At 44.3% G+C, this 111,784-nt stretch overlaps 3 protein-coding genes and 1 pseudogene across 5 annotated transcripts; 1 reads left to right on the top strand and 3 right to left on the bottom strand.

Moving 5' to 3' along the window:
• Positions 1-3,663: 3,663 nt before the first annotated feature.
• LOC311118624 (uncharacterized protein) lies at positions 3,664-12,372 on the top strand (the record flags this gene model as incomplete). Its single annotated transcript, XM_084193412.1, has 4 exons — positions 3,664-3,917; positions 5,023-5,463; positions 6,554-7,699; positions 12,080-12,372. Exons 1-4 carry the CDS (start codon positions 3,752-3,754, stop codon positions 12,370-12,372), a joined length of 2,046 nt encoding a protein of 681 aa, XP_084049538.1. The 5' UTR covers positions 3,664-3,751.
• Positions 12,373-19,490: 7,118 nt separating this feature from the next.
• On the bottom strand, positions 19,491-37,116 carry LOC311118629 (uncharacterized protein). The gene is made up of 3 exons (XM_084193421.1): positions 36,833-37,116; positions 29,618-30,070; positions 19,491-20,955 (listed from the first exon to the last, which is right to left on the bottom strand). The coding sequence occupies exons 1-3, from the start codon at positions 37,002-37,004 to the stop codon at positions 19,649-19,651; spliced, it is 1,932 nt and encodes a 643-aa protein (XP_084049547.1). The 5' UTR covers positions 37,005-37,116; the 3' UTR covers positions 19,491-19,648.
• A 5,381-nt stretch (positions 37,117-42,497) lies between these two features.
• Positions 42,498-61,827, bottom strand: LOC311118628 (uncharacterized protein). 2 transcript variants are annotated; one of them, XM_084193419.1, is made up of 4 exons: positions 61,543-61,827; positions 57,030-57,488; positions 45,340-45,780; positions 42,498-44,237 (listed from the first exon to the last, which is right to left on the bottom strand). In XM_084193419.1, the coding sequence occupies exons 1-4, from the start codon at positions 61,712-61,714 to the stop codon at positions 43,270-43,272; spliced, it is 2,040 nt and encodes a 679-aa protein (XP_084049545.1). In that variant the 5' UTR covers positions 61,715-61,827; the 3' UTR covers positions 42,498-43,269. The 2 variants fall into 2 exon arrangements, with proteins under 2 accessions (XP_084049545.1, XP_084049546.1); XM_084193420.1 differs by lacking the exons at positions 42,498-44,237; positions 45,340-45,780 and adding an exon at positions 49,733-51,164.
• Positions 61,828-74,115: 12,288 nt separating this feature from the next.
• Positions 74,116-86,651, bottom strand: LOC311118623 (annotated as a pseudogene). Its single transcript has 6 exons — positions 86,485-86,651; positions 82,022-82,462; positions 75,665-76,461; positions 75,361-75,412; positions 75,016-75,210; positions 74,116-74,132 (listed from the first exon to the last, which is right to left on the bottom strand). The product of its transcript is annotated as an uncharacterized misc_RNA (transcript).
• Between the last annotated feature and the right edge of the window lie 25,133 nt (positions 86,652-111,784).

The following is a 111,784-nucleotide window of genomic DNA, read 5'->3' as shown; positions in this document are numbered from 1 at the left end:
AGACAGCTGTGGAATCAGCCTTCTCCACAATGAACAGAAGAAGAATACGGAAGTGAAATTGCGAATGGATTTGTTTTTTTTGTGAACACCATTCTTTCCACGTGGAAGAAGCTACCAGCTGAATAGCCAACTAGTTATCAGTCGACTTAAAATGTCTAAACTACAGTCGTTTCGTGTGTTTTTAAATGAGCGCTTCTTGACGGCGGCTGCTGTGGAGATTTTCGGCGCAGTTGAGAAAACGGTAGTGGAGTACCAGGAGGAGAATGATCGGCTACGGAGACTGCTGCGGATCACACCGGAGATACAACTATGTAAAATAGGTACTTAGCTACAATGCCTTCAGAAAGTATTCATATCCCTTGACTTATTCCACATTTTGTTGTTTTTGTCAGATCACATCAGATATAAAACTATGTAGAGTAGGTACGTATGTACAGTGCATTCGGAAAGAATTCAGACCCCTTCAATTTTTCCACAATGAACTTTATTAAAAACAAATACCTCACCAAGCTCACCAATGAACACCTGTACCAGTGTCTGAGTTTCTCTCACACCATTTGTTTCAAAGTTCAAAGCATTGGCAGGAGACAGAAAGCATCATTTCTCTCATTAACGCAGAGGCCCAGAGTGACTTTCTGTGCATTCAGATTATTATTTTTGTTCAACTCTCCTTGTTCTCCCGAAAACTTGCACTTCATTTTATTTAAAGATTTTTTTTTTAAGATTCAAGGCCCATGTACAATGGTTCACAGTGCACTTTTTGCATAGACAATTATGCAAACACATTTGTTCTTCAGCAATGTTGATGCAATGTTGTACATGGTAACACTCGAAATAAGTTCTAATTAATTCAAATTCTTAGTCTCATTTAATGTACATTTTATATAACAACATGTTTCCAAAGTCGTAGACGACTATATTTGTTACTACGCTGTACCACAGCGCCAATAAAGGACAATATCCATCCGGACCTGTGTCACTGGACCTTCTCAAATAGGAGTTGAGTATCCCTGTTGTAGAGCATGAACCTGCAGGAGCGAGTCACTGCTTTGATGTTAGCAGAGAACGACAGAGTATCATGCCAAGGTTTTTTGCACTCTAGGAGGGCGACACTGGAGTTGTCAACCGTGATGGAGAGGTCTTTGAGTGGGCAGGCCTTCCCTGGGAGGAAGAGCAGTTCCGTCTTGTCGAGGTTGAGCTTGAGGTGAATGGCCGACATCCAAGTTGAGATATCTGCCAGGCACGCAGAGATACGCGGGGGGGGGGGGGGGGAGAAAAGTTGTTGAGTGTCATCCTCATAGTAATGATAGGAGAGACCATGTGAGGATAAGACGGAGCCGAGTGACTTGGTGTATCGAGAGAAGAGGGGCTAGAACCGAGCCCTGGGGGACACCAGTAGTGAGAGTATGTGGTGCAGACACAGGTCCTCTCCACGTCACTTGGTAGGAGCGGCCTGTCAGGTAGGATGCAATCCAAGAGTGTGCAGACCTCACTAGTCGCAGGATTTCATCTGGAGAGAGGGGAGAAAGAGGTCAATGCATAGGGTAGTTCTGTGTGAGTGATACCAGTGGAATCAATAGGCTGAGTGAATGACTAGCGGATGTCGTCAACCTTTTTTTCAAAGTGGTTGACAAAGTCATCTGCAGAGAGGGAGGGGGTGGAGGATTAAGGAGGAGGGAGAAGGTGGAAAATATTTTTCCTAGGGTTAGAGGCAGAAGCTTGACATTTTAGAGTGGTAGAAAGTGGCTTTAGCAGCGGATACAGAGGTAGAGAGGAGGGAGTGAAAAGTTTAGTTTTCCTACATTTTCGCTCAGCTGCCCGCAGCCCTGTTCTGTAAGCGCGCAATGAGTCACTCAGCCACTGAGCAGGAGGGGAGGGCCGAGCCGGCCGGGAGGAAAGGGGACAGTGCGAGTCATAGGAATGCGGAAAGGGTGGAGTGTAGGGTCGAAGAGGCAGAATCAGGAGACGGGAGGGAGAAGGATTTAGCAGAAGGGAAAGATGTTAGGATAGAAGAGGAGAGAGGAGAAATGAGTAGACCTGTGCCACCGCCGCGACGACCAGATGCTCTCTGAGTATCAGAGAAAACTTAGTCAGATGAAGAAAGAGCAGCTGTTCTCTGGGGGGGATCCATGTCTCCGTCAGGGCCACACATAGGGCTCCCGAGTGGCGCAGCGGTCTAAGGCACTGCATCGCAGTGACCTGAATGACCTGCAGAGAGCTGGGACCAAAGTAACAAAGCCTACCATCAGTAACACACTACGCCGCCAGGGACTCAAATCCTGCATGGCCAGATGTGTCCCCCTGCTTAAGCCAGTACATGTCCAGGCCCGTCTGAAGTTTGCTAGAGTGCATTTGGATGATCCAGAAGAGGATTGGGAGAATGTCATATGGTCAGATGAAACCAAAATATAACTTTTTGGTAAAAACTCAACTCGTCGTGTTTGGAGGACAAAGAATGCTGAGTTGCATCCAAAGAACACCATACCTACTGTGAAGCATGGGGGTGGAAACATCATGCTTTGGGGCTGTTTTTCTGCAAAGGGACCAGGACGACTGATCCGTGTAAAGGAAAGAATGAATGGGGCCATGTATCGTGAGATTTTGAGTGAAAACCTCCTTCCATCAGCAAGGGCATTGAAGATGAAACGTGGCTGGGTCTTTCAGCATGACAATGATCCCAAACACACCGCCCGGGCAACGAAGGAGTGGCTTCGTATGAAAGCATTTCAAGGTCCTGGAGTGGCCTAGCCAGTCTCCAGATCTCAACCCCATAGAAAATCTTTGGAGGGAGTTGAAAGTCTGTGTTGCCCAGCGACAGCCCCAAAACATCACTGCTCTAGAGGAGATCTGCATGGAGGAATGGGCCAAAATACCAGCAACAGTGTGTGAAAACCTTGTGAAGACTTACAGAAAACGTTTGACCTGTGTCATTGCCAACAAAGGGTATATAACAAAGTATTGAGAAACTTTTGTTATTGACCAAATACTTATTTTCCACCATAATTTGCAAATAAATTCATTAAAAATCCTACAATGTGATTTTCTGGATTTCTTTTTTTCATTTTGTCTGTCATAGTTGACGTGTACCTATGATGAAAATTACAGGCCTCTCTCATCTTTTTAAGTGGGAGAACTTGCACAATTGGTGGCTGACTAAATACTTTTTTTCCCCCACTGTAGTTGACAAAACTACAAAAGAGCAAAATTAGATAATCTGTAAATAACTAGGTAAAATAGTGAGAGATGTGAGGTGTGGAGCAGTCAGCAGTTCACACACTACGTAGGCCACTGGGAAGACAGGCAGCACTTAAAGTAGATGGCCCTAGCTAGCAACAAGACAGCACTAGACCATAACAGATAAAGACAAAACATATATTTATCACTCCTGGAGATATCAGGAGTCCTCTAGCTATAGAATGAAGTCCCAAGCCGTTGCAGCTTTCAGGAGTCGCCTGTGTTACAATGAGTTGTCTTTCAATTCAGTTCATACAATAAATTATATAACATATTATAACGTTTTCCCCACATGTAGTTATCTATTTCCATTATCACTACTAGTCTGTACGTTGTAGTTAACGCTCCGTCCACGTAGAGGCGCTGTGCTGTGTTTATGGGCTTAACACCCGCTGATACAAACAGAAGAAGAATGCGGAAGTGAAATTGCGAATGGATTTGTTTTTTGTGAACACCATTCTTTCCTCGTGGAAGAAGCTACCAGCTGAATAGCCAACTAGTTATCAGTCGACTTAAAATGTCTAAACAACAGTCGTTTCATGTGTTTTTAAATGAGCGCTTAACTGCGGCTGCTGTGGAGATTTTCGGCGCAGTTGAGAAAACGGTAGTGGAGTATCAGGAGGAGAATGATCGGCTACGGAGACTTCTGCGGATCACACCGGAGATACAACTATGTAAAATAGGTACTTAGCTACAATGCCTTCAGAAAGTATTCATATCCCTTGACTTATTCCACATTTTGTTGTTTTTGTCAGATCACATCAGATATAAAACTATGTAGAGTAGGTACGTATGCACAGTGCATTCGGAAAGAATTCAGACCCCTTCAATTTTTCCACATTACAGCCTTATTCTGAAATGGATTAAATAAAAAAAATGTCCTCCTCAATCTACACACAATACCCCATAATGACAAAGCGAAAGGTTTTTTAGAAATTTTAGCAAATATAAACTGGTTTGGGATTATGTTTTGCTGAGTAGAAACTGAAAGGTGAATAATGTGTGGCCTCAGGTAGCCTATCAAATTCGATGTGCACCTGAGCAAGGTACACAACCCTAATTTATCCTGTGAGTTGCTGTAGATGAGAGCGTCTGCTAAATGACAAAAATGTCAAGTGTAATTTTGATGCCTTTAAAAAAAAAATGTTAATAAGAATATAATATGTTTCTGAACACTTCTACGTTAATGTGGATGCTACTATGATTACGGATAATCATGACTAAATAATGAATAATAACAGGGGAGGTTAGCATTTTGGGTTATGATGAACATCTTTGTTTCTTTTAACTTTTCTCACTTGTCATTATTGAAGATTCATTCATAATTATCCCGAAGTGTTCAGAAACATATTTTATTTACAATAAAACGGACTCCAAACTTACACAATACATTATTCACCATTCAGTTCCTGTTGGGCAAAAACACAACCAAAACAAACTGCAAATGCATTCAACAAGTTTGTGGAGTAACAAGCGTAATGCAAGGAATATGGGATCAAATACTACACTTTTTACTCTATTACACTAAGTTAATTTATCCAAACGCTTATGACTTATTCACCTTGGGGGACTAGATACATAAAGTGCTTTGATTTCTACATGGTGAAACAGATATGAAAATTCCCTAAAATAAAAGGTGACATTCTGTACTGTCACTTCATATAAAACATTTGATCTCAAATCCCAAATTCTGGAGTGTAGAGCCACATTTGTAAATGTTAGTTTCACTGTCCAAATAAATACATTGGGGACTGTGGTAACCTCTGCTCCTCCTCTCCTTCCCTCCAGACTCCCTGCAGCTCTCTGTCTCTGAAGAGGAGGTTCCCCCTGAGCAGCAGCACTGTGAGCACGAGTGGAGCCCCAGTCTGGGGCAGGAGGACCCAGAGCCCACACAGATTAAAGAGGAACAGGAGGAACTCAGGACCAATCAGGAGGAAGAGCAGCTCTTTGATACCAATGACTGCGTTTTCACGCCTTCCTGTGTGAAAAGTGAATGTGATCAGGAGGACCCGCTTCAAGAAGCCATACTAGCTGAATACCCAACTCTCAGTCGACTGAAAATGTCTAAACTACAGTTGTTCTGTGTGTTTTTAAATGAATGTTTAACGGCATCTGCTGCTGTGGAGATTTTTGGAGAGGTTGTGAAAACAGTAGCAGAGTACCAGGAGGAGAATGATCTGCTACGGAGACTGCTGAGGATCACACCGGAGATAAAACTATGTAGAATAGGTTCGTATGTAGATCTAATACCTAGCTAGCTACGGATCTACTTAGTTAATAAACTGTTTTTCCGCTAACCGGGGATCTCCATTTCATCCATTTTTAAAGAACAGTTTTTTAATGTAGCTAAGATTCACCGGGCATGATTCAAAAGTTATCTGTCACAAAAATATTATTGAAATAGCATATATAGCGCAGCTCTTCTGGAGTCATTGAATATGTTTACGTGCACACTAATATTTAAACATTAAATTGATTACGGCATCAGTCATGTAAAAACCTTACTGTGCTTATCTTAAATCGGAGTTAGATCTTAATTTAGGTAAGCATACGCCAGTTAAAACACCTGTTTTTCTGAGTAATCTTTCAAATTATTAGGACGTGTAAACACCTTAATCAGAGTTCCAGTGGTGTGTTTGATCTGCTCATGTGCTAACACCAGCCGAGGTCACCAGCAGCGCAAGCCTCTATTTGGTGCAAGTCAAGTGAGTTTGGAACAACTGAAAGTATGCATCTTAGAAATAGTTTTCACACACAAACGTAATATGTCCCAACTCAGAATCAAATATGCTTCACAAAAAATATAATGGTCGCTGAGGTCAAACGTTTATTTTGATTGCCGATTATGTGCGTGTACACATACCCAGCGAATCTTCCTTTTGATTAGCATTAGACGCCAATGCATTTTAGTGGAGACATTGAGTACGTTTTACGTCCACATGAATCATTCAATATTAAATTGACTATAGCAGTAGGCAGAGTACGGCATTAGTCATGTAAACGCCTTACACTGCTCATCTTAATCGGTGTAAGGTCATCAAAACATCTAGTTTTCTGAGCAATCTTTCAAATTATTAGGACTTGTACAAGCTTTATTAAGATATCAAGAGCAGACATCCCCTGTTTGTCTATACATTGTCTATGTATTGTCTATACATTGCACATTTATTTTAGCCAGCTCCTGTTATTATTTTGATCAATGCCAATAAAGCAATTTTAAAATCATAGAGATCTATAATTCACATGTGGAACTCAAGTGTTCTATTTAATTCTGTGCTATATTGATGATAACCTCTACTCCCCCTCTCCTTCCCTCCAGACTCCCTGCAGCTCTCTGTCTCTGAAGAGGATGTTCCCCCTGAGCAGCAGCACTGTGAGCAGGAGTGGAGCCCCAGTCTGGGGCAGGAGGACCCAGAGCCCACACAGATTAAAGAGGAACAGGAGGAACTCAGGACCAGTCAGGAGGAAGAGCAGCTTCAAGGTCTCTTTGATACCAAAGACTCCATGTTCACGCCTCCCTGTGTGAAAAGTGAATGTGATCAGGAGGACCCACTTTGGTCCTTGACTCTTCCCCAAACCCAGACAGTGGAGAACAGAGAGAGTGACTCTAAACCAGTGGATCTCAAACCTGTTGGCACTGTGACCCACCTAAAGGGTCTCGACGTTCCCTGTGACCCTCCAGATAATCAGAACAATGCCTCCAGCCACAGCTCAGCCGTAAGCAGCGACCCAGTAGGACTTGACAGCAGTCCACTATTTGATTCTAACCCAACATTGGGGGAACACCAGACCAAACCCAGCACCACATCTAGAAAAATTCACCACTGCCGTGACTGTGGTGTAACATTTGCTCTGAAAGATGACCTGCAGAGGCATGTGACTCTCACCAAGAAGAGACCCATTGAATGTAGTTTCTGCAAAAAACGCTACAACTCCACCTGTAAACTGAAGGCCCATGTCAGACGCTGTCACGGTGGGAAACCCTTCACCTGCCCTGTTTGTGGCAAGACCTTCAAACTCAAAGGAGTTCTGTCCAAGCACATGAGGATTCACACTGGAGAGAAACCTTTTAGCTGTGGTGACTGTAGGAAAAGCTTTAATCGCAAGGAGCACCTAACCAGGCATAAACTGATTCACACAGGAGAGAAACCATTCACCTGTGGTGACTGTGGGAAAAGTTTCAATCGCAAGGAGATCTTAACTATGCATAAACTGACTCACACAGGAGAGAAACCATTCACCTGTGGTGACTGTGGGAAAAGTTTCAATCGCAAGGAGACCTTAACTACGCACAAACTGACTCACACCAGAGAGACACCATTTAGCTGTGGTGACTGTGGGAAAACCTCCAGTCTCAAAGGGAACCTAACCACTCATATACTGACTCACACAGGAGAGAAACCATTTAGCTGTGGTGACTGTAGGAAAAGCTTCAATCAGAAACAACATGGCTGCTCAGTCTGTGGTAAAAGATTCATTCAGAAGACTCATCTGCTGAAGCATATGGATAATATCCACAAAGGAAGCAAATGAGGACACAGAGAGTGGACTAAGATGGAGTATTGAGATACACACAGAGAGTGGACTAAGATGGAGTATTGAGATACACACAGAGAGTGGACTAAGATGGAGTATTGAGATACACCCAGAGAGTGGACTAAGATGGAGTATTGAGATACACCCACAGAGAGTGGACTAAGATGGAGTATTGAGATACACCCACAGAGAGTGGACTAAGATGGAGTATTGAGATACACACGGAGAGTGGACTAAGAGTATTGAGATACACCCAAGATCACCTGTGGACTCTAACTGGTCCTCCTTATCCTGCTCAGTCCAGTGTCACGCTAATGATCTAATTTATCTATGGCACAGCAATGATCTAATGTGGTGGTTGTCTGAACCCGACAGCTAAATGTTGCTACTCTTTGGGCAATCTGCACTTCAGACAACCACCACTTTTTTGGTGAACAACTGAGGGATGGGGTTGGAGAATTGGAAACACTCAATTTTTCGTAGACAGATAAATGGATACAAGATGTCAAAGTATTGTTCTACTGCAGGGTTTCCCAATAGGTGGTGGCCTGTGGGTGTTTTTTGTTTGGCCCCCACTGTTTTCTGAGCAAAACAACATCATATATAGATACATTTTTTAAAATTAATTTAGGGAATCTGTTCCCAAGTATTCCCATGTGTAAATAGATTTATATGTGATCATATCAACCAGCTCTCACAGTCTCACGTCAGAATTAGACGTTCATCCATGTTTCTTAAACGTCACATTTGGAAGTTGTTGCAAATGTAAAATCTGGACGTATTTAAGGTTTAAGTTTAGGCTGAATGGTTAAGGTTTGGGGTAGGCTTTAAACATCACAGGATTCGAACTTGCAACCTTTGGAATCAGAGGCAGATGCTTACGTCCGTCATCCCTTTCCACAAACCAAACCTACTTGAAGGTAACAGCGCTCACTGTTGCCCCCTAGTGGCCGATCTGACATCGCCAGACATGGACGGCAGTCGAATACTGATTTGTATCACGGGTAACTGGATCTTATCCCCTGTGTTATCAAGGTTTGAAATTATTCTGTTAGTTTTCAAGTACTATATCTGTTTGGTTTGGTGGTCCCGTGTAGCTCAGTGGGTAGAGCATGGCGCTTGCAACGCCAGGGTTGTGGGTTCGATTCCCACGTGGGACCAGTACGAAAATGTATGCACTCACTACTGTAAGTCGCTCTAGATAAGAGTGTCTGCTAAATGACAACAATATGTAAATGTGTTCTTGCAGTCAATTTGCAGTGTACAGATTTATAACCATGTTCCGTCCCCGAGACTAGCCGTTGAAGGAAAAATCCCCCCACCCCCCCGGCTGACGTGCTTGCCACCGACATTGGCAGCTTCTCACAGGCCCAAATGTCAAACTGAGCGGCAAGAAGACTCCCCATTAGGGTGCAAAGCTACCGGTAATTTACTAAAGTTACTGGAATCTTCAGTAATTGTGGTAGTTAACAAAATCTATGGCAATCTATTTTAACTTTGGTAATTTAGACTACATTTTTTATTCATACATAGTATTCATTTGTCATATCTGTGTCCATATTGTCATGAGTTTCTAGTAGATAGACCATATGGGTCAGGAGGTAATAACCCAATTAATACAAATTAAAAAACATCTAATCAACAATGGCATTATTTTCAATTAACTCTGCAACGCTTCCAACTATTGACTGTTCACAACTGCCACCAGTTTGATGCCAAAACATTTACACAACAAATACATATTGACATTAGTAAAATAAATAAGTGTGTACAAAAAAATATAAAGGATAATTCATGCTGAAATGCTCATATTAAACACCAATGGTATTGAAGTTGATGCTTTATATTTAGGATAATGTTTTACAGCTTTGTCATTCTATTTTGTATTTTTAAAAAATCATCTTATTTAATTATTTCATATATTTTACATGTGATAAGGCCACAGAAGGCCAGAGATGATTACAAACACCTGTAATAATCTGAAGTACCCAAAAGTGCCACTAGATATCGTGTGATAGATTACATAAAATCCTTGAAAGATACCAACATTCTGACAGTTTACTGGTAAACGTTTAAAAAAAATGTCCAGTAATATACCCTCCGTTTTGCAACCCTAGTCCCCATGGTTACTGAATACAGTGATGGAAGGTTCCGGACACCGCTATAGTTCTGGCGCCTCTAATGCCTCAGGGTCTTCTAGTGTTGACTGAACGTTATCCGAATGAGTTCAGATGAAAAGAACGTCGACCTCCATCCTAACCCCTCATTATGGCCAAGGGTTCTGTCTGACAGACATGTTAACCGGCCATTACAGTTGTCCACATACGACCCTCACACTGTTGCGTCGAGGGAAATGGACACCTACAGTGAGGCAAAAAAGTATTTGATCCCCTGCTGATTTTGTACGTTTGCCCACTGACAAAGACATGATCAGTCTATAATTTTAATGGTAGGTTTATTTCCAGAAAAACGCATGTCAAAAATGTTATAAATTGATTTGCATTTTAATGAGGGAAGTAAGTATTTGACCCCTCTGCAAAACATGACTTAGCCTTGTTGGCAATCACAGAGGTCAGACGTTTCTTGTAGTTGGCCACCAGGCTTGCACACATCTCAGGAGGGATTTTGTTCCACTCCTCTTTGCAGATCTTCTCCAAGTCATTAAGGTTTCGAGGCTGACGTTTGGCAACTCGAACCTTCAACTCCCTCCACAGATTTTCTATGGGATTAAGGTCTGGAGACTGGTTAGGCCACTCCAGGACCTTAATGTGCTTCTTCTTGAGCCACTCCTTTGTTGCCTTGGCCGTGTGTTTTGGGTCATTGTCATGCTGGAATACCCATCCACGACCCATTTTCAATGCCCTGGCTGAGGGAAGGAGGTTCTCACCCAAGATTTGACGGTACATGGCCCCGTCCATCGTCCCTTTGATGCAGTGAAGTTGTCCTGTCCCCTTAGCAGAAAAACACCCCCAAAGCATAATGTTTCCACATCCATGTTTGACGGTGGGGATGGTGTTCTTGGGGTCATAGGCAGCATTCCTCCTCCTCCAAACACGGCGAGTTGAGTTGATGCCAAAGAGCTCTATTTTGGTCTCATCTGACCACAACACTTTCACCCAGTTCTCCTCTGAATCATTCAGATGTTAATTGGCAAACTTCAGACGCCCCTGTATATGTGCTTTCTTGAGCAGGGGGACCTTGCGGGCGCTGCAGGATTTCATTCCTTCACGGCGTAGTGTGTTACCAATTGTTTTCTTGGTGACTATGGTCCCAGCTGCCTTGAGATCATTGACAAGATCCTCCCGTGTAGTTCTGGGCTGATTCCTCACCGTTCTCATGATCATTGCAACTCCACGAGGTGAGATCTTGCATGGAGCCCCAGGCCGAGGGAGATTGACAGGTCTTTTGTGTTTCTTCCTTTTGCGAATAATCGCACCAACTGTTGTCACCTTCTCACCAAGCTGCTTGGCGATGGTCTTGTAGCCCATTCCAGCCTTGTGTAGGTCTACAATCTTGTCCCTGACATCCTTGGAGAGCTCTTTGGTCTTGGCCATGGTGGAGAGTTTGGAATCTGATTGATTGATTGCTTCTGTGGACATGTGTCTTTTATACAGGTAACAAGCTGCGATTAGGAGCACTCCCTTAAAGAGTGTGCTCCTAATCTCAGCTCGTTACCTGTATAAAATACACCTGGGAACCAGAAATCTTTCTGATTGAGAGGGGGTCAAATACTTATTTCCCTCATTAAAATGCAAATCAATTTATAACATTTTTGACATGCGTTTTTCTGTATTTTTTTGTTGTTATTCTGTCTCTCACTGTTCAAATAAACCTACCATTAAAATTATAGACTGAAGATTTCTTTGTCAGTGGGCAAACGTACAAAATCAGCAGGGGATCAAATACTTTTTTCCCTCAATGTACTTCTTTTCACAGACACAGGCAATACGAAAGCTTTATCAGTTATTCTTCGTTTACTATGGGTGAGAGAGTTCTGGGCTAGGGCATATCCGAATAGACTCTCACATTGCATGGCGGACGCTGTTACTGCAGCATTTCGGCTGGCCGGCCAGCCTTTGGCTTTTTTTTTTCTGTGGTGGTGCATTCTACTGGAGGAGTAACTGCCTTACCTGGACGATTGGCTGGTCTGTGCCCCATCCAGGGAACAGGCCACAACGGACACGAGGACCCTCTTGAACCACCTGATAGTTCTGGGCCTCACCCTGAAGGAGTAGAAGACTCACCTGACCCCTCACAGAAGTGAGTGATTTACCTCCATAGACTCTCATGAGGGCACTTCTCCCTCCAGGTGAGAGTAACTACCCTACCTCAATCGTTTCCGGCTTGGATGAGCCGTGTCGGTGTCGGTGCCAACAGAGACTCGGCCTACTGATGGCGGCCCAGCAGAACCATCTCAGTCCACTCCAGCGATGGTTCAACTCCCACAGCCGGCACTCAAATCAACACAGACTCCATCAACTGTTGGTGATGAGTGCGTGTTTGATGGCTCTATCGAAGTGGCTATCCCGCTCCTTTCTGTTAAAGGGGGTGAGCCTGATCAGAGTCCACCGCAGAGAGCTGGTGTGCACCAGCAGCCACTGAAGGACTCCTTGGAGTGGCCAACACATCAATGTGCTGGAGCTCAGGCCTAGCTCTCCAACAGCATGACCTGGTCCATAGATGCAGGAAGATGTTTGGGGATTGGGGTGCTGCAAAAATAATGTTTTTGTTTTTGTGGTCCTCTGTAGCTCAATTGGTAGAGCATGGCGCTTATAATGCCAGGGTAGTGGGTTCGATCCCCGGGACCACCCATATGTAAAAATGTATGCGCACATGACTGTAAGTCGCTTTGGATAAAAGCGTCTGCTAAATGGCATATTATATTATATTATTATATATATATTTTTTGGGTGGGGGGGGTACGGCGACCACATTTAAAATACCCAAATGCGGGACAACAGGATGATTTTGCGGGACATTCGTGAGACAGTGTAGCATACATGAATAAAAAGATTTGGCAGTATCCCCCCCCCCGCCTGTTGAGTTTTGGTCACATTAGATTTTATTTAGATACTATTCAGCTACCGTCCTAAAATCTCATAAGAAATAAGGTGGTGTTTTTGGTGTAACAGTAACATTATTATATTTGGTTATGTTATGTAGAATACTAAATTAATCATTATGTGATCTTACAAGACATTGATTCAGCTTTGATGTAAACTTTACTAAAGGAGCACCTACCACTGCTGTCCGCTGCACCGAAGCAACTACCCACCCAACTACCCAACTACCCAACTACCTATCCACCCAACTACCCAACTACCCAACTCTATTCGCCTCCTCAAAATCAGGTGATGTAGAAACGAGAGACCACCTTTTTATGAACATCTGGGAATATTTGGCCAAGGAAACATTTCTGGTTGGTCTCAGGGAATGTAAAACAGTTAGGAAGGGAAACTGTTACACAACGGGATTGAGTGAAGTAGCAGCAAATGTGTTGAATGAGCAACTAATGAGCATGGAGAGCCTCACAAGTTTGACGGACTTACCTTCTAATACTGCCATTTATTTACTTTTTTGTAGATCTTCATCAGAACAACACATTTCACTGCACCTCTCTGGAGAGACAATAAAACATTAATATTTTTTAAACACGCTTTTTGTAAGTAGTTAGGCCCGACTGTCCTCTTCTTCAAGATTAGCTGGAACTAAGATTATGGATACACTGACATGATACATGCCTCTCCGCCCCCCTGACGATGTTGCCCGCGCTATAGACGGCTAGATTGGTCCGCTAATACCCTCAGCAGCCCTACTTCTCGCGGCTATGTCCTGGTCAACTCGCAACAGTTCCAGCAATACCTGGTAGGATGGCAGCGGACATGCTCGGCGAAGAGATGGCCCGGCGGAGGAGGACTAGAGTCTAACCTCAGGTGGTGCTACAGCTGTGGGACAGTTTCGGGAGAACACAGGTGGACCTGTTTGCATCTCAGCAGAACACTCATTGCTGGATCTCCTTGGCTGACCCCTCCAGGCCCTCTGCTCGATCAGGCTCGGGGGGGGACACTGTGGCATCCAGACCCGCACCGCCTCCAGCTTTGGGCTTGGCTTCTGAGAGGCGTTAGTGGACCAGTCTAGGCCTTCAAGACAATGTGGTGAACACGTTGCGGCGCGCCAGGGCTTCCTCCACCAATGTGTCATATCAAATGTGGATGGGGCATATTCTGTACCTGGTGTGAGAGTCGTATGTGCAAACAATTTTACGGTTTTCACAGTCACTGCTCGATGCAGGCTGAGCAGCATCCACATTGAGAGTGTATGTAGCCGCTATCTCGCCATGACGACGGCCAGGAGGGACCCATGGGTGGCCACCCATTGGTCTCCAAGGCCTACATTCAATCAGATCAAGCGTTAACCAGCGATAGCAGATGGTGGTGTCGGAGGGGTAACCGGTTGGAGCTGTCAAAACGGTGAGCAGCTCCAGGTCATTGTCACGAAGCCACACCCGCCACCACTCAGAAGTTCAGAAACTAGAAAGCGTAGGCTATATAGAAATAATTACGCTCAAAATTGAAAATTAATTTCTATCATCCTAATGGTGGTGTAGATTACATCCGGTGTTAGAACTGGTTAACAAGGCTGCATGGGATTTCTCTTAATGCGACTCCGTGCAGCCAATGGCAATGTCCACTGGATCTGGTGACACCCATATATAGCTTTGATTGTTGTTCCATGTTCTGTTTTTTGGATTGTTTTTATTATTTATATATATATATATATTTTTTGCGGCTTGGGTATGAGAAAAGCACTTTACAAATTAAATGAATGTATTATTATTATTATTATTAATGTTCACTTTAGGTATAATTCCAGGAGCTGCTTGTGGATTGGACAGTTCTAACACAGTTCCGCCTCCGACACCGTCAAAACAACAGCTAAAGCGGAACTGATTGAATCAGGCCGCAAGTTTATGAATGGAGTTCGTCGTCTGTTCAGCAATGGCCTGCTTGGTGCCAAGTTGGGACCTTGATGTGGTGCTGTCGGTGCTTGCTAAGCAGCCTTCGAGCCCCTAGAGTCGATGTCTTGGGAGCACCTATCCATGAAGGTGACATTCCTGTTGGCTATTACCTAATAGGGTGTGAACTTCATGCTTTTTCAGAGAGCACTGAAAAGGGACCAGACAAGAGGAGTATCATCCTCCGTCTTAACCCCTCAATTTTAGCCAACGGTTCTGTCTGACAGACGTGAACCGGCCCTTACATTTGTCCGCATATGCCCCTCCTGCAACTCTGTGTGAGCTGGGTGTTTCTGCAAAAGTGTGCAAGGTGATGTTGTCTGAAATCAATATTAATATAAATCAGTATCAATATTTTTTATGTATCAATAACCTGGGGTTTTACTACAAGGTATAGACCAGTGATAATGGAAATAGATCACTACATTTCTGTCAGTAACTGAATTGAAGGACAAGAAATTGTCACAGGTGACTCCTGATAACTAACAGCTTGGGACTGATGTGACAGCGTACACTAAACCAGAGAAAACGGTTATCAAGAGATATTATAAAGAATATTATTGAATTGGGGCTGGAAAAACACTGTAGTTCACTTAAAAGAGAGTTTGCACTTATACAAAATGCACTTATCAGGAGACAACTGTACATCATTACTCCCAAAATATTCAAACAATTTCATGTGTGAGCAGCATTGGGTTAAAATGAATGAGAAATACACTTAAAGACAGATGGAAAGAGATGGAATGTATCAATAATGTCAGTCAGACCATTCTCTCATCACCCTGGGAGACAGGAAGTAAGTGGTTTCTGGTATCAAATCCTAGATGCCATACCTGCCGTTGTGCCCTTGAGCAAGGCACTTAACCCCCCACAACAATTTATCCACGGGCGCTGTAGTATGGCCGTCCCCTGCTCCAACCTCTATGTATGTGTCTCTTTCGGATAAAAGCGGAAGTCAAATTTCCTTTGGACCTTGTGCACAATTACTTAGTGTCAAATTTGATTTACATAGAATGTTTTGCTAAAGTCAATCGCTTTAAGATGAGCAGATAAGTCCAACTTTATTGTCCATTAAATTTAAACAGAATGAAAATGTGTCGTTGGCGCTCTGAGTTACACTAAAACGATAAAAACATACATAAAACATACAGAAACACATTAAACATTTACATGTCAGAATGAAACACATTAAACATTTACATGTCAGAATGAAATGTCAGACTAAAACACATTACACATTTACATGTCAGAATGAAACACATTAAACATTTACATGTCAGAATGAAATGTCAGACTGAATCACATTTCACATTTACATGTCAGAATGAAATGTCAGACTGAAACACATTAAACATTTACATGTCAGAATGAAATGTCAGAATGAAACAAATTAAACATTTACATGTCAGAATGAAATGTCAGACTGAATCACATTTCACATTTACATGTCAGAATGAAATGTCAGACTGAAACACATTACACATTTACATGTCAGAATGAAATGTCAGACTGAAACACATTAAACATTTACATGTCAGAATGAAACACATTAAACATTTACATGTCAGAATGAAATGTCAGACTGAAACACATTTCACATTTACATGTCAGAATGAAATGTCAGACTGAAACACATTACACATTTACATGTCAGAATGAAATGTCAGAATGAAACACATTAAACATTTACATGTCAGAATGAAATGTCAGAATGAAACACATGAAACATTTACATGTCAGAATGAAATGTCAGAATGAAACACAATAAACATTTACATGTCAGAATGAAATGTCAGAATGAAACACAATAAACATTTACATGTCAGAATGAAATGTCAGACTGAAACACATGAAACATTTACATGTCAGAATGAAATGTCAGAATGAAACACATTACACATTTACATGTCAGAATGAAATGTCAGACTGAAACACATTAAACATTTACATGTCAGAATGAAATGTCAGACTGAAACACATTAAACATTTACATGTCAGAATGAAATGTCAGACTGAAACACATTAAACATTTACATGTCAGAATGAAATGTCAGACTGAATCACATTTCACATTTACATGTCAGAATGAAATGTCAGACTGAAACACATTACACATTTACATGTCAGAATGAAATGTCAGACTGAAACACATTAAACATTTACATGTCAGAATGAAATGTCAGACTGAATCACATTTCACATTTACATGTCAGAATGAAATGTCAGACTGAAACACATTACACATTTACATGTCAGAATGAAATGTCAGAATGAAACACATTAAACATTTACATGTCAGAATGAAATGTCAGAATGAAACACATTACACATTTACATGTCAGAATGAAATGTCAGACTGAAACACATGAAACATTTACATGTCAAAATGAAATGTCAGAATGAAACACATGAAACATTTACATGTCAGAATGAAATGTCAGAATGAAACACAATAAACATTTACATGTCAGAATGAAATGTCAGAATGAAACACAATAAACATTTACATGTCAGAATGAAATGTCAGACTGAAACACATTACACATTTACATGTCAGAATGAAATGTCAGACTGAAACACATGAAACATTTACATGTCAGAATGAAATGTCAGAATGAAACACATTACACATTTACATGTCAGAATGAAATGTCAGACTGAAACACATGAAACATTTACATGTCAAAATGAAATGTCAGAATGAAACACATGAAACATTTACATGTCAGAATGAAATGTCAGAATGAAACACAATAAACATTTACATGTCAGAATGAAATGTCAGAATGAAACACAATAAACATTTACATGTCAGAATGAAATGTCAGACTGAAACACATGAAACATTTACATGTCAGAATGAAATGTCAGAATGAAACACATGAAACATTTACATGTCAGAATGAAATGTCAGACTGAAACACATGAAACATTTACATGTCAGAATGAAATGTCAGAATGAAACACATGAAACATTTACATGTCAGAATGAAATGTCAGAATGAAACACATTACACATTTACATGTCAGAATGAAATGTCAGAATGAAACACATGAAACATTTACATGTCAGACTGAAACACATGAAACATTTACAGTGGGGGAAAAAAGTATTTAGTCAGCCACCAATTGTGCAAGTTCTCCCACTTAAAAAGATGAGAGAGGCCTGTAATTTTCATCATAGGTACACGTCAACTATGACAGACAAAATAAGATTTTTTTTCTCCAGAAAATCACATTGTAGGATTTTTAATGAATTTATTTGCAAATTATGGTGGAAAATAAGTATTTGGTCAATAACAAAAGTTTCTCAATACTTTGTTATATACCCTTTGCTGGCAATGACACAGGTCAAACGTTTCTGTAAGTCTTCACAAGGTTTTCACACACTGTTGCTGGTATTTTGTCCCATTCCTCCATGCAGATCTCCTCTAGAGCAGTGATGTTTGGGGCTGTCGCTGGGCAACACAGACTTTCAACTCCCTCCAAAGATTTTCTATGGGGTTGAGATCTGGAGACTGGCTAGGCCACTCCAGGACCTTGAAATGCTTCTTACGAAGCCACTCCTTCGTTGCCCGGGCGGTGTGTTTGGGATCATTGTCATGCTGAAAGACCCAGCCACGTTTCATCTTCAATGCCCTTGCTGATGGAAGGAGGTTTTCACTCAAAATCTCACGATACATGGCCCCATTCATTCTTTCCTTTACACGGATCAGTCGTCCTGGTCCCTTTGCAGAAAAACAGCCCCAAAGCATGATGTTTCCACCCCCATGCTTCACAGTAGGTATGGTGTTCTTTGGATGCAACTCAGCATTCTTTGTCCTCCAAACACGACGAGTTGAGTTTTTACCAAAAAGTTATATTTTGGTTTCATCTGACCATATGACATTCTCCCAATCCTCTTCTGGATCATCCAAATGCACTCTAGCAAACTTCAGACGGGCCTGGACATGTACTGGCTTAAGCAGGGGGACACGTCTGGCACTGCAGGATTTGAGTCCCTGGCGGCGTAGTGTGTTACTGATGGTAGGCTTTGTTACTTTGGTCCCAGCTCTCTACAGGTCATTCACTAGGTCCCCTCATGTGGTTCTGGGATTTTTGCTCACCGTTCTTGTGACCATTTTGACCCCACGGGGTGAGATCTTGCGTGGAGCCCCAGATCGAGGGAGATTATCAGTGGTCTTGTATGTCTTCCATTTCCTAATAATTGCTCCCACAGTTGATTTCTTCAAACCAAGCTGCTTACCTATTGCAGATTTAGTCTTCCCAGCCTGGTGCAGGTCTACAATTTTGTTTCTGGTGTCCTTTGACAGCTCTTTGGTCTTGGCCATAGTGGAGTTTGGAGTGTGACTGTTTGAGGTTGTGGACAGGTGTCTTTTATACTGATAACAAGTTCAAACAGGTGCCATTAATACAGGTAACGAGTGGAGGACAGAGGAGCCTCTTAAAGAAGAAGTTACAGGTCTGTGAGAGCCAGAAATCTTGCTTGTTTGTAGGTGACCAAATACTTATTTTCCACCATAATTTGCAAATAAATTCATTAAAAATCCTACAATGTGATTTTCTGGAATTTTTTTTCTCCATTTGTCACCTATGATGAAAATTACAGGCCTCTCTCATCTTTTTATGTGGGAGAACTTGCACAATTGGTGGCTGACTAAATACTTTTTTTCCCCACTGTTTATCGTATAGCAATACATATCGTATCGGCACCTAAGTATGATGATATGGTTTTGTGAGGTCCCTGGTGATTCAATACATATCGTATCGGCACTTAGAGTGGCATATCTTGGCATTTTTCCTATTTTGGTGCCTTACAGTTACCTGACAGACAATCTCTTTGTCCTAATGTTCTTTCCTCTTTCAGTTTCTGTCCTGTTTCCTTTCTTTGTGGACTTTATCCACATGCCTCAACAGATTAGTCTTCTGAGTGAATCTTTTACCACAGACTGAGCAGCCATGTTGTTTATCTCCTGTGTGAATCAGTTTGTGCCTCCTTAGGTCCGCCTTCCGATTGAAGCTTTTCCCGCAGTCACCACAGCTAAATGGTTTATCTCCTGTGTGAGTCAGTTTGTGCATGGTTAGGTGCCCCTTCCGATAGAAGCTTTTCCCGCAGTCACCACAGCAAAATGATTTCTCTCCTGTGTGAGTCAGTTTGTGCAGGGTTAGGTACCCCTTCTGATTAAAGCTTTTCCCACAGTCACCACAACTAAATGGTTTCTCTCCTGTGTGAATCCGCATATGATCAGTTAGGACGTTCTTGAGACTAAAGCTTTTGCCACAGTCACCACAACTAAATAATTTCTCTCCTGTGTGAGTCAGTATATGCCTCCGTAGGTCCCCTTTCTGATGGAAGCTTCTCCCACAGTCACCACAGCTAAATCGTTTCTCTCTTGTGTGAAACTCTCCTGTGTGAATCATCATGTGCCTGGACAAATCTCCTTTGTGTTTGAAGGTCTTTCCACAAACAGGGCAGGTGCAGGGTTTCCCACCTTGACAGAGTCTGACATGGGCCTTCAGTTTACAGGTGGAGTTGTAGCGTTTTTTGCAGAAGCGGCATTCACTGGGTCTCTTCTTGGTGAGAGTCACATGCCTCTGCAGGTCATCTTTCAGGGCAAACGTTTCACCACAGTCACAGCAGCAGTGAGTATTTCTAGACTTGGTGCTGGGTTTGAAACCGTGTTCCCCCATTGGTGAGTTTCGATCCAATGTTAGGCTGGGATCCAATAGTGGACTGCTGTCAAGTCCTACTGGGTCGCTGCTTACGGCTGAGCTGTGGCTGGAGGCATTGTTCTGATTATCTGGAGGGTCACAGGGAATGTCCAGACCCTTTAGGTGGGTCAGAGTGCCAAAAGGTTTGAGATCCACTGGTTTAGAGTCACTCTCTCTGTTCTCCACAGTCTGGGTTTGGGGAAGAGTCAAGGACTGAAGTGGGTCCTCCTGATCACATTCACTTTTCACACAGGAAGGAGTGAATATAGAGTCTTTGGTATCAAAGAGCCCTTGAAGCTGCTCTTCCTCCTGACTGGTCCTGAGTTCCTCCTGTTCCTCTTTAATCTGTGTGGGCTCTGGGTCCTCCTGCCCCAGACTGGGGCTCCACTCCTGCTCACAGTGCTGCTGCTCAGGGGGAACCTCCTCTTCAGAGACAGAGAGAGAGAGCTGCAGGGAGTCTGGAGGGAAGGAGAGGAGCAGAGGTTACCTAGCTATACAGCCTTGATCCAGAGGTTACCTAGCTATACAGCCTTGATCCAGAGGTTACCTAGCTATACAGCCTTGATCCAGAGGTTACCTAGCTATACAGCCTTGATCCAGAGGTTACCTAGCTATACAGCCTTGATCCAGAGGTTACCTAGCTATACAGCCTTGATCCAGAGGTTACCTAGCTATACAGCCTTGATACAGAGGTTACCTAGCTATACAGCCTTGATCCAGAGGTTACCTAGCTATACAGCCTTGATCCAGAGGTTACCTAGCTATACAGCCTTGATCCAGAGGTTACCTAGCTATACAGCCTTGATCCAGAGGTTACCTAGCTATACAGCCTTGATCCAGAGGTTACCTAGCTATACAGCCTTGATACAGAGGTTACCTAGCTATACAGCCTTGATCCAGAGGTTACCTAGCTATACAGCCTTGATCCAGAGGTTACCTAGCTATACAGCCTTGATCCAGAGGTTACCTAGCTATACAGCCTTGATCCAGAGGTTACCTAGCTATACAGCCTTGATACAGAGGTTACCTAGCTATATAAAACCTCAGAGTTCCGACACCCTAGGTCTGGAAAAAAGATAGTGTTAAAGGCGTGGTCACATGACATGTGATTTACATCCTACGCTGTGTTTGTGACAACATGTACAGTGAGGGAAAAAAGAATTTGATCCCCTGCTGATTTTGTACGTTTGCCCACTGACAAAGACATGATCAGTCTATAATTTGAATGGAAGGTTTATTTGAACAGTGAGAGACAGAATAACAACAACAAAAATCCAGAAAAACGCATGTCAAAAATGTTATAAATTGATTTGCATTTTAATGAGGGAAATAAGTATTTAACCCCCTCTCAATCAGAAAGATTTCTGGCTCCCAGGTGTCTTTTATACAGGTAACGAGCTGAGATTAGGAGCACACTCTTAAAGGGAGTGCTCCTAATCTCAGCTTGTTACCTGTATAAAAGACATATGTCCAAAGAAGCAATCAATCAGATTCCAAACTCTCCACCATGGCCAAGACCAAAGAGCTCTCCAAGGATGTCAGGGACAAGATTGTAGACCTACACAAGGCTGGAATGGGCTACAAGACCATCGCCAAGCAGCTTGGTGAGAAGGTGACAACAGTTGGTGCGATTATTCGCAAATGGAAGATACACAAAAGAACTGTCAATCTCCCTCGGCCTGGGGCTCCATGCAAGATCTCACCTCGTGGAGTTGCAATGATCATGAGAATGGTGAGGAATCCACCCATAACTACACGGGAGGATCTTGTCAATGATCTCAAGGCAGCTGGGACCACAGTCACCAAGAAAACAATTGGTAACACACTACGCCGTGAAGGACTGAAATCCTGCAGCGCCCGCAAAGTCCCCCTGCTCAAGAAAGCACATATACATGCCCGTCTGAAGTTTGCCAATGAACATCTGAATGATTCAGAGGAGAACTGGGTGAAAGTGTTGTGGTCAGATGAGACCAAAATCGAGCTCTTTGGCATCAACTCAACTCACCGTGTTTGGATGAAGAGGAATGCTGCCTATGACCCCAAGAACACCATCCCCACCGTCAAACATGGAGGTGGAAACATTATGCTTTGGGGATGTTTTTCTGCTAAGGGGACAGGACAACTTCACCGCATCAAAGGGACGATGGACAGGGCCATGTACCGTCAAATCCTGGGTGAGAACCTCCTTCCCTCAGCCAGGGCATTGAAAATGGGTCGTGAATGGGTATTCCAGCATGACAATGACCCAAAACACACGGCCAAGGCAACAAAGGAGTGGCTCAAGAAGAACCACATTAAGGTCCTGGAGTGGCCTAGCCAGGCTCCAGACCTTAATCCCATAGAAAATATGTGGAGGGAGCTGAAGGTTTGAGTTGCCAAACGTCAGCCTCGAAACCTTAATGATTTCGAGAAGATCTACAAAGAGGAGAGGGACAAAATCCCTCCTGAGATGTGAGCAAACCTGGTGGCCAACTACAAGAAACGTCTGACCTCTGTGATTGCCAACAAGGGTTTTGCCACCAAGTACTAAGTAATGTTTTGCAGAGGGGTCAAATACTTATTTCCCTCATTAAAATGCAAATCAATTTATAACATTTTTGACATGCGTTTTTCTGGATTTTTTTATTGTTATTCTGTCTCTCACTGTTCAAATAAACCTACCATTAAAATTATAGACTGATCATTTCTTTGTCAGTGGGCAAACGTACAAAATCAGCAGGGGATCAAATACTTTTTTGCCTCACTGTACGTGCGCCAGACATCCAGATGCTTGAAACAGAGATGTAGCAAGGACGAAAATGATCTTGTTGCTTGTCACTTTGTCCGGTGCTCTCACAGTGTGTCTTCTCTTCAATTCCAGGTGGAAGTGGCACCAAGAGGAGGAGACAACTCTGCTGGATACAGTGGCTTTTGAAAGTATTCACCCCCCTTAACACCTGGAATTAAAATTGATTTTTGGGGGGTTTGTATCATTTGATTTACACAACAAGCCTACCACTTTGAAGATGCAAAATATTTTTTTGTGTGAAACAAACAAGAACTTGAGTGTGCATAACTATTCACCCCCCCCAAAGTCAATACTTTGTAGAACCACCTTTTGCAGCAATTACAGCTGCAAGTCTCTTGGGGTATGTCTCTATAAGCTTGGCACATCTAGCCACTGGGATTTTTGCCCATTCTTCAAGGCAAAACTGTTCCAGCTCCTTCAAGTTGGATAGGTTCTGCTGGTGTACAGCAATATTTAAGTCATACCACAGATTCTCAATTGGATTGATGTCTGGGCTTTGACTAGGCAATTCCAAGACATTTAAATGTTTCCCCTTAAACCACTCAAGTGCTGCATTAGCAGTATGCTTAGTGTCATTGTCCTGCTGGAAGGTGAACCTCCGTCCCAGTCTCAAATCTCTGGAAGACTGAAAACAGGTTTCCCTCAAGAATTTCCCTGTATTTAGCGCCATCCATCATTCCTTCAATTCTGACCAGTTTCCCAGTCCATGCCGATGAAAAACATCCCCACAGTGAAGCATGGTGGTGGCAGCATCATGCTGTGGGGATGTTTTTCATCGGCATGATGGTGTTCTCGGGTTGATGAGAGGTGTTGGGTTTGTGCCAGACATAGCGTTTCATTGATGGCCAAAAAGCTCAATTTTAGTCTCATCTGACCAGAGTACCTTCTTCCATATGTTTGGGGAGTCTCCCACATGCCTTTTGGCGAACACCAAACGTGTTTGCTTATTTTTTTCTTTAAGCAATGGCTTTTTTCTGGCCACTCGTCCGTAAAGCCCAGCTCTGTGGAGTGTACAGCTTAAAGTGGTCCTATGGACAGATACTCCAATCTCTGCTGTGGAGCTTTGCAGCTCCTTCAGGGTTATCTTTGCTCTCTTTGTTGCCTCTGATTAATGCCCTCCTTGCCTGGTCTGTGAGTTTTGGTGGGCGGCCCTCTCTTGGCAGGTTTGTTGTGGTACCATATTCTTTCAATTTTATTTATAATGGATTTAATGGTGCTCGGTGGGATGTTCAAAGTTTCGGATATTTTTTTATAACCCAACCCAGATCTGTACTTCTCCACAACTTTGTACCTGACCTGTTTGGACAGCTCCTTGGTCTTCATGGTGCCACTTGCTTAGTGGTGTCCCTTGCTTAGTGGTGTTGCAGACTCTGGGGCCTTTCAGAACAGGTGTATATATACTGAGATCATGTGGCAGATCATGTGACACTTAGATTGTACACATGTTGACTTTATTTAACTAATTATGTGACTTCTGAAGGTAATTGGTTGCACCAGATCTTATTTAGGGGCTTCATAGCAAAGGGGGTGAATACATATGCACACACCACTTTTCTGTTATTTATTTATTAGAATTTTTTGAAACAAGTTATTTTTTTCATTTTACCTCACCAATTTGGACTATTTTGTGTACATGAAATCCAAATAAAAATCCATTAAAATTACAGGTTGTAATGCAACAAAATAGGAAAAACGCCAAGGGGGATGAATACATTTTAGGCCTCCAACTCAATCATCAAGTTTGCAGACGACACAACAGTAGTAGGTAGATCACCAAAAATGACGAGACGGCTTCAAGTTCCTCGGCGTACACATCACTGACAATCTGAAATGGTCCACCCACACAGACAGGGTGGTGAAGAAGGCGCAACAGCCTCAGGAGGTTGAAGGAATTTCGGCTTGGCCCCTAAGACCCTCAGAAACTTTTACAGATGCACAATTGAGAGCATCCTGACAGGCTGTATAACCGCCTGGTACGGCAACTGCACCGCCCACAACCGCAGGGCTCTCCAGAGGGTGGTGCGGTCTGCACAACGTATCACCGGGGGCACACTGCCTGGCCTCCAGGACATCTACAGCACCCGATGTTACAGGAAGGCCAAAAGGATCATCAAGGACATCAACCACCTGAGCCACAGCCTGTTCAGAAGGCGAGGTCACTACAGGTGCATCAAAGCTGGGACCGAGAGACTGGAAAAACAGTTTCTATCTCAAGGCCATCAGACTGTTAAATAGCCATCACTAGCCGGCTACCACCCGGTTACTCAACCCTGCACCTTAGAGGCTGCTGCCCTATATACATAGACATGGAATCACTGGTCACTTGTTAGATTAATTTGTATTTTAAGAATAATGACTAAAGGATTTCACCCCAAATACAGTATAAATGTGTAAACTGTGTTAGAATTATCAACCCACTAACAGAGGGGGGCGGGACTAAACATTCCAGGGTGAAGGAGAAGGTGGAAACTGTTTAAGAAAGCCTCCTAAAGGTGGGCGGAGCAAAGTGCCTTTGTGTGTCAAGAGGTATAAAACAGGAGTGTATGGGTTTTGGCGCCAGAGCTCTCCATGAATAAAAATACAGATCATTCTTGCTGGTTGTGGACCTTGAATCATTTATGATTAAAACCAGAGCCTTACAACCCCTGGTAATGATTCAAGCTTAGGTTGAATTAGAGATAGAAATTCTCTTAACATCACTTTAATAATGAAAACTGTAACATACTGCATTCTACTGTATTTTAGTCAATGCCACTCCGACACTGCTCATCCTAATATTTATATATTTCTTAATTCCATTATTTTACTTTTTAGATTTGTGTATTGTTGTGAATTGTTAGATACTACTGCACTGTTGGACCAAGGAATACAAGCATTTCGCTACACACACAATAACATTTCCTAAATATGTGTAGGTAACCAATTACATTTGATTTGAAGTACAGAGAGATCCTTGATGAAAACCTGCTCCAGAGCACTCAGGACCTCAGACTGGGGCGAAGGTTCACCTTCCAACAGGACAACGACCCTAAGCACACAGCCAAGACAACGCAGGAATGGCTTCGGGACAAGTCTCTGAATGTCCTTGAGTGGCCCAGCCAGAGCCCGGACTTGAACCCAATCTAACATCTCTGCAGAGACCAGAAAATAGCTGTGCAGCGATGCTCCCCACCCAACCTGACAGAGCTTGAGAGGATCTGCAGAGAAAAATGGGAGAAACTCCCCAAATACAGGTGTGCCAAGCTTGTAGCGTCATACCCAAGAAGACTCGAGGCTGTAATCGCTGCCAAAGGTGCTTCAACAAAGTACTGAGTAAAGGGTCTGAAAAATTATTTCAGTTTTTCATAACTTTGCAAAAATATCTAAACGGGTTTTCCTTTGTCATTATGGGGTATTGTGTGTAGATTGATGAGGGAAAAAAACAATTTTATAAATTTTTGAATAAGGCTGTAACGTAAACAAAATGTGGAATAAGTCAAGCGGTCTGAATACTTTCCGAATGCACTGTAGTGTTATATATGTGTTGACCTTTCATTTTAGTCTGATAGTTTGTATTGCTCTCTGTTGGAGAGTATAGGTTCCTTGTACAAACACCTCATTTTTTATTTGTACATGTGTCTTGTTCTAGTAGAATTACATCTATATGCAGGGGTGCACATAACTGGTACGCAGGTACGCAAGCGCGACAAAAATCAGGAAAGCGTAATGCAACTTGTGTTACTACGCGCCTTTGCGTACTTGACCGATCTTCTCATCTAACCTTACACATGACATGTTGCTTGTCAACTACTGTCAGGGATGTCCAAAAAGCAACAGACATTATGCAGCTTCTTTGGCGTTTCGCCACCTACAAAGAAACGCCAACTGGAGCCAGAGCCGAAGAAAATACTTTTTTCGGAAAAGTGGCTCCAAGATGTGCAGTGGCTTGAAGCTAACGATGAGCGCACTGAAATGTGGTGCAAGATTTGCCGCTCAAATCCACATCTAGCAGACAAAACGGGTGCATTTTATAAAGGCTCAAAGAATTTCAACCATCCTTTATTTGACAAACATGAAAAGAGCAAGGAGCACACGAATGTGGCGCAAGCCATTGCTAAGCTAGCCGAGAAGAAATGTCCAGTCGCCCACTTGCCAGATGGCGAGACAAGCTGAATGAAGAACAGCGGCAAGCTCTGTTTAATATTTATCTCCTCGCCTTCCATAAAGCTAAACACGCACGTCCCATGTCTTCCTATTCTGAGGATGTTCCTTTACTGAAGCGGCTAGGAGTAAATGTCGGAGGTGCATATCATTCAGGTGAAGGGGGCACACAGATCATGCAGAGCATCGCTCACACCATCATCGGGGAGTTACGAGCCAAGTTGCAGTCTGCTGAATTTTGGGGGCTGCTTTTTGATGGATCTGAGGACATCACAAAAACTGAGCAGGAAATCATTTACATTGTGTCTGTGTCCAGCAACGGAGAGTTTACTTTGGACTTTATTGGACTGATTTAATTGGGTGCTGACCGAACCGCGCAGGCCATAACAGACGGACTTGTGAGACTTTTCCAGGACACAGGCTTGGATGACTGGACAACAAAGTTGGTCGCTGTGTGCACAGACGGGGCTGCTGTCAATCTACAACGGCGTTGTGCCAAAACTCTGGCAACTTGCTGCAGTTGGAGACTCCCTTGTGCACATTCTGTGCACCGCACACACACTGGAGAATTGCGCGAAATCAGCTGATCGCAACGTTCCTTACTGTGAGGCATTTAATCGCCCTGTGGTCAAGCTGCTGCAGTTTTATTTACAAAAAGGTGGAGCAAAGATAACTGCTGCACTGAATAAGCTATGTGAAGAAAATGGGATCTCCTTTGTGAAACTGGGTAAGTTTCATAATATCAGATGGTCTGCATGGAGGCATGGAACACTGTTAAAAATATCAAGACTATTGCCAGCCATTAAAATGCAACTGGTTACGAGTGATAACAGTGACTTGCAGCATATCTGCACAGAGCGTTTTCAGTGCTTTCTGTCAAACATGCTTGACATTTGCAACATTTTGAAGACCACATCCATTAGGTTTCAGAAGGAAAAGCTGACCATTGAACTCATGGTGGCCATTGGACAGTTCACACTTCTGCTTGATGGTGAAAGCCACAGGGCACACACTGTTTCCAATGCTGATGCTGACAGAGACAAGACACACTTACTCAGGGGGTTAATTGAAGAGTTTGAAATCAGATATGACTCCCTCAAGTCATGTGATCATTTCTTACTATTTGATCCTTCAACATGGCCTCAGTAAATGCAAGACCTCCACAGTTTTGGAAACACAACAGTTTGCAGCATTCTCAAGAAATATGAGGCCACCTTGCAACTTGACAAAGATACCACTGTGACAGAATGGATGCGCTTAAAGCAGGCAGGAAAACGCCTGGGAGCCTCTTCTGTGTATGACTTGGTCCAAATAGTAAATACAAGTAACCCAGATGCTTACTCCAAAATCAACAAGGTGGTTAAGCTGTCTCTTACACTGCCTTTAAGCAGTGCAGCTTGGGAGAGGGGATTCTCACATCTCAACATAATAAAAACCAAGTACAGATCTCGTCTGTCACATGCTCGTCTCTCAGCCCTGATGCACATTCACCTGTCAAAGCAGACCACAGAGACATTTGACCCAAAGCCTGCTGCTAGACAGCTAATCGGAGGCTCAACCAAGGACAGGGAGGTGCATCTGCAGCATCTTCATCATCTACCATGCAGGAAGCTGAAGCAGAGGACAGTGGGGGCGACACTGAAGAGGACAGTGAGGAAGACTGCACTTATTAAGACCACGCTACATATGGGATGAGTACCAGACACCATCTGCTGGTACTCACCTGAGTAACTCACTGAAAAAGTTATGTGCACCCCTGTCTATATGTACTGTTCTCTCTGATATGACATCTAGTGGCCCTTTGGTTTACTTTAGATTACAACAGGTGTGTGTAATTATCTCTGGCTTGCTAAGGCTGCCCAAGTCTGATCTTTTTCCCATTAATTGGTCATTTGACCAATCAGATCAGCACACAAAAAAAAAAAATCTGGTTTGAAAAATTCTGAATAAACGCAGCGTTAGTGGCCTTATCTGTCCCACTGTTTGTAGAGATTTGCTCTGATGAAGGTTGAATGACTGAAAGCCAATAAAGAAATTTGAATCTGTTTCTTTTTTTTCCTGTTTCTTAACATTCAAATAACTTCCTGGTTTTCGTGACACAGACACGTCTTTATCCATGTACAGTAAAAGTAAATAAAAACATCTTAATTGAGTATTACTGTATGAAGCTATCAGAAGATCTACATACAAACCTATTCTACATAGTTTTATCTCCGGTGAGATCCGCAGCAGTCTCCGTAGTCGATCATTCTCCTCCTGGTACTCCGCTACTGTTTTCGCAAATGCCCCAGAAATCTCCACAGCAGCAAACACCGTTAAACACTCATTTAAAAACTCTCGAAACAACTGTAGTTTAGACATTTTCAGTCGACTGAGAGTTGGGTGTTCAGCTAGTATGGCTTCTTGAAGCGGGTCCTCCAGAACACATTCACTTTTAACACAGGAAGGAGTACATTTGAACTCTATGATATCAGCCTCCAGCCCTCGAAGCAGCTCTTCCTCCTGACTGGTCCTGAGTTCCTCCTGTTCCTCTTTAATCTGTGTGGGCTCTGGGTCCTCCTGCCCCAGACTGGGGCTCCACTTCTGCTCACTGTGCTGCTGCTCAGGGGGAACCTCCTCTTCAGAGACAGAGAGCTGCAGGGAGTCTGGAGGGAAGGAGAGGGGGAGCAGATGTTACCACAGTCCCCAAATCCAGAACTAATTCCAGAAAGCGTCCAGTATTATATAGAGCCATTGTTGCATGGAACTCTGTTCCATCTCATACAGCTCAAATAAACAGCAAACCTGGTTTAAATAAAACGGATAAAGCAACACCTCACGGCACAACGCCTCTCCCCTATTTGACTTAGATATGTTGTGTGTATGTACAGTCGTGGTCAAAAGTTGAGAATGACACAAGTATTGGTCTTCACAAAGTTTGCTGCTTCAGTGTTTTTAGATATTTTGGTCAGATGTTACTATGGTATACTGAAGTATAATTACAAGCATTCCATAAGTGTCAAAGGCTTTTATTGACAATTACATTAAGTTTATGCAAAGAGTCAATATTTGCAGTGTTGACCCTTCTTTTTCAAGACCTCTGCAATCCGCCCTGGCATGCTGTCAATTAACTTCTGGGCCACATCCTGACTGATGGCAGCCCATTCTTACATAATCAATGCTTGGAGTTTGTCAGAATTTGTGGGTTTTTGTTTGTCCACCCGCCTCTTGGGGATTGACCACAAGTTCTCAATGGGGAGTTTCCTGGCCATGGACCCAAAATGTCGATGTTTTGTTCCCCGAGCCACTTAGTTATCACTTTTGCCTTATGGCAAGGTGCTCCATCATGCTGGAAAGGGCATTGTTCGTCACCAAACTGTTCTTGGATGGTTGGGAGAAGTTGCTCTCGGAGGATGTGTTGGTACCATTCTTTATTCATGGCTGTGTTCTTAGGCAGAATTGTGAGTGAGCCCACTCCCTTGGCTGAGAAGCAACCCCACACATGAATGGTCTCAGGATGCTTTACTGTTGGCATGATACAGGACTGATGGTAGCACTCACCTTGTCTTCTCCGGACAAGCTTTTTTCCGGATGCACTCACACCTGCCTGCTGCCATTCCTGAGCAAGCTCTGCACTTGTGGTGCCCCGATCCCGCAGTTGAATCTAGCTGGAGGTAAGCAGGAGGTAAGCTTCTCATATGGTGTTGAGTAAAGCTTAACCATGTATTAGATCGTAGGTAGGTAGTTAGCTGTAGTTAGGTATTGTATTTATTATAGGTTAGTATTGTTGTTATTGTAGGTTTCCGTAGGTAACTGTAGGTTAGTATCGAAGCACGAGGCTAGCTAGCTAGCGGGTAGCTACTGGTAACGATTAGCAACGCTGGAGAGCTGGTTCCAATGTTAATGTAGTGCTAGCCAACGTTTAATTTTTTGCTTAACCATGTATTAGATCGTAGGTAGGTAGTTAGCCGTAGTTAGGTATTGTATTTATTATAGGTTAGTATTGTTGTTATTGTAGGTTTCCGTAGGTAACTGTAGGTTAGTATCGAAGCACGAGGCTAGCTAGCTAGCGGGTAGCTACTGGTAACGATTAGCAACGCTAGAGAGCTGGTTCCAATGTTAATGTAGTGCTAGCCAACGTTTAATTTTTGCTTAACCATGTATTAGATCGTAGGTAGGTAGTTAGCCGTAGTTAGGTATTGTATTTATTATAGGTTGTATTGTTGTTATTGTAGGTTTCCGTAGGTAATTGTAGGTTAGTATCGAAGCACGAGGCTAGCTAGCTAGCGGGTAGCTACTGGTAACGATTAGCAACGCTGGAGAGCTGGTTCCAATGTTAATGTAGTGCTAGCCAATGTTTAATTTTTTGCTGCGTTATGCGTTATGAAAGGAACTAGACACGGACTTGAATTATCTGTTTAGTGTGCTAACACACTCTTGGCAGTTTGTTGTAACCAAGTATTGATGCTAAATTGTGTGTTAATGGATGCTAGCTTGCAAGTTAGCTACGGCGTCATAGCTAGGCATCGTGGGTTGTTGTGTGTAGTTACTGCGTCTTGGCAGTGCCGGCTGTAGCACGAAGCGAGCTACCTAGCCGTTTTTTTTTTTTTTTGTTTTGTTTTGTTTTTTTGAACAGAGTCAGAGTCAACACAATAGCCATTGTGTGCCGGGTGTAGCACGAAGCTAGCTAGCTAGCCGTTCTTCAAACAAAGTCAACACAGTGGCCATTGCTAGCTACCCAACACGACCAGCTAACTGTACGGTAGTAGCTAAATACAATATACTTGTCCTAGCTAGCCAACGTCTAATCATTGCTGCGTCATGAAAGGAACTTGACACAGACACGAATGATCTGTTTAGTGTGTTATCACACTATTGGTGGTTTGTTGTGACCAAGTGTTGGTGCTAAACGGTGTGTTATTGTTATTGGATGCTAGCTTGCTAGTTAGCTATGGTGTCATAGTTGGCTAGCTGAATAAAGTGGGTTGAGTCTATTCCTTTAAACATTGAACCGCTGTGGTTCACAACAATTCTGATTTCTAAAGGCGGAAGTTGGGAGAGTTTTTGTTCGGGTGGTTCAGTGAAACAATTTTAGTTTCTGAGGTAGAAGTTTTTGGTGAGGGAGGCCCTGCTCTCTCCGCTCCCAGATGCTTAGCTCATTTCATTCCGATCTCCTCTGCATTTTTGTAGCCATTTGCTACAGCCTGTCAACTATGCCTCTGCCTATCCCTGTTCTCTCCTCTCTGCACAGGCTACACAAACGCACCACACCGCGTGGCTGCTGCCTCTCTAACCTGGTGGTCCCTGCACGCACCACCCACGTGGAGTTCCAGGTCGCAGGCAGCCTCTGGAACTGCCGTTCTGCTGCCAACAAAGCTGACTTCATCCCAGCCTATGCCAACCTCCAGTCCCTCGACTTCCTGGCGCTGACGGAAACATGGATCACCACTGAAAACACTGCTACTCCTACTGCTCTCTCCTCGTCTGACCATGTGTTCTCGCATACCCCGAGAGCATCTGGTCAGAGGGGTGGTGGTACAGGAATCCTCATCTCTCCCAAGTGGACATTCTCAATTTTTCCCCTAACCCATCTGTCTATCTCCTCATTTGAATTCCATGCTGTCACAGTCACTAGCCCATTTAAGCTTAATATCCTTGTCATCTATCGCCCTCCAGGTTCCCTTGGAGAGTTCATCAATGAGCTTGACGCCTTGATAAGTTCCTTCCCTGAGGATGGCTCACCCCTCACAGTTTTGGGGGATTTCAACCTCCCTATGTCCACATTTGACTCATTTCTCTCTGCCTCCTTCTTTCCACTCCTCTCCTCTTTTGACCTCACCCTCTCACCGTCCCCCCCTACTCACAAGGCAGGCAATACGCTTGACCTCATCTTCACTAGATGCTGCTCCTCTACTAATCTCACTGCAACTCCCCTCCATGTCTCCGACCACTACTTTGTTTCCTTTTCTCTCTCGCTCTCCTCCCACACTACTCACTCTGCCCCTACACAGATGGTAATGCGCCGCCGCAACCTTCGCTCTCTCTCTCCCACTACTCTCTCCTCTTCCATCCTATCATCTCTTCCCTCTGCTCAATCCTTCTCCCTCCAATCTCCTGATTCTGCCTCCTCAACCCTCCTCTCCTCCCTTTCTGCATCCTTTGACTCTCTGTGTCCCCTATCCTCCCGGCCGGCTCGGTCCTCCCCTCCAGCTCCGTGGCTTGATGACTCATTGCGAGCTCACAGAACAGAGCTCCGGGCAGCGGAGCGGAAATGGAAGAAAACTAAACTCCCTGCCGACCTGGCATCTTTTCACTCCCTCCTCTCTACATTTTCTTCATCTGTTTCTGCTGCTAAGGCCACCTTCTACCACTCTAAATTCCAAGCATCTGCCTCTAACCCTAGGAAGCTCTTTGCCACATTTTCCTCCCTCCTGAATCCTCCCCTCCTCTCTCTCTCTCTGTGGATGACTTCGTCAACCACTTTGAAAAGAAGGTTGATGACATCCGATCCTCGTTTGTTAAGTCTAATGACACTGCTGGTCCTGCTCACACTGCCCTACCCTATGCTTTGACTTCTTTCTCCCCTCTCTCTCCAGATAAAATCCTGCGACTTGTGACTGCAGGCCGCCCAACAACCTGCCCGCTTGACCCCATCCCCTCCTCCCTTCTCCAGACCATCTCCGGTGACCTTCTCCCCTACCTCACCTCGCTGATCAACTCATCCTTGACCGCTGGCCATGTCCCTTCCGTCTTCAAGAGAGCGAGAGTTGCTCCCCTTCTCAAAAAACCAACACTCGACCCCACTGATGTCAACAACTACAGACCAGTATCCCTTCTTTCTTTTCTTTCCAAAACTATTGAGCGTGCCGTCTTTAGCCAACTCTCTTGCTATCTCTCTCAGAATGACCTTCTTGATCCAAACCAATCAGGTTTCAGGACTGGTCATTCAACTGAGACTGCTCTTCTCTGTGTCACGGAGACTCTCCGCACTGCTAAAGCTAACTCTCTCTCCTCTGCTCTTGTCCTTCTAGACCTGTCTGCTGCCTTTGATACTGTGAACCATCAGATCCTCCTCTCCACCCTCTCCGAGCTGGGCATCTCCGGCGCGGCTCACTCCTGGATTGCGTCCTACCTGACCGGTCGCTCCTACCAAGTGGCGTGGCGAGAAGCTGTCTCCGCACCACGTGCTCTCACCACTGGTGTCCCCCAGGGCTCAGTTCTAGGCCCTCTCCTTTTCTCCCTATACACCAAGTCACTTGGCTCTGTCATATCCTCACATGGCCTTTCCTATCATTGCTACGCTGACGATACACAACTAATCTTCTCCTTTCCCCCTTCTGATAACCAGGTGGCGAATCGCATCTCTGCATGTCTGGCAGACATATCAGTATGGATGACGGATCACCACCTCAAGCTGAACCCTGGCAAGACGGAGCTGCTCTTCCTCCCGGGGAAGGACTGCCCGTTCCATGATCTCGCCATCACGGTTGACAACTCCGCTGTGTCCTCCTCCCAGAGTGCGAAGAGCCTAGGCGTGACCCTGGACAACACCCTGTCGTTCTCCGCCAACATCAAGGCGGTGACCCGCTCCTGCAGGTTCATGCTCTACAACATTCGGAGAGTACGACCCTGCCTTACACAGGAAGCGGCACAGGTCCTAATCCAGGCACTTGTCATCTCCCGTCTGGACTACTGCAACTCGCTGTTGGCTGGCCTCCCTGCCTGTGCCATTAAACCCCTACAACTCATCCAGAATGCCGCAGCCCGTCTGGTGTTCAACCTTCCCAAGTTCTCTCACGTCACCCCCCTCCTCCGCACACTCCACTGGCTTCCAGTTGAAGCTCGCATCCGCTACAAGACCATGGTGCTTGCCTATGGAGCAGTGAGGGGAACGGCACCTCTGTACCTTCAGGCTCTGATCAGTCCCTACACCCAAACGAGGGCATTGCGTTCATCCACCTCTGGCCTGCTGGCTCCCCTTCCTCTGCGGAAGCATAGCTCCCGCTCAGCCCAGTCAAAACTGTTCGCTGCTCTGGCACCCCAATGGTGGAACAAGCTCCCTCACGACGCCAGGACAGCGGAGTCACTCACCACCTTCCGGAGACATTTGAAACCCCACCTCTTTAAGGAATACCTGGGATAGGATAAAGTGTTCCTTCTAACCCCCCCCCCCCCCCCCAATTGTAAAGTGGTTATCCCACTGGCTATAGGGTGAACGTACCAATTTGTGAGTCGCTCTGGCTAAGAGCGTCTGCTAAATGACGTTAATGTGCCCTTGAGCAAGGCACTTAACCCTAATTGCTCCTGTAAGTCGCTCTGGATAAGAGCGTCTGCTAAATGACTAAAATGTAAATGTAAAAATGTCTTTAGGAGACGGTCCTGGCGCTTGCTGGACTTCTTGTGTGCCCTGAAGCCTTCTTCACAACAATTGAACCTCTCTCCTTGAAGTTCTTGATGATCCGATAAATTATTGATTTAGGTGCAATCTTACTAGCAGCAATATCCTTGCCTGTGAAGCCCTTTTTGTGCAAAGCAATGATGACGGCACGTGTTTCCTTGCAGGTAACCATGGTTAACAATGATTTCAAGCACCACCCTCCTTTTAAAGCTTCCAGTCTGTTATTCTAACTCAATCAGCATGACAGGGTGATCTCCAGCCTTGTCCTCATCAACACTCTCACCTGTGTTAATGAGAGAACCACTGACATGATGTCAGCTGGTCCTTTTGTGGCAAGGCTGAAATGCAGTGGAAATCTTTTTGGGGGATTAAGTTCATTTTCATGGCAAAGAGGCACTTTGCAATTAAATGCAATTCATCTGATCACACTTCATAACATTCTGGAGTATATGCAAATTGCCATCATAAAAACTGAGGCAGCAGACTTTGTGAAAATTAATATTTGTGTCATTCTCAAAACTTTTGATCACGACTGTACTGATATGTAGGCTACGTGTGCCTTTTTAAAAACATTTATGTAGTTCTGTCCTTGAGCTGTTCTTGTCTATTACTGTTCTGTATTATGTCATGTTTCATGTTTTGTGTGGAACCCAGGAAGAGTAGCTGCTGCTTTGGGAATCCTAATAAAATACCAAATTACCACAGTATGAGTCATAATACCCACAAAACCTAACGGTCAAACAGGGAAATGGTTCTAATCGTTTTTCCACCATTCATTTTTCCCATAAGGGATTTTACAATGACTTAAAATAAGGACTGTGTTTCATGTAGGCTTACCCTGGCGTGAACTTTTGATAACTGTGTAAATCTCTCTAGGACAAGGTGACATTTATCAATATATTCACTTCTATTCATCCCCCAAAAATGAAATGCTAATTAGCTCCTAATGTGGCTATCATAAAGTGGTGATCAGTTAACAGTTCATCAATAAAGTGGAACTATAGCTAGCTATCAGTCTCTACATACGAACCAATTCGACATAGTTGTATGTCTGGTGTCAACCTCAAACGCAGCATTCTCCGTAGCTGATCATTCTCCTCCTGGTACTCCACTACCGTTTTCTCAACTGCCCCGAAAATCTCCACAGCAGCCGCCGTTAAACGCTCATTTAAAAACACACGCAACAACTGTAGTTTAGACATTTTCTGTCAAATTAGAGTTGGGTAGCCTATTTAGCTTAGTCAGTAAGTCTTTCTTTACGCCACACAAGGAACATATTTTTTTTACTCGTTACCAATCCTACTTCCGTGTTCTAGTGAAGGAATCTTAAGACATCCTTTGTTCTAGTAGTTGGTGACGAACCCCAACAGCGCCGCCAGCTGGATGGGAGTTTACTGTGCAAGGCAGCCTACAGACCAGTAGGAAAGGAAAACGATGACTACATGTAGATAAACAGTGGTTAACATTAGTATAGGATGATCTGGGAGAATCAATTATTCATCAGGAGTCAACTGTTTATCATTACTCCATACAAGATAAAATCAACATGAATGAGCAGCATTAGTAACTTTTGTAACGTCTGAGATCCCCAGAGATTGGAAAGCTACCACGGTCATCCCCCTCTTCAAAGGGGGTGACACTCTAGATCCAAACTGTTACAGACCTATATCCATCCTGCCCTGCCTTTCAAAAGTTTTTGAAAGCCAAGTTAACAAACAGATCACAGACCATTTCGAATCACACCGTACCTTCTCCGCTATGCAATCCGGTTTCCGAGCTGGTCATGGGTGCACCTCAGCCACGCTCAAGGTCCTAAACGATATTATAACCGTGATCGATAATAGACAGTACTGTGCAGCCGTCTTCATCGACCTGGCTAAGGCTTTCGACTCTGTCAACCACCGCATTCTTATTGGCAGACTAAATAGCCTTGGTTTCTCAAATGACTGCCTCGCCTGGTTCACCAACTACTTCTCAGATAGAGTTCAATGTGTCAAATCGGAGGGCCTGTTGTCTGGACCTATGGCAGTTTCTATGGGGGTGCCACAGTGTTCAATTCTTGGGCAGACTCTTTTCTCCATGTATATCAATGATGTCGCTCTTGCTGCTGGTGACTCTCAGATCCACCTCTACGCAGACGACACCATTTTGTATACATCTGGCCCTTCATTGGACACTGTGTTAACAAACCTCCAAACGAGCTTCAATGCCATACAACACTCCTTCCGTAGCCTCCAACTGCTCTTAAACACTAGTAAAACTAAATGCATGCTCTTCAATCGAACGCTGCTGGCACCCGCCCACCCGACTAGAATCACTACTCTCGACGGGTCTGACCTAGAGTATGTGGACAACTACAAATAACTAGGTGTCTGGTTAGACTGTAAACTCTCCTTCCAGACTCACATGAAGCATCTCCAATCCAATGTTAAATCTAGAATTGGCTTCCTATTTCGCAACAAAGCCTCCTTCACTCATGCTGCCAAACATGCCCTCGTAAAACTGACTATCCTACCGATCCTTGACTTCGGCGATGTCATTTACAAAATAGCTCCAGGGAGTGCTTCAGTGGCTGCTGGTGCACACCAGCTCTCTGCGGTGGACTCTGATCAGGCTCACCCCCTTTAACAGAAAGGAGCGGGATAGCCACTTCGATAGAGCCATCAAACACGCACTCATCACCAACAGTTGATGGAGTCTGTGTTGATTTGAGTGCCGGCTGTGGGAGTTGAACCATCGCTGGAGTGGACTGAGATGGTTCTGCTGGGCCACCATCAGTAGGCCGAGTCTCTGTTGGCACCGACATCGACACGGCTCATCCAAGCCGGAAACGATTGAGGTAGGATAATTACTCTCACCTGGAGGGAGAAGTGCCCTCATGAGAGTCTATGGAGGTAAATCACTCACTTCTGTGAGGGTTCAGGTGAGTCTTCTACTCCTTCAGGGTGAGGCCCAGAACTATCATGTGGTTCAAGAGGGTCCTCGTGTCCGTTGTGGCCTATTCTCTGGATGGGGCACAGACCAGCCAATCGTCCAGGTAAGGCAGTTACTCCTCCAGTAGAATGCACCACCACAGAAAAAAAGCCAAAGGCTGGCCGGCCAGCCGAAATGCTGCAGTAACAGTGTCCGCCATGCAATGTGAGAGTCTATTCGGATATACCCTAGCCCAGAACTCTCTCACCCATAGTAAACGAAGAATAACTGATAAAGCTTTCGTATTGCCTGTGTCTGTGAAAATAAGTACAGTGAGGGAAAAAAGTATTTGATCCCCTGCTGATTTTGTACGTTTGCCCACTGACAAAGAAATGATCAGTCTATAATTTTAATGGTAGGTTTATTTGAACAGTGAGAGACAGAATAACAACAACAAAAATACAGAAAAACACATGTCAAAAATGTTATAAATTGATTTGCATTTTAATGAGGGAAATAAGTATTTGACACCCTCTCAATCAGAAAGATTTCTGGTTCCCAGGTGTATTTTATACAGGTAACGAGCTGAGATTAGGAGCACACTCTTAAAGGGAGTGCTCCTAATCTCAGCTTGTTACCTGTATAAAAGACACTTGTCCACAGAAGCAATCAATCAATCAGATTCCAAACTCTCCACCATGGCCAAGACCAAAGAGCTCTCCAAGGATGTCAGGGACAAGATTGTAGACCTACACAAGGCTGGAATGGGCTACAAGACCATCGCCAAGCAGCTTGGTGAGAAGGTGACAACAGTTGGTGCGATTATTCGCAAAAGGAAGAAACACAAAAGACCTGTCAATCTCCCTCGGCCTGGGGCTCCATGCAAGATCTCACCTCGTGGAGTTGCAATGATCATGAGAACGGTGAGGAATCAGCCCAGAACTACACGGGAGGCTCTTGTCAATGATCTCAAGGCAGCTGGGACCATAGTCACCAAGAAAACAATTGGTAACACACTACGCCGTGAAGGAATGAAATCCTGCAGCGCCCGCAAGGTCCCCCTGCTCAAGAAAGCACATATACAGGGGCGTCTGAAGTTTGCTAATGAACATCTGAATGATTCAGAGGAGAACTGGGTGAAAGTGTTGTGGTCAGATGAGACCAACATAGAGCTCTTTGGCATCAACTCAACTCGCCGTGTTTGGAGGAGGAGGAATGCTGCCTATGACCCCAAGAACACCATCCCCACCGTCAAACATGGATGTGGAAACATTATGCTTTGGGGGTGTTTTTCTGCTAAGGGGACAGGACAACTTCACTGCATCAAAGGGACGATGGATGGGGCCATGTACCGTCAAATCTTGGGTGAGAACCTCCTTCCATCAGCCAGAGCATTGAAAATGGGTCGTGGATGGGTATTCCAGCATGACAATGACCCAAAACACATGGCCAAGGCAACAAAGGAGTGGCTCAAGAAGAAGCACATTAAGGTCCTGGAGTGGCCTAGCCAGTCTCCAGACCTTAATCCCATAGAAAATCTGTGGAGGGAGTTGAAGGTTCGAGTTGCCAAACGTCAGCCTCGAAACCTTAATGACTTGGAGAAGATCTGCAAAGAGGAGTGGAACAAAATCCCTCCTGAGATGTGTGCAAACCTGGTGGCCAACTACAAGAAACGTCTGACCTCTGTGATTGCCAACAAGGCTAAATCATGTTTTGCAGAGGGGTCAAATACTTACTTCCCTCATTAAAATGCTAATCAATTTATAACATTTTTGACATGCGTTTTTCTGGAAATAAACCTACCATTAAAATTATAGACTGATCATGTCTTTGTCAGTGGGCAAACGTACAAAATCAGCAGGGGATCAAATACTTTTTTGCCTCACTGTAGGTGTCCATTTCCCTCGACGCAACAGTGTGAGGGTCGTATGTGGACAACTGTAATGGCCGGTTAACATGTCTGTCAGACAGAACCCTTGGCCATAATGAGGGGTTAGGATGGAGGTCGACGTTCTTTTCATCTGAACTCATTCGGATAACGTTCAGTCAACACTAGAAGACCCTGAGGCGTTAGAGGCGCCAGAACTATAGCGGTGTCCGGAACCTTCCATCACTGTATTCAGTAACCATGGGGACTAGGGTTTCAAAACGGAGGGTATATTACTGGACATTTTTTTTAAACGTTTACCAGTAAACTGTCAGAATGTTGGTATCTTTCAAGGATTTTATGTAATCGATCACACGATATCTAGTGGCACTTTTGGGTACTTCAGATTATTACAGGTGTTTGTAATCATCTCTGACCTTCCGTGGCCTTATCACATGTAAAATATATGAAATAATTAAATAAGATGATTTTTTAAAATACAAAATAGAATGACAAAGCTGTAAAACATTATCCTAAATATAAAGCATCAACTTCAATACCATTGGTGTTTAATATGAGCATTTCAGCATGAATTATCCTTTATATTTTTTTGTACACACTTATTTAATAATAATAATAAGCCATTTAGCAGACGCTTTTATCCAAAGCGACTTACAGTCATGTGCGCATACATTTTTACTAATGTCAATATGTATTTGTTGTAAATGTTTTGGCATCAAACTGGTGGCAGTTGTGAACAGTCAATAGTTGGAAGCGTTGCAGAGTTAATTGAAAATAATGCCATTGTTGATTAGATGTTTTTTTTAATTTGTATTAATTGGGTTATTACCTCCTGACCCATATGGTCTATCTACTAGAAACTCATGACAATATGGACACAGATATGACAAATGAATACTATGTATGAATAAAAAATGTAAAGTCTAAATTACCAAAGTTAAAATAGATTGCCATAGATTTTGTTAACTACCACAATTACTGAAGATTCCAGTAACTTTAGTAAATTACCGGTAGCTTTGCACCCTAATGGGGAGTCTTCTTGCCGCTCAGTTTGACATTTGGGCCTGTGAGAAGCTGCCAATGTCGGTGGCAAGCACGTCAGCCGGGGGGGGGGGGGATTTTTCCTTCAACGGCTAGTCTCGGGGACGGAACATGGTTATAAATCTGTACACTGCAAATTGACTGCAAGAATACATTTACATATTGTTGTCATTTAGCAGACACTCTTATCTAGAGCGACTTACAGTAGTGAGTGCATACATTTTCTTACTGGTCCCACGTGGGAATCGAAACCCACAACCCTGGCGTTGCAAGCGCCATGCTCTACCCACTGAGCTACACGGGACCACCAAACCAAACAGATATAGTACTTGAAAACTAACAGAATAATTTCAAACCTTGATAACACAGGGGATAAGATCCAGTTACCCGTGATACAAATCAGTATTCGACTGCCGTCCATGTCTGGCGATGTCAGATCGGCCACTAGGGGGCAACAGTGAGCGCTGTTACCTTCAAGTAGGTTTGGGTTGTGGAAAGGGATGACGGACGTAAGCATCTGCCTCTGATTCCAAAGGTTGCAAGTTCGAATCCTGTGATGTTTAAAGCCTACCCCAAACCTTAACCATTCAGCCTAAACTTAAACCTTAAATACTTCCAGATTTTACATTTGCAACAACTTCCAAATGTGACGTTTAAGAAACATGGATGTTTCTTCAACGTCTAATTCTGACGTGAGACTGTGAGAGCTGGTTGATATGATCACATATAAATCTATTTACACATGGGAATACTTGGGAACAGATTCCCTAAATTAATTTTAAAAAATGTATCTATATATGATGTTGTTTTGCTCAGAAAACAGTGGGGCCCAAACAAAAAACACCCACAGGCCACCACCTATTGGGAAACCCTGCAGTAGAACAATACTTTGACATCTTGTATCCATTTATCTGTCTACGAAAAATTGAGTGTTTCCAATTCTCCAACCCCATCCCTCAGTTGTTCACCAAAAAAGTGGTGGTTGTCTGAAGTGCAGATTGCCCAAAGAGTAGCAACATTTAGCTGTCGGGTTCAGACAACCACCACATTAGATCATTGCTGTGCCATAGATACATTAGATCATTAGCGTGACACTGGACTGAGCAGGATAAGGAGGACCAGTTAGAGTCCACAGGTGATCGTGGGTGTATCTCAATACTCTTAGTCCACTCTCTGGGTGTATCTCAATACTCCATCTTAGTCCACTCTCTGGGTGTATCTCAATACTCCATCTTAGTCCACTCTCTGTGTGTATCTCAATACTCCATCTTAGTCCACTCTCTGTGGGTGTATCTCAATACTCCATCTTACTCCACTCTCTGTGTGTGTGTATCTCAATACTCCATCTTAGTCCACTCTCTGTGGGTATCTCAATACTCCATCTTAGTCCACTCTCTGTGTGTATCTCAATACTCCATCTTAGTCCACTCTCTGGGTGTATCTCAATACTCCATCTTAGTCCACTCTCTGGGTGTATCTCAATACTCCATCTTAGTCCACTCTCTGTGTCCTCACTTACTTTCTTTGTGGTTGTTTTTGACATGCCTCAACAGATGAGTCTTCTGAGTGAATCTTTTACCACAGACTGAGCAGCCATGTTGTTTCTCTCCTGTGTGAGTCTATGTTCAGCAGCCATGTTGTTTCTGATTGAAGCTTTTCCCACAGTCACCACAGCTAAATGGTGTCTCTCTGGTGTGAGTCAGTTTGTGCGTAGTTAAGGTCTCCTTGCGATTGAAACTTTTCCCACAGTCACCACAGGTGAATGGTTTCTCTCCTGTGTGAATCAGTTTATGCCTGGTTAGGTGCTCCTTGCGATTAAAGCTTTTCCTACAGTCACCACAGCTAAAAGGTTTCTCTCCAGTGTGAATCCTCATGTGCTTGGACAGAACTCCTTTGAGTTTGAAGGTCTTGCCACAAACAGGGCAGGTGAAGGGTTTCCCACCGTGACAGCGTCGGACATGGGCCTTCAGTTTACAGGTGGAGTTGTAGCGTTTTTTGCAGAAACTACATTCAATGGGTCTCTTCTTGAGGAGAGTCACATGCCTCTGCAGGTCATCTTTCAGAGCAAATGTTACACCACAGTCACGGCAGTGAGTATTTCTAGATGTGGTGCTGGGTTTGGTCTGGTGTTCCCCCAATGTTGGGTTAGAATCAAATAGTGGACTGCTGTCAAGTCCTACTGTGTCGCTGCTTACGGCTGAGCTGTGGCTGGAGGCATTGTTCTGATTATCTGGTGGGTCACAGGGAACGTCGAGACCCTTTAGGTGGGTCACAGTGCCAACAGGTTTGAGATCCACTGGTTTAGAGTCACTCTCTCTGTTCTCCACAGTCTGGGTTTGGGGAAGAGTCAAGGACTGAAGTGGGTCCTCCTGATCACATTCACTTTTCACACAGGGAGGCGTGAACATGGAGTCTTTGGTATCAAAGAGACCTTGAAGCTGCTCTTCCTCCTGACTGGTCCGGAGTTCCTCCTGTTCCTCTTTAATCTGTGTGGGCTCTGGGTCCTCCTGCCCCAGACTGGGGCTCCACTCCTGCTCACAGTGCTGCTGCTCAGGGGGAACCTCCTCTTCAGAGACAGAGAGATGCAGAGAGTCTGGAGGGAAGGAGAGGAGGAGCAGAGGTTATCATCAATATAGCACAGAATTAAATAGAACACTTGAGTTCCACATGTGAATTATAGGTTTATGATTTTAAAATTGCTTTATTGGCATTGATCAAAATAATAACAGGAGTTGGCTAAAATAAATGTGCAATGTATAGACAATACATAGACAATGTATAGACAAACAGGGGATGTCTGCTCTTGATATCTTAATAAAGCTTGTACAAGTCCTAATAATTTGAAAGATTGCTCAGAAAACTAGATGTTTTGATGACCTTACACCGATTAAGATGAGCAGTGTAAGGCGTTTACATGACTAATGCCGTACTCTGCCTACTGCCATAGTCAATTTAATATTGAATGATTCATGTGCACGTAAAACGTACTCAATGTCTCCACTAAAATGCATTGGCGTCTAATGCTAATCAAAAGGAAGAGTCGCTGGGTATGTGTACACGCACATAATCGGCAATCAAAATAAACGTTTGACCTCAGCGACCATTATATTTTTTTGTGAAGCATATTTGATTCTGAGTTGGGACATATAACGTTTGTGTGTGAAAACTATTTCTAAGATGCATACTTTCAGTTGTTCCAAACTCACTTGACTTGCACCAAATAGAGGCTTGCGCTGCTGGTGACCTCGGCTGGTGTTAGCGCATGAGCAGATCAAACACACCACTGGAACTCTGTTTAAGGTGTTTACACGTCCTAATAATTTGAAAGATTACTCTGAAAAACAGGTGTTTTAACCGGTGTATGCTTACCTAAATTAAGATCTAACTCCGATTTAAGATAAGCACAGTAAGGTTTTTACATGACTGATGCCGTAATCAATTGAATGTTTAATTATTAGTGTGCACGTAAACATATTCAATGACTCCAATGCATTGGAGTCAGAAGAGCTGCGCTATATATGCTATTTCAATAATATTTTTGTGACAGATAACTTTTGAATCATGCCCGGTGAATCTTAGCTACATTAAAAAACTGTTCTTTAAAAATGGATGAAATGGAGATCCCGGTTAGCGGAAAAACAGTTTATTAACTAAGTAGAACCGTAGCTAGCTAGGTATTAGATCTATATACAAACCTATTCTACATAGTTTTATCTCCGGTGTGATCCTCTGCAGTCTCCGTAGCAGATCATTCTCCTCCTGGTACTCTGCTACTGTTTTCACAACCTCTCCAAAAATCTCCACAGCAGCAGATGCCGTTAAACATTCATTTAAAAACACACAGAACAACTGTAGTTTAGACATTTTCAGTCGACTGAGAGTTGGGTATTCAGCTAGTATGGCTTCTTGAAGCGGGTCCTCCTGATCACATTCACTTTTCACACAGGATGGAGTGAAAACACAGTCATTGGTATCAAAGAGCTGCTCTTCCTCCTGACTGATCCTGAGTTCCTCCTGTTCCTCTTTAATCTGTGTGGGCTCTGGGTCCTCCTGCCCCAGACTGGGGCTCCACTCCTGCTCACAGTGCTGCTGCTCAGGGGGAACCTCCTCTTCAGAGACAGAGAGCTGCAGGGAGTCTGGAGGGAAGGAGAGGAGGAGCAGAGGTTATCACAGTCCCCAATGTATTTATTTGGACAGTGAAACTAACATTTACAAATGTGGCTCTACACTCCAGAATTTGGGATTTGAGATCAAATGTTTTATATGAAGTGACAGTACAGAATGTCACCTTTTATTTTAGGGAATTTTCATATCTGTTTCACCATGTAGAAATCAAAGCACTTTATGTATCTAGTCCCCCAAGGTGAATAAGTCATAAGCGTTTGGATAAATTAACTTAGTGTAATAGAGTAAAAAGTGTAGTATTTGATCCCATATTCCTTGCATTACGCTTGTTACTCCACAAACTTGTTGAATGAATTTGCAGTTTGTTTTGGTTGTGTTTTTGCCCAACAGGAACTGAATGGTGAATAATGTATTGTGTAAATTTGGAGTCCGTTTTATTGTAAATAAAATATGTTTCTGAACACTTCGGGATAATTATGAATGAATCTTCAATAATGACAAGTGAGAAAGTTAAAAGAAACAAAGATGTTCATCATAACCCAAAATGCTAACCTCCCCTGTTATTATTCATTATTTAGTCATGATTATCCGTAATCATAGTAGCATCCACATTAACGTAGAAGTGTTCAGAAACATATTATATTCTTATTATAATATAAATAATAATAATAATATGCCATTTAGCAGACGCTCTCATCTACAGCAACTCACAGGATAAATTAGGGTTGTGTACCTTGCTCAGGTGCACATCGAATTTGATAGGCTACCTGAGGCCACACATTATTCACCTTTCAGTTTCTACTCGGCAAAACATAATCCCAGTTTATATTTGCTAACATTTCTAAAAAACCTTTCGCTTTGTCATTATGGGGTATTGTGTGTAGATTGAGGAGGACATTTTTTGTATTTAATCCATTTCAGAATAAGGCTGTAATGTGGAAAAATTGAAGGTGTTGGGTTTTATTTTTTAATTGGATCTGTATGTGATGAATAGCTTGGAAGGAATGAATTAATGAGGAGCACTGTACTGATATGGATTGTTTCACATAACAGGCTGATAAGAACACTCTCTCTTTGTTGTCTGTGAAACTGTCCTTGAACATGGCTAGAGTGGATTTGTGTATTTTCGGTGCTGACTCCGCAGGTTATTATCATAGCGACTATGCCTGGCAACAAATGGAACGGATTGGCTGAAATGGAGTCTGGACCACACTCAGTCCTTTGCTCTGGTTGGCCAACAGAAGAGGTGTATGCTTTCTGTCAGAGTATTTGAGAAAGAATCTGTAAACAATAATTCTAGTTCTCTGACGGCCCTGCGTGGTTTTTCAGTGAGCCCGTATACGAACCTTCATACTTATCATACATACATTTTGCATATAATAAATTAAGCTTGGATTGAAGATCTCTTGATTCTTATTCCAATACCAGATTTGAATTACGCAATTTCTAACAAAGGGGTCTGAATTATTTCCGAATGCACTGTGCATACGTACCTACTCTACATAGTTTTATATCTGATGTGATCTGACAAAAACAACAAAATGTGGAATAAGTCAAGGGATATGAATACTTTCTGAAGGCATTGTAGCCAAGTACCTATTTTACATAGTTGTATCTCCGGTGTGATCCGCAGAAGTCTCCGTAGCCGATCATTCTCCTCCTGGTACTCCACTACCGTTTTCTCAACTGCGCCGAAAATCTCCACAGCAGCCGCAGTTAAGCGCTCATTTAAAAACACATGAAACGACTGTTGTTTAGACATTGTAAGTCGACTGATAACTAGTTGGCTATTCAGCTGGTAGCTTCTTCCACGAGGAAAAAATGGTGTTCACAAAAAACAAATCCATTCGCAATTTCACTTCCGCATTCTTCTTCTGTTTGTATCAGCGGGTGTTAAGCCCATAAAGACAGCACAGCGCCTCTACGTGGACGGAGCGTTACCTACAACGTACATACTAGTAGTGATAATGGAAATAGATAACTACATGTGGGGAAAACGTTATAATATGTTATATAATTTATTGTATGAACTGAATTGAAAGACAACTCATTGTAACACAGGCGACTCCTGAAAGCTGCAACGGCTTGGGCCTTCATTCTATAGCTAGAGGACTCCTGATATCTCCAGGAGTGATAAATATATGTTTTGTCTTTATCTGTTATGGTCTAGTGCTGTCTTGTTGCTAGCTAGGGCCATCTACTTTAAGTGCTGCCTGTCTTCCCAGTGGCCTACGTAGTGTGTGAACTGCTGACTGCTCCACACCTCACATCTCTCACTATTTTACCTAGTTATTTACAGATTATCTCATTTTGCTCTTTTGTAGCTTTGTCAACTACAGTGGGGAAAAAAAGTATTTAGTCAGCCACCAATTGTGCAAGTTCTCCCACTTAAAAAGATGAGAGAGGCCTGTAATTTTCATCATAGGTACACGTCAACTATGACAGACAAAATGAGAAAAAGAAATCCAGAAAATCACATTGTAGGATTTTTAATGAATTTATTTGCAAATTATGGTGGAAAATAAGTATTTGGTCAATAACAAAAGTTTCTCAATACTTTGTTATATACCCTTTGTTGGCAATGACACAGGTCAAACGTTTCTGTAAATCTTCACAAGGTTTTCACACACTGTTGCTGGTATTTTGTCCCATTCCTCCATGCAGATCTCCTCTAGAGCAGTGATGTTTTGGGGCTGTCGCTGGGCAACACAGACTTTCAACTCCCTCCAAAGATTTTCTATGGGGTTGAGATCTGGAGACTGGCTAGGCCACTCCAGGACCTTGAAATGCTTCTTACGAAGCCACTCCTTCGTTGCCCGGGCGGTGTGTTTGGGATCATTGTCATGCTGAAAGACCCAGCCACGTTTCATCTTCAATGCCCTTGCTGATGGAAGGAGGTTTTCACTCAAAATCTCACGATACATGGCCCCATTCATTCTTTCCTTTACACGGATCAGTCGTCCTGGTCCCTTTGCAGAAAAACAGCCCCAAAGCATGATGTTTCCACCCCCATGCTTCACAGTAGGTATGGTGTTCTTTGGATGCAACTCAGCATTCTTTGTCCTCCAAACACGACGAGTTGAGTTTTTACCAAAAAGTTATATTTTGGTTTCATCTGACCATATGACATTCTCCCAATCCTCTTCTGGATCATCCAAATGCACTCTAGCAAACTTCAGACGGGCCTGGACATGTACTGGCTTAAGCAGGGGGACACGTCTGGCACTGCAGGATTTGAGTCCCTGGCGGCGTAGTGTGTTACTGATGGTAGGCTTTGTTACTTTGGTCCCAGCTCTCTACAGGTCATTCATTAGGTCCCCTCGTGTGGTTCTGGGATTTTTGCTCACCGTTCTTGTGACCATTTTGACCCCATGGGGTGAGATCTTGCATGGAGCCCCAGATCGAGGGAGATTATCAGTGGTCTTGTATGTCTTCCATTTCCTAATAATTGCTCCCACAGTTGATTTCTTCAAACCAAGCTGCTTACCTATTGCAGATTTAGTCTTCCCAGCCTGGTGCAGGTCTACAATTTTGTTTCTGGTGTCCTTTGACAGCTCTTTGGTCTTGGCCATAGTGGAGTTTGGAGTGTGACTGTTTGAGGTTGTGGACAGGTGTCTTTTATACTGATAACAAGTTCAAACAGGTGCCATTAATACAGGTAACGAGTGGAGGACAGAGGAGCCTCTTAAAGAAGAAGTTACAGGTCTGTGAGAGCCAGAAATCTTGCTTGTTTGTAGGTGACCAAATACTTATTTTCCACCATAATTTGCAAATAAATTCATAAAAAATCCTACAATGTGATTTGCTGGAATTTTTTTCCTCAATTTGTCTGTCATAGTTGACGTGTACCTATGATGAAAATTACAGGCCTCTCTCATCTTTTTAAGTGGGAGAACTTGCACAATTGGTGGCTGACTAAATACTTTTTTTCCCCACTGTATATCGTATAGCAATACATATCGTATCGGCACCTAAGTATGATGATATGGTTTTGTGAGGTCCCTGGTGATTCAATACATATCGTATCGGCACTTAGAGTGGCATATCTTGGCATTTTTCCTATTTTGGTGCCTTACAGTTACCTGACAGACAATCTCTTTGTCCTAATGTTCTTTCCTCTTTCAGTTTCTGTCCTGTTTCCTCTCTTTGTGGACTTTATCCACATGCCTCAACAGATTAGCCTTCCGGGTGAATCTTTTACCACAGACTGAGCAGCCATGTTGTTTCTCTCCTGTGTGAGTCAGTATATGCTTGGTTAGGCTATTCTTGAGACTGAAGCTTTTCCCACAGTCACCACAGCTAAATGGTTTCTCTCCTGTGTGAGTCAGTTTGTGCCTCCTTAGGTCCGCCTTCCGATTGAAGCTTTTCCCGCAGTCACCACAGCTAAATGGTTTCTCTCCTGTGTGAGTCAGTTTGTGCATGGTTAGGTGCCCCTTCCGATAGAAGCTTTTCCCGCAGTCACCACAGCAAAATGATTTCTCTCCTGTGTGAGTCAGTTTGTGCAGGGTTAGGTCCGCCTTCCGATTGAAGCTTTTCCCACAGTCACCACAGCTAAATGGTTTCTCTCCTGTGTGAGTCAGTTTATGTTCAGTTAGGCTCACCTTCCGATTGAAGCTTTTCCCACAGTCACCACAGCTAAATGGTTTATCTCCTGTGTGAATCCTCATGTGCTTGGACAGAACTCCTTTGTATTTGAAGGTCTTTCCACAAACAGGGCAGGTGCAGGGATTCCCACCTTGACAGAGTTTGACGTGGGCCTTCAGTTTACAGGTGGAGTTGTAGAGTTTTTTGCAGAAGTGGCATTCACCGAGTCTCTTCTTGGTGAGAGTCACATGCCTCTGCAGGTCATCTTTCAGAGCAAATGTTTCACCACAGTCACAGAAGCAGTGAGTATTTCTAGACTTGGTGCTGGGTTTGAAACCGTGTTCCCCCATTGGTGCGTTGGGATCCAATGTTGGGCTGCTGTCAAGTCCTACTGGGTCGCTGCTTACGGCTGAGCTGTGGCTGGAGGCATTGTTTTGATTATCTGGAGGGTCACAGGGAATGTCCAGACCCTTTAGGTGGGTCACAGTGCCAAAAGGTTTGAGATCCACTGGTTTAGAGCCATTCTGTCTGTTCTCCACAGCCTGGGTTTGGGGAAGAGTCAAGGACCAAAGTGGGTCCTCCTGATCACATTCACTTTTCACACAGGAAGGAGTGAACATGGAGTCTTTGGTATCAAAGAGCCCTTGAAGCTGCTCTTCCTCCTGACTGGTCCTGAGTTCCTCCTGTTCCTCTTTAATCTGTGTGGGCTCTGGGTCCTCCTGCCCCAGACTGGGGCTCCACTCCTGCTCACAGTGCTGCTGCTCAGGGGGAACCTCCTCTTCAGAGACAGAGAGAGAGAGCTGCAGGGAGTCTGGAGGGAAGGAGAGGAGCAGAGGTTACCTAGCTATACAGCCTTGATCCAGAGGTTACCTAGCTATACAGCCTTGATCCAGAGGTTACCTAGCTATACAGCCTTGATCCAGAGGTTACCTAGCTATACAGCCTTGATCCAGAGGTTACCTAGCTATACAGCCTTGATCCAGAGGTTACCTAGCTATACAGCCTTGATCCAGAGGTTACCTAGCTATACAGCCTTGATCCAGAGGTTACCTAGCTATACAGCCTTGATCCAGAGGTTACCTAGCTATACAGCCTTGATCCAGAGGTTACCTAGCTATACAGCCTTGACCCAGAGGTTACCTAGCTATACAGCCTTGATCCAGAGGTTACCTAGCTATACAGCCTTGATCCAGAGGTTACCTAGCTATACAGCCTTGATCCAGAGGTTACCTAGCTATACAGCCTTGATCCAGAGGTTACCTAGCTATACAGCCTTGATCCAGAGGTTACCTAGCTATACAGCCTTGATCCAGAGGTTACCTAGCTATACAGCCTTGATCCAGAGGTTACCTAGCTATACAGCCTTGACCCAGAGGTTACCTAGCTATACAGCCTTGATCCAGAGGTTACCTAGCTATACAGCCTTGATCCAGAGGTTACCTAGCTATACAGCCTTGATCCAGAGGTTACCTAGCTATACAGCCTTGATCCAGAGGTTACCTAGCTATACAGCCTTGATCCAGAGGTTACCTAGCTATACAGCCTTGATCCAGAGGTTACCTAGCTATACAGCCTTGATCCAGAGGTTACCTAGCTATACAGCCTTGACCCAGAGGTTACCTAGCTATACAGCCCTGATCCAGAGGTTACCTAGCTATACAGCCTTGATCCAGAGGTTACCTAGCTATACAGCCTTGATCCAGAGGTTATCTAGCTATACAGCCTTGATCCAGAGGTTACCTAGCTATACAGCCTTGATCCAGAGGTTACCTAGCTATACAGCCTTGATCCAGAGGTTACCTAGCTATACAGCCTTGATCCAGAGGTTACCTAGCTATACAGCCTTGATCCAGAGGTTACCTAGCTATACAGCCTTGATCCAGAGGTTACCTAGCTATACAGCCTTGATCCAGAGGTTACCTAGCTATACAGCCTTGATCCAGAGGTTACCTAGCTATACAGCCTTGATCCAGAGGTTACCTAGCTATACAGCCTTGATCCAGAGGTTACCTAGCTATACAGCCTTGATCCAGAGGTTACCTAGCTATACAGCCTTGATCCAGAGGTTACCTAGCTATACAGCCTTGATCCAGAGGTTACCTAGCTATACAGCCTTGACCCAGAGGTTACCTAGCTATACAGCCCTGATCCAGAGGTTACCTAGCTATACAGCCTTGATCCAGAGGTTACCTAGCTATACAGCCTTGATCCAGAGGTTATCTAGCTATACAGCCTTGATCCAGAGGTTACCTAGCTATACAGCCTTGATCCAGAGGTTACCTAGCTATACAGCCTTGATCCAGAGGTTACCTAGCTATACAGCCTTGATCCAGAGGTTACCTAGCTATACAGCCTTGATCCAGAGGTTACCTAGCTATACAGCCTTGATCCAGAGGTTACCTAGCTATACAGCCTTGATCCAGAGGTTACCTAGCTATACAGCCTTGATCCAGAGGTTACCTAGCTATACAGCCTTGATCCAGAGGTTACCTAGCTATACAGCCTTGATCCAGAGGTTACCTAGCTATACAGCCTTGATCCAGAGGTTACCTAGCTATACAGCCTTGATCCAGAGGTTACCTAGCTATACAGCCTTGATCCAGAGGTTACCTAGCTATACAGCCTTGACCCAGAGGTTACCTAGCTATACAGCCTTGATCCAGAGGTTACCTAGCTATACAGCCTTGATCCAGAGGTTACCTAGCTATACAGCCTTGATCCAGAGGTTACCTAGCTATACAGCCTTGATCCAGAGGTTACCTAGCTATATAAAACCTCAGAGTTCCGACACCCTAGGTCTGGAAAAAAATATAGTGTTAAAGGCGTGGTCACATGACATGTGATTTACATCCTACGCTGTGTTTGTGACAACATGTACGTGGGCCAGACATCCAGATGCTTGAAACAGAGATGTAGCAAGGACGAAAATGATCGTGTTGCTTGTCACTTTGTCCGGTGCTCTCACAGTGTGTCTTCTCTTCAATTCCAGGTGGAAGTGGCACCAAGAGGAGGAGACAACTCTGCTGGATACAGTGGCGAAAGTATTCACCCCCCTTAACACCTGGAATTAAAATTGATTTTTGGGGGGGTTTGTATCATTTGATTTACACAACAAGCCTACCACTTTGAAGATGCAAAATATTTTTTTGTGTGAAACAAACAAGAACTTGAGTGTGCATAACTATTCACCCCCCCCAAAGTCAATACTTTGTAGAACCACCTTTTGCAGCAATTACAGCTGCAAGTCTCTTGCGGTATGTCTCTATAAGCTTGGCACATCTAGCCACTGGGATTTTTGCCCATTCTTCAAGGCAAAACTGCTCCAGCTCCTTGAAGTTGGATGGGTTCCGCTGGTGTACAGCAATCTTTAAGTCATACCACAGATTCTCAGTTGGATTGAGGTCTGGGCTTTGACTAGGCCATTCCAAGACATTTAAATGTTTCCCCTTAAACCACTCAAGTGCTGCATTAGCAGTATGCTTAGTGTCATTGTCCTGCTGGAAGGTGAACCTCCGTCCCAGTCTCAAATCTCTGGAAGACTGAAAACAGGTTTCCCTCAAGAATTTCCCTGTATTTAGCGCCATCCATCATTCCTTCAATTCTGACCAGTTTCCCAGTCCATGCCGATGAAAAACATCCCCACAGTGAAGCATGGTGGTGGCAGCATCATGCTGTGGGGATGTTTTTCATCGGCATGATGGTGTTCTCGGGTTGATGAGAGGTGTTGGGTTTGTGCCAGACATAGCGTTTCATTGATGGCCAAAAAGCTCAATTTTAGTCTCATCTGACCAGAGTACCTTCTTCCATATGTTTGGGGAGTCTCTCACATGGCTATTGGCAAACATCAAACGTGTTTGCTTATTTTTTTATTTAAGCAATGGCTTTTTTCTGGCCACTCGTCCGTAAAGCCCAGCTCTGTGGAGTGTACAGCTTAAAGTGGTCCTATGGACAGATACTCCAATCTCTGCTGTGGAGCTTTGCAGCTCCTTCAGGGTTATCTTTGCTCCCTTTGTTGCCTCTGATTAATGCCCTCCTTGCCTGGTCCGTGAGTTTTGGTGGGCGGCCCCTCTCTTGGCAGGTTTGTTGTGGTACCATATAATGGATTTAATGGTGCTCGGTGGGATGTTCAAAGTTTCTGATATTTTTTTATAACCCAACCCAGATCTGTACTTCTCCACAACTTTGTCCCTGACCTGTTTGGACAGCTCCTTGGTCTTCATGGTGCCACTTGCTTAGTGGTGTCCCTTGCTTAGTGGTGTTGCAGACTCTGGGACCTTTCAGAACAGGTGTATATTTACTGAGATCATGTGACACTTAGATTGTACACATGTTACTTTATTTAACTAATTATGTGACTTCTGAAGGTAATTGGTTGCACCAGATCTTATTTAGGGGCTTCATAGCAAAGGGGGTGAATACATATGCACACACCACTTTTCTGTTATTTATTTATTAGAATTTTTTGAAACAAGTTATTTTTTTCATTTTACCTCACCAATTTGGACTATTTTGTGTACATGAAATCCAAATAAAAATCCATTTAAATTACAGGTTGTAATGCAACAAAATAGGAAAAACACCAAGGGGGATGAATACATTTTAGGCCTCCAACTCAATCATCAAGTTTGCAGACGACACAACAGTAGTAGGTAGATCACCAAAAATGACGAGACGGCTTCAAGTTCCTCGGCGTACACATCACTGACAATCTGAAATGGTCCACCCACACAGACAGTGTGGTGAAGAAGGCGCAATAGCCTCAGGAGGCTGAAGGATTTCGGCTTGGCCCCTAAGAACCTCAGAAACTTTTACAGATGCATAATTGAGAGCATCCTGTCGGGCTGTATCACCGCCTGGTACGGCAACTGCACCGCCCACAACCAATGTACAGGAAGGCCAAAAGGATCATCAAGGACATCAACCACCTGAGCCACAGCATGTTCAGAAGGCGAGGCCACTACAGGTGCATCAAAGCTGGGACCGAGAGACTGGAAAAACAGTTTCTATCTCAAGGCCATCAGACTGTTAAATAGCCATCACTAGCCGGCTACCACCCGGTTACTCAACCCTGCACCTTAGAGGCTGCTGCCCTATGTACAAAGACATGGAATCACTGGTCACTTGTTAGATTAATTTGTATTTTAAGAATAATGACTAAAGGATTTCACCCCAAATACAGTATAAATGTGTAAACTGTGTTAGAATGATCAACCCACTAACAGAGGGGGGCGGGACTAAACATTCCAGGGTGAAGGAGAAAGGTGGAAACTGTTTAAGAAAGCCTCCTAAAGGTGGGCGGAGCAAAGTGCCTTTGTGTGTCAAGGGGTATAAAACAGGAGTGTATGGGTTTTGGCGCCAGAGCTCTCCATGAATAAAAATACAGATCATTCTTGCTGGTTGTGGACCTTGAATCATTTATGATTAAAACCAGAGCCTTACAACCCCTGGTAATGATTCAAGCTTAGGTTGAATTAGAGATAGAAATTCTCTTAACATCACTTTAATAATGAAAACTGTAACATACTGCACTCAGGACCTCAGACTGGGGCGAAGGCTCACCTTCCAACAGGACAACAACCCTAAGCACACAGCCAAGACATCGCAGGAATGGCTTTGGGACAAGTCTCTGAATGTCCTTGAGTGGCCCAGCCAGAGCCCGGACTTGAACCCAATCTAACATCTCTGCAGAGACCTGAAAATAGCTGTGCAGCGATGCTCCCCACCCAACCTGACAGAGCTTGAGAGGATCTGCAGAGAAAAATAGGAGAAACTCGCCAAATACACGTGTGCCAAGCTTGTAGCGTCATACCCAAGAAGACTTGAGGCTGTAATCGCTGCCAAAGGTGCTTCAACAAAGTACTGAGTAAAGGATCTGAAAAATTATTTCAGTTTTTCATAACTTTGCAAAAATATCTAAACGGGTTTTCCTTTGTCATTATGGGGTATTGTGTGTAGATTGATGAGGAAAAAAAACAATTTAATTAATTTTAGAATAAGGCTGTAACGTAACAAAATGTGGAATAAGTCAAGCGGTCTGAATACTTTCCGAATGCACTGTAGTGTTATATATGTGTTGACCTTTCATTTTAGTCTGATAGTTTGTATTGCTCTCTGTTGGAGAGTATTGGTTCCTTATACAAACACCTCATTTTCTATTTGTACATGTGTCTTGTTCTAGTAGAATTACATCTATATGTACTGTTCTCTCTGATATGACATCTAGTGGCCCTTTGGGTTACTTTAGATTACGACAGGTGTGTGTGTAATTATCTCTGGCTCGCTAAGGCTGCCCAAGTCTGATCTTTTTCCCATTCATTGGTCATTTGACCAATCAGATCAGCACACACAAAAAAAAATCTGGTTTGAAAACTTCTGATGTGATTGGTCAAAAGACCAATTAGTGGAAAAAAAACTATCAGAATTGGTCTGAATAAACGCAGCGTTAGTGGCCTTATCTGTCCCACTGTTTGTAGAGATTTGCTCTGATGAAGGTTGAATGACCGAAAGCCAATAAAGACATTTGAATCTGTTTCTTTTTTTTCCTGTTTCTTAACATTCAAATAACTTCCTGGTTTTCGTGACACAGACACGTCTTTATCCATGTACAGTAAAAGTAAATAAAAACATCTTAATTGAATAGAACTGTATGAAGATATCAGAAGATCTACATACAAACCTATTCTACATAGTTTTATCTCCGGTGAGATCCGCAGCAGTCTCCGTAGTCGATCATTCTCCTCCTGGTACTCCGCTACTGTTTTCGCAAATGCCCCAGAAATCTCCACAGCAGCAAACACCGTTAAACACTCATTTAAAAACTCTCGAAACGACTGTAGTTTAGACATTTTCAGTCGACTGAGAGTTGGGTGTTCAGCTAGTATGGCTTCTTGAAGCGGGTCCTCCAGATCACATTCACTTTTCACACAGGAAGGAGTACATTTGAACTCTATGATATCAGCCTCCAGCCCTCGAAGCTGCTCTTCCTCCTGACTGGTCCTGAGTTCCTCCTGTTCCTCTTTAATCTGTGTGGGCTCTGGGTCCTCCTGCCCCAGACTGGGGCTCCACTCCTGCTCACAGTGCTGCTGCTCAGGGGGAACCTCCTCTTCAGAAACAGAGACAGAGAGTTGCAGGGAGTCTGGAGGGAAGGAGAGGAGGAGCAGAGGTTACCACAGTCCCCAAATCCAGAACTAATTCTAGAAAGCGTCCAGTATTATATAGAGCCATTGTTGCATGGAACTCTGTTTCATCTCATACAGCTCAAATAAACAGCAAACCTGGTTTAAATAAAACGGATAAAGCAACACCTCACGGCACAACGCCTCTCCCCTATTTGACTTAGATATGTTGTGTGTATGTACAGTCGTGGTCAAAAGTTTTGAGAATGACACAAGTATTGGTCTTCACAAAGTTTGCTGCTTCAGTGTTTTTAGATATTTTGGTCAGATGTTACTATGGTATACTGAAGTAAAATTACAAGCATTCCATAAGTGTCAAAGGCTTTTATTGACAATTACATTAAGTTTATGCAAAGAGTCAATATTTGCAGTGTTGACCCTTCTTTTTCAAGACCTCTGCAATCCGCCCTGGCATGCTGTCAATTAACTTCTGGGCCACATCCTGACTGATGGCAGCCCATTCTTGCATAATCAATGCTTGGAGTTTGTCAGAATTTGTGGGTTTTTGTTTGTCCACCTGCCTCTTGAGGATTGACCACAAGTTCTCAATGGGGAGTTTCCTGGCCATGGACCCAAAATGTCAATGTTTTGTTCCCCGAGCCACTTAGTTATCACTTTTGCCTCATGGCAAGGTGCTCCATCATGCTGGAAAGGGCATTGTTCGTCACCAAACTGTTATTGGATGGTTGGGAGAAGTTGCTCTCGGAGGATGTGTTGGTACCATTTTTTATTCATGGCTGTGTTCTTAGGCAGAATTGTGAGTGAGCCATCTCCCTTGGCTGAGAAGCAACCCCACACATGAATGGTCTCAGGATGCTTTACTGTTGGCATGATACAGGACTGATGGTAGCGCTCAACTTGACTTCTCCGGACAAGCTTTTTTCCGGATGCACTCACACCTGCCTGCTGCCATTCCTGAGCAAGCTCTGCACTTGTGGTGCCCCGATCCCGCAGTTGAATCAACTTTAGGAGACGGTCCTGGCGCTTGCTGGACTTCTTGTGTGCCCTGAAGCCTTCTTCACAACAATTGAACCTCTCTCCTTGAAGTTCTTGATGATCCGATAAATGATTGATTTAGGTGCAATCTTACTAGCAGCAATATCCTTGCCTGTGAAGCCCTTTTTGTGCAAAGCAATGATGATGGTACGTGTTTCCTTGCAGGTAACCATGGTTAACAGAGGAAGAACAATGATTTCAAGCACCACCCACCTTTTAAAGCTTCCAGTCTGTTATTCTAACTCAATCAGCATGACAGAGTGATATCCAGCCTTGTCCTCGTCAACACTCACCTGTGTTAATGAGAGAACCACTGACATGATGTCAGCTGGTCCTTTTGTGGCAGGGCTGAAATGCAGTGGAAATCTTTTTGGGGGATTAAGTTCATTTTCATGGCAAAGAGGGACTTTGCAATTAAATGCAATTCATCTGATCACACTTCATAACATTCTGGAGTATATGCAAATTGCCATCATAAAAACTGAGGCAGCAGACTTTGTGAAAATTAATTTGCGTCATTCTCAAAACTTTTGATCACGACTGTACTGATATGTAGGCACGTGTACCTTTTTAAAAACATTTATGTACTTCTGTCCTTGAGCTGTTCTTGTATATTAATGTTCTGTATTATGTCATGTTTCATGTTTTGTGTGGACCCCAGGAAGAGTAGCTGCGCTTTTGCAACAGCTAATGGGAATCCTAATAAAATACCAAATTACCACATTATGAGTCATAATACCCATAAAACCTAACGGTCAAACAGGGAAATGGTTCTAATCGTTTTTCCACCATTCATTTTTCCCATAAGTGATTTTACAATGACTTAAAATAAGGACTGTGTTTCATGTAGGCTTACCCTGGCGTGAACTTTTGATAACTGTGTAAATCTCTCTAGGACAAGGTGACATTTATCAATATATTCACTTCTATTCATCCCCCAAAAATGAAATGCTAATTAGCTCCTAATGTGGCTATCATAAAGAACTACAAACGCCATGATGATCTGGACGAGACTGCCGAATCGAGGCAAAGTTAAGAATCTCATGATTAACTATCTAATGTTATCTAAATGTAGTCTTTAAACAGACAATTCTGTGAACTGTCTTGTGCAAGTTTTAAATGGACAAAATACCTGTTAGCAAAGGTGTCAGCTAGAGAGGACGTGCAGGCGCTTGCAGGGATTTGTAGTTTTGATTGATGTCTCCTTTGATGCTAATTAGCATTTTAGAATCAGAGTAAATAGAACCGAATATCAGTGGAGGCTCCTCAGAACAAGGGGAAGACCATCCTCCTCAGTGAATTTCATAAAAATAAAAATAGTGAAACATTTAAAAAAGTTATCCTTTTTAGATAAAACTACAATAATATATTCACATCACCAAATAAATTATTAATACACACAGTAGCCTCAGCAGAAACATGTTGTAGCCGGAGGACAGCTAGTTTCTATCCTCCTCTGGGTACATTGACTTCAATACAAAACCTAGGAGGTTCATGGTTCTCACCCTCTTCAATAGACTTACACAGTATTTATGAAAACTTCCAGACAACATCCTCCAACCTATCAGAGCTCTTGCAGCATGAACTGACATGTTGTCCACACAATCATAGGATTGGATAATGAATCTAGTACTGAAAGCATAAGCTACAGCTAGCTAGCACTGCACTGCATAAAATGTGGTGAGTAGTTGACTCAAAGTGAGAGGAAGACAATAGTTGAACACTTTTGAACAAATTCATTTCTTCAAATTTAGGAGGAGAGACAGCTAGCTATATTTTGTATATATTTCAAATCCACTTTCACTTACTTAGCGAATGCAGCTAGCTAGTTTATCCAACTCAAACAGAGATGGATACTATGTTAGCTAGCTGGCTATCCGACACTGGAACTCTTCCAAGTCAATGTAAGCTTTAGGTTCTATTAATTTATTGCCACCGGGGCCCACCGGTGTAACTGCTAAACTGCTTGCTGACTACACTGTACTTCATGATTGTAGAGGGTTTACTAACGCGTTAGTTCTAGTAGCTATGCTGACTATGACGTTAGCTAATAATGGTTACAACGATGTAGGCTGTGTGTAGCGGTTAGTGGTTATGATATGAAGGTTTGGCTTGGAAAGATTTTTTCGCCACAGACAGCTAAACGGAAGCAAACGGAACAGGGATAAACATACTGGAATTTGTCCAATAGAAACACTTGTTTGCAACTGTTGGACTAATGATATCAGCTAGATGCAGGCAAGAGTGTGCAAGGTGGTATTAAATGTGTCGCTGTCTGTCACCTTGATTACTCAAATGTTTCTCAACCTGTGCATCTACGTTGTAAACTTTCATTCATGGGCTAGTTTGTAGCAACCTCATGATGGGTATAGGGAACATGTGAGTATCATGTAGTAGCCTAAACCTAGCAATGTTACATTGAGCTGGGTGAATGGAATATGAATGAGTCATTCAATATGCTGTAATAGAAATAAGGCTGTGCTCATAAATATATTGCTAAAAGACCTTGTCTGAGAGAGATTTACATGGTTATCAAAACATCAAGCCAGGGTAAACCTACATGAAACACTTATTTTAAGGTTTTTCTAAAATCCCCTATGGGAAAAATGAATGGTGGGAAAACAATTGGAACCATTTCCCTGATTGACCGCTAGGTTTTATGGGAATTATGACACCTGCACTGTGGGGTTCTATACAGGCTTCACACATCAGGGTTGGGGTCAATTTGAATTTTTAAACAAGTAAATTCAAGACTAGGTAAACTATAATTCCAATTCAATAATTAAAAACTAGAATCCATTTTCAATTACTTCTCAGTAACTGAAGATAAGCTATTTATTTCTAAAGCTTATACATTTTTGAATTATAAATTAAAATCACTTCCTGTTTTTAGGACAATGTTTTATCCATGCATGGTAACTTTAAAAACAACTTCTTAAAAATGGATGAAGTGGTGATCAGTTAACAGTTCATCAATAAAGTGGAACTATAGCTAGCTATCAGTATCTACATACGAACCAATTCGACATAGTTGTATGTCTGGTGTCAACCTCAAACGCAGCATTCTCCGTAGCTGATCATTCTCCTCCTGGTACTCCACTACCGTTTTCTCAACTGCCCCGAAAATCTCCACAGCAGCCGCCGTTAAACGCTCATTTAAAAACATACGCAACAACTGTAGTTTAGACATTTTCTGTCAAATTAGAGTTGGGTACCCTATTTAGCTTAGTCAGTAAGTCTTTCTTTACGCCACACAAGGAACATATTTTTTTTTACTCGTTACCAATCCTACTTCCGTGTTCTAGTGAAGGAATCTTAAGACATCCTTTGTTCTAGTAGTTGGTGACGAACCCCAACAGCGCCACCAGCTGGATGGGAGTTTACTGTGCAAGGCTGCCTACAGACCAGTAGGAAAGGAAAACGATGACTACATGTAGATAAACAGTGGTTAACATTAGTATAGGATGATCTGGGAGAATCAATTATTCATCAGGAGTCAACTGTTTATCATTACTCCATACAAGATTAAATCAACATGAATGAGCAGCATTAGTAACTTTCGTAACGTCTGAGATCCCCAGAGATTGGAAAGCTACCGCGGTCATCCCCCTCTTCAAAGGGGGTGACACTCTAGAGTGAAGAATTTGAACAGCAGACCTGTGAATGTCCTACAACCCTCTGTACTGTTTGATCATTACCAAATAATTCAAATCACATCAAACTTTATTTACATGCAATGTTTTACGACATTAAATCCATCAGAGATCTATTTATCTGAGACCCACAGTATGAATGGTCTGGAGTTGCTCTCCTTTCCTAAGAGTGTTGTCCACATCCTGCCTTGTTATTCCCATTTCCTGACTGAAGATGTTCTTTCTTCTTTCCTCTCTTTGTGGATATTATCCATATGCTTCAGCAGATGAGTCTTCTGAGTGAATCTTTTACCACAGACTGAGCAGCCATGTTGTTTATCTCCTGTGTGAGTCTATGTTCAGTTAGGTGCTTCTTGCGATTTAAGCTTTTAGACATGCCTGAGTGCAAATAGCTAGGGCCAGCTTCCAAACCGAGATTGTAGATTTTTTACAAAGTCCATATTGATACAGAAACAATAAACAATAATTACAATTTTTTTAAATAACAAGCTGATTGACAAAGTCATAAAAAATTGAAAGAATTGAACGCTACCAACCCTCCAAAGAATAGCCAAAAACACTTATTACTCTGGATACATAATAATAAGCATTTGGTATTTTATTAGGATCCCCATTAGCTATTGCGAAAGCAGTAGCTACTTTTCCAGGGGTCCACACAAAACAGGAAATAATACAGAACATGAGAGAACACCTCACTCTGACCATTTTACTCGCCCTAGCAGAGCTGGTTAGGCTGTTTTCATGTTATCCAGAGCATTGGTGAATGTAACTGTGCTAATGGCAACAATTGAATTACGCATTTTTGCAGTTGTTTACTGACACCCGCCATATTTTCAAACGCACCCGAATTAACAATGTCCTGGAACTTTTAGCATATTAATTATATCCATTCTATGACCAATAAGGGTACTACATACCAGTGGAGGCTGCTTAGGGGAGGACGGCTCATAATAATGTCTGGAATGGAGTCAATTGAGTGGTATCATCCACATGGAAACCACTTGATGTGGTAGAAGCCATTCCATTGACTCAATTCCAGCCATTAATATGAGCCGTCCATATGTGGGAACTCCTTCAAGACTGTTGGAAAAGTATTCCAGATTAAACTGGTTAAGAGAATGCCAAGAGTGGCTACTTTGAAGAATCTCAAATATAAAATACATTTTGATTTGTTTAAATTTTTTGGTTACTACAAGATTCCATGTGTGTTATTTTATAGTTTTGATGTCTTCACTATTATTCTACAATGTAGAAAATAGTAAAAATAAAGACAAACCCTGGAAGGAGTAGGTGGGTGTGTCCAACCTTTTGACTGGTACTGTAGATGTACATGACAACAACATGGTAGCAACACAACATGGCAGCAACACAACATGGTAGCAACACAACATGGCAGCAACACAACATGGCAGCAACACAACATGGCAGCAACACAACATGGCAGCAACACAACATGGCAGCAACACAACATGACAGCAACACAACATGGCAGCAGCACAACATGGCAGCAGCACAACATGGCAGCAGCACAACATGGCAGCAACACAACATGGCAGCAACACAACATGACAGCAACACAACATGACAGCAACACAACATGGCAGCAGCACAACATGGCAGCAGCACAACATGGCAGCAGCACAACATGGCAGCAACACAACATGGCAGCAACACAACATGGCAGCAGCACAACATGGCAGCAGCAAAACATGGCAGCAGCACAACATGGCAGCAACACAACATGACAGCAACACAATATGGCAGCAACACAACATGACAGCAACACAACATGGCAGCAACACAACATGGCAGCAACACAACATGACAGCAACACAACATGGCAGCAACACAACATGACAGCAACACAACATGGCAGCAGCACAACATGGCAGCAACACAACATGGCAGCAACACAACATGGCAGCAACACAACATGGCAGCAACACAACATGACAGCAGCACAACATGGCAGCAACACAACATGGCAGCAGCACAACATGGCAGCAGCACAACATGGCAGCAACACAACATGGCAGCAACACAACATGGCAGCAACACAACATGACAGCAACACAACATGGCAGCAACACAACATGGCAGCAACACAACATGACAGCAACACAACATGGCAGCAGCACAACATGGCAGCAACACAACATGACAGCAACACAACATGGCAGCAGCACAACATGGCAGCAGCACAACATGGCAGCAGCACAACATGGCAGCAACACAACATGGCAGCAACACAACATGGCAGCAACACAACATGACAGCAACACAACATGGCAGCAACACAACATGGCAGCAACACAACATGACAGCAACACAACATGGCAGCAACACAACATGACAGCAACACAACATGGCAGCAGCACAACATGGCAGCAACACAACATGGCAGCAACACAACATGGCAGCAACACAACATGGCAGCAACACAACATGACAGCAGCACAACATGGCAGCAACACAACATGGCAGCAGCACAACATGGCAGCAGCACAACATGGCAGCAACACAACATGGCAGCAACACAACATGGCAGCAACACAACATGACAGCAACACAACATGGCAGCAACACAACATGGCAGCAACACAACATGACAGCAACACAACATGGCAGCAGCACAACATGGCAGCAACACAACATGACAGCAACACAACATGGCAGCAGCACAACATGGCAGCAGCACAACATGGCAGCAGCACAACATGGCAGCAACACAACATGGCAGCAACACAACATGGCAGCAGCACAACATGGCAGCAGCAAAACATGGCAGCAGCACAACATGGCAGCAACACAACATGACAGCAACACAACATGGCAGCAACACAACATGACAGCAACACAACATGGCAGCAACACAACATGACAGCAACACAACATGGCAGCAGCACAACATGGCAGCAACACAACATGGCAGCAGCACAACATGGCAGCAACACAACATGGCAGCAACACAACATGGCAGCAACACAACATGACAGCAACACAACATGGCAGCAACACAACATGGCAGCAACACAACATGACAGCAACACAACATGGCAGCAGCACAACATGGCAGCAGCACAACATGGCAGCAACACAACATGGCAGCAACACAACATGACAGCAACACAACATGGCAGCAGCACAACATGGCAGCAACACAACATGGCAGCAACACAACATGGCAGCAACACAACATGACAGCAACACAACATGGCAGCAGCACAAACCATGGTACAAACATTATTGGGCAACAGACAACATTACAAAGGGCAAGAAGGTAGAGACGACAATACATCATGCCGAAGCACATATAGCATGTCAACTGCATCCAAACATATCATGTAGGACGATCATTAAATCAATGTGAGAAATTCATCTAACAAAGTACAGCCCCAAACAGAATGGAATGTGGAATATACAGGAGCAGTGGAGTCTGCTGAGTGGAGGACGGCTTATAATAATGGCTGGAACGGAGCATATGGAATGGCATAAAACACACGGAAACCACGTGTTTAATGTATTTGATACCATTCCACTAGTTCCGCTCTAGCCGTTACCACGAGCCAGTCCTCCCAAATTAAGGTGCCACTAACCTCCTGCTGTGTACAGGAGGTACCGTAGGTGTTGACTTGGAGGGCTGTCATGATGTTATTATGTCAGTGTTCTGAATCATGACTAAACCAGTTGGACATTACAATCATCTATGCCTAATCTGAATCTTAAAGAACCCTACCCCTCTTCACATACCTCTTTTTCTACACTTCTACACATTTCTGACAATAGAATGTACAAATTCTAGCTTGGCATGGCAACATGACAATAATGAAAGCCAGAAATAAGTAATGAGAGAGGCCTTTTTACTGTGTGATATTTCTTCCATTTCCATGGCTGATCAAAACTTGTTTTCTCAAGCTCTCTCTTGTCTCTCTGCAGCAGACATATGGTGAGCAATATGTTTGGAACATCAAATCACAGCATTGAATCGCAATATATATCGTATAGCAATACATATCGTATCGGCACCTAAGTATGATGATATGGTATTGTGAGGTCCCTGGTGATTCCCAGAAGAATGTCATGACTTTTCCCCTGTTTTTGGGGGGTTTGTCACAAACTTTATTCCCACATACACATTTTTAGAAACATCTGCTCTAAAAGATGGGCGTAGTTATGTGTGTGTCTGTATGTTTGGTTCCACAAATGGGAAAACATTCCCTCTAAACGTAAAGGATATTAAAGAACAAAAGAGCAGTGAGAACAGTCAGACGTCTAGAGCTCCATAAGAGGCTCAGATATCATCTATGCGTAAGGTCTTGCTCTCGTTGGGGAGGCCGAAAGCCTTCTCCACCAGATCCTGCTTCTGCCTCTGAATCCTCACCATGTTCTCCTCTACGGCGTCGTTCACTATGAACTTAGTGATGACAACGTCTCTCTTCTGGCCGAGGTGGTGACAGCGGTCCACACATTGGTCCTCTGTTGTTGGGTTCCAGGCTGGGTCGCTGGTCCTCTGTTGCTGGGATCCAGGCTGGGTCGCTGGTCCTCTGTTGCTGGGTTCCAGGCTGGGTCACTGGTCCTCTGTTGCTGGGTTCCAGGCTGGGTCACTGGTCCTCTGTTGCTGGGTTCCAGGCTGGGTCGCTGGTCCTCTGTTGCTGGGTTCCAGGCTGGGTCACTGGTCCTCTGTTGCTGGGTTCCAGGCTTGGTCACTGGTCCTCTGTTGCTGGGTTCCAGGCTGGGTCACTGGTCCTCTGTTGCTGGGTTCCAGGCTTGGTCACTGGTCCTCTGTTGCTGGGTTCCAGGCTGGGTCACTGGTCCTCTGTTGCTGGGTTCCAGGCTGGGTCACTGGTCCTCTGTTGCTGGGATCCAGGCTGGGTCACTGGTCCTCTGTTACTGGGTTCCAGGCTGGGTGGCTGGTCCTCTGTTGCTGGGTTCCAGGCTGGGTCGCTGGTCCTCTGTTACTGGGTTCCAGGCTGGGTCGCTGGTCCTCTGTTGCTGGGTTCCAGGCTGGGTCGCTGGTCCTCTGTTGCTGGGTTCCAGGCTGGGTCGCTGGTACTCTGTTGCTGGGTTCCAGGCTGGGTCGCTGGTCCTCTGTTGCTGGGTTCCAGGCTGGGTCGCTGGTCCTCTGTTGCTGGGTTCCAGTTGAAGGTTTAGCCCCACCCCTCCGGCTTTGAGTGACAGCAGCATAATCAATGGGTTGCCGGGTGCATCGCTCTGGAACTCCTGGATCACCTGAGGCTGCCTCTTCTGGCTCAGTGCCATCCTCTAGTGAGACCTCCAGTAGAGTGAGGAAGCGTATGAACTGAGAGACAACCAGACTGTTGTTATGTCAATTTAATTTCCTCCTGGCCAGTGCCAACCCATTATTCAGGGCAGGTGGGGATTTGAGCCCCACCTGTTTAGCAAAAGAAATAAACAAAACAAATGGTTGCCTGTTTTGCATGTTATTTTGGCATTAATACGTGTCAAATATCCGTTTGCAAACAATGTAAGAAATACAATAATAATTGAGTTAATAAAGCTGCATACAAACATGATCTCTTTTTTGCTTCCTAGATCTGAATGAATGAAATAATCTTATGAAATACTTTTTTCTTTACATAGTTGAATGTGCTGACAACAAAATCACACAAAAATTATCAATGGAAATCAAATTTATCAACCCATCTGGTCTGGATTTGGAGTCACCCTCAAAATTAAAGTGGAAAACCACACTACAGGCTGATCCAACTTTGATGTAATGTCCTTAAAACAAGTCAAAATGAGGCTCAGTAGTGTGTGTGGCCTCCACGTGCCTGTATGACCTCCCTACAACGCCTGGGCATGCTCCTGATGAGGTGGCGGATGGTCTCCTGAGGGATCTCCTCCCAGACCTGGACTAAAGCATCTGCCAACTCCTGGACAGTCTGTGGTGCAACGTGGCGTTGGTGGATGGAGCGAGACATGATGTCCCAGATGTGCTCAATTGGATTCAGGTCTGGGGAACGGGCGGTCCATAGCATCAATGCCTTCCTCTTGCAGGAACTGCTGACACACTCCAGCCACATGAGGTCTAGCATTGTCTTGCATTAGGAGGAACCCATGGCCAACCGCACCAGCATATGGTCTCACAAGGGGTCTGAGGATCTCATCTCGGTACCTAATGGCAGTCAGGCTACCTCTGGCGAGCACATGGAGGGCTGTGCGGCCCCCCAAATAAATGCCATCCCACACCATGACTGACCCACCGCCAAACCGGTCATGCTGGAGGATGTTGCAGGCAGCAGAACGTTCTCCACGGCGTCTCCAGACTCTGTCACGTCTGTCACGTGCTCAGTGTGAACCAGCTTTCATCTTTGAAGAGCACAGGGCGCCAGTAGCGAATTTGCCAATCTTGGTGTTCTCTGGCAAATGCCAAACGTCCTGCACGGTGTTGGGCTGTAAGCACAACCCCCACCTGTGGACGTCGGGCCCTCATACCACCCTCATGGAGTCTGTTTCTGACCGTTTGAGCAGACACATGCACATTTGTGGCCTGCTGGAGGTCATGTTGCAGGGCTCTGGCAGTGCTCCTCCTGCTCCTCCTTGCACAAAGGCAGAGGTAGCAGTCCTGCTGCTGGGTTGTTGCCATCCTACGGCCTCCTCCATGTCTCCTGATGTACTGGCCTGTCTCCATGGGCCAGAAAATGTCTGGGTTTAAGTAGAAACCACATTTGTTTAAGCAAGTCAGCCATATCAGTTTATTTTTTTTAAGGCAGTAAATGAGGCTGAATGAACTGATTCTACCTGGATTATGTTGGAGAGGCTTCCATTAAAAAAACACCCTCTGTGTTCCGTTAGACAGGTAACTCTTTATCCACAATATAGCAGTGGGTGTAAAGCCATAACACATACGAAATCAAGTCAATTGAAATAAAATCTATGGATTTTCACATGACTGGGCAGGGGTGCAGTGATGGGTGGGCCTGGGTGGGTATAGGCCAGCCCACTTGGCACATGCTGTTTAATCAGCTTCTTGATATGCCACACCTGTCAAGTGGATGGATTATACTGACAAGGAGAAATGCTCACTAACAGGGATGTAAACAACATTTGAGAGAAATAAGCTTTTTGTGTGTATGGAACATTTCTGGGATCTTTTATTTCAGCGCATGAAACATGGAACAACACTTTAGATGTTGCATTTATATTTTTGTTCAGTATATATGGCTGTAGTCCGGTGCCTTATTGTCAAAAGCAACCCACTTGTAACAGCCACCTGGTTCAGGCAGGCAGTCAATGGCTCAGTGTTCCAAAACTGTTCACCTGTTTCAAGCAATGTTCCATCTGTTCTTCTTTTTGTTTTTTATGATGCGTCATATCATAGATTTTATCTCCAATTTCCTATTTATGTGTGCATTTATTTATTTAATTCTAATTACAGCAGGTTTGGTCCTCCATATGCAGTTACCCATGACCACTTAAGGGACTGGGAGGGGAAGTTGGGTAGAGAGGAGGGGAGCAGGACAGACTTTTCTACAGGGTTTTAGTAAGGTACAGACCAGTGATAATGGAAATGGATAACTACAATGAGGGGAAATAGTTATAATAAGTAACAGGGTGGTGATATAGAATGATCACTTAATAAAAATCCAGAAAACACATTGTAAGATCAGTGACTCCTGACAGCTGCTACGGCTTGGGACTGATGTGACAGCGTACACTAAACCAGAGAATGCAGTTATCAAGAGATATTATAAAGAATATTATTGAATTGGGGCTGGAAAAACACTGTAGTTCACTTAAAACAGAGTTTGCACCTAAACAAAACGCACTTATCGGTCGGTATTCGGCCATGATTACTACTAAGTAAACGAAATGAATGTGTTTTACAAAAGTAAATCCAGGACCGGCTCTAGCCCCCCCGCCCCCCCGATGGTGAAGAGAAATGTAAATTATGTTTTAAAGTTAATTTCCTGCTATTCTACACATTTAGTAATGACTTATTCCATGTTAATATTATATCTGAGTGAGAATGACTAACAAAATCAATGGGGGCCCCCTGGAGGTCAGGGCCCCTAGAGGTCAGGGCCCCCTAGAGGTCAGGGCCCCTAGAGGTCAGGGCCCCCTAGAGGTCAGGGCCCCTGGAGGTCAGGGCCCCCTGGAGGTCAGGGCCCCTAGAGGTCAGGGCCCCCTAGAGGTCAGGGCCCCTAGAGGTCAGGGCCCCCTAGAGGTCAGGGCCCCTAGAGGTCAGGGCCCCTGGGCACGTCTCCTGCCCGGTCGGTATTCAGCCATGATTACTACTAAGTTTACATAGCTGGCTAGACTAACTTCCAATCTAAAAATTGTTAGCTGACATCGCTAATTGATTGACTGTCAGTGACTGACATAAGAAAAAAGAACTGCTGACTCACAACCAAATGTCTAAATTGCACCTGGTGTATTCTACTATTCTTACTTTCAATAGTAAGTTGAGACCCCGACTGAGCTCCTAAGATATTGTCAAACCACGTCAAGAGGCAGTAAATGGACTGGGAGTAGCTTGAGATGGCCTTGTCCTCCAGGCAAGCAACCAGAGCCATGTCGTCTGCATATTTGATGAGGGCCATATCGCTGTTGCTTCCTAAGAGATTTGTCCACATCCTGCCTTGTTATTCACTTACCTGACCAACGTTATTATTATTTTTTAAACTCCAGATACAAACTTAAACATACAAACAACCACTGACAGACACACATAGACAATGACTACATCTCCTCTGCCCAGACCCGCATGGTCACACCTCCATCCCTAGTGCCTGCGTGGTCACACCTCCATCCCTAGTGCCTGCATGGTCACACCTCCATCCCTAGTGCCTGCATGGTCACACCTCCATCCCTAGTGCCTGCATGGTCACACCTCCATCCCTAGTGCCTGCGTGGTCACACCTCCATCCCTAGTGCCTGCGTGGTCACACCTCCATCCCTAGTGCCTGCATGGTCACACCTCCATCCCTAGTGCCTGCATGGTCACACCTCCATCCCTAGTGCCTGCGTGGTCACACCTCCATCCCTAGTGCCTGCATGGTCACACCTCCATCCCTAGTGCCTGCATGGTCACACCTCCATCCCTAGTGCCTGCATGGTCACACCTCCATCCCTAGTGCCTGCATGGTCACACCTCCATCCCTAGTGCCTGCATGGTCACACCTCCATCCCTAGTGCCTGCATGGTCACACCTCCATCCCTAGTGCCTGCATGGTCACACCTCCATCCCTAGTGCCTGCATGGTCACACCTCCATCCCTAGTGCCTGCATGGTCACACCTCCATCCCTAGCGCCCGCATGGTCACACCTCCATCCCTAGTGCCTGCATGGTCACACCTCCATCCCTAGTGCCTGCATGGTCACCTGCATGGTGATTTCCAAGTTTTTAGCATAGGTTTTTTCAAGATGAGCGACGAGAAGAGAATCTTCCAGCCCATTGGGTATCTCACTACACCCCCATATGCCATGTCTTGAAATATGCAGACAGACGGATTAAAAGGTACATTTACATTGTAATACTTCTGACATCCAACTTTCTAACTCCGCCCATAACTTTATAGCGTTCCCAGAAAGCATAGCTTATTGAGTCATTATTAGTTTAACACTTAAGACATGACTGCATTTGTGCTGTAGAATTAGTGCATTTTGTCTCTTGTATAATACATTCTATACATTAGTTTATACTGGATTAAGTGTACATTTTTGTTAACTGTAATTTCGTTAGTTATGCGCCAACATTCCCTCCATCTTGTGCCAACATCAGTTCTTTTTAAGTCTTGGTTCCAATAGTTGATATTTTATTCTAAGAGATTGTCAGTTGGATATGTCGTCTGCAAGGTTTTGGAGATCTTCCCTATCATATGAACATCCTTTTCTGACTCAAAGATTCCCTCAAGGTTGCGCTGATGTCCAAAAGATTTAACTATACAGTTGAAGTCGGAAGTTTACGTACACCTTAGCCAAATACATTTAAACTCAATATTTCACAATTCCTGACATTTAATCCTAGTAAGAATTCCCTGTCTTAGGTCAGTTAGGATCACCACTTTATTTTAAGAATGTGAAATGTCAGAATAATAGTAGAGAGAATGATTTATTTCAGCTTTTATTTCTTTCATCACATTCCCAGTGGGTCAGAAGTTTACATACACTCAATTAGTATTTGGTAGCATTGCCTTTAAATTGTTTAACTTGGGTCAAACGTTTTGGGTAGCCTTCCACAAGCGTCCCACAATAAGTTGGGTGAATTTTGGCCCATTTCTCCTGACATAGCTGGTGTAACTGAGTCAGGTTTGTAGCCCTCCTTGCTCGCACACGCTTTTTCAGTTCTGCCCACACATTTTCTATAGGATTGAGGTCAGGCTTTGTGATGGCCACTCCAATACCTTGACTTTGTTGTCCTTAAGCCATTTTGCCACAACTTTGGAAGTATGCTTGGGGTCATTGTCCATTTGGAAGACCCATTTGCGACCAAGCTTTAACTTCCTGACTGATGTCTTGAGATGTTTCTTCAATATATCCATATAATTTTCCTTCCTCATGATGCCTTCTATTTTGTGAAGTGCACCAGTCCCTCCTGCAGTAAAGCACCCCCACAACATGATGCTGCAACCCCCGTGCTTCACGGTTGGGATGGTGTTCTTCGGCATGCAAGGACCCCCTTTTTCCTCCAAACATAACGATGGTCATTATGGCCAAACAGTTCAATTTTTGTTTCATCAGACCAGAGGACATTTCTCCAAAAAGTAAGATCTTTGTCCCCATGTGCAGTTGCAAACCGTAGTCTGGATTTCTTATGGCGGTTTTGGAGTAGTGGCTTCTTCCTTGCTGAGCGGCCTTTCAGGTTATGTCGAAATAGGACTTGTTTTACTGTGGATATAGATACTTTTGTACCTGTTTCCTCCAGCATCTTCACAAGGTCCTTTGCTGTTGTTCTGGGATTGATTTGCACTTTTCGCACCAAAGTACGTTCATCTCTAGGAGACAGAACGCGTCTCCTTCCTGAGCGGTATGAACCAGACTTGTGGAGGTCTACAATTCTTTTTCTGAGGTCTTGGCTGATTTCTTTTGATTTTCCCATGATGTCAAGCAAAGAGGCACTGCGTTTGAAGGTAGGCCTTGAAATACATCCACAGGTACACCTCCAATTGACTAAAATGATGTCAATTAGCCTATCAGAAGCTTCTAAAGCCATGACATCATTTCCTGGAATTTCCCAAGCTGTTTAAAGGCACAGTCAACTTAGTGTATGTAAACTTCTGACCCACTGGAATTGTGATACAGTGAATTATAAGTGAAATAATCTGTCTGTTAACAATTGTTGGAAAAATTACTTGTGTCATGCACAAAGTAGATGTCCTAACCGACTTGCCAGAACTATAGTTTGTTAATAAGACATTTGTGGAGTGGTTGGAAAAAAGAGTTTTAATGACTCCAACCTAAGTGTATGTAAACTTACGACTTCAACTGTATGTCGCAAGCAAAAGCCTTGGGTAGCGAGTTGATATAATTCCAAGTCTGGAAGGTAAAACCACCCTCAGACATAGGAAGATGTAAAACTGTCGTTTTTATTCTGTTTGCCCATATACAATCTTATGACCGAGTATACTTGTTTGAAGAATGTCTTCTGGGGTAATTGGTATTACCGGGAATAAATACAACAACTTTGGGAGCCATGCCATTCTGAAGAGGTTTATTCCACCTGTAAGATTTATGGGAAGATTGTTCCATTTAATTAGATCTGCTTTCATATTGTTGAGTAATGGAATAAAGTTACCTTTATATATCTGTTGTTTGTTGTCACTCATTAAGCATCCCTAAGTGTCACGAGAATTGTGCTATCTCAGTGGTTGAACTCAACTATCACTCAAGCTTTGAATAATTCCCAGAGGTTGTAAAGGCTCTGGTTAATAAAGAATTCAACAATGTCCCAGTCTGCAATAGATCAGTATTTTATTCATGAGAGCTCTCCCGCTAAAAAGAACACAGTCTTTTTATATGCGTTCACACAAAGGACCATGCTCCGCCCACCTTTAGGTGGCCTGTGACTTTCCACAGTATAGAATGTTTAAGTTTAGCAGTTTCTAGATCTCCTTCCCTGTTGGAATGTTTATGTTTAACTGTTTCCAGGTCCCCTTCCCTATTGGAATGTTTATGTTTAACTGTTTCCAGGTCCCCTTCCCTATTGGAATGTTTATGTTTAACTGTTTCCAGGTCCCCTTCCCTGTTGGAATGTTTATGTTTAACTGTTTCCAGGTCCCCTTCCCTGTTGGAATGTTTATGTTTAACTGTTTCCAGGTCCCCTTCCCTATTGGAATGTTTATGTTTAACTGTTTCCAGGTCCCCTTCCCTATTGGAATGTTTATGTTTAACTGTTTCCAGGTCCCCTTCCCTATTGGAATGTTTATGTTAACTGTTTCCAGGTCCCCTTCCCTGTTGGAATGTTTTATTGTCTTATAACTCTTACACAGCTATACCGTATCGGGGTGGAATATTTTAGTCATTACATTAAACATACAAATTCATCTATCACTAAGTATTTGATATGTTTATTTTTCCTATTGCCATTATAATTTAATTCCCAGACAATCTCTTTGACTTAATTTTCTTTACTCTTTCAGTTTTCTTCCTTTGTGGATATTATCCACATGCCTCAGCAGATGAGACTTCTGAGTGAATCTTTTACCACAGACTGAGCAGCCATGTGGTTTCTCTCCTGTGTGAATCAGTATATGCCTCCTTAGGTCCGCCTTCTGACTGAAGCTTTTCCCACAGTCACCACACCTGTATGGTTTCTCTCCTGTGTGAGTCTGTATATGTTCAGTTAGGTGCCCCTTCTCATTGAAGCTTTCCCCACAGTCTCCACAGCGAAATGAATTATCTCTGGTGTGAGTTTGTAAATGCGTGGTTAAGTTCCCCCTCTGACTGAAGCTTTTCCCACACTCTCCACAGCTAAATGAATTATCTCTGGTGTGAGTCCGTATATGCATATTTAGGTTCCCCCTTTGATTGAAGCTTTTCCCACAGTCACCACAGCTAAATAGTTTCTCTCCTGTGTGAGACAACATATGTATCTTGAGGGACCCTTTATGCCTGAAGCTTTTCCCACAGTCACCACAGATAAATGGTTTCTCACCTGTGTGAGTCCGTATATGCATGGTTAAGATCTCCTTGCGATTGAAGCTTTTCCCACAGTCTCCACAGCTAAATGGTTTCTCTCCTGTGTGAGTCAGTTTATGCATGGTTAGGTGCCGCTTGAGCCCAAAGCTTTTCCCGCAGTCTCCACAGCTAAAAGGTTTCTCTCCTATGTGAGTCAGTTTATGAATGCTTAGGTTCCCCTTCTGACTGAAGCTTTTCCCACAGTCACCACAGCTAAAAGGTTTCTCACCTGTATGAGTCAGTTTATGAACAGAAAGGTGTCCCTTCTTATTGAAGCTTTTCCCACAGTCACCACAGATAAATGATTTCTCTCCTGTGTGAGTCAGTACATGTTCGATTAGGTCCCCCTTCTGACTGAAGCTTTTCCCACAGTCGCCACAGCTAAATGGTTTCTCTCCTGTGTGAATCCTCATGTGCCTGGACAGATGGCCTTTGTATTTGAAGGTATTTCCACAAACAGGGCAGGTGCAGGGTTTCCCACTGTGACAGAGTCTGACATGGGCCTTCAGTTTACAGGTGGAGATGTAGCGTTTCTTGCAGAATCTACATTCACTGGGTCTCTTCTTGGGGAGAGTCACATGCCTCTGTAGGTCATCTTTCAGAGAAAACGTTTCACCACAGTCACAGCAGTGGTGAGTTTTTCTAGACGTGGTGCTGGGTTTGGAACGGTGTTTCTCCAATAGTGGGCTGGGATCCAATGGTGGGTTGCTGTCAAGTCCTACTGGGTCGCTGCTTACGGCTGAGCTGTGGCTGGAGGCATTGTTCTGATTATCTGGAGGGTCACAGGGAATGTCAAGACCCTTTAGGGGGGTCACAGTGCCAAAAGGTTTGAGATCCACTGGTTTAGAGTCACTCTCTCTGTTCTCCACAGTCTGGGTTTGGGGAAGAGTCAAGGACCGAAGTGGGTCCTCCAGATCACATTCACTTTTCACACAAGGACGAGTGAAATTGAACTCTATGATATCAGTCTCCAGCCCTTGAAGCTGCTCTTCCTCCTGACTGGTCCTGAGTTCCTCCTGCTCCTCTTTAATCTGTGTGGGCTCTGGGTCCTCCTGCCCCAGACTGGGACTCCACTCCTGCTCACAGTGCTGCTGCTCAGGGGGAACCTCCTCTTCAGAAACAGAGAGAGAGAACTGCAGGGAGTCTGGAGGGAAGGAGTGGAGGAGCAGAGGTTATCTATTACAGAATTACATTTACATTTGGAATCACTCATGAATTACAGATCTCTATGACTTTCAATTTAAATTTGCTTTCTTAGCATAAGAACCTTAGGTTAAGCTTAGGGCCGGTAGCATTACAGAATGTCTGATCAGAACAACGATGAGGAGATGTCCAGGTTAAGGGGGGGTTTAATGGAAGGAGATGTCCAGGTTAAGGGGGGGTTTAATTGAAGGAGATGTCCAGGTTAACGGGGGGTTTAATTGAAGGAGATGTCCAGGTTAAGGGGGGGTTTAATTGAAGGAGATGTCCAGGTTAACGGGGGGTTTAATTGAAGGAGATGTCCAGGTTAAGGGGGGGTTTAATTGAAGGAGATGTCCAGGTTAAGGGGGGGTTTAATTGAAGGAGATGTCCAGGTTAAGGGGGGGTTTAATTGAAGGAGATGTCCAGGTTAAGGGGGGTTTAATTGAAGGAGATGTCCAGGTTAAGGGGGGTTTAATTGAAGGAGATGTCCAGGTTAAGGGGGGGTTTAATTGAAGGAGATGTCCAGGTTAAGGGGGGGTTTAATTGAAGGAGATGTCCAGGTTAAGGGGGGGTTAATTGAAGGAGATGTCCAGGTTAAGGGGGGGTTTAATTGAAGGAGATGTCCAGGTTAAGGGGGGGTTTAATTGAAGGAGATGTCCAGATTCACACACATCTGCCCACTCTTGGTTCAGATAACTGAGAATCCTATCCAGTGAGAACTGACATTAAAACTTAGATTATAGCGTTGCTATATTTTATGCCCCCCATAAAAACACTGTACAAGGCTGCACAGGTAAAGTACCTGCTATACAATTCAACAGGCATAGGCCTAGTCACATTCCAATGGACCAAACAGGCTAATGGGCTTGCAGACATGCTAAACGTAGGGAAATGTACTAAATGAACAGTACAAGAGTGTAGGTACATCTACATAACATAAACAGCATATGTATGAGCGATTTACACCAATAGAAATAGCCTAGCAGCGCCACAAAATGACTAATGCTAAAAAGGCTAGCATCTCTAACTAGCATGCTAAATGCCCATTCATTCTTAATGCAAATGCTAACACTAACGCTAGCTGAGGTGTGTGAGCTAGCTAACGCTTTAGCTCCACTATAAGCTGCGCGTTGCTTTGCCAGCAACATCGTGTCAATGTGACGTTCTACTTGCTACACAGAGCGCGTTGTTTTGAGAATGCGGAGAAGCAGAGGGGAAGCGCGTCTTTACTCTATCGTCCGCATATTCATCCATTATGTGTCAGTACAATAGCTTTGGTCCAGTTTTTAGCAAGTAGTCTTAAATTGTTGCTAGTGGTTGTACTAAATCATGGTTCACCAACTGGCGGCCCACGGGTCAAATTTGGCCCGCAGGTGGTTTTAATTGACCTCCAAGTTTTTTGTGCAAATTCATTGTTGGACATGAAAGACTGTAAAAATACCAGGAAATCAGATCCATAAGTGTTAGTATAATAATATATATATAATATAATAAGTCAAAAATAGATAAGTCAAAAATATAAAATAATTAAAGAGCAGCAGTAAAATAACAGTAGGGAGGCTATATACAGGGGGTACCGGTACAGAGTCAATGTGCGGGGGCACCGGCTAGTCGAGGTCATTGAGGTAATATGTACATGTGGGTTGAGTTAAAGTGACTATGCATAAATGTTCAGGAGGCTTATGGCTTGGGGGTAGAAGCTGTTGAGAAGCCTTTTGGACCTAGTAGGCGCTCCGGTACCGCTTGCCGTGCGGTAGCAGAGAGAACAGTCTATGACTAGGGTAGCTGGAGTCTTTGACAATTTTGAGGGCCTTCCTCTGACACCGCCTGGTATAGAGGTCCTGAATGGCAGGAAGCTTGGCCCCAGTGATGTACTGGGCCGTATGCACTACCCTCTGTAGTGCCTTGCGGTCGGAGGCCGAGCAGTTGCCATACCAGGCGGTGATGCAACCAGTCAGGATGCTCTCAATGGTGCAGCTGTAGAACCTTTTGAGGATCTGAGGACCCATGCCAAATATTTTCTGTCTCCTGAGGGGGAATAGGCTTTGTCATCCTCTTTTCTTTCCTGTAGTCCACAATCATCTCCTTTGTCTTGATCACGTTGAGTGAGAGGTTGTTATCCTGGCACCACACGGCCAGGTCTCTGACCTCCTCCCTATAGGCTGTCTCATCGTTGTCGGTGATCAGGCCTACCACTGTTGTGTCGTCAGCAAACTTAATGATGTTGTTGGAGTCGTGCCTGGCCATGCAGTCATGGGTGAACAGGGAGTACAGGAGGGGACTGAGCAAGCACCCCTGAGGGGCCCCTGTGTTGAGGATCAGCGTGGCAGATGTGTTGTTACCTACCCTTACCAACTGGGGGCGGCCTGTCAAGAAGTCCAGGATCCAGTTGCAGAGGGAGATGTTTAGTCCCAGGATCCTTAGCTTAGTGATGAGCTTTGAGGACACTATGGTGTTGAACGCTGAGCTGTAGTCAATGAATAGCATTCTCAAGTGGGTGTTCCTCTTGTCCAGGTGGGAAGGGCAGTGTGGAGTGCAATAGAGATTGCATCATCTGTGGATCTGTTGAGGCGGTATGCAAATTGGAGTGGGTCTAGGGTTTCTGGGATAATGGTGTTGATGTGAGCCATGACCAGCCTTTCAAAGCACTTCATGGTTGCAGACGTCAGTGCTACGGGTTGGTAGTCATTTAGGCAGGTTACCTTAGTGTTCTTAGGCACAGGGACTATGATGGTCTGCTTGAAACATGTAGGTATTACAGACTCAGACAGGGAGATGCAGAAAATGTCAGTGAAGACACTTGCCAGTTGGTCAGCGCATGCTCGCAGTACACTGATGATGCATGACCATTTTACGCAATGACGCTGTCGGTGTGATCGAGGCATTAGCAGTGTACTTCGAAGCAGTGTGCTGATGCCTGTATCACTTTATCAGAAGCACGTGATCAATGACGTCTGAAGCTTCGTTTCGTCGAACAACCACCTGATTGGTTTGGTAGAAGACAAAAAGGCTCCGCAGCGAACGCCTTACAGGGACGTCGTAGATAATAATTTGGCTGCTGTAAAATAAATTGACCAGCAGGTACCACTACTGTAAACTGTGTTGACCAAAGCCTCGAATAATGAACCTATTTTCGGCACAATTGGCTGGAAGACCTTCAGAAAGCTTAGTTTCCCCCATCACTAGTGAAGCATAGTGGTCAGAACAAGCAAGGAGGGGGGGCTGAGCCAAGCTCGAAGTAGCGAGATCCTATTGGCGCGTTGTAGAATGTATTTGCATATTTCCTTTAGGGAACGCCTCCTCTGTGAAGTGCACAAACCCCAAGTCGAAGTTCCACTCCTTCTAAACAAGATTTATTTTAAACTTTGGCAAATCGTCAAGTCTACAAAACTTAGTGCACTGTGTTTGTAACAGATTCTAGTTTTGGGAACAGAAAAATATTGAGATCAGATGTTTCATTGGTGAGAAAATTAGCAGAATGTCAGCCCAGTTTCACCTAGTTCCATCCTCTCGCTACCCTACTGGACTTCCTCTCACTACCATATTTGGTGGTGAGAAAACTTTCTGCCTATCGTCATACCGTACTGTCTTTGGTATGCTCTTGCTAGTGTCCTACACTGAACATCCCGGGAATACTGACTGCTGATAGGCTAACATAATACTGACTGGCGTGACCTTGACCAATAAGAACTAAAGGAAAGTGGTGGTCCTCTGAATGGGAGACTAACGTGCTGACCACACAGCCCACGTTGTGTGCGCGATCGTTGCTAAATAAATGTCCACATACATGTTATTCAATCATTACATCCCACTACTCGCACGCGTCACCCAGCGTCTGCGTAGCCAGGCGCTAAAATTGAACTTGGTTCTATTTGTGACGCTTGACGCACTGCAAGTCCCTCCTCTCCCATCTCCTCATTGGTTTTTAGGAACTTATACCCATGTGGGTGATTGAAAGAAGAACTGAGGTCCACAGTCCAGTCCAGTTGGTGGTGGTAATGCACCTTAAAGTTGGTTGCCAACCGCCATGTAAAGTCCACAGAAGAAGGAGAGATTACTAGAAACTAACTAGGTTTCCCCTTTTATCTGTGTATTAATTGTCGGAGTAGAGAACACATGATTTTGTGTGACTCAAAATTCTACAAAGATCCAGAAAAAAGGACCTTGTGCATTTCAGGTAAAATAACAACCCAATGTTTATATCCCAGCACATATTAGCTAGCAACAGCAAGCTAGCTAGCTAAAATGTCCATGAATGTTTAATGTGTTTCAACCTGTCCCCAAAATTAATATAGTTGGTTCAGAGTTAATTTTGATATTTCAACCTTCGTGTCCTGATCGCGTCTGGTGTGGATGGACAAAATCAACATGCGCGCCCGGCCTAGTCAGCATGTTAAGCTGCTTGACTAGAACTAACCAGAAGGAATGGCTAGAATCAGCTGACTGGCTGTTTTAATAACAACTGTTTTGGAAACCTTAGAAACTTTACTTTCATATCACCACACCACAGAAGTCTGCTGAGGGGGAGGACGGCTCATAATAATGACCGGAACGGAGCGAATGGAATGGAAACCATGGAAACCATGTGTTTGAGGTATTTGGTTCCATTCCACGAGTTCCACTCCAGCCATTACCACGAGCCCATCCTCCCCAATTAAGGTGCCACCAACCTCCTGTGGTGCCGCAAAATTATTTTACTAATGTAAAAGATTCACTTACTGTGCACTGTTTTAACACATTACCACAGAGTTGTTTTGCGTTGCAGGTTTCCCTGAACTACGACACTTCCTGCGTTAATGGCAACCCAGGAGGGAACACAAAACACCTCAGTGGTAAAACAGCTAACAGTAAGCGTATCTTTTGTATTTGTAAAGTTATTTTGGATGGTAATTAAGTTGAGTGTTCAAGGTTTCCAAAACCGTATAGCAATCAAGCATCGATTGTTTCTAGATAAAGCGTATCACACTTGACCAAATCATCGTCCTCAGCTAATCAAAATGGACGTTGAATAACTCCAATGTAGCACTGGAGTCAGAAGTGCAGCATTTACATTTACATTTTAGTCATTTAGCAGACACTCTTATCCAGAGCGACTTACATGAGCAATTAGGGTTAAGTGCCTTGCTCAAGGGCACATCGACAGATTTTCCACCTAGTCGGCTCGGGGATTAGAACCAGAGACCTTTCGGTTACTGGCACAACGCTGTTAACCACTAAGCTACCTGCCGCCAACATAAAGACCAGCTTTCCGGGAAAATTGTCAGACTAAATTCAAATAGAATTTTACTCAACATTCGTGACAGGCAGGGGACATATAGGTTTTTGTAATTGGAAAAATGTGAAGCTGCTGTCCAAGCAAGGGAAAGACTACTACCACGTCAGGACTATTATTATCCATTCACTGTAAAAGTAAAAATTGTTTTACAAAACTGCTTACATTTTTGAAATGGTGATCACAAAGCCTAAACAGTTTATTAATTTAGTGGAGCTGTAGTTAGATAATAGTAGATCTACATACGAACCTATTCTACATAGTTGTATCTCCGGTGTGATCCGCAGCAGTCTCCGTAGCTGATCATTCTCCTCCTGGTACTCTGCTACCATTTTCTCAACTGCCCCGAAAATCTCCACAGCAGCAGATGCCGTTAAACATTCATTTAAAAACACACAAAACGACTGTAGCTTAGATGTTTTCAGAGCTGGGTATTCAGCTAGTATGTCTACGTGAAGTGGGTCCTCCTGATCATATTCACTTTTCACACAAGGAGGAGAGAATATAGAGTCTTTGGTATCAAAGAGCCCTTGAAGCTGCTCTTCCTCCTGACTGGTCCTGAGTTCCTCCTGTTCCTCTTTAATCTGTGTGGGCTCTGGGTCCTCCTGCCCCAGACTGGGGCTCCACTCCTGCTCACAGTGCTGCTGCTCAGGGGGAACCTCCTCTTCAGAGACAGAGAGCTGCAGGGAGTCTGGAGGGAAGGAGAGGAGGAGCAGAGGTTACCTAGCTATACAGCCTTGATCCAGAGGTTACCTAGCTATACAGCCTTGATCCAGAGGTTACCTAGCTATACAGCCTTGATACAGAGGTTACCTAGCTATACAGCCTTGATCCAGAGGTTACCTAGCTATACAGCCTTGATCCAGAGGTTACCTAGCTATACAGCCTTGATCCAGAGGTTACCTAGCTATACAGCCTTGATCCAGAGGTTACCTAGCTATACAGCCTTGATCCAGAGGTTACCTAGCTATACAGCCTTGATCCAGAGGTTACCTAGCTATACAGCCTTGATCCAGAGGTTACCTAGCTATAGAGCCTTGATCCAGAGGTTACCTAGCTATACAGCCTTGACCCAGAGGTTACCTAGTTATACAGCCTTGATCCAGAGGTTACCTAGCTATACAGCCTTGATCCAGAGGTTACCTAGCTATACAGCCTTGATCCAGAGGTTACCTAGCTATACAGCCTTGATCCAGAGGTTACCTAGCTATACAGCCTTGATCCAGAGGTTACCTAGCTATACAGCCTTGATCCAGAGGTTACCTAGCTATACAGCCTTGATCCAGAGGTTACCTAGCTATACAGCCTTGATCCAGAGGTTACCTAGCTATACAGCCTTGATCCAGAGGTTACCTAGCTATACAGCCTTGATCCAGAGGTTACCTAGCTATACAGCCTTGATCCAGAGGTTACCTAGCTATAGAGCCTTGATCCAGAGGTTACCTAGCTATACAGCCTTGATCCAGAGGTTACCTAGCTATACAGCCTTGATCCAGAGGTTACCTAGCTATACAGCCTTGATACAGATATACAAACATTGACATTCACTGTAGTGTTGAATGGAATCACAAATTTAGAGGACAAAACTTAACTCACATATTGATAAAACTCATATTCCTACTAGTAGTTCTAGGAGGTCCATATAATGAACTGTCAGAGCATAGTTATATACAGCTATAATGGTACCCCATGTATATAGCGATACTGGTACCCTGTGTACAGTGGGGGAAAAAAGTATTTAGTCAGCCACCAATTGTGCAAGTTCTCCCACTTAAAAAGATGAGAGAGGCCTGTAATTTTCAACATAGGTACACGTCAACTATGACAGACAAAATGAGATTTTTTTTCTCCACAAAATCACATTGTAGGATTTTTAATGAATTTATTTGCAAATTATGGTGGAAAATAAGTATTTGGTCAATAACAAAAGTTTCTCAATACTTTGTTATATACCCTTTGTTGGCAACGACACAGGTCAAACGTTTTCTGTAAGTCTTCACAACATTTTCACACACTGTTGCTGGTATTTTGGCCCATTCCTCCATGCAGATCTCCTCTAGAGCAGTGATGTTTTGGGGCTGTCGCTGGGCAACACGGACTTTCAACTCCCTCCAAAGATTTTCTATGGGGTTGAGATCTGGAGACTGGCTAGGCCACTCCAGGACCTTGAAATGCTTCTTAAAAAAAGCTCCTTCGTTGCCCGGGCGGTGTGTTTGGGATCATTGTCATGCTGAAAGACCCAGCCACGTTTCATCTTCAATGCCCTTGCTGATGGAAGGAGGTTTTCACTCAAAATCTCACGATACATGGCCCCATTCATTCTTTCCTTTACACGGATCAGTCGTCCTGGTCCCTTTGCAGAAAAACAGCCCCAAAGCATGATGTTTCCACCCCCATGATTCACAGTAGGTATGGTGTTCTTTGGATGCAACTCAGCATTCTTTGTCCTCCAAACACGACGAGTTGAGTTTTTACCAAAAAGTTCTATTTTGGTTTCATCTGAACATATGACATTCTCCCAATCCTCTTCTGGATCATCCAAATGCACAATAGCAAACTTCAGACGGGCCTGGACATGTACTGGCTTAAGCAGGGGGACACGTCTGGCACTGCAGGATTTGAGTCCCTGGCGGCGTAGTGTGTTACTGATGGTAGGCTTTGTTACTTTGGTCCCAGCTCTCTGCAGGTCATTCACTAGGTCCCCCCGTGTGGTTCTGGGATTTTTGCTCACCGTTCTTGTGATCATTTTGACCCCACGGGGTGAGATCTTGCGTGGAGCCCCAGATCGAGGGAGATTATCAGTGGTCTTGTATGTTTTCCATTTCCTAATAATTGCTCCCACAGTTGATTTCTTCAAACCAAGCTGCTTACCTATTGCCGATTCAGTCTTCCCAGCCTGGTGCAGGTCTACAATTTTGTTTCTGGTGTCCTTTGACAGCTCTTTGGTCTTGGCCATAGTGGAGTTTGGAGTGTGACTGTTTGAGGTTGTGGACAGGTGTCTTTTATACTGATAACAAGTTCAAACAGGTGCCATTAATACAGGTAACGAGTGGAGGACAGAGGAGCCTCTTAAAGAAGAAGTTACAGGTCTGTGAGAGCCAGAAATCTTGCTTGTTTGTAGGTGACCAAATACTTATTTTCCACCCTAATTTGCAAATAAATTCATTAAAAATCCTACAATGTGATTTTCTGGATTTTATTTCCTCAATTTGTCTGTCATAGTTGACGTGTACCTATGATGAAAATTACAGGCCTCTCTCATCTTTTTAAGTGGGAGAACTTGCACAATTGGTGGCTGACTAAATACTTTTTTCCCCCCACTGTATATCCACAGTAAAACGAGTCCTATATCGACATAACCTGAAAGGCCGCTCAGCAAGGAAGAAGACACTGCTCCAAAACCGCCATAAAAAAGACAGACTACGGTTTGCAACTGCACCATCGTTATGTTTGGAGGAAAAAGGGGGTTGCTTGCAAGCCGAAGAACACCATCCCAAACGTGAAGCACGGGGGTGGCAGCATCATGCTGTGGGGCTGCTTTGATGCAGGAGGTACTGGTGCACTTCACAAAATAGATGGCATCATGAGGAAGGAAAATTATGTGGATATATTGAAGCAACATCTCAAGACATCAGTCAGGAAGTTAAAGCTTGGTCGCAAATGGGTCTTCCAAATGGACAATGACCCCAAGCATACTTCCAAAGTTGTGGCAAAATGGCTTAAGGACAACAAAGTCAAGGTATTGAAGTGGCCATCACAAAGCCCTGACCTCGATCCTATAGAAAATGTGTGGGCAGAACTGAAAAGGTGTGTGCGAGCAAGGAGGCCTACAAACCTGACTCAGTTACACCAGCTCTGTCAAGAGGAATGGGCAAGAATTCACCCAACTTATTGTGGGAAGCTTGTGGAAGGCTACCCAAAACGTTTGACCCAAGTTAAACAATTTAACGGCAATGCTACCAAATACTAATTGAGTGTATGTAAACTTCTGACCCACTGGGAATGTGATTAAAGAAATAAAAGCTGAAATAAATAATTCTCTCTACTATTATTCTGACATTTCACATTCTTAAAATAAAAGTGGTGATCCTAACTGACCTAAGACAGGGAATGTTTACTAGGATGAAATGTCAGGAATTGTGAAAAACTGAGTTTAAATGTATTTGGCTAAGGTGTATGTAAACTTCCGACTTCAACTGTATATGCTTAATGTCCCCCCATAGGGGTACAGGAGTTCTGGGAGGTGAGCTTGTTGCCTTTGGAGTCCAGAGTTGACCAACTTAAGTCTCCTATTTCCAAAACTGCAATATGATCCGTTTGGCTAACACAGTGCAGAGAGAGACAGCGTTCCCTTCCTGGTTATTCCCATCAGGTCCTGGGTCTGGGCCTATATCTCTATCAAAAGCTTCAGATAAGTAATCAAATATGCAGACAACTATTTAATCATACATAAGAATTGTTTCAATGGTTTATTACATCTTGTAGGCTACACATTCGCGGCTAAAAGCTTAATTGATGTCTAGACCAATAGAAAAATGGAGAGAACAATTAGTAGCTACAGTAGCTAGCTAGCCATCCAGATAGGTAGGTAAATAATCAAAAGTAAAACATTTAAATACAATATTTTAAAAATTGTTGAAATTGTGATTTTGACTAACCAGTTTATTAATTCAGTAGAACTATAGCTAACTATCAGTAGATCTAAATACTAACCTATTTTACATAGTTGTATCTCTGGTGTGATCCGCAGCAGTCTCCGTAGCCGATCATTCTCCTCCTGGTACTCCACTACCGTTTTCTCAACTGCCCCCAAAACCTCCACAGCAGCCGCCGTTAAGCGCTCATTTAAAAACACACGAAACAACTGTAGTTTAGACATATTTCAGACGACTGGGAGTTGGGTAACCTATTTAGTTCAGTCAGTATGTCTTTCCTTACTCCACAAAAAGAGTGTCCGAAATCAAAACAGTCACCTCCAATTCTAAATCTGTGTGAAGCTAGTCACAATAAGGATGAGCCACAATAGTAGAATTTCCGGTTCGCATTCAAAATAAAAGTCCCCCATTGAAACTGATCCAAACGGTTACAAATAGTGAAATAATGCCATATTTGGACTAGATAATTGTCAACAAGGTTGGAATGTTATATAACTAAAACAGTAATACAATAATTAATTTGACAAACAGTAAATAAAAACAGATCAAATCCCACTGCATAATTGCATTGGGGTCATACGTATATGCACTGTACAGCCTCACCTATGGAGTGTGCACCCCTGAAATGGGGTGTCTGCCTACTCCGTGACACCCACAGACTACAATTCCAAAGAGTTTACAAAAATATTAGTCTTAGCTCTAATTGCGGGACTCTGAAACCATTGAAATGAGCCACATTAGCTCACCAGTCAACCTATTGTGTACATTGAACATTCATGTTGGACTGTACAGCCTTACCTATAGAATGTGCAATACGAGTCAATTAATGGTACCCAAACTATCTGCACTGACTATCTTGCACTAACCATATGGCGTATACATAGAGTTTAGTGAGTGTGCGTAGGGTGGGTGGAAACGCGTTCTCTGGAGCGATGAATCACGCTTCACCGTTTGCCAGTCCGATGGACGAATCTGGGTTTGGCGGACGCCTGGAGAACGCTACTTGCCCGAAATGCATAGTGCCAACTGTAAAGTTTGGTGGAAGAGGAATAATGGTCTGGGGCTGTTTTTCATGGTTCGGGCTAGGCCTCTTAGTTCCAATTGAGGGAAATCCTAACGCTACAGCATACAATGACATTCTAGACGATTCTGTGCTTCCAACTTTGTGGCAACAGTTTGGGGGAAGGCCCTTTCCTGTTCCAGCATGACAATACCCCCGTGCACAAAGCGAGGTCCATACAGAAATGGTTTGTCAAGATCGGTGTGGATGAACTTTACTGGCCCTGACCTCAACCCCATCGAACACCTTTGGGATTAATTGGAAAGCCGACTGCGAGCCAGGCCTAATCGCCCAACATCAGTGCCCAACCTCACTAATGCTCGTGGCTGAATGGAAGCAAGTCCACAAAGCAAAATTCCAACATCTAGTGGAAAGCCTTCCCAAAAGAGTGGAGGCTGTTATAGCAGCGAAGGGGGGACCAACTCCATAATGCCCATTATTTTTGGAATGATATGTTCGGCGAGCAGGTGTCCACATACTTTTGATCATGTAGTGTATATACCGGACAAAAATATAAAGGCAACATGTAAAGTGTTGGTCCCATGTTTCATGAGCTGAAACAAAAGATCCCATGTAGTGTACCTTAAAAAAAGGTATGGGCGTGGATCAGAAAACCAGTCAGTATCTGGTGTGACCACCATTTGCCTCATGCGACACATCTCCTTCACATAGAGTTGATCAGGCTGTTGATTGTGGCCTGTGGAATGTTGTCCCACTCCTCTTCAATGGCTGTGTGAATTTGCTGGATATTGGCGGAAACTGTAACACGCTGTCGTACACGTCGATCCAGAGCATCCCAAACATGCTCAATGGGTGACATGTCTGGTGAGTATGCAGGCCATGGAAGAACTGGGACTTCAGCTTCCAGGAATAGTGTACAGATCCTTGCGACATTGGGCTGTGCATTATCATGCTGAAACATGAGGTGATGGCGGCGGATGAATGGCATGACAATGGGCCTCAGGATCTCGGTACCGCTGTGCATTCAAATTGCCATCGATAAAATGCAATTGTGTTTGTTGTCCGTAGCTTAAGCCTGCACATACCATAACCCCACCGCCACCATGGGGCACTCGGTTCACAATGTTGACATCAGCAAACCACTCGCCCACACAACACCATACACGTGGTTTGCGGTTGTGAGGCCGGATGGACGTACTGCCAAATTCTCTAAAACAATGTTGGAGGTGGCTTCTGGTAGAGAAATGAACATTGTTGTGGTTGCCTAGGCCACCACAGTTTGGTAGGACAATTCCTTCTTGTATGTCCTGATTGATTGCACCTCCAGCAGACACCTGGTCTTCTTGGTCCACCATTCTGGTGTGTCTGCTGCTGTGGTCGGTACCTTTGATTTCTGGGTCCGTTTTCATTATTTTGGTTTTGCCACTGCCCAGGGGATTGTTGTGTGTATACATTCACTACTGGTGTGGCAGGAGCTCTTTTGGCCTTGCTGGTTGAGGTGGAGGTTGTTGACCTCCCTGGACGACAGGTTGCCATGGTGCCCTCTGTCTTCTTGTTGTCCTTTCTTGTCAGCTCTTCCAGCTGCATCTGTGTCAGTTTTCTCTGAATGTGTCTCCCCTGCTCTGTCCGTTTCTGTTCGACCTTCCTGTATTTTTCCACTGCGTGGATAACATGGTCACAGAACTCTTTGTGTGACTTTGATGTTAGTCCCAACACATCTTCCAGTCTGCTTCTGACAAGCGTTGGCATCGCTCCCATCAATGATGTCCTGGACAGTGTTGTCATCAGTGGATCCCCCTCTGGGTCTCTTTCTGTTTCTTGTCACCACCTTTTCAGCTGGTCGTCCAGGTAACTTGCCGGGTTTTCCTTATCCCCCAATGGTTCCCCTCTCAGTGCTTTAGGGTCTATTTTGGCTGGATACTCTGTTCTCAGAGTTAGCCATAGTCGTGGCCTGTAATTATCAAATGTCTCTCCATCCAGCATCCCACTTTGCACCGCCCTTCTAAGGCCACTCATCAGCATCATGTCCTCCATTTTGGCCACTCCCACCACCCTGGCCAGCAATGCCTTCAAGGCCCCCACCCCCAGTAGTTTCTCCATTGTTTGTTCTTCAAATGTTCTAATCCATTTTCCTGCTCCTTCATGCATGCTTGGCAGTCTAGTCACCAGGCCTTCCAGGTCCTGAGATCCCCGGGGCACATAGTGAACCCGTGTTCCCTTTACCAAAATGGGACATTGAGCTTTGTATTTATCTGGCTTTTTTATTGTCTTTCTGTTTCTCAATTGTCTTTTTGATTTGCCTCCCGTAGCCCCATGCTGTGACTCTTGGTCAGAGTCAGCACCCTGTCTTAGTTCTTCACTTCCCTCATTACTTGTATCGTCCCACTCACTTCGCCCATCATCACTTTGTTCACTTATCTCATAATTTTCTAGGTCTGCTATTATGCCCCTCAGTCCCCCATAGCAGTCCATGTCTAAGTGTGGTTCTCTTCCTTTCTTTGGGGTGGAAGCCTGTGGCCTCATTTTTCCTCCTTTTATCTCTACATTCCCTGCTATTGAAACTAGTCATGTGACCTGAGGGTATTGTCCCCCTTGTGTGTATGCTGGAGGTGCAGCTAAACCAGCCTTTTCCCTGCTATTGAAACTAGTCCTGTGACCTGAGGGTATTGGCCCCTTTGTGTGTATGCTGGAGGTGCAGCTAAACCAGCCTTTTCCCTGCTATTGAAACTAGTCCTGTGACCTGGGGGTATTGTCCCCTTGTGTGTATGCTGGAGGTGCAGCTAAACCAGCCTTTTCCCTGCTATTGAAACTAGTCCTGTGACCTGGGGGTATTGTCCCCTTGTGTGTATGCTGGAGGTGCAGCTAAACCAGCCTTTTCCCTGCTATTGAAACTAGTCCTGTGACCTGGGGGTATTGTCCCCTTGTGTGTATGCTGGAGGTGCAGCTAAACCAGCCTTTTCCCTGCTATTGAAACTAGTCCTGTGACCTGAGGGTATTGTCCCCTTGTGTGTATGCTGGAGGTGCAGCTAAACCAGCCTTTTCCCTGCTATTGAAACTAGTCCTGTGACCTGAGGGTATTGGCCCCTTTGTGTGTATGCTGGAGGTGCAGCTAAACCAGCCTTTTCCCTGCTATTGAAACTAGTCCTGTGACCTGGGGGTATTGTCCCCTTGTGTGTATGCTGGAGGTGCAGCTAAACCAGCCTTTTCCCTGCTATTGAAACTAGTCCTGTGACCTGAGGGTATTGTCCCCCTTGTGTGTATGCTGGAGGTGCAGCTAAACCAGCCCTTTCCCTGCTATTGAAAATGTCTCTCTCTTTTTCTCTCTTCCACTTCCTTTTCTCCCCCTTTCTCTCCTGTTTTATAGTTCTTTATTACTGCATCCATTTCCTCACACACCGTCACATCAAACGTCCCTTCCTTTGGCCATTTTCTTACCATCTTTCTGGTTCTTATTTCCCATTTATCAGAGATTTCTCCAATCTCTTCTTTATTCAATGAGAACCTTAATCTTTGTTATTTCTACTGGTGTTCCTGTCATTGTCACGCTCTGACTCTGGGGACTCGTATTTGTTGAGTCAGGGTGTGTATTTTCTGTGTGGTATGTTCTATGTTGTATTTTCTAGGTTTAGATCTAGATCGTCTAGATCTATGTTGGCCGGTGTGGTTCCCAATCAGAGGCAGCTGTCGCTCGTTGTCTCTGATTGGGGACCATACTTAGGCAGCCTATTGGCACTAGTGGGTTGTGGGATCTTGTTCCAGTTAAGGTATGTTGTGTTGTGCTGCCTTGGACTTCACGTTTCGTTTAGTTGTTTTGTCGGTTGTTTATTCCTTTAAATAAACATGTATGCATATCACGCTGCGCCTTGGTCTGACCCGTCTATAAACGAACGTGACAGAAGATCCCACCAAACGAGGACCAAGCAGCGTGTTCAGGAGCAAACGCCGGGAATTCAACAGGAGGTTACATTAGTAGATGTCCTCCTCGGTTGGGGGAGAATTACGGAGGAGGAGGCCGTCCGTTACCGGAAGGCGATGAAGGAGGATGCCCAGGTAGGAGAGGAGAAACGTCGCCAACAGTGCCGACGACAGAGACCCGAGAGGCAACCCCAATAAAACATTTTTGGGGGGGCACACGGTGTGGACTACAAGGCAGCAGGAGGCCGTTAAAGGGCGTATCTGCAGGTTAGGAGAGGAGGCCACCATGTTACGGGGGCTATTGGTTCAGAGGGAGCAGGAGTTATTCGGTCAGAGGGAGGTGCTACAGGAGGCTAAAAGGGAGAAGGAAAGTGTAGAGGCACGGCGAGAGGAGCTGGTTAGGCAGCAGAAGCAAGTGGTGCGTGTCGCCAGTCCGGTCCGGCCCGTTCCTGCTCCCGCACCAAGCCAGTGGTGCGTGTGTCCAGCCCGGCCCGGCCTGTTCCTGCCCCTCGCTCCAAGCCAGTGGTGCGCGTCGCCAGCCCGGCCCGGCCTGTTCCTGTCCCCTTGCAACAAGCCAGTGGTGCGCGTCGCCAGCCCGGCCCGGCCTGTTCCTGCCCCTCGCACCAAGCCAGTGGTGCGCGTCGCCAGCCCGGCCCGGCCTGTTCCTGCCCCTCGCACCAAGCCAGTGGTGCGCGTCGCCAGCCCGGCCCGGCCTGTTCCTGCTCCCCGCACCAAGCCAGTGGTGCGCGTCGCCAGCCCGGCCCGGCCTGTTCCTGCCCCTCGCACCAAGCCAGTGGTGCGCGTCACCAGCCCGGCCCGGCCTGTTCCTGCTCCCCGCACCAAGCCAGTGGTGCGCGTCGCCAGCCCGGCCCGGCCTGTTCCTGCCCCTCGCACCAAGCCAGTGGTGCGCGTCACCAGCCCGGCCCGGTCTGTTCCTGCTCCCCACATCAGGCCAGTGGTGCGCGTCGCCAGTCCGGTACGGCCCGTTCCTGCTCCCCGCACCAAGCCAGTGGTGCGCGTCGCCAGCCCGGTCCAGCCCGTTCCTGCTCCCCGCACCAAGCCAGTGGTGCGTGTGTCCAGTCCGGCACGGCCCGTGCCTGTTCCACCGGTGCCTGATCCAGCTCCGGTCAGCGGCTCCACTCCGGAGCCAGTTCAGTCCGCTCCACCGGTGCCTGATCCAGCTCCGGTCAGCGGCTCCAGTCCGGAGCCTGAGCAGTCCGCTCCACCGGTGCCCGGTCCAGCTCCGGTCAGCGGCTCCAGTCCAGACACAGACGTCAGCCCCTCTCCAGGTTCGGGGTCTCCCACACCAGGGTCCAGACAGGGCTTGGTACTTCGTGGGAGGAAGGAGAGGGGAAGCAGCGCGCCGAGGTCCAGACCAGACCAGGGGCGCAACAGGGAGGCGGAGAGTAAGTGGTCGTCACGCCCTTAGCCGGATCCGCCTCCGAGGCGGATCCGGCTCAGTTATGTTTATGTTTATGTTATGTTTATGTTATGTTTATGTTGTGCGGTCGGAGTCCGCACCTTTGGGGGGGGTACTGTCACGCCCTGACTCTGGGGACTCGTATTTGTTGAGTCAGGGTGTGTATTTTCTGTGTGGTATGTTCTATGTTGTATTTTCTATGTTTAGATCTAGATCGTCTAGATCTATGTTGGCCGGTGTGGTTCCCAATCAGAGGCAGCTGTCGCTCGTTGTCTCTGATTGGGGACCATACTTAGGCAGCCTATTGGCACTAGTGGGTTGTGGGATCTTGTTCCAGTTAAGGTATGTTGTGTTGTGCTGCCTTGGACTTCACGTTTCGTTTTGTCAGTTGTTTATTCCGTGTTGTGTTGTGTTGTGTTGTGTTGTGTTGTGTTGTGTTGTGTTGTGTTGTGTCCGTTAAATAAACATGTATGCATATCACGCTGCGCCTTGGTCTGACCCGTCTATAAACGAATGTGACAGTCATCTTCCTCCTAGTATTCTCGGCCTCCCTGATGCTAGCCTTATGTTTGGTTCAGTGTCTATGGTTTGGATGCAAGGTCAATTATTTCTGTTAGCGATCTCAGCTAAATGTTTTTATATCCCTCAGTTAATGGTATCTTTCTCCCTAATATATCTTCATACTCTGCTTCTTTCCCAAAATGTGTTTTTATCTCTTGTGTTTCTTTTGATATAATTTGTATTCTCTTTGTTCCCTTGTTTCACATCCCATTAAAGATAACACACTTGCTTTCCTGTGCTTCAGTATTATATTCTTATTTTTCTTTGTTCCCTTATCTTACCTCAAATGTATAAAACCACTTTTGCTCTCCTGTGCTTAGGTATTTTCCCAATGGTTTATTTCAGCCTCGGGTCACTAGACCACACCCTATTTTCCCAAATATTCCTACGTTCTATTTTCGTAATCTAGGTTTTTCGTATCTAAATTCCTATACCTGCTTCTCCTGTCTTTAGGTATGTCCACATCATATGTTATTATGTCTATGTTTGCTGTCACTGTGTGTTCCACTATTGTACATCCCCCTTACCCTCTACCTGAATGCGGCTGGTTCTCGTTCTAATCTTCGTCTTGGTATTTATTCCCTAACTTTTTCCTTTTTAGCTTTCTCTTTTACTTGTTTGTGTCTGGACGGCTAGTCCATATCCTAAATTCTCCTACCCAGGTTTTAGTCAGTACCGCAGAAATGACAAGTAACTCCCGCAAAATAGCCCAATTACAATGGTTTGTAGTTTTAACATCTGGCCCACGTAACACAGTTACCATAAACTAGCCTTAAAGGTCGTCCAAGTGTTTCTTTTGCAAAGACCTCACATGCTCAAGGTCGTCTGCGGGCCAGCTCAGCAGTTTGACCTCTCTGTCTAAATTAATTTGCTGAACTACCCTCAACCATGTCTTAAGAGAGAAATTAATCCACTGATGTTGTCTTTTGTATATTTCTATTACCATGTCCTTATTTATCCAAAACTGTCTCTCTGTCAAAGTAGTCTCAATGTCTTCCCATTTGGATTCGTATTCTGAATTGCACCAACACACCAGAGGTCTCAATTGGGCTGACACTAAATCATATTTTAGGCTTGGTAACAACCCCCCGTTTTCTGGTAATTGTAATGTTGTGTATCTAATTCTTGGTCTCTTACTGTTCCAGATAAACCTTGATATTAATTTATCCCATTCCCTAAACTGTTTAGGTGTCAGGGCGAGGTGTATGCTGTGAGCGAATTCAAGCGCAGGACACAGAGCTACTGGCAGACGAACTTTACTTGCACAGTAATCAAAAATACAAAACAAAACCTCCAAACCGGGAGGAACAAAATACGCATGCACCCGAACACTGCCGACCTCACGGAAAAACAATCACACAGACGTTCCATGAACGCCCTCCAGACTCTAGAGGTGAACTGGGGACCCCGATCAGACACTAGATCCTCAGGTACCCCGTAGTGCCGGAAGACGTGTGTGAACAGGGCGTCAGCAGTTTGTAGGGCAGTAGGGAGACCTGGCATAGGAATGAGACGGCAGGCCTTCGAAAACGGATCCACAACGACCAAGATCGTCGTGGTCCCCTGGGTGGGGGGAAGGTCCGTGACAAAATCCACCGATAGGTGAGACCACGGCCGTTGTGGAACGGGTAGGGGTTGTAACTTCCCTCTGGGCAGGTGTCTAGGCGCCTTACACTGGGCGCACACCGAGCAGGAGGAAACGTAAACCCTCACGTCCTTAGCTAAAGTGGGCCACCAGTACTTCCCACTAAGGCAGTGCACTGTCCGACCAATACCAGGATGACCAGAGGAGGGTGACGTGTGAGCCCAATATATCAGTCGATCACGGACCTCGAGCGGCACGTACTTCCGACCCTCTGGACACTGTGGGGGAGTAGGATCGGTACGTAACGCCCACTCGATGTCCGCATCAACCTCCCACACCACCGGTGCCACCAGACAAGACTCTGGAAGTATGGGAGTGGCCTCAATGGTCCTCTCCTCTGTGTCATATAGTCGGGACAGGGCGTCTGCCTTAGCATTCTGTGACCCTGGTCTATAGGTGAGCTTAAATACAAATCGGGAAAAAAACATAGCCCACCTTGCCTGGCGAGGGTTCAGCCTCCTCGCTGCCCGGATGTACTCCAGGTTACGATGGTCAGTCAGAATGAGAAAAGGGTGTTTAGCCCCCTCAAGCCAATGCCTCCACACCTTCAGGGCTTGAACCACCGCTAGCAGCTCCCTGTCCCCCACGTCATAGTTGCGCTCTGCCGTACTGAGCTTCTTAGAATAGAAAGCACAGGGGCGGAGTTTTGGTGGCGTACCCGAGCGCTGAGACAGCACAGCGCCGATCCCAGCCTCGGACGCATCCACCTCAACTTGGACCACCAAAGAGGGATCCGGATGTGCCAGCACCGGAGCCGAGGTAAACAGGTCCTACAGATGTCTAAACGCCCTGTCCGCCTCAGCCGACCACTGCAGACGCACCGGACCCCCCCTTTTTAGCAGGGAAGTAATGGGAGCTGCTACCTGTCCAAAGCCCCGGATAAACCTCCGGTAGTAATTGGCAAAACCCAGGAACCGCTGCACTTCCTTCACCGTGGTGGGAGTCTGCCAATTACGCGCAGCAGAAACGCGGTCAATCTCCATCTCCACCCCCTGACGCGGACAACCGATGTCCCAGGAAGGAGATGGACTCCTGGAAGAACAGACATTTCTCCGCCTTCATTTTACATTTACGTCATTTAGCAGACGCTCTTATCCAGAGCGACTTACAGGAGCAATTAGGGTTAAGTGCCACGCTCAAGGGCACATCGACAGATTTTTCACCTAGTCGGCTCGGGGATTAGAACCAGCGACCTTTCGGTTACTGGCACAACGCTCTTAACCACTAAGCTACCTGCCGCCCCATACAGGTCATGCTCTAACAGTCTACCAGGCACTCGACGCACCAGGGTCACATGCTCGGCTCGTGTAGCGTCATCAATATACACCACCACACCCTGTCTGGAAAACCTCGTCCACAAATGATTGGAAGACTGAAGGAGCATTCATTAAACGGCATGGCATGACGAGGTACTCGTAGTGACCCGAGGTGGTACTGAATGCTGTCTTCCACTCATCTCTCCCTCCACTAATGCGCACCAGGTTGTACGCGCTCCTGAGATCCAATTTTGTGAAGAATCGCGCCCCCGTGTAATGACTCCGTCCATACTAGCAATCAGAGGGAGAGGATAGCTGTATTTGATTTGTGATCTGATTGAGACCACGGTAATCAATACACGGGCGTAAACCCCCATCCTTCTTCTTCACAAAAAAAGAAACTCGAGGACGCAGGGGAAGTGGACGGCCGTATGTATCCCTGTCTCAGAGATTCGGTGACGTATGTCTCCATAGCCGCCGTCTCCTCCTGAGACAGCGGATACACATGACTACACGGAAGCGCAGCGCCTACTTGGAGGTCTATCGCACAATCCCCCTGTCGATGAGGTGGTAATTGAGTCGCCTTCTTTTTACAGAAGGCGAGTGCCAAATCGGCATACTCAGGTGGAATGTTTATGGTGGGAACTTGGTTCGGGCTTTCCACCGTCGTTGCCCCTACGGAAACACCTACACACCGCCCGAAACACTGATCAGACCATCCCTTGAGAGCCCTCTGTTGCCATGAAATGTTGGGGTCATGAGATGTTAACCAGGGAAGCCCCAACACCACGGGAAACGCAGGAGAATCAATCAAATACAAACGTAGTATCTCCTCATGGCCCTCCTGCGTTTTCATCCTGAGAGGCGCTGTGACCTCCCTAATCAATTCTGACCCCAAAGGGCGGCTATCTAGGGCATGGATGGGGAAGGGCACATCAACAGGTACAATAGGAATCCCTAACTTATAGGTGAATTGGCGATCGATAAAATTCCCAGCTGCGCCTGAATCTACTAGCGCCTTATGCTGGGAGTGAGGAGAAACCTCGGGAAACACAACTTTAATACACATATGCGCAACAGAGAGCTCTGGGTGAGTTGGGTGCCTACTCACCTGGAATGACTCATCAGTGCGCTGCCTACTGCCTCGATTCCTAGGAGACCCTCCCCAGCACCGACCAGCAGTGTGTCCTCTGCGGCCACAGTTTGTGCAGGGGACGGCCTCCCTCCTGGTCTGTCTCCTGGTCTCCCTAGCACCAGCACCTCCGAGCTCCATAGGGGTCGGCTCGGAAGTGCTGGGGGATGGAATGGACGGCCCTGAATCCGGACGTCCGCGGGTAGCCAACAGGGTATCCAGGCAAATGGACATGTCCACCAGTTGGTCGAAGCTGAGGTTGGTGTCCCTGCAGGCCAATTCCCGACGCACGTCCTCCCTTAGGCTACATCTGTAGTGGTCGATAAGGGCCCTCTCATTCCATCCCGCGTTGGCAGCCAGCGTCCGGAAGTCCAGCGCGAACTCCTGTGCGCTCCTCCTCCCCTGTCTAAGGTGGAATATATGCTCACCCGCCGCTTTACCCTCTGGTGGATGATCGAATACTGCCCTGAAGCGGCGGGTGAACTCTGCATAGTTGACAGTAGCGGCGTCTATTCCACCCCACTCGGCGTTGGCCCACTCCAGCGCCTTGCCGGACAGACAGGAGATGAGGGCGGACACGCTCTCGTATCCCGAGGGCACCGGGTGGATGGTTGCTAGGTAGAGTTCAACCTGGAGCAGGAAACCCTGACACCCGGCCACTGTGCCATCATAAACCCTCGGGAGCGAGAGCCGAATCCCACTGGACCCCGGAGGTGAAGCGATGGGCATCGCCGATGGTGGTGGTATCGTTGGAGGAGGAGTAGGCAGACCCCCTCTTTCCCATCGCTCAATAGTGCTCACCACCCGTTCCATGGCGGTGCCGAGAGCCTGGATCATGGCCGCTTGGTGTTCGACGCGTTCCTCCATTGATCCAGCTGGCACCGCCGCTCCTGCTGACTCCATGAGTGGTGTGTGATTCTGTCAGGGCGACGTGTATGCTGTGAGCGAAGTCAAGCGCAGGACACCGAGCTACTGGCAGACGAACTTTACTTGCACAGTAATCAAAATACAAAACAACACCTCCAAACAGGGAGGAACAAAATACGCATACACCCGAACACTGCCGACCTCACGGAAAACAATCACACACAATAACCAATGAGAGACAGGGGGTTATAAAGGGAATACAATGTAACATAATGGGAAACAGGTGAAAACAATCAAGACAAACTAGACAAACACCGAAACATCGATCGGTGGCAGCTAGTACTCCGGGGACGACGAACGCCGAAGCCTGCCCGAGCACGGAGGAGGAGCAGCCTCGGCTGATTCCGTGACATTAGGTGGGATTTATTTGGGCAGTGGTTGGAACAAATACAGCAACCTCCGCAGGATATTCAGTTGGATTGTTTCAGTTCTAAGATCCAAAGGGAGTGAATTCCACCTGTCCAGGTCATCGTATATTTTCTTGTTGATGGGAACATAACTCATGTCGTAGAGTTTGGGTGTATCTTTTGGTAGATTTACTCCAAGATATTTAATGGATGAAGAGGTCCACTGGAAGTTATACCTACTCTTCAGCTCTGGCCGTGGGGTATAATTATATACTAGGGCTTGGGTCTTGTGTACGTCAAGCAGATACCCTGAATATGTTCCAAATGTTTGTAAAACATCCATCCGTCTAGGTACACTTGAACCCTGGATCTTTAAGGAATAAGAGAACCGCATCAGGATACATGCACATCTTTATGTCCACTGCCTCTTAGTGTTATCCCCTCTATAGATGGCTCCTGTCTTATTGCCTGTGCTAACGGCTCCATGTACACGGAGAAGAGACTCGTCTTGCCCCTCGTTCTGATCTTACGGTTCGTGACAAATGTCCATCCCTCTTTATTCTAGCAGTCGGACGTGAATACAGTGTTAGGATGCACTGTATCACTTTGTTGAAACCAAATCTATCCATAACTTGGAATAGATAATCCCATCCCACTAAATAAAATGCTTGTTCTGCATCTAGACTGATTTTAACATATAACACTTGTCTTATCCTGAGTGATGTGGTCCATGACATGTATTGTTCTCCTTATGTTGTCCTGTGTTCTGTCTATTTCCTATGAAACCACTTTGATGCCCATCAATCAATTCTGGGATTACGTCCTCTATTCTATTGGCTATTATTGATGCATGCAGTTTATAATCCGTGTTAATTGCGATAGGTCTATAGGAACTGCATTCCTTATCTTTACCCTCTTTTGGAATTACAGATATTTTTGTCTTCTCTTCACGATGGTGGAAGAGCCCCCTCCCGCAGTGTCCAGTTAAATCAGGCCTGAAGTGGAGGTGTTAGTTGTTCTCTGAAGGCTTCAAGATTTGTGTGCTTTTAGATTAGATATTGCATTATTAATTTCTTCAATGGTTATTTCTGAAGTAAGTTGATCATTTTTGCTCTGTCCCAGTTGAGGAGAGATCAAGGGAGTTCAAAAAAATGCTCTATTGTCTATGCATCTGCCTTATCTGGTTGCGTGTACAGATTTGTATAGTATGATTCAAATGCATTCTGTATTTCATCCAATTTGCATGTAATCTTCTTTGTTTTGGGGTCTTTTATTTTGAAAATTGTAGTCTGTGTTTTTCTGAGTCTCCATTCTAGTGGTTGTTGTTGCCTTTGAGCTTCATAATATCATTGTTTCAGGAAGCTGAGCTTATTCTCTACTTCTTCACTATAAATCTGGTCAATTTCCTGTTTTACCTTTTGAATCTCACGTAATATAAGAGCTTCTTTGAGTTGTAATTTCAGCAGTTTCTGTGCTTTTAATCTTTTTCTTGAGAGATGATGTGGCTATGATCTTCCTGCCTTAGCTGCATCCCACAATGTAGCAGGGGATACTTCTCCAGATAGATGTTCAATTCTGTCTTTATTGATTCCTTGAATGCTGGATCATTCAGCATGCTTGTATTAAGCCTCCATAGAGTATTTATTGGTTTGCTATCAAGGTGTAGAGTTTGGTAAACTCCATTATGTTCTGATAAGTCACTCTGCCCGATCCTACAATCCTTAAGCCTGTGTCTATCTGCACTGTACATGAAAAAGTACTCTAACCTGGAGTATTCAGTGAGGCGGGCTGAGTAAAAAGTACACTCCCTATCTAACATGTGGAAGTCGCGCCATACACCAAGCAGTCCTAAATCCTGTATTCAAATAGTTTCTTGACTCAGTTGCTAATAATCACTGAAATGAAAGCTAGACAGTCAGGGAACATCGAACATAAAAATTAAAAAAACATGCATAAAGGACTATTTTTGGGTCATTTTGACGGCGAGGAAATAAGACATTTTCAGTGCGGACCTCGTTGAAGACCGAATGAAGCCCTGGGGTAAATGAGTTTGACACCCCTGGTGTAGATCATGGACAGCCAATAAAGCAATTTGAAAATCATAAAGATCTTTAATTTACCAGTATGATTCAAGTGTTCTATTTCATTTTGTGTTATATACAGTGGGGAAAAAAAGTATTTAGTCAGCCACCAATTGTGCAAGTTCTCCCACTTAAAAAGATGAGAGAGGCCTGTACTTTTCATCATAGGTACACGTCAACTATAACAGACAAATTGAGAAAAGAAATTCCAGAAAATCACATTGTAGGATTTTTAATGAATTTATTTGCAAATTATGGTGGAAAATAAGTATTTGGTCAATAAGAAAAGTTTCTCAATACTTTGTTATATACCCTTTGTTGGCAATGACACAGGTCAAACGTTTTCTATAAGTCTTCACAAGGTTTTCACACACTGTTGCTGGTATTTTGGCCCATTCCTCCATGCAGATCTCCTCTAGAGCAGTGATGTTTTGGGGCTGTCGCTGGGCAACACGGACTTTCAGCTCCCTCCAAATATTTTCTATGGGGTTGAGATCTCGAGACCTCCAGGAGATCTCCAGGACCTTGAAATGCTTCTTACGAAGCCACTCCTTCGTTGCCCGGCGGTGTGTTTGGGATCATTGTCATGCTGAAAGACCCAGCCACGTTTCATCTTCAATGCCCTTGCTGATGGAAGGAGGTTTTCACTCAAAATCTCACGATACATGGCCCCATTCATTCTTTCCTTTACATGGATCAGTCGACCTGGTCCCTTTGCAGAAAAACAGCCCCAAAGCATGATGTTTCCACCCCCATGCTTCACAGTAGGTATGGTGTTCTTTGGATGCAACTCAGCATTCTTTGTCCTCCAAACACGACGAGTTGAGTTTTTACCAAAAAGTTCTATTTTGGTTTCATCTGACCATATGACATTCTCCCAATCCTCTTCTGGATCATCCAAATGCACTCTAGCAAACTTCAGACGGGCCTGGCTTAAGCAGGGGGACACGTCTGGCACTGCAGGATTTGAGTCACTGGCGGCGTAGTGTGTTACTGATAGTAGGCTTTGTTACTTTGGTCCCAGCTCTCTGCAGGTCATTCACTAGGTCCCCCCGTGTGGTTCTGGGATTTTTGCTCACCGTTCTTGTGATCATTTTGACCCCACGGGGTGAGATCTTGCGTGGAGCCCCAGATCGAGGGAGATTATCAGTGGCCTTGTATGTCTTCCATTTCCTAATAATTGCTCCCACAGTTGATTTCTTCAAACCAAGCTGCTTACCTATTGCAGATTCAGTCTTCCCAGCCTGGTGCAGGTCTACAATTTTGTTTCTGGTGTCCTTTGACAGCTCTTTGGTCTTGGCCGTAGTGGAGTTTGGAGTATGACTGTTTGAGGTTGTGGACAGGTGTCTTTTATACTGATAACAAGTTCAAACAGGTGCCATTAATACAGGTAACGAGTGGAGGACAGAGGAGCCTCTTAAAGAAGAAGTTACAGGTCTGTGAGAGCCAGAAATCTTGCTTGTTTGTAGGTGACCAAATACTTATTTTCCACCATAATTTGCAAATTAATTAATTAAAAATCCTACAATGTGATTTTCTGGAAAAAAAATTCTCATTTTGTCTGTCATAGTTGACGTGTACCTATGATGAAAATTACAGGCCTCTCTCATCTTTTTAAGTGGGAGAACTTGCACAGTTGGTGGCTGACTAAATACTTTTTTTCCCCACTGTAGATAACCTCTACTCCTCCTCTCCTTCCCTCCAGACTCCCTGCAGTTCTCGCTCTCTGTCTCTGTAGAGGAGGTTCCCCCTGAGCAGCAGCACTGTGAGCAGGAGTGGAGCCCCAGTCTGGGGCAGGAGGACCCAGAGCCCACACAGATTAAAGAGGAACAGGAGGAACTCAGGACCAGTCAGGAGGAAGAGCATCTTCAAGGGCTCTTTGATACCAATGACTCATATTCACTCCTTCCTGTGTGAAAAGTGAATGTGATCAGGAAGACTCACTTCAGTCCTTGACTTTTCCCCAAACCCAGACTGTGGAGAACAGAGAGAGTGACTCTAAACCAGTGGATCGCAAACCTTTTGGCACTGTGACCCACCTAAAGGGTCTGGACATTCCCTGTGACCCTCCAGATAATCTAAACATTGCCTCCAGCCACAGCTCAGCCGTAAGCAGCGACCAAGTAGGACTTGACAGCCGCTCACCATTGGATCCCAGCCAACTATTGGTTCGAAACCCACCAATGGAGGAACACTGTTCCAAACCCAACACCAGGTCTAAATAAAATCACTGCTGCTGTGACTGTGGTGAAACGTTTGCTCTGAAAGCTGACCTGCAGAGGCATGTGACTCTCACCAAGAAGAGACTCAGGGAATGCTGCTTCTGCAAAAAACGTTACAACTCCACCTGTAAGCTGAAGGCCCACGTCAGGAAACCCTGCACCTGCCCTGTTTGTGGAAAGACCTTCAAACACAAAGGAGTTCTGCTTGGAAAGACCTTCAAACACAAAGGAGTTCTGTCCAAGCACATGATGATTCACACAGGAGAGAAACCTTTTAGCTGTGGTGACTGTGCCCTCAACCAAATCTCTTAGGACCCCAGAAGGCTAGAGCCGGTCCTGGATTTACTTTTGTAAAACACATTTATTTGGTTTGAATGATGCTAATGATCAAACATTACAACAGATTAAGATTAAAAGGGACCAAATTATTATGGTGAGGCACATGGGCTACTAACAGCTTACTACACAACATACACTTAGTATTACTTTCTTAGCTACAGTATACATATCTCCCTGGCATATTACATCATTAATGCAGCAGCATACAATACATTTTTGAACTCACCTTGTGCTGTGCTCACTTGAACAGGAAGGTGGCGCGGTGGTCGTTGTGGGCCAATTTTGTCACCAAACTTTGTCATCAAAGTCTGGCATTCTCTGGATTTATGGTGCTTTCAAGACAAGGTCGAATCATGACGTCAGTGATCTTCAAGTCGGAGCTCTAGAAATAGGCCTGAGTTCCCGACTTGGAATTCCGAGTTGGATGACCGTTCTAAACGTATTTTCCCAGTCGGAGCTCGTTTTTTTCAGAGTTCCCAGTTGTCTTGAACTCAGTGAAGTCTGAGATTTCCCAGTTCCGAGGTTCTTGGATGGTTACTTCTAATGTAACTCTATGGCAGCACCCAATGGGCTTGAATTTTCGAGCTCGCCCCGTAGATTTTGCGGTGACGTAGTGTCCCCATGAGTGACAGAACACTGAGTCAATCACGGCGCAACTAGAGAACATTACCAACCCCTACGCTCTGTATTTTCCGCTGGCTGCCCCACCACCACAGAAAGCACTGAGCTAGGCTGAAACACCTGCATTTTGGAGCTGCCTTACTCAAGAAAGCAAAAAAGAGACCATGTTTGTATGCGGCTTTATTAACTCAATTATTATTAATTTTCATTTTTTTTACATTGTTTGCAAATTGATATATGACACGTATTTATGCCAAAATAACATGCAAAACAGGCAACCATTTTTTGGGGGGGATAAACAGGTGGGGCTCAAAACACCACCTGCCCTGAATGATGGGTTGCCACTGGCCAGGGGGAAATGCAATTCACATAGCAAATCTCACTCCAAGCTTTTATCAAAAGTTGCCAGCCCTGGTGTAGCAACAACTAATCTAACTAACTAGCTACCTAACCCCTAACATGTCCTCACATTAATCACAGCTTGTTATGTTGACCAATCTATATAAGTACAGTACAAACCTATTATGTTTAATCATTAATGCTTTCTTATTAAGCTAACGGCACATCTAAAATATAAGAGAATAATTTCCCACACTATCATCACTGAAAGTCCTGTTTGCTGTGAGCGACTGTTAACTAAAGTTATCAACTCATCTAACTAACTAGCTAGCTAGCATGCTAAACTATTTGTCCTAAGTTCTTCGTAGATGTATACTAGCTTTTTATTGATGTCTAACATCTGTAACAGACTTTCTCAGACAAGGAATTACACAGGCAGTACAGCACATTAATATTAGAAACACAACTACTAGGGTCAGAAATCCAGTAACCACCACAACAGAGTACCCACCAAACCAATCACCCAACCAGGAGAACAGTCCGTTTCCCTCCATTCCAGCCATGCTCCTCATCTCAGCTGATAGTTTATCTAAACCAACTAGGGCTTTAGAGATACTCCCGTCAGGACTGGTATTGTTAGGGATAAACGTACAACAATGGCTTACCATTCTAGTCATAGGAGTGAGATGGCGGATAATTGTTCAAAAGATCCCTTCTGTTGCATCCCTAGTCCAGCCAATAAATCGTTGTTGGTCGTAATAGATATCATTAATCCAATTCACAATTTTGTTTATTGTCACCCACCAAAAAAACGTGGTAGTAAACCCTTCCCTCAATTGTTTCATAGCTCGGTATCCATCCGATACCCCCCTTGGTAGACCAATCGCATCCATCTAAATAGGGCTATTCTCCTTCTTGTTAAAACTCCTCCTACATCTGTTTAATCCTTGGTTCCTGGTGACTAATTCTAACTAGCTGAACCAGTAGAACCAGGGCGCACGTGTCTAGCCACCCCTTTGGAATTCTCTGCCTTACACTGCCTTTACTGGCACACGCCCGCCACACATCGGTTACAGGGGCTGTAAGGTTCAGAACTCTCTCCTGTGTTTCCGAACTTAAGTCCGTCACATTACTACTATCTCCAATTGATAATTGGTGATGTCTTTATTTCTCTTTACCCCCCCATCTGGATGTTCAGTCCCACCCGGTCTCATATCCCCATCCCCAAGTGTGTTTAAACACTTGAGTCTAGGAACAATCCGCCGTAGGGGCCGAACACGTCTATAATAGGATTTTATAATCCCAATTTGCTTATTGACCTGTACCCCACCCGTTGGCTACGTCCCTAACCCTTATTTTGAATCTGACAGTCTGCCCTTCTCTGACTTCCATTTTGTAGGCCACTCGTCCTTGACGGTCAGTATGTCGGGTCGCTTCTCTTCTCTTTTACTTCTTAACAATGGTAAGGGCATAGCGTAATTGGTGGTGGATCTTGACATATCAAGACCATTGCCGAGACTATGATGCAACACAAGTTATCCATATTCCCAAAAACCGCCAAGCCTCTCCTGTCCTCAGTCTTTCTGCTTGGTACTACCCCATACTCACACCCTGAGAACACACTACAGTGATGATAGGTCGGGGTAGGAGATATTCGTTAACAGAGGTGATCCCCAGACCCTATTGGTTCAGTTCTTCTCTCTAACTCTGCATGTGTTCCATGGTGCTTGTATGTGTTCTTACCTTTTTGCAGTGGGTAACGTGGACCCAGGTTGCTCTTTCTGCTATTCTAATGGCAAAGGCAGTGACCAATATAACCTGATAGGGCCCTTCCCAACAGGCCCGCTTCCAGTTTTTCTTCTTTAGGGACTGGATGCTCACCAGTCACCTGGTTAGATAGTGGGTCACCTTCTCCTTTAGTTCACCTGTGGGGCACAAAACCTCTGACATACGGGTGTGGTTAATAAACTATCTTCACACATGTTCAGCTCTCAATTTCTATTTCTGACTTTTTTTTTTTTAAGTATTTTGTCCTCTCCTTCGTATATATTTATTATTTAATCCTACCATCTACTTATCATCCCCCTTTTGACACATGTTTTGCTCATGTGTCAATTTTACCACCTACCTAAACAATCACTTAGGTAATAATGGTAATTTATCATCCAATTGCCATCCCTTATTTTTAAATACTGCCTAATTTTAACATAACAACCCTTTATAACCATCATATTAGGTGTGTTGTTTTTTTATTTGAAAAACCCAATTTGAAAAACAACAACCACAAATAGCCAGGCCCCACTTGATTTGGTAGCTCACTTTTATGACCTAAATAATGCCTAACTTCACTACTGCTCCCCCTCGCCCTGGGCAACATTCCAATGAGATAAGCTAATCTCTTTCTCCTGGTTATACATTTTGTTAAACTATCTTCACACGTGTTCAGCTCTCAATTTCTATTTCTGACTGCATTCTCTTTCTATACTTTTTTTTAAAAGTATTTTGTCCTCTCCTTCGTATATATTTATTATTTAATCCTACCATCTCCCTTTTGACACATGTTTTGCCCATGTGTCAATTTTACCACCTACCTAAACAATCACTTAGGTAATATTGGTAATTTATCATCCAATTGCCATCCCTTATTTTTAAATACTCCATAACATCACTACTGCTCCCCCTCGCCCTTAGCAACATTCCAATGAGATGAGCTAATCTCTTTCTCCTGGTTATACATTTTGTTAACCTTCAATTACATTTACATTTACGTCATTTAGCAGACGCTCTTATCCAGAGCGACTTACAGTTAGTGCATACATTATTATTTTTAATTTTCATACCCCATGAGAATCGAACCCACAACCCTGGCGTTGCAAACGCCATGCTCTACCAACTGAGCTACCTCCCTAAAGATGGTAGTACACACAAAACATGATACAGATATCCCCAGTCCTAACCCATCAATAATTGTTTGTATCAATCTAATTCCTCATAACTAATCCATAAAACCACTCAAGATTCCTCGAGTATACAATGATTATTTAATTGATTACCCTAAATCTGCTACATGGGATCTCATCTCAAATGATCCATTATCAATTATTTGATCAACCCCCCAGGAAAATCTGTCTCCCCTTCTATTGTTCCTGTCCCCCCTGTAAATGTCATATTTCATTTTTTAGCCAATACAATCACGGTTACATCAAATGTTCCCTCCTTTGGCCATTTAGTTACTATCTTTCTGGTCCTTTTTCTCATTTGTTATAGATATTACCAATATCTTCACTATTTTCTGGGACCTTCTCTTCATGATTGCTACTGGTGATCCTGCCATCTCTACTTCTGGTGTGGTCTAATGTCTATATTAGGGTGTAAGGTAAATTATTCCTGTTGTCTTTTTCAGCTAAACGTTTTATATCCCTCAGTTAATGGTATTTTCTCCCTAATATATCTTCATACTCTTCCTCTTTCCCTAAATGAGATTTAATCCCTTGCCTTTCCTCTACTATCCTTCTGTCATTACTGGATCAATGATACTCCTGTACTCCTGAGTGGCGCAGTCGTCTAAGGCACTAGCTGTGCCACTAGAGATCCTGGTTCGAATCCAGACTCTGTCGCAGCCGGCCGTGACCGGGAGACTCATGGGCGGTGCACGATTGGCCCAGTGTCGTCCAGGGTAGGGGAGGGAATGGCCGGCAGGGATGTAGCTCAGTTGATAGAGCATGGCGTTTGCAATGCCAGGGTTGTGGGTTCGATTCCCACGGGGTGCCAGTATAAAAAAATATGTATTCACTAACTGTAAGTCGCTCTGGATAAGAGCATCTGCTAAATGACTAAAATGTGAAATGTAATAACTATTTCACATTAAATTGTGCCTTTTTCTGATAATGTTATAATTGTAGCCTATTGCATTACTTTAGTTTAAAATATAAGTTTGTTTATTTAACAAATCTAGAACCCACTATAGGTTGGTGCTATTCCCTCAGCATAATAGCCAAAGCTACTTGCATCCCCTGGTCCCCGTAACGAAAATAAATTATCGTTCTATAATTCACCAACTATTTGCATACACCACTGGTGTCAAGCAACCTATCGAATAAAGTAATAACAATTAGAATTCATCAAAGCACTGCCTTCCAGTCAAGCATTCAGACCTCCACTTGAAATCCCACAGCTCAATCCAACTCGCTTGACTGTCTCTATTTTTTTTTTGTTGCTAACCAGAGCCATAAATTACTCTCCTTTGTCCTCAACTCAATTTTCACAGCTCTATCGCCATTTCAGTTCGCTATTCAATTTCTTTAACCGTTCTCTCTGATTAGGCCCTAATTAATAAAACAAATACTTGCTATCGTTGATAAGCATACATTTAATGATATTCCTATCATTTGAACTATCTCTCACCCCTCCCCTTGCTCCTTCCTACACAACGGGGAAGGCGCGGGGACCTTGTAACATATTTTCATAGACCTTTCTAGAATACTTCTACTTAAGCTATCTAATTCAACCTTTCACATTTCTCAATCCACGTAGTAATCTAGGTCTATAGCCCCAATGCGAAAGCTTTACCCACTGTCCCTACCTGCGTTCGAACCAGGGACCCTCTACATACATTGCCAGTCACCCCACACATTCCGCGATGCTTTCAAAGTAAATACTTCCAGTTCATAGAGCAGGTGACGTCACCAAATGAAAACCGCACTAGCTCTCACCTCATTCAGCAACACAAAGTAATGCTCTCTCTCCCTTCACCCGTTCCCTATTGAATAAGTGAGTCTTTCTATTTAACCCCAACCACGCTACAAATCTTCCATTCAACATCAACAAACCAAATACTCAGTAGTATCCGGTTACCACCCACACCAGCCATCGAATTCACTCATACACACAGATTTCACCTTATGCCATTGAAATGCCCAATAAACCATAATAGTTCAATGGAACCCTCTATTGGCTCTCCACTATATTATACATTACTTCTATAACCACATTAGTTATGGTCCGATTACCCATTAGACCTTATCACATGATCAACCTTATCATGTGGTCCTCTGTAGCTCAGCTGGTAGAGCACGGCGCTTGTAACGCCAAGGTAGTGGGTTCGATCCCCGAGACCACCCATACACAAAAATGTATACACGCACGACTGTAAGTCGCTTTGGATAAAAGCGTCTGCTAAATGGCATATTATTGTTATTATCAAACAACGGTACAACCTTAAACTCATATTCTCTACTTTCTCACCCATTACGTACGTCTACGTTCGGGTGAGCAAGTTCATACGTATATATCGTTAGTAATTTATAGGTACCTCTCAAATAATCGCTTCGTGGTGTTTTTAGCCAATTCTTAATCGACATAAATCACTTCTTAGTCTTTCCTGACTCTCCAAAAGCCATACTCTCGCTGTCTCTAGCCCCTCCCCTCGCAGTTCTCCCTCCTGTGTCCAGTCGGAACAGGTTTTGTCTGTTTTTCGTTTTAACGTAATATTCATCCGTTATTTAATTATTTAAAGTCTATCTATTTATTTAAATCAAATTATTCCCACCTAATTAGTTAAAGTCGGTGCATATTTATATTTCAACGATAAAGTCTAATTATTTAAAACCAGTATTATGCTATGTCAAACATCAAACATTAAATCAAACAATAAACCAAATTGCTTCAACATAATTATTTAAAACCAGTATTATGCTACAGTGGGGAAAAAAAGTATTTAGTCAGCCACCAATTGTGCAAGTTCTCCCACTTAAAAAGATGAGAGAGGCCTGACATTTTCATCATAGGTACACGTCAACTATGACAGACAAAATTAGAGAAAGAAAATCTAGAAAATCACATTGTAGGATTTTTAATGAATTTATTTGCAAATTATGGTGGAAAATAAGTATTTGGTCAATAACAAAAGTTTCTTAATACTTTGTTATATACCCTTTGTTGGCAATGACACAGGTCAAACATTTTCTGTAAGTCTTCACAAGGTTTTCACACACTGTTGCTGGTATTTTGGCCCATTCCTCCATGCAAATCTCCTCTAGAGCAGTGATGTTTTGGGGCTGTCGCTGGGCAACACGGACTTTCAACTCCCTCCAAAGATGTTCTATGGGGTTGAGATCTGGAGACTGGCTAGGCCACTCCAGGACCTTGAAATGCTTCTTACGAAGCCACTCCTTCGTTGCCCGGGCGGTGTGTTTGGGATCATTGTCATGCTGAAAGACCCAGCCACGTTTCATCTTCAATGCCCTTGCTGATGGAAGGAGGTTTTCACTCAAAATCTCACGATACATGGCCCCATTCATTCTTTCCTTGACACGGATCAGTCGTCCTGGTCCCTTTGCAGAAAAACAGCCCCAAAGCATGATGTTTCCACCCCCATGCTTCACAGTAGGTATGGTGTTCTTTGGATGCAACTCAGCATTCTTTGTCCTCCAAACACGACGAGTTGAGTTTTTACCAAAAAGTTCTGTTTTGGTTTCATCTGACCATATGACATTCTCCCAATCCTCTTCTGGATCATCCAAATGCACTCTAGCAAACTTCAGACGGGCCTGGACATGTACTGGCTTAAGCAGGGGGACACGTCTTGCACTGCAGGATTTGAGTCCCTGGCGGCGTAGTGTGTTACTGATGGTAGGCTTTGTTACTTTGGTCCCAGCTCTCTGCAGGTCATTCACTAGGTCCCCCCGTGTGGTTCTGGGATTTTTGCTCACCGTTCTTGTGATCATTTTGACCCCACGGGGTGAGATCTTGCGTGGAGCCCCAGATCGAGGGAGATTATCAGTGGTCTTGTATGTTTTCCATTTCCTAATAATTGCTCCCACAGTTGATTTCTTCAAACCAAGCTGCTTACCTATTGCAGATTCAGTCTTCCAGGCCTGGTGCAGGTCTACAATTTTGTTTCTGGTGTCCTTTGACAGCTCTTTGGTCTTGGCCATAGTGGAGTTTGGAGTGTGACTGTTTGAGGTTGTGGACAGGTGTCTTTTATACTGATAACAAGTTCAAACAGGTGCCATTAATACAGGTAACGAGTGGAGGACAGAGGAGCCTCTTAAAGAAGAAGTTACAGGTCTGTGAGAGCCAGAAATCTTGCTTGTTTGTAGGTGACCAAATACTTATTTTCCACCATAATTTGCAAATAAAATCATAAAAAATCCTACAATGTGATCTTCTGAATTTTTTTCTTCTCATTTTGTCTGTCATAGTTGACGTGTACCTATGATGAAAATTACAGGCCTCTCTCATCTTTTTAAGTGGGAGAACTTGCACAATTGGTGGCTGACTAAATACTTTTTACCCCCACTGTATGTCAAACATCAAACGTTACAGTTCAATCATATCAGTTCAAACGTTTCAGTTTAGTCATACTAGTTATTCATTATTTTACCTTTATGTTCCCAATTGTTATTAACGGGTTATACGGTTTAAGCAACCACAAACCCAACAGTTATTCACAAATTATACAGTTTGGACAGCCACAGACGTCTTTAATTCCTAATTAGTTTTCTATCAAGGTATACAGGTTTATTAATTTT

Source organism: Coregonus lavaretus, assembly GCF_964263955.1.
Source record: "Coregonus lavaretus genome assembly, contig: HAP1_SCAFFOLD_573, whole genome shotgun sequence".
Lineage (NCBI taxonomy): Eukaryota > Metazoa > Chordata > Actinopteri > Salmoniformes > Salmonidae > Coregonus > Coregonus lavaretus.
Note: the sequence above shows the minus strand (reverse complement) of the source record. Positions and strands in the feature narration are given on the sequence as shown.

Coding starts and splice junctions, on each gene's coding strand:
- LOC311118629 (XM_084193421.1), bottom strand. CDS start 37,004: ATGTCTAAACTACAGTTGTTGCGTGTGTTTTTAAATGAGCGTTTAACG. Junction 30,071..36,832: donor CATACAACTATGTCGAATTG/GTTCGTATGTAG, acceptor CCTTCCCTCCAG/ACTCCCTGCAGCTCTCTGTC. Junction 20,956..29,617: donor GATAAAACTATGTAGAATAG/GTTTGTATGTAG, acceptor CCTTCCCTCCAG/ACTCCCTGCAGCTCTCTCTC.
- LOC311118628 (XM_084193419.1), bottom strand. CDS start 61,714: ATGTCTAAACTACAGTTGTTGCGTATGTTTTTAAATGAGCGTTTAACG. Junction 57,489..61,542: donor CATACAACTATGTCGAATTG/GTTCGTATGTAG, acceptor CCTTCCCTCCAG/ACTCCCTGCAACTCTCTGTC. Junction 45,781..57,029: donor GATAAAACTATGTAGAATAG/GTTTGTATGTAG, acceptor CCTTCCCTCCAG/ACTCCCTGCAGCTCTCTGTC.